Source organism: Pseudophryne corroboree, chromosome 5 (assembly GCF_028390025.1).
Source record: "Pseudophryne corroboree isolate aPseCor3 chromosome 5, aPseCor3.hap2, whole genome shotgun sequence".
Classification (NCBI taxonomy): domain Eukaryota; kingdom Metazoa; phylum Chordata; class Amphibia; order Anura; family Myobatrachidae; genus Pseudophryne; species Pseudophryne corroboree.
In genome coordinates, this window is record NC_086448.1 from 414,748,187 (window position 1) to 414,892,365 (window position 144,179).

A 144,179-nucleotide genomic window follows, 5' to 3' on the forward strand; every position below is an offset into this window, starting at 1 on the left:
CTTGAGCATTTTTTTGCTTTTGCGCATGTGAGGAAATCCATAAAAACTCCTATGGTGCATGTCTTACACATAGTGTATGCACAAAGGCACTGTCACAATTGAGATGCATGGTAATGTCTTCAAAAAATTGCTGAGTTCCTGGGTGGTGACTGGGAGGGTGGCTAAATAGATGCATGGAGATGGCCCTTCTTATGGGCATTTAATTGGAATGTCACTGTAGTGTTTGTGTAGACAGATGCTCATTGGTCCACTTTGGAGGCCATACAGACATAGGGCTTGTGTAATTTTTGATGATGTGACCAATGGTAGCATCTAAAGACACATCAGGTGGTAACTGCATTTACGGATTCTACAAGTATAAAACAGAGGTCCGCAGCATCAAAGGACAAGACTGCAGCATAGCCAACCAACTGGACTTACACTCGGGGATCCAGAATTACAAACCACTGATCGTGTGCGGAATCTTGGCGTTGTCCTGGATGGTGGCTTGACACTTAAACATCAGATATCAGCCACAATCAAATCCTCATTCTTCCACCTGAGGAAGATAGCCAGAATCAAGCACTTAATTCCCTCAGATGATCTTCCAAAAGTCATCCATGCATTTGTATCATCTCGATTAGACTACTGTAATGCTCTCTACCTTGGTCTCCCAGCAAAAGAATTGAACCGCTTACAGCTGCTGCAAAACCTAGCTGTCAGGCTGTTAACCGACCAGCCCCGTTCTAGCCACATAACACCCATACTCTACTTCCTTCACTGGCTGCCTGTAAGATGGCGAATCATCTTCAAGATTGGCTTACTGAGTTTCAAAGCACTACATGACCAGGGCCCAAGGTACCTGAAGCAGCTTATGACCCCATACTGCCCCTGGGGGTCGAGCTTTTAGTCATGCGGCTCCGACTCTATGGAACTCACTTCCCTGCACAGTGCGAGAGGCCCTAACTACAGAATTCTTCAAAAGTAGACTCAAGACTTTCCTGTTTACTCCATAATGTCCCTTTAGTTTCTACATGCTTCAGTATTTTATGAAAAGCTTTTCTGTACTTCATTATTTTCTGTACTATACTATGCTATGTATCTGTTAAGCGCCTTGAGTCCTATTTGTGAAAGAGCGCTATACAAATAAAATTATTATTATTATTATTATTATTATTATTATTATTAAGTAGGCGCTGCAGTCTTTGCACATATGTATGGATGTACACCACCAAATAACGACTTTATAGGGGCATTAGCATAAAATCGCAGATGGACAACTGCCAAGAGATGCAGCTATGGGTGCATCTCTGAATCAGGCCCACAATGTATGTGACTAAGAGAAATACCCCAGACAGACAATATAGCGAGGGTGGACTAATACACTTAAATAATTGATATTATACTCATTTTGTGGAGATCACAAATTAACAATAGTCGAAAAAGTTCAGTGCAGGACTACCTATTAGTTCCTTCCTTGTGCATTTCCCTCTGCGAGAGGGACTGATGTGGACAACAGATGGTTATTTGCCATCAAGTCAACACACTAGCTAACAGGACCAAATATACCTCTACAGTGCTTATGGATTATTAAAACCTCCAATACTGTATTTTGAACAACTAAAAGATGAAAATCCCAGGTAAGCATGCACATTTAACTTCGCAATAACCTACAGGCCAGGTTTTAAAAATCTTAAAATCAACACTCTTTCAAGATGTTTTCTGTAAAACAGTACCATCCAGAGTCAACATTCCCAACTCTGATTACTCCTCCTGCCAATAATTTTGAAGTTTTTACCCAGGATCTGGCCCAAAGTCATGCTCCTACTGAAAATACTTCTATTTTTATTTTTGTTCCCAAAAGGTCAAAAGGAGAAAAAAAAATGGTGTCACACTGGGTTAATATCTTATATAATTCTGTCTGTTGGCCTTCCCTCAGAAAAGACACTATGGATTTTGTGATTTGTACCATTTGCATATAGTAGTAGTAGTAATAATAATGATGATGATGATTATTATTATTATTATTATTATCTGTACTTTGCTTCTGCCTCTTGCTTTGTCTGAACTTGCCTTTCCTGCTGTCTCACCTAAGCTTGGATTGTTTACTGGACTCACTCTGTATCTACAGTATGTTGGCACTCATCCTACCTATCTGTATCTAGAACCAGAGCATCTCCATCATTGCTATCTATCTACTTCCAACTGTGTCCTGTCCAGTTTTTCAGGTTCTCAATTAGAATCCCTTGTCCTGCAGTATCAAATGCTGCAGAGAGATCCAGAAGGATTCAGTTTGAGCAGTCACATGTCTCTTGCCATCAGAAGATCATTAAGGACACACACCAGGGCTGTTTCAGTGATGTGTCTTCTCCTGAATCCTGACTGGAATGGATTATAATTATCAAGGGTTGACAGACAGGTTTCTAATTGAGTTGCAACCGGTTTCTCAATAACCTTTCCTAGAAAAGAAAGGTTTGATGCCGTTCTGTAGGAGGTCATGCAATCGGGATCTAAATTAGGTTTTTTACTGTAAGAAGTGGCCTAACAATTGCTTCCTTTAGTGGTTCTGGAAAAAGGCCTGTCTGCAAAGAACACTGAACTATTTTTCCAAATACAGGGCAAATTATGTCTGTATGCCTTATTAGAAGCTTTGTTGAAGCATGGTCCAGATTACATGTGTTGGGACACCTCATTCAAGTAATTTCATCAAAATCTTTTACATCCGTTGGGTCAAAGCTGGTCCATGAAGACAGTTGGTTTACAATGGCAAGCCTGGTAGTGTAGTTTTACACTCCGTTGATGGCACTGTAGGGATTCCAGCCCGGATGAAGGATCCTTTATCTGCAAAGAAGTTTGCAAATTCATTGCATTTTGACTGGGAGAGCGTTTCATCAGGCTACAGGCATACTGGTTGCAAAGCATCTCCACTGCTTGGAAAAGCTAGCTGGCCTGTTGTTTTTTGCCATGATCTCATTTGAGAAGAACTCTGATTTCTTATGGGTGACTGTGGATTGGTATTTGCTAATATGTTTGATTAGTTTTAACTTCCTCCATTGTCTTTCAAGTCTTTGACCCCTTTTTTTGAATTCACTAACACTGTTGTCAAACCAAAGGGGCTTGACAATGTGGTATGTGGGGTCGTATATGCACAGGGTCTATAATATCCATTGCAGCTGTCATATTCCTGTTATAGTAATGGACTAGGGAACAAGGATCTTCACAGGCACCCATTACTGCAGAGAGATCCAGGTTTGCTGCAAGATCCTGAGTTGTCATACACCTCCTTGGATAATACCTGGTCAACTCTATGGGCAAAGCTCTATTTCAAGGGGTTGTGACTGAAAACCAAATTCAGTTAGAGACTTTTTTTTTTTTTTTTTTTTTTTTTTTTGAAGCTTCATAATACAAACTGGAAGACAAGATCAAAAATGTGACCACTTTTATGTGTAGCAGAAACATTGACTTGTGTGATGCCCAGAGCATTCATTGTGCACAGGTGTGAAAGCTCATCATCGACCCATACATTGAAATCCCCAAGGATCAGCCATCATTGATGCTTCAGAAGTAGTTTAGCAATTTTTTGTAGAAATTTCTGATGGTCTGCAGCCTGTACAGGTTACATTTCTGATCTGCTGTTAGAAGTTGCTCTGGCTTCTGCTAATATAGAACTATGTGAAACTTCCTCCCTTCTGCGTCAAATTTTATCTAGCACCCACAACTAGAAATGGCATGAAGCAAATTCCCTTTGATTTTCCTCTGCTCTACCCAACCACGACATCCAGGAAACCATGGAAGAACTTACTGCATCTACTAAACCATCCACAGGAGAACACTCTGTGACTCTGTTTCTTCTTTGCCCATGCACCAACATGACCATGGAACTGGTCTAATCCTCCCAACTCTGGGCTTTCCTGATGCCTTAGTCATTCCCCACTATACAGTTAATCCAGGCCCCAAGCATCATCCTAATCCTAGAACCATCCAGGCCTGACCTATCCCAGCTATGCCTATTTACTCCTATCACCCCCCTTCCTCTGTTTTAAATGTCTACTATTTACCAAGCTCCAGAATACAAAGCTTTCTGGATTTTGACGACCGATGCTAACCCATAGTAGCCTTTGGATTACTCACAGAATTTTTTTTCCCCAGAGGATCCCTCTCCGTCTACCCTTAATGGATATTCCATATGCATGCACAGTATGCATACTGGACCTGAAACCGGAAGCAGAGTGATTGCATAAGCTGGAACAAGCTCTTATCTGAGCCTTTGTTCCAGCAACTGAAGATTCATAATTTTCACTTTGTGAATTTAATCAAAAATATCATACCACATCACATTAAGAACAAAGGATATGCTAAATAGGGCCCAGAGTTCTCAATCAGAAGTACATACAAATTGTGCTTCATGTCATCATTATCATCTCCTTACTGGAATCTAGCACTTAATTGGTGTAATGCAAAAGCATGTTCGCTAATGTAAGAAAATCTAACAAACATTTCTGTGTCTCTGAGAATGGTAAACTTAGTTATGGCAGCGTTGGGATTGTAATCTTATCTACCATGTTCACCCATACATGCGGATGTGATCACAGTCAGGAAATGGCGTGCAGCATGGGCTGCACATAATGCTCAGTCCCACTTTCCCTGATCATGTGCAGTTACATTTTACACCCTGCTTCATGCCAAAGACTGTTGGTGGTCATTTAGAAGCTGTATACAGCAGTGACGTGTGGTGTTACTGTATTATAGTAGGTTGTTAGTTAAGCTATATTTGCTCACATCAGAATGAGCCATACCTTTGTAGAGAAGCCACAATCATTTTGTACTGTGCAAGTTTGTACTAGGTATTGCTGTGAAGACTAGTCACTATTGCAGTGTATTCAGTGTCGGACTGGGGCATGTAGGGCCCATCAGGGAATGAAGTGGTAGGGGCCCATGTTTACGGGTGTGGTAAGTCTGTGGAGGGGGTGTGGCCTGCCACCTCATTGGTTTGACTAACCATTAGAGCAGAGGTTCTCAAACTTGGTCCTCGTGGGCCCACACAGTGCATGTTTTGCAGGTAACCCAGCAGGTGCACAGGTGTATTAATTACTCACTGACACATTTTAAAAGGTCCACAGGTGGAGCTAAGTATTTCACTTGTGATTCTGTGAGGAGACCTGCAAAACATGCACTGTGTGGGCCCAGGAGGACCAAGTTTGAGAACCTCTGCATTAGAGAGTGCAACGTCTGGGCCCCTTCATAAATATATACAGTAAATTCAGCTGCTGCATGCATGACAATGTACCAGATTAATAACAGCAATGCACTGTAGAAAATACACCATAGTCCAGTATAAGGTAACATATGTATGATGTATAATTCAAGTGCACAGTCTGGAACCTAATCCTCAGAGCAGGAGGTGGGCCCCCAGACAGTAGGGCCCACCGGTGGTTTCCCCTGTACCCCTGTGGCCAGTCCAAGCCTGAGTGTATTCCCTTAGCTTTTATGACCTCATGTAGTAATATATATCACGTCTACTCCTCCTTTGAGTGACATTACTAAAAATGCAGAAGAAATTATTTGTATCTGATAAATCACTACTAAATGTGATTTAAAATTGCTGTTTTCTCTGCGGCCAGGCAGGATAAATTCTGTATAGAAATATCAAGATGGGGGAGTGACTACTGGGAAGGGAACCTTACCCAAAGGAGCAATCAGGACCAGATTTTCTGAGCTTGTCAGCAGAAAACATATTCTGATCCTATCCACTGTTCGCATCTGCTCTTCTATATTTGATCCTTCTGTTTTGCTGGTCACAGAACAGAATATAATGACATTACCCCACACAAATCACCATTGACATATAGAAGTTTAACATGCATGTTTTTTCACAATTTCTTACTTTATTCCATGTATATATTTTTGTATTATTTTAATCACACCACTCACATAGCACTTCTGTGCTTCTTATTAACCCTATTAACTCTCACCTGTGTGCTGACCTGGGGTGGCCGACCTGTGCCGACATTATGGGGTCCTGCACCCCGGACCCATACCTAATATTAGGGACCCCCAGTGACGGAGAGGCCTTGTCGATCGGCCTGGGGGCTTAACCCTATATCTGCAGATATACGCAACCAAGATCTCCGTATTATCTGACTATTATGTAGGAATATTATTCACTCAGTGTGCATTAGGGAACCATTGTTTTTTCCTTCACAGAATTACCCCTCCCTTTTAGCACCTGAGTGACATCACTATCTGATTGAGCAGTTCACCATTTTTTTGCATTGTATTGAGAGGCATGAATGGGTCAGCATTAGGAGGGATTGCTGACTCTAGACTGCCATAGGGGGAAGTCAGGGGTATCCCCAGGTAAGCTGGCTCTCAGATGCTGTAGGAGCCATTACCATGTGGCCTTACACTGGGAATTCAACCCAGACATATTTGGATTATTTATGGGGTGGGTGTGGGGTGTGGTGGCCCCTGTGTCGGTATCGCTGGGCTGCTTCAGGTCGGCACACCCTAACACTTTATTAACACTTATGAGTTTCCCTATCACTTTGTATATATTTTTGTATTATTTTAATCACACCACTCACATAGCACTTCTGTGCTTCTTATTAACCCTATTAACTCTCACCTGTGTGCTGACCTGGGGTGGCCGACCTGTGCCGACATTATGGGGTCCTGCACCCCGGACCCATACCTAATATTAGGGACCCCCAGTGACGGAGAGGCCTTGTCGATCGGCCTGGGGGCTTAACCCTATATCTGCAGATATACGCAACCAAGATCTCCGTATTATCTGACTATTATGTAGGAATATTATTCACTCAGTGTGCATTAGGGAACCATTGTTTTTTCCTTCACAGAATTACCCCTCCCTTTTAGCACCTGAGTGACATCACTATCTGATTGAGCAGTTCACCATTTTTTTGCATTGTATTGAGAGGCATGAATGGGTCAGCATTAGGAGGGATTGCTGACTCTAGACTGCCATAGGGGGAAGTCAGGGGTATCCCCAGGTAAGCTGGCTCTCAGATGCTGTAGGAGCCATTACCATGTGGCCTTACACTGGGAATTCAACCCAGACATATTTGGATTATTTATGGGGTGGGTGTGGGGTGTGGTGGCCCCTGTGTCGGTATCGCTGGGCTGCTTCAGGTCGGCACACCCTAACACTTTATTAACACTTATGAGTTTCCCTATCACTTTGTATATATTTTTGTATTATTTTAATCACACCACTCACATAGCACTTCTGTGCTTCTTATTAACCCTATTAACTCTCACCTGTGTGCTGACCTGGGGTGGCCGACCTGTGCCGACATTATGGGGTCCTGCACCCCGGACCCATACCTAATATTAGGGACCCCCAGTGACGGAGAGGCCTTGTCGATCGGCCTGGGGGCTTAACCCTATATCTGCAGATATACGCAACCAAGATCTCCGTATTATCTGACTATTATGTAGGAATATTATTCACTCAGTGTGCATTAGGGAACCATTGTTTTTTCCTTCACAGAATTACCCCTCCCTTTTAGCACCTGAGTGACATCACTATCTGATTGAGCAGTTCACCATTTTTTTGCATTGTATTGAGAGGCATGAATGGGTCAGCATTAGGAGGGATTGCTGACTCTAGACTGCCATAGGGGGAAGTCAGGGGTATCCCCAGGTAAGCTGGCTCTCAGATGCTGTAGGAGCCATTACCATGTGGCCTTACACTGGGAATTCAACCCAGACATATTTGGATTATTTATGGGGTGGGTGTGGGGTGTGGTGGCCCCTGTGTCGGTATCGCTGGGCTGCTTCAGGTCGGCACACCCTAACACTTTATTAACACTTATGAGTTTCCCTATCACTTTGTATATATTTTTGTATTATTTTAATCACACCACTCACATAGCACTTCTGTGCTTCTTATTAACCCTATTAACTCTCACCTGTGTGCTGACCTGGGGTGGCCGACCTGTGCCGACATTATGGGGTCCTGCACCCCGGACCCATACCTAATATTAGGGACCCCCAGTGACGGAGAGGCCTTGTCGATCGGCCTGGGGGCTTAACCCTATATCTGCAGATATACGCAACCAAGATCTCCGTATTATCTGACTATTATGTAGGAATATTATTCACTCAGTGTGCATTAGGGAACCATTGTTTTTTCCTTCACAGAATTACCCCTCCCTTTTAGCACCTGAGTGACATCACTATCTGATTGAGCAGTTCACCATTTTTTTGCATTGTATTGAGAGGCATGAATGGGTCAGCATTAGGAGGGATTGCTGACTCTAGACTGCCATAGGGGGAAGTCAGGGGTATCCCCAGGTAAGCTGGCTCTCAGATGCTGTAGGAGCCATTACCATGTGGCCTTACACTGGGAATTCAACCCAGACATATTTGGATTATTTATGGGGTGGGTGTGGGGTGTGGTGGCCCCTGTGTCGGTATCGCTGGGCTGCTTCAGGTCGGCACACCCTAACACTTTATTAACACTTATGAGTTTCCCTATCACTTTGTATATATTTTTGTATTATTTTAATCACACCACTCACATAGCACTTCTGTGCTTCTTATTAACCCTATTAACTCTCACCTGTGTGCTGACCTGGGGTGGCCGACCTGTGCCGACATTATGGGGTCCTGCACCCCGGACCCATACCCAATATTAGGGACCCCCAGTGACGGAGAGGCCTTGTCGACCGGCCTGGGGGCTTAACCCTATATCTGCAGATATACGCAACCAAGATCTCCGTATTATCTGACTATTATGTAGGAATATTATTCACTCAGTGTGCATTAGGGAACCATTGTTTTTTCCTTCACAGAATTACCCCTCCCTTTTAGCACCTGAGTGACATCACTATCTGATTGAGCAGTTCACCATTTTTTTTGCATTTTATTCCATGTGCCTCAAATATATACTGCTGGGGTTCAGTATGAATTACCGGCTGCCGGCCGTCAGTATACCGACAGTGGCATCCCGGTCACCAGTATTCCGGCAGCGGGGCGATGGCTAGAAAGCCCCTTATGGGCTCACTGCGCTTGCTACACAGCAGGCACGGTGGCTTGCTGCGTTCGCCACAGGTTAGATTCTCCCTCTATGGGTGTCGTAGACACCTACAGAGGGAGAATAGACTGTGGCGCTGGTATTCCAGTGGCGGGATTTCACCCCTACTTGGGATTCCAGCATTGTGACCGCTGCAATCCCAACCAGCGGTATTTTAACAAGTTCCCTTCTGGACAGGTTCTGGACTTTCATGTTTTGTTTTTACTGTATGTATCCTGGTACTAACCTACTTTATTCATTATAAAGGGACTGAGATTGTCACATTTGCATTTATTTATGCAATCTGCTGCATGGTTTTTTTCAATCTTTCTTTTCAATCTTGTTGCATTTGCCCTTTCTATATGTTATGACTAAAGCACTTATGAATCACTACTGGAAATCAACGGATTAGCAGATACCCACTCAGACATCCGCCATCCACCACACAGCAGCACTTATTACTGAGAAGGCACATTACATTTATTACAAAGGTGCTGATTCAGATGTGGACTCCTTTCTGATTTTTACACAGATGGGTGATGTTTTGAGGACTGTGCATGCATCAGAGACGCAGTGTGTATATGCCTCTATACAACTGTGATGTTGGTTGCAGTGCACAGTAAGCCACAGCATGATTGAGTTGTTGCTGCTGTTTGGGAGTGGATAAGGGGAGCATTGCATAAAGTGGAGGCATGTCACCTCCATTTTGTGTGAGTGCCAAAGCCAGACCATGCATCTTTCCGATGCAGATTCACTGGCATCGGCTACCTAGATGCAGTGGATATTCTGAGTAACATTACGGTTACTAGGCTGTCCGATGCTGTAACTGATGGTCGCGATGTTGATCTGATGCCTCGTCTTCAGATGCAGTGAGCCGATCAGAGAAGTTGGCAGTGGGTGTCTTTTTATACAAGACATCTCCTGTGGCATTTGAATATTTTCACACAGCCACTGCATACAAAGATGGCGCTATTTGCGTCCACCTCTGAATCAAGCCCTGAGAGAACAAACTACTGTAACTACCAACTTTAAGAGTTTAGTACAGATATACTTGTATTCCTGTTAGTACAATATTCATACATGAATGATTAAGTAGACAGTCTATATTTGAAGTGTCTAAATATATCTAATATGCTTAGCAATTGCTACGGTGTTTGGAAAAACAAAGTAGCTGTGTGATTATTGAAAACATCCAAAGTGAAATCTTTTTTTCCAGTCACCTTTTCTACAGTATTCCTATGAGTCAGAGGTAGCGTGGGAGAGTGCCATGCGGATTTTCCTGAGATTGTAAATATATGATGAGTTTGGCAACAGGTTAGCTTAATGGATAGTATTTCCAAGTATATGAGGAAGCAGATGTTGGATGACAGACAACCCCTTGATTCTGTTGTCATGTTACAAATCTAATATTGAAAGCACAATTCAAGTGCTGACCATTTCTAAAACTACAGTAGTTCTGTATCATTATATAATATTGTTGATGCAAAACCATGTTCTTTTTATCTCCCATAGATTGTTACAGATCTTGTCAGCCAACCGATGTGGTGTTTGTCATTGACAGTTCTGAAAGTGTTGGCAAAATGAATTTCAGTCTTGCAAAAAATTTTGTAATCAATATTGCCAATAGGATTGGGAAGATGGGCAAAAATGCATCTGATCTCACAGGTAAACTATGATCTTTTCTTTCCTTAACAATTGACTTTGGTTATGTATTGGTGATGGTGATTTATATAGAGGTAGATTGTCACAATTTTGTATTTTTATTTCTCTATTACATTTTTTAGTAAATCACTTCCATTATAAACTGTCTGTGAATATGCAGAGCTGAAAGATCCTAATAAAAGTGATTGCTAAACTGGGTTGGACTGGCCCACAGGGGAAACTCCCTGTGGCCCCCACTGCTGGGGGCACACCTCCTCCTCTAGTGATCATGTTCTGGATTTGCACTTGAGTTATACATTATGCACCTGTTGCCTTATACTGCACAGGACTACAGTATGGTGTATTTTATACAGTGTATTGTTGTTATTAATCTGGGACATTATCATGCATGCACTTGCACAATTTACTAGATATATATTAATCAAGTTGCCCAGACCATGCACTCACTAATGGTTAGCCAAGCCTCTAAGCATGGGCCCCAACCACTGCATTCTCCTGCTGGGTCCTTCATGTCCCAGTCCAACACTGTTGTTTTAAGCATGGCACACAATTACACCAGACTAAGGCTCTATGGGCACTTAAAAAAGCAGGCTCCACTTTTCACACATATTCTGTTTTTCTATCATATCCTGCAAATAAATATTATAAATTTGCATTTGTACAGAAAGTCATGCAGGTTTTTAGAGCCTACTCCTTCCATGTGAAATACCTAGGACCACCCATCAAACAAAAAAGTAAAAATCAAAAACACCCACGCTGACACTTTATTCTATCATGCCCTGACAATTTCATGTATCGGTCCTTAAAAAGATTATTCTCCATAATTAACCGTGTAATATCACATCGGATAAAGAAATTGCACTTGTGCTGCACTTTCACCTTGGGAAGGGGGACCCCTTTCTTTTTTGCTTTGGGTTTCTCTACTTCCCTAGGAATTCTAGCCCTGGTGCGGTTTATTGGAAAATATGGTAAACCCCATGTCCCCCCCCCCCCCCCCCCCCCTTCCAGTTTTTGGGTGATTTATTTTCTGCTAGTGGCTGAATCTAACTTACCTGAGACAGTGCGAACTATGGCCCTCATTCCGAGTTGTTCGCTCGGTAAATTTCATCGCAGCGATTTTCCGCTTAGTGCGCATGCGCAATGTCCGCACTGCGACTGCGCCAAGTAAATTTGCTATGAAGTTAGGATTTTTACTCACGGCTTTTTCTTCGCTCAGGCGATCTTAGTGTGATTGACAGGAAATGGGTGTTTCTGGGCGGAACAGGCCGTTTTATGGGCGTGTGGGAAAAAACGCTACCGTTTCCGGAAAAAACGCAGGAGTGGCTGGAGAAACGGGGGAGTGTCTGGGCGAACGCTGGGTGTGTTTGTGACGTCAAACCAGGAACGACAAGCACTGAACTGATCGCAGATGCCGAGTAAGTCTGAAGCTACTCTGAAACTGCTAAGAAGTTTGTAATCGCAAAATTGCGAATACGTCGTTCGCAATTTTAGGATGCTAAGATTCACTCCCAGTAGGCGGCGGCTTAGCGTGAGCAACTCTGCTAAAATCGCCTTGCGAGCGAACAACTCGGAATGACCTCCTATACTTCTTTTATAGAAGGTCAAAAACTCACAAACCCTACCTATGAGCAACTTGAAGGGAAGAGGGACTAAATACATCATGATACATCTACAGTAGAGATGAGCGGGTTCGGTTCCTCGGAATCCGAACCCGCCCGAACTTCATGTTTTTTTTACACGGGTCCGAGCGACTCGGATCTTCCCGCCTTGCTCGGTTAACCCGAGCGCGCCCGAACGTCATCATCACGCTGTCGGATTCTCGCGAGACTCGGATTCTATATAAGGAGCCGCGCGTCGCCGCCATTTTTCACACGTGCATTGAGATTCATAGGGAGAGGACGTGTCTGGCGGCCTCTCCGTTTATAGAGATTCGAGAAGAGAGTGAGACAGAGAGAGACACAGTAGTAATTTGGGGAGCATTAGGAGGAGTACTACTACTACTAGTACTTGCTGAAGTGATAGAAAGAGATAGTGTGACTGTATTATCTGACTTGTGGGGGAGACACTGACAGTGGGGAGCAGTTAGAGTCTGAGAGCAGGACTCAGGACTCAGGAGTACATATAACGTACAGTGCACACTTTTGCTGCCAGAGTGCCAGCCACACTGCCATTGTTTGTGACCACACTGACCACCAGTATAATATATATTGTGATTGTCTGCTTAGGACTCAGGAGTACTACTTGCAAGTTGCTGATAGTGTGACCAGTGACCTGACCACCAGTTTAATAAATCACCACCAGTTTATGAGTTTAATATATATTATATATATATATATATATATATATATATATATATAATTGTATATAATATATATATAATATTGTATACCACCTAGCACCTACCCGTGTTTTTTTTTTCTTTCTTCTTTATACATACTACTATAGTAGCTTACTGTAGCAGTCTGCGGTGCTGCTGAGCTGTCAGTGTCCAGCAGGTCCGTCATCAGTCATTACATAATAAATATATAATATATACCTGTCCGGCTGCAGTACTAGTGATATTATATATACATATATATTGATTTCATCTCATTATCATCCAGTCTATATTAGCAGCAGACACAGTACGTTAGTCCACGGCTGTAGCTACCTCTGTGTCGGCACTCGGCAGTCCATCCATAATTGTATACCACCTACCCGTGGTTGTTGTTTTTTTCTTTCTTCTTTATACATACTACTATAGTAGCTTACTGTAGCAGTCTGCGGTGCTGCTGAGCTGACAGTGTCCAGCAGGTCCGTCATCAGTCATTACATAATAAATATATAATATATACCTGTCCGGCTGCAGTACTAGTGATATTATATATACATATATATTGATTTCATCTCATTATCATCCAGTCTATATTATCAGCAGACACAGTACGTTAGTCCACGGCTGTAGCTACCTCTGTGTCGGCACTCGGCAGTCCATCCATAATTGTATACCACCTACCCGTGGTTGTTGTTTTTTTCTTTCTTCTTTATACATACTACTATAGTAGCTTACTGTAGCAGTCTGCGGTGCTGCTGAGCTGACAGTGTCCAGCAGGTCCGTCACCAGTCATTACATAATAAATATATAATATATACCTGTCCGGCTGCAGTACTAGTGATATTATATATACATATATATTGATTTCATCTCATTATCATCCAGTCTATATTAGCAGCAGACACAGTACGTTAGTCCACGGCTGTAGCTACCTCTGTCGGCACTCCATCCATAATTGTATACCACCTACCCGTGGTTGTTGTTTTTTTCTTTCTTCTTTATACATACTACTATAGTAGCTTACTGTAGCAGTCTGCGGTGCTGCTGAGCTGACAGTGTCCAGCAGGTCCGTCATCAGTCATTACATAATAAATATATAATATATACCTGTCCGGCTGCAGTACTAGTGATATTATATATACATATATATATTGATTTCATCTCATTATCATCCAGTCTATATTAGCAGCAGACACAGTACGGTAGTCCACGGCTGTAGCTACCTCTGTGTCGGCACTCGATCCATAAGTATACTAGTATCCATCCATCTCCATTGTTTACCTGAGGTGCCTTTTAGTTGTCCCTATTAAAATATGGAGAACAAAAATATTGAGGTTCCAAAATTAGGGAAAGATCAAGATCCACTTCCACCTCGTGCTGAAGCTGCTGCCACTAGTCATGGCCGAGACGATGAAATGCCAGCAACGTCGTCTGCCAAGGCCGATGCCCAATGTCATAGTACAGAGCATGTAAAATCCAAAACACCAAATATCAGTAAAAAAAGGACTCCAAAACCTAAAATAAAATTGTCGGAGGAGAAGCGTAAACTTGCCAATATGCCATTTACCACACGGAGTGGCAAGGAACGGCTGAGGCCCTGGCCTATGTTCATGGCTAGTGGTTCAGCTTCACATGAGGATGGAAGCACTCAGCCTCTCGCTAGAAAAATGAAAAGACTCAAGCTGGCAAAAGCACCGCAAAGAACTGTGCGTTCTTCGAAATCCCAAATCCACAAGGAGAGTCCAATTGTGTCGGTTGCGATGCCTGACCTTCCCAACACTGGACGTGAAGAGCATGCGCCTTCCACCATTTGCACGCCCCCTGCAAGTGCTGGAAGGAGCACCCGCAGTCCAGTTCCTGATAGTCAGATTGAAGATGTCAGTGTTGAAGTACACCAGGATGAGGAGGATATGGGTGTTGCTGGCGCTGGGGAGGAAATTGACCAGGAGGATTCTGATGGTGAGGTGGTTTGTTTAAGTCAGGCACCCGGGGAAACACCTGTTGTCCGTGGGAGGAATATGGCCATTGACATGCCTGGTGAAAATACCAAAAAAATCAGCTCTTCGGTGTGGAAGTATTTCAACAGAAATGCGGACAACAGGTGTCAAGCCGTGTGTTGCCTTTGTCAAGCTGTAATAAGTAGGGGTAAGGACGTTAACCACCTCGGAACATCCTCCCTTATACGTCACCTGCAGCGCATTCATAATAAGTCAGTGACAAGTTCAAAAACTTTGGGTGACAGCGGAAGCAGTCCACTGACCAGTAAATCCCTTCCTCTTGTAACCAAGCTCACGCAAACCACCCCACCAACTCCCTCAGTGTCAATTTCCTCCTTACCCAGGAATGCCAATAGTCCTGCAGGCCATGTCACTGGCAATTCTGACGAGTCCTCTCCTGCCTGGGATTCCTCCGATGCATCCTTGAGTGTAATGCCTACTGCTGCTGGCGCTGCTGTTGTTGCTGCTGGCAGTCGATCGTCATCCCAGAGGGGAAGTCGGAAGACCACTTGTACTACTTCCAGTAAGCAATTGACTGTCCAACAGTCCTTTGCGAGGAAGATGAAATATCACAGCAGTCATCCTGCTGCAAAGCGGATAACTGAGGCCTTGACAACTATGTTGGTGTTAGACGTGCGTCCGGTATCCGCCGTTAGTTCACAGGGAACTAGACAATTTATTGAGGCAGTGTGCCCCCGTTACCAAATACCATCTAGGTTCCACTTCTCTAGGCAGGCGATACCGAGAATGTACACGGACGTCAGAAAAAGACTCACCAGTGTCCTAAAAAATGCAGTTGTACCCAATGTCCACTTAACCACGGACATGTGGACAAGTGGAGCAGGGCAGGGTCAGGACTATATGACTGTGACAGCCCACTGGGTAGATGTATGGACTCCCGCCGCAAGAACAGCAGCGGCGGCACCAGTAGCAGCATCTCGCAAACGCCAACTCTTTCCTAGGCAGGCTACGCTTTGTATCACCGCTTTCCAGAATACGCACACAGCTGAAAACCTCTTACGGCAACTGAGGAAGATCATCGCGGAATGGCTTACCCCAATTGGACTCTCCTGTGGATTTGTGGCATCGGACAACGCCAGCAATATTGTGTGTGCATTAAATATGGGCAAATTCCAGCACGTCCCATGTTTTGCACATACCTTGAATTTGGTGGTGCAGAATTTTTTAAAAAACGACAGGGGTGTGCAAGAGATGCTGTCGGTGGCCAGAAGACTTGCGGGACACTTTCGGCGTACAGGCACCACGTACAGAAGACTGGAGCACAACCAAAAACAACTGAACCTGCCCTGCCATCATCTGAAGCAAGAAGTGGTAACGAGGTGTATTTCAACCCTCTATATGCTTCAGAGGTTGGTGGAGCAGCAAAAGGCCATTCAAGCCTATACAATTCAGCACGATATAGGAGGTGGAATGCACCTGTCTCAAGCGCAGTGGAGAATGATTTCAACATTGTGCAAGGTTCTGATGCCCTTTGAACTTGCCACACGTGAAGTCAGTTCAGACACTGCCAGCCTGAGTCAGGTCATTCCCCTCATCAGGCTTTTGCAGTAGAAGCTGGAGACATTGAAGGAGGAGCTAACACAGAGCGATTACGCTAGGCATGTGGGACTTGTGGATGGAGCCCTTAATTCGCTTAACAAGGATTCACGGGTGGTCAATCTGTTGAAATCAGAGCACTACATTTTGGCCACCATGCTCGATCCTAGATTTAAAGCCTACCTTGGATCTCTCTTTCCGGCAGACACAAGTCTGCTGGGGTTCAAAGACCTGCTGGTGAGGAAATTGTCAAGTCAAGCGGAACGCGACCTGTCAACATCTCCTCCTTCACATTCTCCCGCAACTGGGGGTGCGAGGAAAAGGCTCAGAATTCCGAGCCCACCCGCTGGCGGTGATGCAGGGCAGTCTGGAGCGACTGCTGATGCTGACATCTGGTCCGGACTGAAGGACCTGACAACGATTACGGACATGTCGTCTACTGTCACTGCATATGATTCTCTCACCATTGAAAGAATGGTGGAGGATTATATGAGTGACCGCATCCAAGTAGGCACGTCACACAGTCCGTACTTATACTGGCAGGAAAAAGAGGCAATTTGGAGGCCCTTGCACAAACTGGCTTTATTCTACCTAAGTTGCCCTCCCACGAGTGTGTACTCCGAATGAGTGTTTAGTGCCGCCGCTCACCTTGTCAGCAATCGGCGTACGAGGTTACTTCCAGAAAATGTGGAGAAGATGATGTTCATTAAAATGAATTATAATCAATTCCTCCGTGGAGACATTGACCAGCAGCAATTGCCTCCACAAAGTACACAGGGAGCTGAGATGGTGGATTCCAGTGGGGACGAATTGATAATCTGTGAGGAGGGGGATGTACACGGTGATATATCGGAGGATGATGATGAGGTGGACATCTTGCCTCTGTAGAGCCAGTTTGTGCAAGGAGAGATTAATTGCTTCTTTTTAGGTGGGGGTCCAAACCAACCCGTCATTTCAGTCACAGTCGTGTGGCAGACCCTGTCACTGAAATGATGGGTTGGTTAAAGTGTGCATGTCCTGTTTATACAACATAAGGGTGGGTGGGAGGGCCCAAGGACAATTCCATCTTGCACCTCTTTTTTCTTTCATTTTTATTTGCGTCATGTGCTGTTTGGGGAGTGTTTTTTGGAAGGGCCATCCTGCGTGACACTGCAGTGACACTCCTAGATGGGCCAGGTGTTTGTGTCGGCCACTAGGGTCGCTTAGCTTAGTCATCCAGCGACCTCGGTGCAAATTTTAGGACTAAAAATAATATTGTGAGGTGTGAGGTATTCAGAATAGACTGAAAATGAGTGGAAATTATGGTTTTTGAGGTTAATAATACTTTGGGATCAAAATGACCCCCAAATTCTATGATTTAAGCTGTTTTTTAGCGTTTTTTGAAAAAAACACCCGAATCCAAAACACACCCGAATCCGACAAAAAAAATTCGGTGAGGTTTTGCCAAAACGCGGTCGAACCCAAAACACGGCCGCGGAACCGAACCCAAAACCAAAACACAAAACCCGAAAAATTTCAAGTGCACATCTCTAATCTACAGTAGCTGTTTATATATTTTTAGGTATGACAGTACTTTTCAAACCAATATATTTATTGTGTTAATCATAGCTGCAGGGTTTTCTTATAGGGGAATTAGCTTCTTAATACATTGGCACATGTGAGACGGGGACTGATGTCAATGTGGGTATCCAGTTACCTGCGATGAAACATCGGAAGTGAAAAAATAAGATTTTACTCACCGGTAAATCTATTTCTCGTAGTCCGTAGTGGATGCTGGGAACTCCGTAAGGACCATGGGGAATAGCGGCTCCGCAGGAGACTGGGCACAACTAAAGAAAGCTTTAGGACTACCTGGTGTGCACTGGCTCCTCCCTCTATGACCCTCCTCCAGACCTCAGTTAGGATACTGTGCCCGGAAGAGCTGACACAATAAGGAAAGGATTTGGAATCCCGGGTAAGACTCATACCAGCTACACCAATCACACCGTATAACTCGTGATAGTATACCCAGTTAACAGTATGAAATATAACTGAGCCTCTCAACAGATGGCTCAACAATAACCCTTTAGTTAAGCAATAACTATATACAAGTATTGCAGACAATCCGCACTTGGGACGGGCGCCCAGCATCCACTACGGACTACGAGAAATAGATTTACCGGTGAGTAAAATCTTGTTTTCTCTAACGTCCTAAGTGGATGCTGGGAACTCCGTAAGGACCATGGGGATTATACCAAAGCTCCCAAACGGGCGGGAGAGTGCGGATGACTCTGCAGCACCGAATGAGCGAACTCTAGGTCCTCCTCAGCCAGGGTATCAAACTTGTAGACTTTTAGCAAATGTGTTTGACCCCGACCAAGTAGCTGCTCGGCAAAGTTGTAAAGCCGAGACCCCTCGGGCAGCCGCCCAAGAAGAGCCCACCTTCCTCGTGGAATGGGCTTTTACAGATTTAGGATGCGGCAGTCCAGCCGCAGAATGTGCAAGTTGAATCGTGCTACAGATCCAGCGAGCAATAGTCTGCTTTGAAGCAGGCGCACCCAACTTGTTGGGTGCATGCAGGATAAGTAGCGAGTCAGTCTTTCTGACTCCAGCTGTCCTGGAAACACAGATTTTTAGGGCTCGGACTACGTCCAGCAACTTGGAATCCTCCAAGTCACGAGTAGCCGCAGGCACCACAATAGGCTGGTTCAAATGAAAAGCTGAAACCACCTTTGGGAGAAATTGGGAACGAGTCCTCAATTCCACCCTATCCTTATGAAAAATCAGATAAGGGCATTTGCATGACAAAGCCGCCAATTCTGATACACGCCTGGCCGACGCCAAGGCCAACAGCATGACCACTGTCCACGTGAGGTATTTTAGCTCCACGGATTTAAGTGGTTCAAACCAATGCGACTTCAGGAAATCCAACACCACGTTGAGATCCCATGGTGCCACTGGAGGCACAATGGGGGCTGAATATGCAGCCCTCCCTTAACAAAAGTCTGAACTTCAGGCAATGAAGCCAGTTCTTTTTGGAAGAAAATGGACAGAGCCGAAAACTGGACCTTACTGGAACCCATTTGAGGCCCATAGTCACTCCTGACTGTAGGAAGTGCACAAATCGACCCAGTTGAAATTCCTCCGTTGGGGCCTTCCTGGCCTCACACTAAGCAACATATTTTCGCCATATGCGGTGATAATATTTTGCGGTCACATCTTTCCTAGCCTTAATCAGCGTAGGAATGACTTTATCCGGAATGCCCTTTTCCTTTAGGATCCGGTGTTCAACCGCCATGCCATCAAACCAGCGGCGGTAAGTCTTGGAAGAGACAGGGCCCCTGCTGCAGCAGGTCCTGTCTGAGCGGCAGAGGCCATGGGTCCTCTGAGATCATTTCTTGAAGTTCTGGGTACCAAGATCTTCTTGGCCAATCCGGAACCACGAGTATAGTTCTTACTCCTCTCCTTCTTATTATTCTCAGTACCTTGGGTATGAGAGGCAGAGGAAGGAACACATACACCGACTGGTACACCCACGGTGTTACCAGAGCGTCCACAGCTATCGCCTGAGGGTCCCTTGACCTGGCGCAATAACATTTTAGCTTTTTGTTGAGGCGGGACACCACCATGTGTACAATCATTTGGAAGACTTCTGGATGAAGTCCCCACTCTCCCGGGTGGAGGTCGTGTCTGCTGAGAAAGTCTGCTTCCCAGTTGTCCACTCCGGGAATGAACACTGCTGACAGTGCTAACACATGATTTTCCGCCCATCGGAGAATCCTTGTGCCATTGCCATCCTGCTTCTTGTGCCGCCTTGTCGGTTTACATGGGCGACCGCCGTGATGTTGTCTGACTAGATCAGCACCGGCTGGTTTTGAAGCAGGGGTCTTGCCTGACTTAGGGCATTGCAAATGGCCCTTAGTTCCAGAATATTTATGTGTAGGGAAGTCTCCTGACTTGACCATTGTCCTTGGAAGTTTCTTCCCTGTGTGACTGCCCCCCAACCTCGAAGGCTGGCATCCGTGGTTACCAGGACCCAGTCCTGTATGCCGAATCTAAGGCCCTCTGGAAGATGAGCACTCTGCAGCCATCACAACAGCGACACCCTGGCCCTTGGAGACAGGGTTATCAGCCGATGCATCTGAAGATGCGATCCGGACCACCTGTCCAACAGATCCCACTGAAAGATCCTTGCATGGAACCCTCCGAATGGAATTGCTTCGTAAGAAGCCACCATCTTTCCCAGGACTCGCGTGCAATGGTGCACCGACACCTGTTTTGGTTTTAGGAGGTCTCTGACTAGAGATGACAACTCCTTGGCCTTCTCCTCCGGGAGAAACACTTTTTTCTGTTCTGTGTCGAGAACCATCCCCAGGAACAGTAGACGCGTTGTAGGAACCAGCTGCGACTTCGGAATGTTCAGGATCCAGCCATGCTGTTGTAGCACTGCCCCAGCTAGTGCTACTCCTATCAACAACTGTTCCCTGGACCTCGCCTTTATAAGGAGATCGTCCAAGTACGGGATAATTATAACTCCCTTCCTTCGGAGTATCATCATCTCTGCCATTACCTTGGTAAATACCCTCGGTGCCGTGGACAGACCAAACGGCAACGTCTGGAATTGGTAATGACAGTCCTGTACCACAAATCTGAGGTACTCATGGTGAGGGGGGTAAATGGGGACATGCAGGTAAGCATCCTTGATGTCCAGTGATACCATGTAATCCCCTTCGTCCAGGCTTGCAATAACCGCCCTGAGCGATTCCATTTTGAACTTGAACCTTCGTATATAAGTGTTCAAGGATTTCAATTTTAAAATAGGTCTCACCGAACCGTCCGGTTTCGGTACCACAAACATTGTGGAATAGTAACCCCGTCCCTGTTGAAGAAGGGGTACCTTGACTATCACCTGCTGCGAATACAGCTTGTGAATTGCCTCCAGCACTGCTTCCCTGTCTGAGGGAGCTGTCGGCAAGGCAGATTTGAGGAAACGGCGAGGGGGAGACGTCTCGAATTCCAGCTTGTACCCCTGAGATACTACCTGTAGAATCCAGGGATCCACCCGTGAGCGAGCCCAATGGTCGCTGAAATTCTTGAGACGGGCCCCCACCGTACCTGGCTCCGCCTGTGGAGCCCCAGCGTCATGCGGTGGACTTAGAGGAAGCGGGGGAGGACTTTTGTTCCTGGGAACTGGCTGTATGCTGCAGCTTTTTCCCTCTACCTCTGCCCCTGGGCAGAAAGGACGCGCCTTTAACCCGCTTGCCTTTCTGGGGCCGAAAGGACTGTACCTGATAATACGGTGCTTTCTTTGGCTGTGAGGGAACATGGGGCAAAATGTTGATTTCCCAGCTGTAGCTGTGGAAACTAGGTCTGAGAGACCATCCCCAAACAACTCCTCACCCTTGTAAGGCAAAACTTCCATGTGCCTTTTAGAATCAGCATCACCTGTCCACTGCCGAGTTCCTGGCAGAAATGGACATTGCGTTTATTTTAGATGCCAGTCGGCAATTATCCCTTTGTGCATCTCTCATGTATAAGACTGCGTCTTTAATATGCTCTATGGTTAGCAATATAGTGTCCCTGTCTAAGGTACAGAGAATCTGACCACGCAGCTGCAGCACTGCACATTCATGCTGAAGCAATAGCTGGTCTCAGTGTAATGCCTGAGTGTGTATATACAGACTTCAGGATAGCCTCCTGCATTCTATCTGCAGGCTCCTTTAGGGCGGCCGTGTCCTGAGACGGTAGTGCCACCTTCTTTGACAGACGTGTGAGCGCTTTATCCACCCTAGGGGATGTCTCCCAACGTGACCTATCCTCTGGCGGGAAAGGGTACGCCATTTGTAACCTTTTAGAAATTACCAGTTTCTTATCGGGGGAAACTCACGCTTCTTCACACATTTAGTTCATCAGATGGGGGAAAAACCACTGTAAGCTTTTTTCTCCCCAAACATAATACCCTTCTTTTTGGTACCTGGGGTAATATCAGAAATGTGCAACACATTTTTAATTGCCGTAATCATGTAACGAGTGGCTCTATTGGAATGTACAGTAGTCTCATCGTCGTCGACACTGGAGTCAGTATCCGTGTCGACATCTGTGTGTGCCATCTGAGGTAGTGGCTGTTTTAGGGCCCCTGATGGCTTTTGAGACGCCTGGGCAGGCACGGGCTGAGAAGCCGGCTGTCCCACATCTGCTATGTCGTCAAACCTTTTATGTAAGGAGTTGACACTGTCACGTAATTCCTTCCACATGTCCATCCACTCAGGTGTCGACCCCGCAGGGGGTGACATCACATTTATCGGCATCTGCTCCGTCTCCACATAAGCCTCCTCATCAAACATGTCGACACAGCTGTACCGACACACCGCACACACACAGGGAATGCTCTGACTGAGGACAGGACCCCACAAAGTCCTTTGGGGAGACAGAGAGAGAGTATGCCAGCACACACCAGAGCGCTATATAATGCAGGGATTCACACTACCCACAGTGATTTTTCCCTTATAGCTGCTATAATACACAGATTTGCGCCTAAATTTAGTGCCCCCCCCTCTCTTTTTAACCCTTTGAGCCTGAAAACTACAGGGGAGAGCCTGGGGAGCTGTCTTCCAGCTGCACTGTGAAGAGAAAATGGCGCCAGTGTGCTGAGGGAGATAGCCCCGCCCCTTTTTCGTCTGACTTCTCCCGCTCTTATAATCATAATGTGACAGGGGTATTTTACACATATATAGCTTATTAGGCTATATTATGTGTGATTTGCCACTCTTAAGGTACTCTAATTGCTGCCCAGGGCGCCCCCCCCCCCCCCCCAGCGCCCTGCACCCATCAGTGACCGGAGTATGTGGTGTGCACAGGGAGCAATGGCGCACAGCTGCAGTGCTGTGCGCTACCTTAATGAAGACCGGAGTCTTCTGCCGCCGATTTCCTGGACGTTCTTCTTGCTTCTGGCTCTGCAAGGGGGACGGCGGCGCGGCTCCGGGACCGGACGACCGAGGCTGGGTCTGTGTTCGATCCCTCTGGAGATAATGGTGTCCAGTAGCCTAAGAAGCCCAAGCTAGCTGCAAGCAGGTAGGTCCGCTTCTTTCCCCTAAGTCCCTCATAGCAGTGAGTCTGTTGCCAGCAGATCTCACTGAAAATAAAAAACCTAAAATATACTTTCTTTTCTAGGAGCTCAGGAGAGCCCCTAGTGTGCATCCAGCTCGGCCGGGCACAAAATTCTAACTGAGGTCTGGAGGAGGGTCATAGAGGGAGGAGCCAGTGCACACCAGGTAGTCCTAAAGCTTTCTTTAGTTGTGCCCAGTCTCCTGCGGAGCCGCTATTCCCCATGGTCCTTACGGAGTTCCCAGCATCCACTTAGGACGTTAGAGAAACAGGTGTTTTTTACGATTTTTCCTGATGTTTCACCATTACTTTTTCACGGGGTATCAAATTAGACCTCCCATATTTTTTCAGTCGACAACACTCAGTGAAACACCTAATATACGGCGGGTAACTGTATATCCCACTTTGAGTGTACATCACTGTGAAATTGATGGCAGTATGAAAGTAAAGGATATTACTAATAACAGTAGCTTTGTTGTTAGGGATCACGATGAACCTAGTAGATTATATCAATGTTTTTATCCAATGGTAGCAATCCTGTGCTTTTATACAATGAAAATGGTGGCAGCCCGATGCCTGAATCATTTTGTTAAATATGTCAGTGATCAGGCAAGATTTAAATGCAGTAGAATTTTTTTTCTAATTCAGCTAGTAACATATCTTAAGATTTATATTGAGTCTTCTGTGTACAGCATAATGGAAATAGACCACTCACTAAAAACAAGGGCTGGTTTAAGCCTGTTTAAAAAACTGCGATGAAATATCGGAAGTGAAAAACAGGTGTTTTTCCCGATTTTTCTCAATGTTTCACCATTATTTTTTCACAGGGTATCAAATTAGATCTCCTGTGAAAAAATATTATTTTTGGTCAACAACACTCAGTGACACCTGTGTGTTTTCGCCGCCGCAGGCCATAAAAGCCAACATTTAATGTACCGCGGGTAACTGTATATCTCCCTTTTAGGCTATAGTATGTAATTTAGTAGATATGGATAGTTAAAATTCATTGATATATCTCATTCTACTAATTTGCATCTGGATGTTATAAGAGGCTTAGAACTGGGGGCTGTCCCTTCATTCAGTAAGCAATACAGTAATCAACACAGCGTTGTCCATTGGAAAGCATTTATCATCCCTGGTTGCCATTTGGATATACAGGTTGAGTATCCCTTATCCAAAATGCTTGGGACCAGAGGTATTTTGGATAATCGGATTTTTCCGTAGTTTGGAATAATTGCATACCATAATGAGATATCATGGTGATGGGACCTAAATCTAAGCACAGAATGCATTTATGTTACATATACATCTTATACACACAGCCTGATGGTAATTTTAGCCAATATTTTTTATAACTTTGTGCATTAAACAAAGTGTGTGTACATTCACACAATTCATTTATGTTTCATATACACCTTATACACACAGCCTGAAGGTCATTTAATACAATATTTTTAATAACTTTGTGTATTAAACAAAGTTTGTGTACATTGAGCCATCAAAAAAACAAACGTTTCACTATCACTCTCACTCAAAAAAGTCCGTATTTCGGAATATTTGGATATGGGATACTCAACCTGTATTACCTATAACTTTCTTAGGTCACTGAACAGGTAAAGCTAAAGTAATGAAACTACAATACTAGTCTATACTGAAAATAGGATCACTACTATTGTGTCATGCCAACTTACATAAATCAGTGTGGTTTAAATCAAGAGTGGCAGCTTACATCAACCATAGGTCTCTGCTGACTACATATCTGTTATATAATAAAGTGCTAAAATACTCAGGATTAGTAGCACACTTAAAATTTCATTAGAACACACAGCAATCCAATACCCAGATTATCTCAGTATGTGCTGCAAGCTTCATGTTCCATACAATTTGCATAAAAGAGCAGGAACATACTAATTGAAATAAACAGAAAGTTCATAGCCCCCAGCTTACTTGTCAAACTTACGATATTCCACAGCTGAAAATCATTGTATTTAAAACTGTATCATCCTCTATTTTTGTAGTCAATAATAAAATGTAAGGCATAAAGGAATATCAAATAATAACAAACTGCAGCTCGTCAGCTGTTGATTAAAACCACTTAACTGATGGTTTTTCCCTTCAAAAGTGTTAACAACATTGTTTTTTAAAATGTATTTTATTTAATAAAGTTGAAAAAGTATTTTTTGAAATTTTTAAACATTATATTATGCACATCTGCAGAACGGATCTCCTCGTCAAAAACGGTGAGACAGGGTGGGAGGCCCAGTATAGGGTCCCTATACCAAAATGCAGCATTGTGTCAGTGTGGCACTGTTATAGATCTGCGTATCATGCAATAAAGGATGAGATGCCTGATTGCTGAGAAAATGTTTCTTTACTCTGGGCCGGCAACAAGGACAAACAATGGGGGTAATTCAGATGTGGTTGGAGTTGCTTATTCCGTCTCAAAGTACCGACTATTCCATCTCAAGTACCGACTTTGTACATGTGCAGGACCCTTTCTGCATAGATGCAAAACAGGTCATGCGACATCGGATGCAGGGCGGCATCAGACTGTCTGTAATTGACAGATGTCATTTGGGGGCAGGAGGGGGCGGGGGCAACATCCTCTATTTGCTCAAACAGAAGTGTGTTGTCGATGTTGCAGGGGAAGGAAGGGGCCAGGATCTCTGTCAGAGGATGATTTCCTGGCCTCTAGGTAGCAACTGTGCCATCTTGTGTAACCCCAGGGATCACGCAGCCAGTCGGTGTCTGAGATGATCCGATACTGTGTCCTTGGACACAGAATCAGATCAGTAATGCAGCAGGAGGCATGACACCTCTTGTTGCATTACCATATTAGAACCACACAGTAGCTGCTGCTTCCATGTGAGCAGCAGCGATAGCTACTCCATCCACAGCTGAATCAAGGCCAATGTGCAATAATGCATCTGTGGATGGTTATTGTGATCAAGTCTTGAAACTTAGAGCTGGGTTTGGAAACTTAACCTGACCTGGTTACAATGGAAGAGCTAGGCATGATCGAGGCCTCATTATCCTAGCATAGATTCGGTAGGGTAATGGACATCAGACAGTCAAAAACCCACTCAAGATGATTTCCGTTTGAAATGCTGAGTGAGCTTGGATAAACCGGAGATGATGTGATTGTGAAATCTGGGGACTCAGGGGCACCCAACAGGTGACACAAATAAATGGTACCATTATCTGCAACTACGTAACTATTGGACCTATTGATGAGGTCTTCAGCTGTACCTAACTTGCCAAACCCACAAGGGGTTTGAATGCAAACTGCTTGGCCTGGCTCATACAGTGTGTGGATATGTCATAATCTGCAACTTGGATCTGGTAAGTGCACCCTGTATGTCACTCATGACTTTTGGTTGTAGTTGGGGCTTGATTACAGGGATGATGGTGCAGGTGCACCTTGATAGTAAATGTTGTGCAAGTCAAGGCAATCTCTTGGACTGTTTCTTAAACTAAGTGTGGCCATGAATACATCTGAACCATCCCAAAATCACTTCTCCAATACGTGCTTTGCAGAGCAACCAGCTTTTGCTGCTAATCTGTTTATGTTGCAATTTGCATAGGCTGCTGGGAATGTGTCTGATGTTCCATTGCTTTTGTGTATTTTTGAAATTCATTGCTAATGAATTGCAGTGTTATCAGAAGTTATTTTTGCTGTATGCCATGTACACAGACATGTATTTTCAACTTTGTAATGACTATGTATCTTGTGAGACAAGTTAGATAGTTCATATATTGAACCTTTCAGAATAATAATCAACTACTACAAAATGTTCTTTCCCCTACAATTAAAGATGTCAGTAGCAGGTATAAACATATATATTGGTAGATTCTCAATTAGCTTAGTGATATCATTCAGGTGCTCGAAAGGGAGGGGTATTTCTAAGCAAGAAAAACAGGCATTTGTTTCCCCCAGCACCCTGAATGATAACCGTAACCAGATATAAATTCCACATAATAATAGAATTCAGAGATCTTCGTTACACATATTTGCGCAAATGTGTGAATAAGCCCCAAAGCCGCATCAAGGCATCTCTGTATATTTGGGGTCCCTAGCGCTATATCTAGGTGCAGGGAGTGGCACCCCAAAACACCAGCATAAGCCAGAAAGCCCAGCGTAGCATACCAGTGAAAAAACTATAGTGTTAATAAATTAGTATTTAGGAAGCCGAAGCTATAGAGAAAGTGATACAAAAATAAAATGCAATTAAAATAGAGAAATAGTGTTTAAAAAATGTATAAGTGAAAAGTGTTAATAGAATGTAAAGGTATGCCACACTAAGGCCATCCGGCTCAGCCAGTCCAGAGGCACCACACCTCACACCTCCATTACCCCAATCTGGGTCTAAGATTAACCAGCAAGGAGCCACATGATAATGGCTCCTTACTACAATATGTCTAAGCTAAGAGCTACCTACCTTGAAGCAACCCCATAATGCTCCATGTGGCATGTCAGGGCCTGCATCTCCTCCTAATGCAGGAACCTCTCTGCCTCTCACAACAAACATATATATTGGTAGATGCTCAATTAGCTTAGTGATATCATTCAGGTGCTCGAAAGGGAGGGGTATTTCTAAGCAAGAAAAAAAGGCATTTGTTACCCCCAGCACCCTGAATGATAACCGTAACCAGATATAAATTCCACATAATAATAGAATTCAGAGATCTTCGTTACACATATTTGCGCAAATGTGTGAATAAGCTCCAAAGCCGCATCAAGGCGTCTCTGTATATTTGGGGTCCCTAGCGCTATATCTAGGTGCAGGGAGTGGCACCCCAAAACACCAGCATAAGCCAGAAAGCCCAGCGTAGCATACCAGTGAAAAAACTATAGTGTTAATAAATTAGTATTTAAAAAAGCCGTCTCTATAGCGAAAGTGATACAAAAATGAAATGCAATTAAAATAGAGAAATAGTGTTAAAAAATGTATAAGTGAAAAGTGTTAATAGAATGTAAAGGTATGCCACACTAAGGCCATCCAGCTCAGCCAGTCCAGAGGCACCACACCTCACACCTCCATTACCCCAATCTGGGTCTAAGATTAACCAGCAAGGAGCCACATGATAATGGCTCCTTACTACAATATGTCTAAGCTAAGAGCTACCTACCTTGGAGCAACCCCATATTGCTCCATGTGGCATGTCAGGGCCTGCACCTCCTCCTAATGCAGGTATAAACAACAGGAAGTCAGGAATGTCATAGAGAATCAAAGGCTATTTAGTATTGTGCACTCTAATGCTGGCCATACATCAGGTCAATATTGTGTACGAATACACGATACTGATGCATCAATTGACGCATTGTGTGCACATCGTGCATGGTTTATGCACAATTACGATACGATTCGCACCCCCATGGGTCGCGCGTTGCATGAAATGATCATACATGCAGCCCATATTATCTGTTGTAATCATATGAACATTGTAACATGTTTGATGTACATACGATGCATCGTACAATTTTGAGTGTCATTTCACAGCATCGATTGTTTAACAACCCATCGTGTGTCCAGAGCCCCAAGTCGTGTGTCCAGAGCTGCCAGGGGAATCAGATCGGATGCTATTCGTCCTGGTGTATGGCCAGCATCAGAGAATTACAGGAAGCACAAGCGGCAAATCAGAATCAGAATCAGCTTTATTGGCCAGGTGTACTCACGTACACTTGGAATTCTTTGTGGTACAATGCATCGCCAAGCAGCAACATGAAGGGGGAAAACATAGCATAAGAAGGGGGAAAAACGTAGCATACATTACAAACATTACACATATGAGTTCATATACTGCACATATGCAACTGTACAGTAGACATATTATACATGTAAGACTAAAAACAAAGGCTGCTTGGCAGAGCAGCACCGAGGCAGCCATCTGCGGCGCCAACTAGAACTCAAACAATGCACACAATACAGAAGATTTAAGTATTACATCAAAAGATAAACCACACAGACAATAAAGACAGAAAGAATAATGCATGATTGGTGTAGGCATTTGGGGTAATAACCTCCAGGGGTTGTGTATTCCACCCTCACAAGGTACCAGGTGCGGCAGCCATATTATGCGCACTGCGTAGGATTACCCAGGGTGGAATAGTCCACCCCTAGAAGAGAACACAAAACGGGGAGATTGCAGAGTCCTTAAGTTCAGAGTAGGGTTACACTAAAACCATCAGGTCCATGTATTTTTCATCCCATCCACAAGCGCACCAGATAAGGCAGCCATGTTGGGCGCACTATGAAGGTTACACAGTGGGAGATGAGCCATACAAGGGCCAAATGCATGTATGGGAAAACTGACACGTGTGTAGGAGTATGCTATGCCCTGCATGGAAAGATCCAAATGAAGCACACCCTGCCCACGGAGGAACCATCCGAGGCAGCCATGTGGGACGCACTGCGTAGGTTACTGCTGGCAGGGTGTGCAACCAATGGAGGTACACATTACAGGAACAACACACAGTGGGGTGGAAGTACCCTGTAAGAAGAGAGAGACGAGAAAAAAAACACATTTGCAGGAAAACTGTAGTAACATTATTTTGTGAAAATTATAAATGTCCTGGTCTCACGAGAGCAGTGCGGGTGGGTGTGAGAATGTGGGGAGCACACTAATGTCCAATAGAACTGACCCAACAAAGTCTGGTCCTGGTGCGCACATCCCTCAGTTCCCTGCTCAGCTTGAGGGGTAGTCCCGGGGGCAGTCACGATGTTCTTGGACAGAGGAGTAGTAGGCATTGGTCCTGGTGTTCTCATGGCAGAGGTGAGGAGAGACCACATGATGGTCCTGAGTTGCAGTGTTTGGGAAACTAGTTTAATTAGAGATTTTAGGGTAGTCCAAATCCAGTTCAAATTCCGGTTCTAACTCCATTCTTAAAACACATACAGTTTACACTAGACATGGAGGGCTAGATCAAAGTATCTTTTGCCCATTACTTGCTGACCAAGGGGGGTAATTCCGAGTTGATTGCAGCAGGAACGTTGTTTGCAGTTGGGCAAAACCATGTGCACTGCAGGGAAGGCAGATATAACATGTGCAGAGAGAGTTGGATTTGGGTGTGGTGTGTTCAATCTGCAATCTAAATTGTAGTGTAAAAATAAAGCAGCCAGTATTTACCCTGCACAGAAACAAAATAACCCACCCAAATCTAATTCTCTCTGCACATGTTATATCTGACCCCCCTGCACTGCACATGGTTTTGCCCAACTGCTAAAAAATTTCCTGCTGCGATCAACTTGGAATTACCCCCAAGATGCGCCTGTAAAAATAGTGAAGAGTATGTAGCACAGGCCTGGCCAACCTGTGGCTCTCCAGCTGTTGTAAAACTACAATTCCCAGCATGCTTTGCCACAGTTTTGCTATTAGGGAATGCTAAAACTGTGGTAGAGCAAGCTGGGATGTGTAGTTTCACAACAGCTGGAGAGCCACAGGTTGGCCAGGCCTGATGTAGCATGATGAACCACATAGAATGATACCATTCAAAAGTATGATCTCATCACATAGGGCAAAGAAAGAACAGAGGCCCCATTAGAGATCTCTGGAAGATACAGGCCAACCATATAATGCCACCTGTGAAAGACCTTGATAGAGGTTGTCCTTGAATGTCTCCTCCAGAAGTTTCCACATCCTCCTGTATGACAAGACATTGGTCTCAACACATTTATAGTCATCATTACAATACAAAGTGTTTCTGTTATAGCCAGCAGATTCAGGCTGTTAGAGATGAAGAGGTCATGGATGGATATTAATTTGTTACAAACAGAGCTTGCACATTTTAGTAATTTGGAGGTAATGCAAGACATGCGTTTATGAAGTTAGCTGGATTTATATATTTTTGCAAGTCAGCTGAATGTGAATGGGCATGTATTGGTGATATGTTACCAGCTAACAAAAGCAGTAGAGATATATATAGTTGTAGGAAGTTTGTGAATGTTATTTTATGCTGATAGGTTGTGGATGTGACAGTATAAAAGTAAGTAGAAAGCTCATGAGTGTTAATAAGAGGGGCATGGATAATAGAGGCAGCAATATGCAAAGAGTGGTGAGTTGCAGGGAAAGTGAAGGATGTGATAGTCTTGCTGAAAATAACATGGAGTGATAAGAAGAAAACAATTTGTGGTACATGGGCCCTCATTCCGAGTTGATCGCTCGCAAGGCGATTTTAGCAGAGTTGCTCACGCTAAGCCGCCGCCTACTGGGAGTGAATCTTAGCATCTTAAAATTGCGACCGAAGTAATCGCAATATTGCGATTACACACCTCGTAGCAGTTTCTGAGTAGCTCCAGACTTACTCGGCATCTGCGATCAGTTCAGTGCTTGTCGTTCCTGGTTTGACGTCACAAACACACCCAGCGTTCGCCCAGACACTCCTCCGTTTCTCCGGACACTCCTGCGTTTTTTCCGGAAACGGTAGCGTTTTTTCCCACACGCCCATAAAACGGCCTGTTTCCGCCCAGTAACACCCATTTCCTGTCAATCACATTACGATCGCCAGAACGATGAAAAAGCCGTGAGTAAAATTCCTAACTGCATAGCAAATTTACTTGGCGCAGTCGCAGTGCGAACATTGCGCATGCGCACTAAGCGGAAAATCGCTGCGATGCGATGAAATTTACCGAGCGAACAACTCGGAATGAGGGCCATGGTGTGAATTAAATCTAAAGTTATTTTGGGTTTGTGCAAATGAAGTTATAGCTGTTAAAGTTTCAAAATCCTTTTTGTTGATGTTCAATGTTTGTTCAACTGGGTTTTTTTTTAATTATTACTTAGAGCTATGAACACTGAATATTTGAATGCATAGTTGACCAGCACAGCTGTTCCTAGACTACATCTAAAAATGTACTATGGCAAATTTGCACAGGCTACAGTTGAGGCAAATTTTTCACTAATTCAAGGTGTTAAATTGCAATGTGTTTGACTATGCAAACACTTGTATAGGATGCATGCATTAACTATGCAACACTGACCAAAATTTCAAACACAAATAGTTACAATTGCAAGCAAATCATATACTCCCTTTGACGGCACCTAACCCCGGGTTTTCTATACCTGACCTATTTTGTCCTGTACTGTAAGTGCGGTTTTCTTGTTTGCTCATTTTATTATGTACTGTGTAATGGGCGCTGCGGATCCCTTATGGTGCCATATAAATAAAGGAGAATAATAATAATAATAATATTACAAATGTTTCTAAATACAAATTGGTTGCATAGTGTTCACAGACAGAGTGAATATATATAAACATACGTTTAGCAAAGAGATTGTTTGTAGGACTTCAGATTGCAGTAGGCAGATTTATAGGGTGAAATATAGAAAGAGCACTATGTGCCAGACATGTTTTTTAAGTGGGTGTAGGATTTACCAAATTCCTGAATGCAAAGCATTCCCAGAGATTGGCCCAAATAGAATAACGCTATTTCCAGGTGGTTATGGGCTACTAATTTAACTTAGCCTCTAGTTACTTTTCCATTACCCCCTGGTTAGTGTTCACTCTAGGGGACGGGCAGGGCGCGGGTCCGTGGGGGCGTGGGTATGCAAATAGGGGGTGTGGCCACTTGCACGTAATGCAAGTGGGTGGTTCAGTCCACAGACGGGGGCGTGGGCGGCCGGCGCCGTCACTGTTGGGGGCATGCCCAGCACCTACGGAGGTGCTGGGCTTCCCCCAAGCTCTCTGACAGCGTGAATGGATGTCGCGCGCATGCGCGCAGCATCTTTACACGCTGAGAGGGGCAGAAAGCGGGTGGCTGTTTTAGCAGGGTGCCGCAGAAAGGGCAGGGTGGGTTTTGCCCTTAAAAAAATCGGGCAGGGTGCGGCGCCCTGCTAAAACAGCCTAGAGTGAACACTACCTGGTGATGCATGTTTCCACCACATGTAGCCACTTGTGCAAGTGGCAAAAACTTTAAATACGGAGTCAGTGGTAGTGATAGGGAGACAAACTGTAAATGAATGAGTCAGTATGTAGGAGAGAATGTAAATTACAGCTAGTAGCATGCTAATGACAGCAATAACAAGTACAAATTAACTGTTCTCCTGACTAAGAACTACTTCTTCCTAACATGACCCAAAGTTTTCTGCAACAATATTTTTACAGAAAGCTGGGGCATAGACGTGGACACGGTGTGTGCATGGTGTATGCTTGCACACCCCTTAGGTAGGTCCACGCTGAATCTCCACTGGCTGAGCGGGGATCAGCAGACACTGTTCGCAGCCATGTTTATGGGAGCAGGGCAGTACAAGCATTGATGTTGCAGGTACTCCAAACCAGCGATGTCATGTCATCATCTGGTCCTTAGGAGGTGCTGAGCATACTGTGCTGGAAGGTGTGGCATCAAGAAGACACTGTGCTTGCCTATGAGCTGACCCCTGTCACCATATAAACATGAGCTATAAACATGAGCTTCTATCAGGATAATTGTAGGAACTGTAAACACTGTAATACCCAAAGTGTTACTGTCATCACTATGTCATGGACAAACATTGTAGAACTTACATGTTTAGAATACAGGAAGAAGTTAGTATTTTAAAAGTAATTCCCTTGTTTTTTTATAAAAACATGCAGCATGAAACTGCTGTCATAGCTTTCCTACTAAGTACACCCCTGATAATCACATCAGGAAGACTGAAATGTTACTGAATTTGGGCCCTGTTACAGACATACAGTATTTATTCAACAACAAATAGCGGAATGTTATGGCGTCCGAGTTTGCCAGAGGCGCAGTTTGCCAGCTGCACTCATTTATAAGGCATGGCTTTGCCTTGTAAATTACTGCGAGTTTGGCCGGCATCCAGCACCTCCAGCAAACTCAGACGCCATTACATACTGCCAAAAATGTCTCCATCTACTGAAAATATACATTTCAAAATATAATTTTACACATCTTCAAGTGAACACTGTTACTAACCAGTTATAGCATTTATTGTACATTGATTAGAGTATTCTGAATGATACAGAGTTGAAGTAAATATTTTGAGCTAATATTCAGATATGGTGGGGCCAATGCAGAGTGGAACGCATGTCTACCATAATTACACCCGCACTGCAAGTACAGAACTTCATGGCAGATTTATCAAAGCTTGGAGAGAGATAAAGCACCAATCAGCTCCTAACTGCCATGTTACAGGCTATGTTTGGAAAATGACAAGTTAGCAGCTGAGTGATTGGTACTTTATCTCTCTCCACTTTATCTCTCTCCAAGCTTTGATAAATCTGTCCTAAAATGTGCATATTCACCTGTGTGCTAAACTGTACACTGCCTTATGGCCAGATCAACCCTGTTTCATAGCCGTCATAGTTGTTTCATAGCCATCATAGTTATCAGTGCAGACTTGTACCAACCCTCTCTTTAGTGCAGGAGAACTGTCTGAAAACAGGTGTAAAGTATTTAGGCATATGCACAACCCTGCATATCCTGCAATTCCATAAAAACACCAATGACACATCTTCAATGCCCTTTTAGTTGCTAGTGGAGTAGTGTAGGATTTAGAATCACCCGTACTCAAGTACCCTTGACTCCGCTCGGCTCCAGAGCATGTGCAATGCAAAAACATGCAAAATCCATCTGCAAAACTGACTTGTGTCAATGCTGCATCAACTCTTCTATGTCTAATAACCATATAAATAATTATCTTTTTTGTGTGCAGGTTCTCGCTTTGGCGTGGTGCAATACAGTCATCAAGGGGCAGTCCAAGCCATCAGAATGGATGATCACAATATAGTCTCAAAAGCTACTTTTATTTCTAAGGTGAAATCAATGGAGTGGCTGGCCGGTGGAACCTGGACCCCCTCAGCCCTGAAGTACACCTATGACAAGTTGATACGTCCAAATGGAAGGGCTGTAAGCAAAGTGGTTGCAATTGTAATCACAGATGGACGTTATGACCCTAAAGACATAGACAAGCTGGAGTCACTGTGTACTGGAGTGGAAGTATATGCCATTGGTATAGGGGATATATTTAACAACAGCGCAGAAAGAAGGACATTAGAAAAGATAGCCTGCAATGTTAATCACAGGGTAAAGAATCTGAGTTTTTATGCTGAGCTAGCAGCTGAGGAATTCCTGGACAACATGGAGGCCGTGATCTGCCCAGGTATGTCAGCACTACTTTGCCCTCCTTTTATATAGCACAGTATTTTCTTTTACGATTAGCCAAATGGAAACAATGTAGAGTATGTGCCAAAAAATAAATGTAATTGAATATGTTTTGGCAGAACCTGAGATCACCTGTCCAGATCAGATTTGCAAGCAAGGTACAGTAAGACATGTTTTATGGCTGTGACATTATTCAGTTTGTTCTAAGAAATACATACAGCACTTCCTGCTGGATTGTATCTGTGCAATCACAATTAAAAGAAAGTTTATTTTTACCTAAAATCTGAATTTAGAATACAGGTAATAGTTAGTATGACACCTCTGCATGCTAAATTATGCTTTAGGTTATCTCTTTACCAACCAAGTCAGTGTTTTTAAAGTTTTTTTGTGATTCTGCCATTTTTGGGAACACATCGGGCAGTATTCAATTAGCTGCAATAGTGCCGCGGCCACAAAAAACAAGTATTTTTTGCTTTTTTTTCACCCCTATCCTATTACCTTGTGTGGAAAACATTCATTTTTCATGCAAAAATACATAGGTCCCACAAAAAGCCGTGGACCTATGTATTTTCACAGCACTTTGCGTAAAAAATGGTCCCTTAACAGGGATTTGGCGTCACCTGCCTGGATGTCTTCTAGCCATTCCCTTGTAAGTCACTTTAAATTTGTTCGCAGCTGGAGACGCCCCGGCCTCTTAGGAGAGCCACTCTGGGATAGCATAGAGTTGCTTAGAGGTCCGATGGCCAAGTGATCTGCAACTGATGTTCCCGATGTTTCTGCCTATGTATGAGTGTGCAGGATGTGAGACGCTGCAGTAAGTGTCTCTGTGCACAAGAGAGCAGCTGAGTCCTTAGCATATGTTTGCAAACTAAATCGCAACTGCATGCTCCACTGAATTAAGCTCTATATTCCAAATTGTGACTCTGCTAGATCCTGATAAAAATAGTATGACGGTGCAGAGGATTGTATATTTGCAATGACTAATTCTGTTTTCTTAGTTCCATGGTTACATAATTATACTTTCAAAGTTTGTTGTCAATAATACATCACAATTTCCATAAGAAAGCCATGTGAGTTTAATATGAACATGGTGTCTGATAACAGAAAACAGATTTTGTATTATTTTCTAAATCATCCCAATGAATTTGCCAACATAAAAGAAATAGAAAGATCATCACTGACACCTATTGGTGTGAGTGACAAGTTATAGCTGACAAACATACAAAGCAATAGAGTTTGTCCTGCCATATAACCAGCATCTGCATCATCATTGTTGTTAATTGTTGAGAAAGGAGGCGAGACACATATGAGAAATAAAACAAATAAATATGTGAGATTGTGATGGAAATAATGAAAGGTTTATGTTTAGAGCATAAGCAGTCTCAAAGAGGAAGATCCCCCAATATCTTTTGCTATTTACATATCTTTGTAAACATATTCCACATGCTAAAAAGGCAATTGCTAATAATATATTCTGATTATGCAATCAGAGGAAACATAATTGGGCAGTTCACCACAGCTTTATAGCTACCTCCCAGACGTTTGCTCCGTCACTGTACTCAGGTGATACGGTCATTAGGTCGACACCACTTAAGTCCACTATTAGTCAACATGCATTAGGTCGACAGGGTAATTAGGTCGACATGCACTAGGTTGATAGTTCAAAATGTCGACATGACTTTTTCACATTTTTGGACTTTTTCATACTTTACGATCCACATGGACTACAATTGGGAATGGTAACCTTGCCCGAAGCATGGCGAGCCATGCGAGGGGACATGGTGCACTAATTGGGGGTTTCCCCGTCACTTTATGAAGAAAATAACACCAAAAAAAGTTTAAAAAACTCATGTCGACCTTTTGACCTGTCGACCTAATAACCATGTCGACCAATAGTGGTTGACCCATTACGACCCATACACATACTCAGTAAGTGCAGGGCCGGTTCTAGATCTTGGGTACCCCCCCCAACCCCCCCCCCCCCCCCCCGACGGTGAAACAGGGTTAGGTACGCGTGAAAAAAATGGGAGCGTGGCTTCATAGGAAAGGGACGTGTTCAGTTTTGCCCCCTGTAGAGTTGTGCACCACGTAGAGCTGTGCCCACAGTAGCTGTTGTGCCCCCTGCAGCTGTGATGCCCCTGCAGCTGTGATGCCCCCAGTAGTTGTGCCCCCTGCAGCTGTGCCCCCGGTAGCTGTTATGCCCCCTGCAGCTGTGCCGCCAGTAGTTGTGCCCCCTGCAGCTGTGCCCCCAGTAGTTGTGCCCCCTGCAGCTGTGCCCCCATTAGTTGTGGCCCCAGTAGTTGTGGCCCCAGTAGTTGTGCCCCCTGCAGCTGTGCCCACTAGTTGCTGTGCACCTAGTAAAAAAATATATATACTTACCAGCCCCGTTCCTGCTTTCCGACCACTGTACTCCGTCTCCGCCGCCAGCGCCGCTCCCGCTGCAAAGAAAGGTCCTCTCCGCGAAGGGAATCTAGACGCTACTGCTTCTAGATTCCCTTCACGGAGAGGACCTTTTCATAACCGCTGCCACCATCCTAGTTAGTAGCGGCTCTTGCCACGGCGGCCGTGGCGCCCCCGGGACAGCGGCGTCCCGAGCAAAAGTACTGCTTGCTGTGACAAGAGCCGCTACTAAGTGGGTGGTTGGTGGTCAGCATGCCCGGAGAACTTGCTCACTGTTCCAAGCACCCGGGAGCCTTTTGACCATTCCTTGAGAGTAGGTACACGTCCCTTTCCTATGAAGCCACGCTCCCATTTTTTTCACGCGTGCCTACGGCGCGCACTAACCCTGTTTCACCGTCGGGAGGGGGGGGGGGGAGCTTACTCCCGGCTTGGACTCTCAGCTCCCAGCGGCCCCGGTGTCTCAGGCAGCTCCCAGCGGCCCCGGAATCTCAGGCTGAGATGTTACAGTCTACAGGATCAACGTAGTTTGCAGCACAACATCCCAGGCACTGTGAGCAGTTCAGTGGGGTGTTTGTTAGACAGTTTGGGGAATGTGTGAGGCACCTGTAGTTTACAGTAAGAACGTGCCTGGTGCTGTACCATAGAGTGCAGGGCTTACAGGGCGGGTGTGACTACACTTCCTTACTATCCCCCTTCTGTCTGTTATTCTTGCATTTTCTTTTACTGTGAAAAGTGCTGACATGGCAGGTAAAGGGTCAAAAGCAGCACAGAAAGTTTTCACATGTAAAAACGTGCTGCAAAGTTCACACAGGGACAGTCAGAAAATTCCCTGTTATGTGAGGATTGTGGGTCTGAGCCATCTGCTCAACCCTCACAGCAGCTGCAGGAAGTTCCTGTTTGGACTACTCAGCTTACGGATGTAATGTCTCTGTTAACCAAGGAACTGGAGGCTTCTCGTCAAGATAGAGAAGCTTCCAGGTCCCAACACCTTGTCCAAATCCCTGAGCTTGAACTAGCATGAACTCGGTCCCTGGGAAGATCAGTCGAGGGCCTCCCTAAGGCAATAATCCCTTTCCAAACCCGTCCTTAATTTCACCTTCGCAGGTTTCAAAATATACGTTATGGTAAGAACTTACCGTTGATAACGTGATTTCTCTTATGTCCACAGGTATCCACAGGATAACATTGGGATATTGTCGAGCGACAGCGAAAATGGCACCAACACGGTCACGAGCTTTCTGGCCTCCCAGGATGCATTGGGGCCTCCACTATATAGTCCCGCCCACTGACTCAGTCAAATCAGTTCTTTCCACAGCGATTTTAGGCAGGAACATTAGGTAGAGACCTGTACAGGCGGTAAGAACACACATGCACACCCTTCCATTCAAGAAGGAAGAGGTTTTAGTGATTGTCTAGATCCTCAAATCAGATGCGTCAGGGTGGGATGCCTGTGGATACCTGTGGACATAAGAGAAATCACGTTATCAACGGTAAGTTCTTACCATAACGTATATTTCTCTGGCTGGGTCCACAGGATTATCCACAGGATAACATTGGGATTCCCAAAGCCATTTTAGTGGTGGGGACGCTCCTGATTGCACAGGAGGACCTTTCGCCCGAAGTCTGCGTCATGAGAGGCAAAAGTATCCAAGGCATAATGTCTGATGAATGTGTTTATGGAAGACCATGTGGCTGCCCTACATATCTGTTCTGCTGAAGCACCCTGCTGCGCTGCCCAAGAAGGACCTACCTTACGTGTAGAGTGTGCAGAGACATTAGCCGGAATAGGGAGATCTGCATGAGAATAAGCTTCTGATATTACCATTCGGAGCCATCTCGCCAGCGTCTGTTTTCTAGCAGGCCAACCTCTCCTATGGAATCCGTAGAGGATGAAGAGAGAATCTGTTTTCCTGATGGCACTAGTACGATCTATGTAGATTCTTAAAGCCCGGACCACGTCCAGCAACGCTTCTCCCGCAGATAGTCCCGATACCTGAAAAGCTGGGACTACAATTTCTTCATTCAGGTGAAACTTTGATACCACCTTTGGAAGATAGCTAGATCTCGTTCTGAGAACCACTCTGTCTGGAAAAATACTTAGGATAGGAGACTTACACGATAATGCTCCTAAATCTGACACTCTTCTGGCTGACGCCATTGTCAGTAAAAAAAGAACTTTAACCGTTAACCACTTAAGATCTGCTCTCTCAAGTGGTTCAAACAGAGGACCCCGGAGAAATTTAAGAACTAAATTCAAATCCCAGGGAGCTGCAGGAGGAACAAATGGAGGTTGAATATGTACTACTCCTTGGAAAAATGTACGTACATCCTGTAGGTCAGCAATCTTCTGCTGAAACCATACAGTCAACGCTGAGACTTGCATCCTCAAGGAGGCAGCTTTCAACCCTTTATCCAATCCTGCCTGAAGGAAATCCAAAATCCTAGCTACTTTAAAAGATCTTGGATTGTAATTTTTTCCAGTACACCAGTGAATATAGGCTTGCCATATTCTATGATACACACGAGCCGAAGAAGGCTTTCTTGCTCTAAGAATGGTTTGGATTACTTGTTTCGAAAATCCTTTAGCCTCTAAGATAGAGGTTTCAACAGCCACGCCGTCAAAGATAGGCGATCCAGATGAGTGTGATAACAAGGACCCTGCATTAACAGATCTGGACGTTGAGGGAGCAGTATCGGTGCTTCCATGGACATTCTCAACAGATCTGTGTACCAATGCCTTCTTAGCCAAGCTGGAGCTATTAGAATGATTGCTCCTTTTGCCTGCTTTATCTTTCTCACTACTCTGGGTAACAGAGATATTGGAGGGAACAGATATGCCAGCTGAAACCTCCATTCTACTGACAGTGCATCTACCAGGACCGCTCCTGGGTCCCTTGTTCTTGATCTGTACCTCGGAATTTTGTTGTTTAGACGAGACGCCATAAGGTCTATCTCCGGTAGACCCCATCTGTTCACCAGTGTCTGAAACACTTCTTGGTGTAGTGCCCATTCGGTTTCCTGAATGGTGTGCCGACTGAGAAAATCCGCTCCCCAATTTAGTACACCCGGGACAAATACTGCTGACAATGCCGGGAGATGGAGTTCTGCCCATTTTAGAATGGGAGTTACTTCCCCCATCAGACTCTTGCTGTGAGTTCCTCCTTGATGATTGATGTATGCTACTGCCGTCGCATTGTCTGAGCGGATCTGGACTGGTCTTCCTTGTAGATTGTCCTTTGCCTGAACTAGAGCCAAGTAACCGGCCCTTATCTCCAACAGATTTATCGGCAGGCGACTTTCCCTTGCGGTCCATTTTCCCTGGAACCATAGGCTTCCGAGTACCGCCCCCCAGCCTTGCAGTCTGGCGTCTGTTGTCAGGACTTGCCACTTTTTTATCCAAAAGGGTCTCCCCTTGTTTAAATGGTCTGTCTGTAGCCACCACGCTAGAGACCTTTTTACATTTACTGGAATCTTTATCATCTGTTTCTTTATCGTTTGATGATTTCCGTTCCATTTGGACAAAATTAGATGCTGCAACGGTCTGGAGTGGAATTGCGCATGTTCCACCATGTCGAAGGTTGATACCATCAGACCCAACAGTCGCATTGCTGCATGGACTGACATTGTCTGGGCTTGCAACGCTTCCTGAGCCATGACCTGCACCTTGACTATCTTTTTCTCTGGTAAGAGAACTTTCTGTAGGTCTGAATCCAATATGGCCCCCAAATGAACCATCCGCTGTGACGGATTCAGGGACGACTTCTCCCAATTTATGAGCCACCCGTGTCTCTGTAAACAAACTATCGTCTGTTGGAGATGGCTCAACAGTAAATCTTGCGACTGTGCTAAGATTAACAGGTCGTCGAGGTATGGGAATATTCTTATCCCTTGTTTGTGCAGACAAGCTGCCATCACCACCATGATCTTGGTAAATACCCTGGGTGCTGTAGCTAGCCCGAAGGGCAGAGCTTGGAACTGGAAATGTTCCTGGAGGATGGCAAACCTTAGGTAACACTGATGTGATAGCGCTATAGGTACATGTAGGTAAGCATCCCGTACATCCAGAGATACCATGTAATCTCCCGGTTCCATAGCCAACATTATGGAGCGTAACGTCTCCATGTGGAACTTCGGGATCCATATGTATCTGTTCAACATCTTCAGATTTAGAATTAGTCGATATGACCCATTTGGTTTCTGGATTAGAAATAGATTGGAGTAAAACCCCTGTCCCTTTTGTGATGGAGGTACTGGGACAATCACACCTGACTGCAGTAATTTTTGGACTGCTTCTTGCAGGGCATTGGCCTTCGACTCTATACGAGACAGGCTGGTGCAAAAAAATCTTTGAGGAGGCTGCCTCCTGATTGGGAACCCATACCCCTGAGATACTACCTTCTGCACCCAGGCATCTGCTGTTGACTGTTGCCATATGTGTGCAAATTGCAGGAGTCGGCCCCCAACCCTGGAATCCTCCAGGCGGAGGCCCGTCTCTTCAGGCTGAGGGTTTCTGTTCAGGTTTGGAAGCTGGCTTTTTGCTAGCCCACTGCTTCCTACCCCTGGATTTAAACTGGGGTTGTTTAGGCTCCTCTTTAGCTTTTGCTTTGCTTTGCCAGCGAAATGAGCGAAATTTTAAACCCTTGGACTTCGGGTTATAGGTAGCCGGAAATCTGACCTTTTTCGATTCAGCCTCTGATTCTAGGATATCCGATAAAGGTTTTCCAAATAATATATTACCCACAAAAGGCAATGCTTCCAATTCTTTCTTGGATTCTGCATCTGCCTTCCAGGTACGTAGCCAAATTGCTCTGCGAGCGACTACTGTCAAGGCTGAAGCTTTAGAAGCAACTGTACCTACATTAATTGCTGCTTCTTCCAAATACTGGGCAGATTGTCTTAAACGGCAAAAACGATCCTCTTGCTCCCCAGTAGGAGAAGGGATGCTGTTCTCTAGTTCCTCTATCCATTCGCCCATAGCCTTTGCTACCCAGGCCGAAGCCATAGCAGGTCTTACCACTGCTCCTACTAGAGAAAAAATATTTTTCAAAAGGCTCTCTACCCTTCTGTCTGTGAAAGAGGTAGATGACAGTGGTAAAGCAGATTTATGCACGAGTCGCAGAACATGTGCATCTACTTTTGGAGGAACTTCTCTCTTCGAACAATCTCCAGCAGGAAATGGATAATAAGAATCCCATCTCTTAGGAATCTTGTGCTTTTTACTGGGCGCTGCCCAAGACTCATCCATCATTTCAGTCAACTCATCTGACGCTAGAAATTCAGCTTTCACTGATTTTGTTCGTTTAAATACAGGTGCTTTTGCTTTTAACTCTGTCTTGGCTGGCTCTTCCAAAGAAAGCACAGCCTTTACGGCATTAATAAGTTCAGCTACATCTTATGAACTAAAGCTCTGCGACTGATCATCATACGGAGTTGAATCTACCGTTTCCTCATCATCATCCGATGTATCATCTTGTGTAGTCTGCCACACAGACGTATCTGTCTTAGTCTTACCTGCCCCTTGGTTGCTTGTAGAGGCTACTGGAACCAAACCATAGGAAGGGAGCTGCATGTATGGGTTCATAGTGTAACCTAACCCTTGAAGTGGTGCTACCGGAGCTAACCTGTCCGCTATTGAAGACAGAGTCTTTGCGAACATTTTCCATGGTGGCTCTGTTGGTGGTTGAACTACCTCCTGTTTTTTACTTCGCTGAAAAGCGAAACAGTTCGCACACAAACCCTCATAAGTGACCAATTGATTCATATCAATTACCCCTGACTTACAAGATAAGCATGTTAGGGCTATAGGAGTGCTTGATAAATTCTCCTCATCACTTTTGCCGCTCACAGACATGGTATTAACCTGTTACCGACTACACAATTTGTGACTGAAGAACACCCTATATGTCAGTATATAGAGGTGAGATCAATCTGACCACAGTGCACCTGATTTGAGGGTCAGAACAGGACTGACATTACACAGAAAAGTCAGCACACATACTAGCAGTCAGTCACATGTTAAAGCATTAGACATTGTCATATGAGAATACAACCTCCATAACAACCTATACATAAGTAGGAAACTTGTACTTCTGATTTAACTGGCTCTTTTTTCAACATAACATGCCGAAAACACAGTAATACACAGGTCTCATATGCAATAGGTACTAAAAATTACCAATGCATACTAACAAGTAGAAGGAATTTTTAGTACTGTATACCCTGCCTCCAGAGAGCGGGATACAGGGAGACTCACCACACTTCCATATCCAAGCAAATACGCTCGTAAGATGCCGAGTGGATTCAGACGCTACTGGTGTACACTGCCGCTCTTGATAACTGATAACGGACACGGACGCTCACCAACGGACACGGACGCTGAGCGACTTCCACGTGTATGCAGACGCTAAGGCCTGCGACTCGGTCTGGGCGGGTTATATCCAGTGTACACAACCGCAGCATCTAAGCTGCGACCGAGTACCCTCATGGTAGCGTCTGAGCCGGAAGTGAGGTCATTCAGTTCATGAAACGAGAGACACGCGGGAACTGGCCATGAACTCGGAGGAGGGACGGCCAGGAGAGCGTCTGAAACCCCCTGTTGACTTAAACTCCCAGGATCGCGGCCTCTACCTAGTCCTGGCGCCTATGATCCCCGGAGCGTAGCGCTGTCACACTCGAGATGTTCGGTGCATCAACATACTGTTTGTAGTCTCCACCAAATCAGTGTAGCTGTGTCCTGACCCCTCTAGTAAGAGGAAGTCCATAAACTCACCAACATGCTCCGGCCACAGCCTGGTTACGTCTACTGGACCTGCTAGAACATCCGACACAGCCGCCCGTCGAGACAGCCCTGATACCCGAAGGTAAGCGTTGTTGCGACCCAGTGGGGACTTGTTGGAGCGACTTTCTAATATGCGTTTAAGACGCTGTTAAGAGAAGTCGCTCTAAAAAACATTATAGTAAGTCTATAAAAATAAAGTAATGAAAACTTGAGGCTGCTCTCACAGCAGCCCTGTGACCATGCGGCTTCCTGCCGCACCAAGCAAAAAACGGATTTGACTGAGTCAGTGGGCGGGACTATATAGTGGAGGCCCCAATACATCCTGGGAGGCCAGAAAGCTTGTGACCGTGTTGGTGCCATTTTCGCTGTCGCTCGAGAATATCCCAATGTTATCCTGTGGATAATCCTGTGGACCCAGCCAGAGAAAAAGAAGTTGCTATCCTCAGTGTTACACGACTCTGACAATGATATGCCTCTCTTGGAGGAGGCGGAAGATATACAGGATTCAGATGTCGAACAGGTTTATGAGGAATCTGAACCAGTGCCTCAGGGTATCGAAGGTGCTTATTACAGCCATTCGTTTGGTGTTAAAGGTGGAAGAGCCGGAACAGGGCACTTCACGTTCTTTGAGGTTCAGCACCAACCAAAAACTGACAGCGACCTTTCCAGTTTCGAATGAACTGGATGCGCTCCTGACGGCAGCCTGGAAACACCCGGATGAAAATTCAGGTATAGAATTTTTTTTTGTCTTCCTTTCCTTTTCCCGCAGATAGCAGAAAACGATATGAGACCCCTCCAATTGTAGACCCCTCGGTATCTCGTCTGTCCAAAAAGACAGTTCTGCCAGTTCCAGGAGCAAACTCGCTGAAGGAACCGTTAGATAGAAAGTTGGAGACTACCTTGAACATGATTTACTCGGCGGTGGGGGTTTTGCATCGCCCGGCGCAGGTAGGTTGTCGGGTCAACAAGGCTATGGAAGCCTGGGCGGAGCAATTGTACTCAGGTTTGCATGACGATTTGCCTCCTGATCAGCTGATACCTTTGGCAGAACATATTCGCGAATCAGCTTTATATTTTTGTGACGCCTCCAAGGATGTCTGTATCCTCGGAGCCAGAATTTCTGCTTTGGCTATCTCAGCCTGCAGAGCTCTCTGGCTGCGGCAGTGGCAGGTGGATACTGACTCCAAGAGGGCAGCAGAGGCGTTGCATTTTACAGGAGAGGTCCTGTTCGGTAAGGATCTTTATACCTGGATTTCTCAAGTCATTGGAGGTAAGTCGACTTATCTTCCTACAGCTGCTCCAGCTCCTCGACGGAACTATACAGGACCTTCCTTTCGATCCTTTCGTGCCCCTTCCAGGTTTGGAAGCCATGCCAGGGGAGGAGCTTTAGTCACCCGTGACTCTCGAGGCAGAGGTTCAAGGGCCTCAACCCAGCCAGATGGTAAGTCTTCAACCACACCCACTGCATGACGGGTTTCCCTCTCACCTGGGGGACCCCAGAGTGGGAGCTCATCTGTGGGATTTGAAGGAGGTCTGGGTACAGTCCTGTCCAGATGCTTGGGTCAGGGATCTTATTAGTTACGTTTACAAACTCGATTTTCAAATACAACCGCCTCAATGTTTCTTCACCACAGGTTTGCCAGCTTCCGACGACAGGAGGGTCATCTTGCAAGCGGCGGTCCAAAAACTTCTGTCTGCAAGAGTGTTGGTACCTGTTCCCTCACATCAACGGAGACAGGGCTATTACTCAAACCTGTATCTCATACTGAAGCCGGACAGCTCGGCCAGGCCAGTTCTGAACTTAAAGGATCTCAATATTTTTTTGAGTATGTACAGCTTCAAAATGGAGTCCCTTCAGTCTGTTATAGCCGGTTTGGAACAGAACGAGTTCATGGCGTCCTTGGACTTTAAAGATGCCTACTTATATGTTCCCATTTGGCCTCCACATCAGGCTTTTCTCCGGTTGGCTATACAGGATGCTCATTTCCAGTTCCAGACCCTTCCGTTTCGGTCTCTCTTCAACCCCTAGTGTGTTCACAAAGATCATGGCAGTCATGATGGCCCTACTTAGAGTGCAGGGAGTGACGATTGTCCCCTATCTGGACGATCTGCTGCTGATGGCCCACTCTGCAGACCAGTTGCTTCAAAATATCCGGATAACCTAAGACCTTCTGTTTCAGAATGGGTGGACCTGAACTTCCTGAAGTCTCATTTATGCCCCTCGCAACGGTTACTGTTCTTGGGGATGATCCTCGACACGGTCTGTCAGAAGGTTTTTCTTCCTCAGGACAAGATCCTCTCTCTTCAGACATTAGTGAGGTTGATCCTTCAACACCGTCGGGTATTGGTGTATCTGTGTACCCGCCTCCTGGGGAAGATGATGGTAACATTCGAGGCCCTTCCATACAGACGGTTCCACTCAAGGCCCGTCCAGCTGTGTCACCTACTTCAGTGGTCCGGGGCTCATCTATTTCTTCATCAGTGGGTGACGCTGTCTGCAAAGGCATGGTGGCTAAATTTGACTCATCTGTTGGAAGGAAAACTGTTTGTTGTTTGGTATTGGACTCTACTCACCACAGACGCGACGCAAGCCTGTGAGGGTGGGGGGCAGTGACCCTGGAACACCGGTTTCAGGGGTGCTAGTCATCCCACAAATCCGCTCTCCTGATAAACATACTCGAATTGCGGGCAGTGTGCAACGCCCTACTTCAGGCAGATCACCTGCTTCGTGGTCGGGCACTCAGAGTTCAGTCCGACAATGCTACGACTGTGGCATACATCAACCGTCAGGGCAGCACTCGCGGCGATGAGAGAGGTCACCAACCACCTCCTCTGGGCAGAGGCAATGCTCTGGCCTTGTCGACAATCTTCATTCCGGGGGTAGAAAATTGGGAGGCCGATTATCTCAGCCGCCAGGACATGCACCCAGGAGAGTGGACACTCAATCCTCAGGTGTTTCGTCAGCTGGTCCGCAGGTGGGGAAGACCACAGATCGACCTCATGGCGTCACACATGAACCATTAACTGCCTCTTTACTACTCTCAGATGAGAGACCCGGTGGCAGAAGCCGTGGATGCCATCACGGCTCCTTGGAACTTCCAGTTTATCTCTTTCCTCCTTTCCCATTACTAACTCGGGTTCTGCAACGCATAAAGAGAGAAAATGCGCTGGTCCTCTGGATTGGCCACACGAGTTGGTACTCGGCCCTACACCTGTTGTCTGTAGCAAAGCCTTGGCCCCTACCACTACGGATGATCTACTACAACAGAGTCCTTTTCTTTATCCAGACTTACGCAGGCTAAGTTTGATGGCGTGGCTGTTGAGAAGGCCATCTTGAGGAGAAAGGGGATTCCTCATACGGTTATACCTACTATGCTCCGAGCTCAGAAGTCAGTCACATCGTCTCACTATTACCGCATTTGGAAAGCTTATGTGGCCTGGTGTGAGTTTTCCCCTTCGGTTTTTCACTTAGCCCGCCTTCTTCATTTTCTGCAGGTTGGTTTCTCGGCAGGGCTGAGACTGGGTTCGCTAAAGGTTCAGGTCTCTGCTCTCTCTATTTTCTTCCAGAGGAAATTAGCCTTGCTGCTGGAAGTTCAGACCTTCTTTCAAGGGGTTTTCTGAATACAACTTCCCTTTCGCCCTCCGCCGGCTCCATGGGACCTCAACCTGGTCTTTTCTACAGTCTCCGTTATTTGAGCCTCTGGAGTCAGTGGAGATGAAATATCTCACCTGGAATGTGGTCCTTCTCCTGGCTTTGGCCAGATGGGTGTTGGAACTTGAGGCTCTCTCTTGCCGACCTCCTTACCTGGTGTTCTATGAGGATAGAGCTGAGCTTCGTACTCACGTGTCGTTTCTCCCAAAGGTGGTGTTCGATTTTCACATCAATCAGCAGTTTGTGGTTCCGGCCCTCTAGGCAGATTCACCGGATTCCAAGTCTTTGGATGTTGTCAAAGCACTCAGGATCTATGTAGATAGGACTTCTGCTATTCGAAAGTCTGATTCCTTATTTGTTCTGTATGATGCTGCCCGTCCTGGATGGCTGGCTTCCAAGCAGACGTTAGCACGTTGGATTCATCTGACCATCAGACAAGCTCATTTGGCGGTTTCTTGAGAGCCTCCATCTTCCTTTTTGGAGCACTCTACGGGCCCTGTGGGACCCTCGTTGGCGGCCGCACGCGTGGTTTCCATGACCACTTTATGTCGCGCTGCCACTTGGTCGGGCTGAGATACATTTATCAGGTTTTACAGGTTTGATACTTTTACGGCCTCTGCATCGCAGTTTTGCAGGACTCTCTGTGCTCTCCCACCCATCATGGGAGCTCTGGGATGTCCCTACTGTAACTGCTTTCCAGTGTTCCCTAGTGGATGAAGGAGAAATCAGGATTTTGGTACTTACTGATAAATCCCTTTCTCCGATTCCACAGGGGACACTGGACATACACCCAGCACTGTTTTCCTGCCTCCTTCACTTCTCTGTTTGCTTGTCACTGAGTGACTGCTAGTTTTGTTCATATTCACCTTCCTTGGTGTTATCTTGTTTTAGGTGACTTAATTAACCTCCTCTGCTTTAACGTTGGTTTCTTCCAGCTCTCCTCAGGCACAGTTTTAGTAGACTGGCTTGGAGAAGGGACATAGTAGGGGAGGAGCTAGTCACATTGATAAAATTTAAAGTACCAGTTCCCAGTTTCTGCCTACTATATCCCCACTTTAACTGCTCTCCAGTGTCCCCTGTGGAATAGGAGAAAGGGATTTATTGGTAAGTAACAAAATCCTGATTTTTGGCATGGCCATTCCCCAAGAGAAATCTTGAGCCCTGGTACAACAACTTCCCGGGGGCCTCCCTGGAGGGGGTTGGGCTGCACCTCTTTGGGGGCGTGTCTGTCTGTACAGTATGTATGTTTAGGAAGGAACCAACCAACAGTAAACTGTTGGCTAATAATGACTAATATATTATTTGTTTTATACAGTATATCTATATGTACAGTGACATTGTGTCTCCTCAAGAGCTTCCTGCAGCTCTCAGGTCTCGTCTGAGAGTTTTCCAGCACTGTACAATCTGACCTGATCTGTACGATCTGATCTATACACAACAAATCAGCAATGAAGGAAGTTACACAGATTTGTGACCCCATTATAAAAATGGAAACCTAGAGATAACATACCTATTTTAAAAACAGAAACAAAACACGAATATAATTTATAGGCTGTCACTGTTTGAATGAGTCCCTACTGATGCCATAACCACAGCATAGAGGCCCTTATTACCTCCCATTCTGTCAGATGATTATTAAACATTTGCCCTAAGATAGAGTCCTGTCTCTTCCTCCAGTGATCATTGTCCGTACATTCACTTTCAAAACCCCTCAGCTGCTTCAAAACACCCTGACAATAAATCTATAACCTCCCCCTTAGAGATGCGCAGTTGTATACAGATTTTATCACTGTCCAAAGTGCAAAACTCCAGTCCCAACATCTAAACTTCTGAAAGCGGGACACCGAGCGCCCCAAAAAAGGGTTCATGATCTTGTGGGGAGTGGGCATGACCTCACTCTGGGGTCATGTCCAGCACTTGGTGAGCCCTGCCCCCGACTCTCTGACTGACTGACCCACAGCAAAGATAGAGCTTCAAAGTTCAGGATCCTGGAGGCGAAAGACTTGCGAGATGATAATGTCATCATATCGAGAGAGACCAGTAGCTCCACAGCGGATGTGGTGACAAGTGAAAGCACATTTATGGAAGGAACATACACTTTGATCGCTACCCCACACCACAACTGATCAGACACCCCACACACACATATAAACATGCGTTTGTGCCTGACTGCAGCGTTTTAATGAAAAGATTTTCATTAAAAACTTTTTAGGAAAGTTTAAAAAAGAAAAGCAAGCAGTGTAAACTTGTATGCCCCGGGTTCCCTAGCATGACTAGGCCTGGGTATTTAGAATCTGACTCCCGCTCTCGGGAGATCTGATTGTTGGGTATCCCCAGAATATATGCAGGGGGACACTCTTGCTTTCAGTAACAAAAGTAACCCTCATAGGCAGAGGCGTAGCTTGAGACATGACACCCGGAGCAGGGTCATGTCACGGCGCCCCCACCCACCACCACACACACACACACACACACACGTACGTACGTACGTACGTACGTACGTACGTACGTACGTACATAGATTCACACACATTTAGGCACAGACATACATAAACACACAAATACAGTATACACAGATATATACACACACACATATACACCCAGACTTACATAAACACACACATACTGTATACAAAGATATATATATATATATATATATATATATATATATGTGGACAGGGGATGAGGTAGTGGAGAGCGACCAATGGTGCCAATAGATTGCTAAAAGCAGTATATATATAAAAAAATATAGATTTATTGTAGTGGAACGCACTATACAAAATACTGGTTATAAAGACATGATTATAAAAACATATAAGTTCATAAAAAGAGTATATATATGACCCATACGAAAAATCAGTGAGATAAAAGAAAATTAAAAAATGGTATTTAAAAATTTTTTGGGGAATAAAAGGAAAAAAGCATGGTAACATAAAACCCTATGTGTTATTTAAAAACCTAAAAGTATCACTCCAGTATAGAAGGTACAAGATACTAAACAGGTTAAAAAGGCACACGGGAATATAGGCTTTCAAAAACTTTTTTAAAAAATAGAGGAATCAGAAAAATAGCTTAGCTTTGTGGTGAGGTTAGATCAAGGAATAGCACCCAACGCGTTTCGTCCTATCTGGACTTCATCAAGGGGTGATTTGAGACTAGAGACAGACCTTACTTATATACCAGAAATGACAGGAAGTGATGTAAACCTCATTTCCTGTAATCAATTAACATGACTTATTTAAATGCTATAAAAACTGTGTAATATCATGCTGTGTTAAATACAGTTATTTGATTTAAGCTATGGAGAGGAGAAACGAGTGAAAAATATTGTCAGAAATAGCTGAAATACATTAAAGACGCTCAGAGCCGCAGACTTCCGGTCCGGGCTCTGCGTAACGTCATATCCGCCCCTCTTCCGGTGTCCGGCGCTTCGTACTGCGCCTGCGTAGGTTCTGTGCGGCGGAAGTTCACTGTGTTGTTTATACTCTCCGGGGCGGTTGCCTGGATACCCGGCGGACGTGTTGAATGGCAACGTTAGAATCTCGCGCCCGCCATGTTACTGTAGTCTGAATACATAGTGGACCAATGTTTGTGGCGGACATGTTTTAAGAGTCTATATCCATAGAATGTTGTCTGTTTTTCAAGTTGGATCCAAACTTTGGTCAGCTCCGGATTATATAGAAAACAGAGGAAGGATCGATTCAGTATAACCGGGCAATAATTATAAATGTAGAAGACAAGGTTGCTGGATTAAAATTGTATAAAAATTGGGGATTTACGATAAATATGATAACCCATTATAAACATGAGACATTAATAGGAAGGAGGAAAAAATATATATATTCTTATATACATATATACTAAGGGAATATAATCTGCTGCTGGGGATAAAACCTTTAGTGATGCACTGGAGTAAATAAAATATACATAAAAAAATATATATTTATGAAAAAATATATATATAAAAAAATATGAAAAAAATAATACATATATACACATTAGTAGGTCATTCATAAGTTGTTCCATCATGTATTTACAACACCCGGTCTTCCAAGTAGGTCTCCCATCCTTGTACTAGCCGAGCCCAGCCTTGCTTAGCTTCCAAGATCGGACGGTATTGGGCGTCTCCAGGCTGGTATGATTGTAATAGTAATGTGGAAATATAGGGATAGACCTTAAGTGTAAATAACAGACTGATGACGAGAGTTATTTAATACTTTTATAGTATAGTTTTATTGTAATGGGGATACCTAACCTAAAAATAATGTGGTAAGAGAGACAACATGTATCAAGAATAAGGATAGGGATAGGAATATTTCTGGGTTTTGGGGATTCCTTGTGCAATCTTTTCTTACAGCACCTGGTCTCCCCTGGCGGTCACCCATCCAGGTACTGGTCAGGCCCAACACTGCTTTGCTTCCAAGATCGGCCGGAATTGGGCATGTCCAGTGTGGTATGGCTGTAACGAGGAAGCAGAGTTTTTCTTGCAAACCCAGGACGAGAAGGGAGAAATAGGGGAGAAGTTGGGATTGAGATAGTACGAAGAATAGGTAGCTTACGTTACAAGAAGGGTGCTATTTCGTATCCTTCGTTGAAGCCATCTGGATGGAGAGTGTTCAATTCGTAAATCCAGAACATTTCTCTCCTGGAAAGGAGGTTGGAAAGGTCACCCCCTCTTTCTCCCAACGATACCAATTCGATGCCTTTAAAGGTTAGTGTCTCTGGATCCGAGTTGTGGCATTGATGGAAATGTCTCGATACTGCGTGTGTGAGGACTTTGTTCTTTATATTCCTAATGTGTTCTTGGATGCGAAGTTTCAGGATTCTTTTGGTTTTGCCAATATACTTCAGACCACAGGGACACTCCAGAAGATATATTACAGATGATGTGTTACAGTTGATGAACTGTTTGATTCGGTATTCCTTCTTGGTGTTAGTGTTATTGAAGGTTTTCCTGTTATGGTGAAGATATTTGCAAATGTTGCACTTTCCACACTTAAAACTGCCCACACATTTCGGCATCGGATTCCTAATTTCAGGGTTTCTTAGCATGCTGGGTGCCACCAAGTCTTTCAAGCTTTGTGATTTTCGGAATACTAATTTGGGTTCTTTGGTAAGGTATTCCTTTAGAATGGGGTCCATGAGTAAGATGTGCCAGTGTTTTTTGAGTGTTTGTTTGATGAGTTTCTCATGTCTGCTGTATGTCGTAATGAACTTGACATTGTCTTCCCTATTTTCCTTAGCTTTATATTGCAGAAGTTCACCCCTTTCCAATTCTTTTGTTCTAGCCATAGCTCCTTCCAGGAGTTGTGCAGGGTAACCCTTTTCCTTGAATCTCTCCTTGTAGATTTCCAGTTGTTGATCTCTTTCTTCCTTTTTCTTGCAGTTGCGTGCTATTCTATTGAACTGCGAGAATGGGATATTGTCTTTCCAATGTTGTCGGTGATTGCTCTTGTAGTGCACGTAGCTATTCATATCCACCTTCTTAATAAAATTGCTCGTGATAATATCACAACCTGAGTGCGTCAGGACCAGGTCTAGAAATTCAATCCTTTCAGTGTCCTCCATTGCTGTGAAACTGAGATTCATATCATTTGTCGAGATGTGTGTTAAAAACTCTTTAAAGATCTGTTGCTCCCCTTCCCATACGATCAAAATGTCATCAATATATCGTTTATAAAAGATAATGTTATGTTGGTACGGATTGTTTGTAAAAATATGTTTGTTCTCCCACTGTCCCATAAAAAGATTCGCGAAGCTGGGTGCAAAGATAGTCCCCATGGCTGTTCCACAGACCTGGAGATAAAATCCATCTAAAAATTTAAAATAGTTGTGTTTTAAAATGAAAAGCATAATCTCGCACAGGAAAAGTCTGTGATCCTCTGTGATTAGATGGTCTTTGCTGAGGAATTCGTTGCATGCTTCAATCCCTTTATCATGCTCTATGCAAGTGTATAGAGATTGCACATCTATTGTAACCCATCTATATGTATCTTTCCACTGGAAGTTCTCCATCATGTTTAGAACCGTTGTAGTGTCTTTCAGATAAGCCGGTAGTTCTATGACGTATTTTCTTAAAAAGAGGTCCACATATTCCGAAAGGTGTGAAGTCAGGGAATCGATACCTGCCACTATGGGTCTTCCCGGGGGATTTTCCAAAGACTTATGTATTTTCGGGAGGAAGTAAAAAATGGGGGTGGTGGGGTTGGAGTTTAAAAGATACTGGAATTCCTCTTTGGTGATGATTTCACGTCTAAAACCTTTTAAAAGCATCGTCCTCAATTCTTCCACAAAGGTTTCTTTTGGGTCGTATTGTAATGGAATATATGAGGCTCTATCACCCAGTAGTCTGTTAGCTTCTGCGGTATAGGCCTCTCTATCCATAATGACCAACCCCCCCCCCTTTGTCAGCCGCTTTTACAACAATGTTTTTATTTTCCTGAAGTCTTTTTATTGCTTCTGTCTCTTTATTAGTGAGATTTCTTTCCTTGATTGGTGTGGTGGTAGTATCACAGAGGTCCTTTTTTACTAGGTCATAGAACAAGCCCACATAATGTCCCTTAGATTCAAGGGGGTAAAATTTAGAAGTGGGCTTCAAGCCAGATTTTGATTGTTCATAGTTTTGTATGATTGCATCCTCTTTTTTAAGGAAATGGCGTTTAAGGGTAATTTTCCGTATGAATTTGTTTAAATCAATGAAGACATCAAATTTGTTCATTCCTTTGGTGGGTGCAAACGAAAGGCCTTTATTTACAAGGTAGTTTCGTGTTCCGTCAATACGTGGCTGGAGAGGTTATATATACCTTTAGGGGCAGCTGGTTCTATTCGAGATTTCGTCTTTTGAACAGGTTCTTTCCTCCTTCCCCCACGGCATCCTCTTCTTCTTCGAACCTTCTTTTCCGTGGGGATATGTTGGTGGTTTTCCATTTTTCTGTGGTCCTTGTCGTGCCTCTGGGATGGTGAGAAGTGCCTGGAGATAAAAAAGGTTCCTCTGTGTTGGAATCCAGTCTCTTTAATGTCGAGAATCGATTTGTGGTTCTGATAGGGTTCAAGGGCTTGCCCCTTGTGGTGGTCTGCGGATATCTCTGTTTCTTGGGGATGGATTGTCAGTAGTCCCTTGTTCCTTTTGGCTCCTGTCGTTCTCCTCTATTAAACCTGCTCCAGTTTTTCACCATATTGTTCTCATAGTCCTGTCTGTCTCTAGTAAACTTTTTTTCTTTGTTCTTGATCACTTCTTCCTCTATGCGTTCTAGTTTCTTATTTAGAACTTTTTCGTTGATTCTGAAATCCTCTTTATCCTTATGTATTTCCATTTTGTTCTCAGCCTCCTTTATCTCTAAATCCAGGTCTGAGATAATGCGTTTCTTTTCTGCTATAAGTAGTTTCATAAGGTTAATGGAACAATTATGTAATGTGTTGTCCCACTCCTTCATAAAATCCTGATTGTCCATACCGAAGGTAGGTTGTTTAGATAGCCTGAGCCCTCTGGGGATCCTGTTTACACTGACATAGTGTTCCAGGCCCCTGATGTCCCACCATGCTTTGACTTCCTTTGTCAGTAGTCTTTCTATGCTCCAAAACATATCGTCGAGATGGTTAGTGTTCTGTTCAATCTCTGGTATGACAGTTTCATTGAAAATTTTTTGGCATAAGTTACTCCTTTTGTTGGTGCGTTCCTTTGTTCCAAACATTCTGTGTGTGATGCTGGTCAAATCCAGGCGGCTGAAAGCAATAATACCAAGAAAGAAATTGTGTACTGGAGAGATATCAGCGCCACGGATGCAGTATCTTATGTGTGACAACTAGAATGGGAACACTACAAGTAGTGTACAAAAAACCGCTTATTGCATTTGCACTCCCTATTTATATATCAGGGTGTCAGCTCATTTACCTCAAATGAATATAGGTATTGGTACTGTTACCTATAGAAAATGGTTATGTGGACAGGGGATGAGGTAGTGGAGAGCGACCAATGGTGCCAATAGATTGCTAAAAGCAGTATATATATAAAAAAATATAGATTTATTGTAGTGGAACGCACTATACAAAATACTGGTTATAAAGACATGATTATAAAAACATATAAGTTCATAAAAAGAGTATATATATGACCCATACGAAAAATCAGTGAGATAAAAGAAAATTAAAAAATGGTATTTAAAATTTTTTTGGGGAATAAAAGGAAAAAAGCATGGTAACATAAAACCCTATGTGTTATTTAAAAACCTAAAAGTATCACTCCAGTATAGAAGGTACAAGATACTAAACAGGTTAAAAAGGCACACGGGAATATAGGCTTTCAAAAACTTTTTAAAAAAATAGAGGAATCAGAAAAATAGCTTAGCTTTGTGGTGAGGTTAGATCAAGGAATAGCACCCAACGCGTTTCGTCCTATCTGGACTTCATCAAGGGGTGATTTGAGACTAGAGACAGACCTTACTTATATACCAGAAATGACAGGAAGTGATGTAAACCTCATTTCCTGTAATCAATTAACATGACTTATTTAAATGCTATAAAAACTGTGTAATATCATGCTGTGTTAAATACAGTTATTTGATTTAAGCTATGGAGAGGAGAAACGAGTGAAAAATATTGTCAGAAATAGCTGAAATACATTAAAGACGCTCAGAGCCGCAGACTTCCGGTCCGGGCTCTGCGTAACGTCATATCCGCCCCTCTTCCGGTGTCCGGCGCTTCGTACTGCGCCTGCGTAGGTTCTGTGCGGCGGAAGTTCACTGTGTTGTTTATACTCTCCAGGGCGGTTGCCTGGATACCCGGCGGATGTGTTGAATGGCAACGTTAGAATCTCGCGCCCGCCATGTTACTGTAGTCTGAATACATAGTGGACCAATGTTTGTGGCGGACATGTTTTAAGAGTCTATATCCATAGAATGTTGTCTGTTTTTCAAGTTGGATCCAAACTTTGGTCAGCTCCGGATTATATAGAAAACAGAGGAAGGATCGATTCAGTATAACCGGGCAATAATTATAAATGTAGAAGACAAGGTTGCTGGATTAAAATTGTATAAAAATTGGGGATTTACGATAAATATGATAACCCATTATAAACATGAGACATTAATAGGAAGGAGGAAAAAATATATATATTCTTATATACATATACACTAAGGGAATATAATCTGCTGCTGGGGATAAAACCTTTAGTGATGCACTGGAGTAAATAAAATATACATAAAAAATATATATTTATGAAAAAATATATATATAAAAAAATATGAAAAAAATAATACATATATACACATTAGTAGGTCATTCATAAGTTGTTCCATCATGTATTTACAAACAAACATATTTTTACAAACAATCCGTACCAGCATAACATTATCTTTTATAAACGATATATTGATGACATTTTGATCGTATGGGAAGGGGAGCAACAGATCTTTAAAGAGTTTTTAACACACATCTCGACAAATGATATGAATCTCAGTTTCACAGCAATGGAGGACACTGAAAGGATTGAATTTCTAGACCTGGTCCTGACGCACTCAGGTAGTGATATTATCACGAGCAATTTTATTAAGAAGGTGGATATGAATAGCTACGTGCACTACAAGAGCAATCACCGACAACATTGGAAAGACAATATCCCATTCTCGCAGTTCAATAGAATAGCACGCAACTGCAAGAAAAAGGAAGAAAGAGATCAACAACTGGAAATCTACAAGGAGAGATTCAAGGAAAAGGGTTACCCTGCACAACTCCTGGAAGGAGCTATGGCTAGAACAAAAGAATTGGAAAGGGGCGAACTTCTGCAATATAAAGCTAAGGAAAATAGGGAAGACAATGTCAAGTTCATTACGACATACAGCAGACATGAGAAACTCATCAAACAAACACTCAAAAAACACTGGCACATCTTACTCATGGACCCCATTCTAAAGGAATACCTTACCAAAGAACCCAAATTAGTATTCCGAAAATCACAAAGCTTGAAAGACTTGGTGGCACCCAGCATGCTAAGAAACCCTGAAATTAGGAATCCGATGCCGAAATGTGTGGGCAGTTTTAAGTGTGGAAAGTGCAACATTTGCAAATATCTTCACCATAACAGGAAAACCTTCAATAACACTAACACCAAGAAGGAATACCGAATCAAACAGTTCATCAACTGTAACACATCATCTGTAATATATCTTCTGGAGTGTCCCTGTGGTCTGAAGTATATTGGCAAAACCAAAAGAATCCTGAAACTTCGCATCCAAGAACACATTAGGAATATAAAGAACAAAGTCCTCACACACGCAGTATCGAGACATTTCCATCAATGCCACAACTCGGATCCAGAGACACTAACCTTTAAAGGCATCGAATTGGTATCGTTGGGAGAAAGAGGGGGTGACCTTTCCAACCTCCTTTCCAGGAGAGAAATGTTCTGGATTTACGAATTGAACACTCTCCATCCAGATGGCTTCAACGAAGGATACGAAATAGCACCCTTCTTGTAACGTAAGCTACCTATTCTTCGTACTATCTCAATCCCAACTTCTCCCCTATTTCTCCCTTCTCGTCCTGGGTTTGCAAGAAAAACTCTGCTTCCTCGTTACAGCCATACCACACTGGACATGCCCAATTCCGGCCGATCTTGGAAGCAAAGCAGTGTTGGGCCTGACCAGTACCTGGATGGGTGACCGCCAGGGGAGACCAGGTGCTGTAAGAAAAGATTGCACAAGGAATCCCCAAAACCCAGAAATATTCCTATCCCTATCCTTATTCTTGATACATGTTGTCTCTCTTACCACATTATTTTTAGGTTAGGTATCCCCATTACAATAAAACTATACTATAAAAGTATTAAATAACTCTCGTCATCAGTCTGTTATTTACACTTAAGGTCTATCCCTATATTTCCACATTACTATTACAATCATACCAGCCTGGAGACGCCCAATACCGTCCGATCTTGGAAGCTAAGCAAGGCTGGGCTCGGCTAGTACAAGGATGGGAGACCTACTTGGAAGACCGGGTGTTGTAAATACATGATGGAACAACTTATGAATGACCTACTAATGTGTATATATGTATTATTTTTTTCATATTTTTATATATATATATTTTTTCATAAATATATATTTTTTTATGTATATTTTATTTACTCCAGTGCATCACTAAAGGTTTTATCCCCAGCAGCAGATTATATTCCCTTAGTGTATATGTATATAAGAATATATATATTTTTTCCTCCTTCCTATTAATGTCTCATGTTTATAATGGGTTATCATATTTATCGTAAATCCCCAATTTTTATACAATTTTAATCCAGCAACCTTGTCTTCTACATTTATAATTATTGCCCGGTTATACTGAATCGATCCTTCCTCTGTTTTCTATATAATCCGGAGCTGACCAAAGTTTGGATCCAACTTGAAAAACAGACAACATTCTATGGATATAGACTCTTAAAACATGTCCGCCACAAACATTGGTCCACTATGTATTCAGACTACAGTAACATGGCGGGCGCGAGATTCTAACGTTGCCATTCAACACGTCCGCCGGGTATCCAGGCAACCGCCCCGGAGAGTATAAACAACACAGTGAACTTCCGCCGCACAGAACCTACGCAGGCGCAGTACGAAGCGCCGGACACCGGAAGAGGGGCGGATATGACGTTACGCAGAGCCCGGACCGGAAGTCTGCGGCTCTGAGCGTCTTTAATGTATTTCAGCTATTTCTGACAATATTTTTCACTCGTTTCTCCTCTCCATAGCTTAAATCAAATAACTGTATTTAACACAGCATGATATTACACAGTTTTTATAGCATTTAAATAAGTCATGTTAATTGATTACAGGAAATGAGGTTTACATCACTTCCTGTCATTTCTGGTATATAAGTAAGGTCTGTCTCTAGTCTCAAATCACCCCTTGATGAAGTCCAGATAGGACGAAACGCGTTGGGTGCTATTCCTTGATCTAACCTCACCACAAAGCTAAGCTATTTTTCTGATTCCTCTATTTTTTAAAAAAGTTTATGAAAGCCTATATTCCCGTGTGCCTTTTTAACCTGTTTAGTATCTTGTACCTTCTATACTGGAGTGATACTTTTAGGTTTTTAAATAACACATAGGGTTTTATGTTACCATGCTTTTTTCCTTTTATTCCCCAAAAAATTTTTAAATACCATTTTTTAATTTTCTTTTATCTCACTGATTTTTCGTATGAGTCATATATATACTCTTTTTATGAACTTATATGTTTTTATAATCATGTCTTTATAACCAGTATTTTGTATAGTGCGTTCCACTACAATAAATCTATATTTTTTTATATATATACTGCTTTTAGCAATCTATTGGCACCATTGGTCGCTCTCCACTACCTCATCCCCTGTCCACATAACCATTTTCTATAGGTAACAGTACCAATACCTATATTCATTTGAGGTAAATGAGCTGACACCCTGATATATAAATAGGGAGTGCAAATGCAATAAGCGGTTTTTTGTACACTACTTGTAGTGTTCCCATTCTAGTTGTCACACATAAGATACTGCATCCGTGGCGCTGATATCTCTCCAGTACACAATATATATATATATATATATATATATATATATATCTTTGTATACAGTATGTGTGTGCACTCGGCAGTCCATCCATAATTGTATACCACCTACCCGTGTTTTTTTTTTCTTTCTTCTTTGTACATACTACTATAGTATAGTAGCTTACTGTAGCAGTCTGCGGTGCTGCTGAGCTGACAGTGTCCAGCAGGTCCGTCATCAGTCATCATTACCTAATAAATATATTATCTACCTGTCCGGCTGCAGTACTAGTGATATTATATATACATACATATATATATTGATTTCATCTCATTATCAATCATCCAGTCTATATTAGCAGCAGACACAGTACATTAGTCCACGGCTGTAGCTACCTCTGTGTCGGCACTCGGCAGTCCATCCATAATTGTATACCACCTACCCGTGGTTTTTTTTTTTTCTTTCTTCTTTGTACATACTACTATAGAGTATAGTAGCTTACTGTAGCAGTCTGCGGTGCTGCTGAGCTGACAGTGTCCAGCAGGTCCGTCATCAGTCATCATTACCTAATAAATATATTATCTACCTGTCCGGCTGCAGTACTAGTGATATTATATATACATACATATATATATTGATTTCATCTCATTATCAATCATCCAGTCTATATTAGCAGCAGACACAGTACGTTAGTCCACGGCTGTAGCTACCTCTGTGTCGGCACTCGGCAGTCCATCCATAATTGTATACCACCTACCCGTGTTTTTTTTTTTTTCTTTCTTCTTTGTACATACTACTATAGTATAGTAGCTTACTGTAGCAGTCTGCGGTGCTGCTGAGCTGACAGTGTCCAGCAGGTCCGTCATCAGTCATCATTACCTAATAAATATATTATCTACCTGTCCGGCTGCAGTACTAGTGATATTATATATACATACATATATATATTGATTTCATCTCATTATCAATCATCCAGTCTATATTAGCAGCAGACACAGTACGTTAGTCCACGGCTGTAGCTACTTCTGTGTCGGCACTCGGCAGTCCATCCATAATTGTATACCACCTACCCGTGGTTTTTTTTTTTTCTTTCTTCTTTGTACATACTACTATAGAGTATAGTAGCTTACTGTAGCAGTCTGCGGTGCTGCTGAGCTGACAGTGTCCAGCAGGTCCGTCATCAGTCATCATTACCTAATAAATATATTATCTACCTGTCCGGCTGCAGTACTAGTGATATTATATATACATACATATATATATTGATTTCATCTCATTATCAATCATCCAGTCTATATTAGCAGCAGACACAGTACGGTAGTCCACGGCTGTAGCTACCTCTGTGTCGGCACTCGGCAGTCCATCCATAAGTATACTAGTATCCATCCATCTCCATTGTTTACCTGAGGTGCCTTTTAGTTGTGCCTATTAAAATATGGAGAACAAAAATGTTGAGGTTCCAAAATTAGGGAAAGATCAAGATCCACTTCCACCTCGTGCTGAAGCTGCTGCCACTAGTCATGGCCGAGACGATGAAATGCCAGCAACGTCGTCTGCCAAGGCCGATGCCCAATGTCATAGTACAGAGCATGTCAAATCCAAAACACCAAATATCAGTAAAAAAAGGACTCCAAAACCTAAAATAGAATTGTCGGAGGAGAAGCGTAAACTTGCCAATATGCCATTTACCACACGGAGTGGCAAGGAACGGCTGAGGCCCTGGCCTATGTTCATGGCTAGTGGTTCAGCTTCACATGAGGATGGAAGCACTCAGCCTCTCGCTAGAAAACTGAAAAGACTCAAGCTGGCAAAAGCACCGCAAAGAACTGTGCGTTCTTCGAAATCCCAAATCCACAAGGAGAGTCCAATTGTGTCGGTTGCGATGCCTGACCTTCCCAACACTGGACATGAAGAGCATGCGCCTTCCACCATTTGCACGCCCCCTGCAAGTGCTGGAAGGAGCACCCACAGTCCAGTTCCTGATAGTCAGATTGAAGATGTCAGTGTTGAAGTACACCAGGATGAGGAGGATATGGGTGTTGCTGGCGCTGGGGAGGAAATTGACCAGGAGGATTCTGATGGTGAGGTGGTTTGTTTAAGTCAGGCACCCGGGGAGACACCTGTTGTCCGTGGGAGGAATATGGCCGTTGACATGCCTGGTGAAAATACCAAAAAAAATCAGCTCTTCAGTGTGGAGGTATTTCAACAGAAAAGCGGACAACAGGTGTCAATCCGTGTGTTGCCTTTGTCAAGCTGTAATAAGTAGGGGTAAGGACGTTAACCACCTCGGAACATCCTCCCTTATACGTCACCTGCAGCGCATTCATAATAAGTCAGTGACAAGTTCAAAAACTTTGGGAGACAGCGGAAGCAGTCCACTGACCAGTAAATCCCTTCCTCTTGTAACCAAGCTCACGCAAACCACCCCACCAACTCCCTCAGTGTCAATTTCCTCCTTCCCCAGGAATGCCAATAGTCCTGCAGGCCATGTCACTGGCAATTCTGACGATTCCTCTCCTGCCTGGGATTCCTCCGATGCATCCTTGCGTGTAACGCCTACTGCTGCTGGCGCTGCTGTTGTTGCTGCTGGGAGTCGATGGTCATCCCAGAGGGGAAGTCGGAAGACCACTTTTACTACTTCCAGTAAGCAATTGACTGTCCAACAGTCCTTTGCGAGGAAGATGAAATATCACAGCAGTCATCCTGCTGCAAAGCGGATAACTGAGGCCTTGACAACTATGTTGGTGTTAGACGTGCGTCCGGTATCCGCCGTTAGTTCACAGGGAACTACACAATTTCTTGAGGTAGTGTGCCCCCGTTACCAAATACCATCTAGGTTCCACTTCTCTAGGCAGGCGATACCGAAAATGTACACAGACCTCAGAAAAAGACTCACCAGTGTCCTAAAAAATGCAGCTGTACCCAATGTCCACTTAACCACGGACATGTGGACAAGTGGAGCAGGGCAGGATCAGGACTATATGACTGTGACAGCCCACTGGGTAGATGTATGGACTCCCGCCGCAAGAACAGCAGCGGCGGCACCAGTAGCAGCATCTCGCAAACGCCAACTCTTTCCTAGGCAGGCTACGCTTTGTATCACCGCTTTCCAGAATACGCACACAGCTGAAAACCTCTTACGGCAACTGAGGAAGATCATCGCGGAATGGCTTACCCCAATTGGACTCTCCTGTGGATTTGTGGCATCGGACAACGCCAGCAATATTGTGTGTGCATTAAATATGGGCAAATTCCAGCACGTCCCATGTTTTGCACATACCTTGAATTTGGTGGTGCAGAATTTTTTAAAAAACGACAGGGGCGTGCAAGAGATGCTGTCGGTGGCCAGAAGAATTGCGGGACACTTTCGGCGTACAGGCACCACGTACAGAAGACTGGAGCACCACCAAAAACTACTGAACCTGCCCTGCCATCATCTGAAGCAAGAAGTGGTAACGAGGTGGAATTCAACCCTCTATATGCTTCAGAGGTTGGAGGAGCAGCAAAAGGCCATTCAAGCCTATACAATTGAGCACGATATAGGAGGTGGAATGCACCTGTCTCAAGCGCAGTGGAGAATGATTTCAACGTTGTGCAAGGTTCTGATGCCCTTTGAACTTGCCACACGTGAAGTCAGTTCAGACACTGCCAGCCTGAGTCAGGTCATTCCCCTCATCAGGCTTTTGCAGAAGAAGCTGGAGACATTGAAGGAGGAGCTAACACGGAGCGATTCCGCTAGGCATGTGGGACTTGTGGATGGAGCCCTTAATTCGCTTAACAAGGATTCACTGTGGTCAATCTGTTGAAATCAGAGCACTACATTTTGGCCACCGTGCTCGATCCTAGATTTAAAGCCTACCTTGGATCTCTCTTTCCGGCAGACACAAGTCTGCTGGGGTTGAAAGACCTGCTGGTGAGAAAATTGTCAAGTCAAGCGGAACGCGACCTGTCAACATCTCCTCCTTCACATTCTCCCGCAACTGGGGGTGCGAGGAAAAGGCTCAGAATTCCGAGCCCACCCGCTGGCGGTGATGCAGGGCAGTCTGGAGCGACTGCTGATGCTGACATCTGGTCCGGACTGAAGGACCCGACAACGATTACGGACATGTCGTCTACTGTCACTGCATATGATTCTCTCACCATTGAAAGAATGGTGGAAGATTATATGAGTGACCGCATCCAAGTAGGCACGTCACACAGTCCGTACTTATACTGGCAGGAAAAAGAGGCAATTTGGAGGCCCTTGCACAAACTGGCTTTATTCTACCTAAGTTGCCCTCCCACAAGTGTGTACTCCGAAAGAGTGTTTAGTGCCGCCGCTCACCTTGTCAGCAATCGGCGTACGAGGTTACATCCAGAAAATGTGGAGAAGATGATGTTCATTAAAATGAATTATAATCAATTCCTCCGTGGAGACATTGACCAGCAGCAATTGCCTCCACAAAGTACACAGGGAGCTGAGATGGTGGATTCCAGTGGGGACGAATTGATAATCTGTGAGGAGGGGGATGTACACGGTGATATATCGGAGGATGATGATGAGGTGGACATCTTGCCTCTGTAGAGCCAGTTTGTGCAAGGAGAGATTAATTGCTTCTTTTTTGGTGGGGGTCCAAACCAACCCGTCATTTCAGTCACAGTCGTGTGGCAGACCCTGTCACTGAAATGATGGGTTGGTTAAAGTGTGCATGTCCTGTTTATACAACATAAGGGTGGGTGGGAGGGTTTTTTGGAAGGGCCATCCTGCGTGACACTGCAGTGCCACTCCTAGATGGGCCCGGTGTTTGTGTCGGCCACTAGGGTCGCTTATCTTACTCACACAGCTACCTCATTGCGCCTCTTTTTTTCTTTGCGTCATGTGCTGTTTGGGGAGGGTTTTTTGGAAGGGCCATCCTGCGTGACACTGCAGTGCCACTCCTAGATGGGCCCGGTGTTTGTGTCGGCCACTAGGGTCGCTTATCTTACTCACACAGCTACCTCATTGCGCCTCTTTTTTTCTTTGCGTCATGTGCTGTTTGGGGAGGGTTTTTTGGAAGGGCCATCCTGCGTGACACTGCAGTGCCACTCCTAGATGGGCCCGGTGTTTGTGTCGGCCACTAGGGTCGCTTATCTTACTCACACAGCTACCTCATTGCGCCTCTTTTTTTCTTTGCGTCATGTGCTGTTTGGGGAGGGTTTTTTGGAAGGGCCATCCTGCGTGACACTGCAGTGCCACTCCTAGATGGGCCCGGTGTTTGTGTCGGCCACTAGGGTCGCTTATCTTACTCACACAGCTACCTCATTGCGCCTCTTTTTTTCTTTGCGTCATGTGCTGTTTGGGGAGTGTTTTTTGGAAGGGCCATCCTGCGTGACACTGCAGTGCCACTCCTAGATGGGCCCGGTGTTTGTGTCGGCCACTAGGGTCGCTTATCTTACTCACACAGCTACCTCATTGCGCCTCTTTTTTTCTTTGCGTCATGTGCTGTTTGGGGAGGGTTTTTTGGAAGGGCCATCCTGCGTGACACTGCAGTGCCACTCCTAGATGGGCACGGTGTTTGTGTCGGCCACTAGGGTCGCTTAGCTTAGTCATCCAGCGACCTAGGTGCAAATTTTAGGACTAAAAATAATATTGTGAGGTGTGAGGTATTCAGAATAGACTGAAAATGAGTGGAAATTATGGTTTTTGAGGTTAATAATACTTTGGGATCAAAATGACCCCCAAATTCTATGATTTAAGCTGTTTTTTAGTGTTTTTAAAAAAAAACACCCGAATCCAAAACACACCCGAATCCGACAAAAAAAATTCGGTGAGGTTTTGCCAAAACGCGGTCGAACCCAAAACACGGCCGCGGAACCAAACCCAAAACCAAAACACAAAACCCGAAAAATTTCAAGTGCACATCTCTAGTATACACAGACATAAACACACAGTGGGGGTAATTCTGAGTTGATCGCAGCAGGAACTTTGTTAGCAGTTGGGCTAAACCATGTGCACTGCAGGTTTGGACAGATATAACATGTGCAGAGAGAGATAGATTTGGGTGTGGTGAGTTCAATCTGCAATCTAAATTGCAATGTAAAAATAAAGCAGCCAGTATTTACCCTGCACAGAAACAAAATAACCCACCCAAATCTAACTCTCTCTGCAAATGTTATATCGCCCGCCCCCCCCCCCCCCCTGCAGTGCACATGGTTTTGCCCAACTGCTAAAAAATTTCCTGCTGCGATCAACTTGGAATTACCCCCAGTATACACAGTTATTCTCACCAAAAGGGCAGCAGCAGAGCAGCTCCTCGTTCCAGCCTGGAGGGGCGGAGCTTCTATGTGATTGCCAGACTGGACCTCCGTGGGTAGAAGGAAAGGGCTGAAGAAAGGGAAGGGGTGGCCACCACACTGCCTGCATGTTCCAGATCACTAAATGCAGATCCCTGACAGCCAGGAAAGTTCTTCTCACAAGCCTTCAAACCTCCCCTTTTCCCAAACAACACACCGCACTGCATTGGACTCTCTGCACTGTGCAATCAGTGATATGCAATATGCAGGCAGTGTGGTGGCCACCCCTTCCCTCTCTTCTAGTCATCCTTCTACCCTTGCCCGAGATCCCGGCTCTCAGCTGTGCAGTGAGCTGGCGCCTTCTGTCCCCACCGATGGCTGGAGCTCGAGCTCCACTTGTTCCACCCTCTCTACGTCCCTGCTCATAGGTTTCCATGGGGGCCTGCTAAATTTACCATAATCTAGAATGCAAAGCATTTGTTTCTTTTCAGAGAAGGATCCTTTGGGACCCTCCCTTTCAACCCATACTCGTGCATGCACAGGCAATGGCTGTGCGTGTGCATTAGACTTGCCATGTACATACTGTTAAGTAAAGTGATATTGTAAGATATCATGTTACTTCTCTTTGCCGGAACACTCTTATTAGAGCCTGAGGTCCGGGAAGAGACATTTGGTACATTCCTTATTATCCAAATGTGCGGCAATAAGAAATTATATTTAACAGGACAAAATTCTGAATTTTAGTAAATATGCCCCAAAGTGAGCACCTCATTTTAAGAGGCACCATCATAGATATGACGACTCCCACCTCGCCCCAACTTCTGTCAGCCACAGAAAGTAATGAATGATAAAAGAGAACAGTATGAACAGAAGAGTGATGTCAGTTGTTGTGCTCATTGTGCACTTGGGAGATGAATGAGGGGAAACCTTGTATGCTAGGTTGAGTTTTTGGAAAATATATTTGTTTATTTATTTATTCATGTATGAATGCAATGTATTTATTTGGACATTTAATTGTGCAACAAAAAAAACTGCAGAGACTAATTAAAAGTATCCATATTTGGGTTTTGGTCCTATAATATACTTACAACCAACGTATCGACATTCAATAATTTTGACATGGTTAAAATGCTGACAATTAACACGTTGCACCAGAATTATTATTACTTTAAGATGTTGAAATTCTGGTATTGACGTGTTAAATGTCGACATTATGGATGTCAACATTATAACCATGTCAACATTACACATTATAACCATGTCAACATTATTGAATGTAGACATATAGGGTGTCAGCGTAAAGTGCATGTTGACATTCTGGTGTTCATATTCTGAATCACTTGTGAAGAAAAAAAGAAAAAGAATTTTGCACCCAATTTCAATAACTACCAGCAGGAAAAAAAATCCATAAAACAAAACCGTTTAACTTAGTTTCTGTATATTTATGAAACAAAATGTGTGGATAACTGGTATTATCGTGCTGTACTTGCCACTATTTTCTCCATGGTTTACTTTGGAAGGACCCCAGTGAATATCTCCGATATCTGCAGTGGTCTCTCGTTTCTGATCACAAAGCAGCCCCCACGTTTTCTATGGGGGCTGCTATGCAGTCAGACTTACCAAGCTCTTGAATGCAAATAATTGCAGTGCTGGGCCCTGGTAGCTAATGCCATCTCAAGATGGTCTTAGCTTATAGTGGACTATGGACTATTGCATCAGAGCTCCTCCAGAGCAGTCTCCATCTCCCTCAACCGATGCATTCGCCACACAACTAGCCACGCAATTGCTGCACGCACGCAGGTTTGATGGGTGTTATAGGAAATTCCGCAGTTGGGATGCTGGCGGTCATATGACTGACCGCGGCATCCTGACTTTTAGAATGCCGACAGGGTAATTAATTTACCTCTCCCCTCCCCCCTACCCTTAGCCCTAGCCACCACCCCAGGCAGGTTAAGATAGTGGGGGTGATGGCTACGGCTAATCTCAGGGGGACGGCTAGGGCTAAGACTCCGGGGGATGGTGGTTAAAGGCCCTAGCCCTAACCCCCCCCCCCCTGATTACATACCTTTGGGATGCCGGAGGTCGGGGTTCTGATGCCTGGATTACCGAGAGGTGTCGGTCACCTGTCTGCCAGCATGAAAACAGCTGGGATGAGGACCCTGGAGTGATAACTCTGCTTCCAGCTCAATGCCAGGATGGGCTCTTATCAGCAAGAGTTCTTCTTTAGTATAAAAATATATTTTTTCATACAGTAGGTTGTCTTCTTTCCTCATATAATAAAAAATAAAACCAAATCTGTCCATAAGAATAATTAAATTCACATGGGAAAACCAATCAGATGTTTATTATAATTTAGGTGTTTTACATTGCATATAGCTATTAAATCTACTGTATGTATTTAAACTGCAATCCCAAAATGAATGATGGATTTATACAGTTCATATAAGGTCATTCTGAGGACTGTTATTTACTTACTACCATAATTGATTTTGGCGTGAACACTGGCTGAATGCATTTTTTTGTTGTGGTGTGTGGGGGACACCTGAGCATTTGGTATCAGAGGACACATATTTTCAGTGGAATGACAAGTGAAGTGTATGTACCAGATTATGTCATCTCTGCTCCTGCCATTCCCATAGCAGAGGGTTAAACTGTAGGTCAGTATGCACATGCTTACAAGCATAAGCTACAGTATCATTTTAAATGTGTGAATACTGTTGCATATTTCCCAACAAATGAGGTTTCAAATTAGGCGCTCCCGAGGCTCTACCCCACTCTGTACATACCATGCCCAACTATAGCTCGCAGGTGGGACTGTAGGACAGTCCCCAAAAAGAGGGACTGTCCTGTCCAAAGCATAACAGTTGCCAAGCATGACAGTTGGGAGGTACAGTATGTATTGACAGTTGGGAGGTTTGCTATGTATGAGGCTTATGTAACAACCATATTTTTAAAGCAGTGATTGCTCAAAAGGCAAAACTATCTGGTTTTGCGTAGTAAATTATTGCATTTAAAAATCAGAGGAGACTCGCTGGAATCTCAGAGATTTTCACAGGCTATTACTGGGTGTCCACAACACCCATGGAGGGGGAATAGAACCTGTGTCAAGCGCAGCAACCCCGCAAGGGTCTTCGTTTTGCTCACCTTTCTGTCGGCATTCTGGCAGTCGGGATTCCAGCGATGGGATTTTGACAACCGGGATCCCGTACCCAACCGTTATGGTCAATATGACTAAAACTGTTGTAGTAATCTAGATAAAGGCACAGCATTACATGCACACACCATATAGTGAGGTTCCACCTCATTGAGCAATGAATCAGGTACTTCACAGAAGAAAATTAAGAATTTTGATTAGGTATCAATAATATTAACAAAAGTAGCTGGGTAACTAAATAGGAGACATTATTCTGTGTTTTGTGTATTTCAGCAGTGAGACTTGGAGCATTAATAGGTCGACCTGTGGACATTGTGTTCTTTGTGGATGGTTCAGAGAGAACGGGTAAGGAGAATTTTGTGCAGGTACTGAGATTTATAAAGCACATAGCAGAGGAACTGATGCTTGCAGCAAATGAAGAGGACTTAAGTGGGGCCAGAATTGCAGTAATCCAATACGGAGATGAAACTCAGCAAAATGTGCTTGTAGATTTCTCTTATAACCTAACTCATATTCAGACATTGCTTTCTAAAGCTGTATACTATGACTCATCATCCCATATTGGTACAGCTATTCTTTATGCCATGAAAAACATTGTGAAAAGTCAACCGGGTACACGTATGGGTGCAAGAAGCACTGCAGAAGTGTCTTTTGTCTTCGTAACTGATGGCATGAACAGCAACAAGAATTTTGCCCAGGCCCTGAGTTCACTTCGAGCTAATAGCATTGTAACAAGTGCAATTGCTGTTGGCTCTGCTATTAACCTGGAAAAACTTACTCAGTTGGCACTAAAAGATAATACATCATTGTTTAGGCTTACAACTTTTGACCAATTATTTGCCACACCGTTTCTCAGGAATATTGTGCAGTGGCTAGGATAACCAGTATATTACTTTTTGTATGGTGATTTTTGTTCTTTTTTTTTATGCATGAAGAGATGTAAACGTATTGCCATGTTAACACATATTCACTAAGTGTTTATTTGCTTTATCAAAATCAAAGAGGATACTTTTGTAGTATCCAATCTTCAGAGATATTTATGTTATATTGAAAACCATGTGTTGAATTACTAAAAATGTGTACTTCAATTGGCCTGCCGAAGAGGAAAGGAGGTTCTGGGTACTCAGAAATACCCTTTCATCCTGCATGCGCCATTGATATTACCTTTCTTCTATTAAAAAAATATATATATTGAGGATCAAGTGCAAGGCTCCATTACAGTACCTTGTTTTATAAGAATGTCAATTATAGCTAGTTGTGGGGTTACTGTGTGTGGCTTCTGTAAGGTCGAAGTATTGCCAGCATTTATGGATAAGTACCAGGGATGTGGAACAGTTGGAATGAGGAGAGACAGTGGTAGGCAGATGCAGAAATAAAGATTAACTAGTTATTGCAGAAAGCTTAAAATAGTCCATTGCTGTCAACAGTGACCGCCATTCCCCATTTACAGTGACAGCCATTCCACATTTACAGTGACCGTCATTCCCCTTTTACAGTGACAGCCATTCCAGCCATTCCCTATTTACAGTGACCGCCATTCCCCATTTACAGTGACAGCCATTCCCCATTTACAGTGACAGCCATTCCAGCCATTCCCCATTTACAGTGACCGCCATTCCCCATTTACAGTGACCGCCATTCCCCATTTACAGTGACCGCCATTCCCCATTTACAGTGACCGCATTCCCCATTTACAGTGACAGCCATTCCCCATTTACAGTGACAGCCATTCCCCATTTACAGTGACAGCCATTCCCCATTTACAGTGACAGCCATTCCAGCCATTCCCCATTTACAGTGACCGCCATTCCCCATTTACAGTGACAGCCATTCCACATTTACAGTGACCGTCATTCCCCTTTTACAGTGACAGCCATTCCAGCCATTCCCTATTTACAGTGACCGCCATTCCCCATTTACAATGACAGCCATTCCCCATTTACAGTGACAGCCATTCCAGCCATTCCCCATTTACAGTGACCGCCATTCCCCATTTACAGTGACCGCCATTCCCCATTTACAGTGACCGCATTCCCCATTTACAGTGACAGCCATTCCCCATTTACAGTGACAGCCATTCCCCATTTACAGTGACAGCCATTCCAGCCATTCCCCATTTACAGTGACAGCCATTCCAGCCATTCCCCATTTACAGTGACCGCCATTCCCCATTTACAGTGACAGCCATTCCAGCCATTCCCCATTTACAGTGACCGCCATTCCCCATTTACAGTGACAGCCATTCCAGCCATTCCCCATTTACAGTGACCGCCATTCCCCATTTACAGTGACAGCCATTCCACATTTACAGTGACAGCCATTCCAGCCATTCCCCATTTACAGTGAAACATCCTCTTCTTTCGGTTCTGGAGAATGTGCTAGAGATGGTCCCTTTTGCAGTTATATGCCAGCATAGGGAAACTGTGTGCATGGTACTTTTCTTTGGTATTATGGGCCTTATTCAGATTTCTTAGCAAACCAAAAAAGCACACTATGTTGCACTACAGATGGGGCAGGGAGATTTAGATTTGGATGAGTGGAGATTTAGATTTGGATGAGTAATATTGTTTATGTGCATATTAAATACTGTCTGCTTTATTTTTACAGTGCAATTAAGATTTCAGTTTGAGCACACCCCACTCACAACCAAATCTCTCTGCACATGTTACATCTGCCCCACCTGCAGTGCAACATGCTTTTGCCCATTAGTGTTCTTTTTTGGTTTGCTAACACACCTGAATAACCCCCTGTGCTCACTGGTGGAAACAGTACAGAACAGTTGTTCGCCATGTTTGTAGAAGTTGCGATGACAACTGCTTGCACAAATTAGCAAAGGTCACCCGTGGAAGAGCACAAGAATACAGAGCTGTTATGAGCTACAATGCTGGATTCGTTCCAGCACTATACCAAAAAATCCCACGGATGAAACAATGCACGCTTACAAACAAACACGTCAACTATTAGAAAACGATTTAGCAATGCAAGCAAGATGCTCTTTACAAAATACAAAAAATAAATTCTACCGGAGGAAATAAAGCAGGCAAGCCTTTAGCCTCATTATTTAAGCCACCTAGATCACGACACACAATTACTTCCTTAGAGCACACTTCCAATGGGACTATATTAACTAAATCAAGAGATATAGCGTCCCAATTTTAGGAACATTTTGAGGCCTTGTTTCGCTCCTCCACTATTGGTGCTTAAATCCAGAATACTTTCCTTAATGATATGACATTACCAAAACTGACCCCAGAACAAAAAGAAGCTCTGGAAGGTGGTATTACAATGTAGGAGAGTAAAGGCAGCATTTTTTTCAAAGTACCGGAGGAAAGGGCCTTCGATACAGGTTTTGTCAATGTAGTTCGCTATTTCTACCAAAGACCCCCTGCCTCTTTAACTAATCAATGGAATAGTGGGACCTCACTTTCATTTAGAATGGGGCACTCATCAAGGATCGCCCACAATCCCCATTACTATTTAACCTAGCACTAGACCCTTTGCAACAATTTTTCCAAAATGAACAGTCTTTCCAGGGTATTAGGATGAGTCAACAAGAAGTAAAAATCTAAGTATTTGCTGATGATATCCTCTCCAGTGGGCCAAACATTACATTCCCTATTTAGGGATCATCTTACCACATAACCTAAATAACCTATATAGGTTAACTATTAAAAAAGCAAATGCTGTGCTCACCGAGGATGTAAAAACATGGGAACATTTACAACTATCCTTTTTTAGGGAGAGCGAATCTGCTAAAAATGGCGCCACTCCCTCACTTTTGGTATCCTATACAATCACTGCCATTAAACATGACAAAGGCTGATACCCTTCAAATGAATACAATAATTTGAACATTTATAGAGTGGAGGTCGAGCTAGAATAGCTCTAAGAAAACCCCATCAACCAAAATTTAATGGGGGCATAAATCTCCCAGATGTCACAATTTACAATTATGCAGCTATCCTAAAACAGTTACGAAATTGGCTTCTCAAAACCTCTGTGTATGCTAATATATCCCTGGAACAAAGCTTTTTGAATGACTGTGACTTAATCTGTTATCTCCACTTACACGATCAGGAAATATTGGAGTCGCTAAAGTTGAACCTGCTGCTGTGGACAACTAGGAGACTGTGGCACAGATTGTGTCACAACGCATATTATTCTCTCCATCTTACCCTGATTCGGAACCCTAATTTCCTCAATGGCATAGCTGCCCACCCCTTCACGATGTGGCGGCTGGCAGGAATACACACCTTAAGTGATGATACATCACTATCCATTAGCATTCTTACAGATATGATTTTATGTGACCCATGTCTTATAGCATTTCTCAAAAAAAGATAGGTATAACTCACTGGATACCCTCCTGACATACTCCATACCCAAGCGCAAAGTGATACCGATTAATTATAACTTTCTAAGGAAGAGAACTCTGAAATCTCGGGTGGCATGTCCACGTGGCTAACCCACTTTCCAACCCGAACGATGCCGTTGTTAGAAAAAGCTTTGCCGTGTTCTCAGAAAACACTTCCAGCTAGTATGTATACAGAATTGTTTTTAAATACATATCATAACAGTTATTTATCCCCACTCAGACATTTTCATATTGGAACCTCTGACAGCCATTCTTGTTTAAGATGTCATGAAGAGGAGGCTGACACTTTCCATTGCTTATGGGCTTGTCCCATCATTCAATATTTTTAGCATTTCATTTGTAGACATGCGGAAGCCAAGCTCATTAATTATGTCCCATTTACCCCAGAATGGGCAATTCTGGGAATTTTTTATCCAAATCAAAGTATGATTTTGGAGAATAAACTGTTGTTAGCAATCAGTGTGGCAGGAAGAACAATAATATTACGAGGATGGTTAGATAGTACACCACCACATATACCCCTATTCATGCTAAACTCAACTTCATATTCAGGATGGACTGGATAGAAACACTTCTACAGAAAGAGAGTGTGGAACGCTTTTTTCTGATATGAGAACCTTACAGTGATTCTCTACCACTCTCCACTAGATAACAAATTCACCATAGTTTAAAAAAAATACTACATGGTATCTTACCAGAGTAGCTATAGATGACCCGCCAATTACCAAATTTTAAAACGAGGGTTGGTTTGTATCTGCCATGCTCCAGGAAAATGTTCTGTGGTATACTTTAATTTGACCACCTGCAGCAATCTAATTGTATTGCTTTCCTTAAAAATGAAAGTATAGCAAAATATGTGTAGACTTTTCATTTCTATTGTATTTGCCATCGATTGAGAAATGGTTATTGTCAAAGTCAGAAAAATGTCTCAATGCACGTTGCCATATTTGCACCGCACACTGGTCCGTACGCTGCGCGTGCGTACGCTCTCCCGTGGAAGCGCATACCCGCAATAGCGTGCACTCGCAGGCGCGGTATGCGCATTTATGGTAGAGTTTATGTAGTCGTAGCGTGCGACTCATTCGTTACATATTTTCACAATTAATGTAGTTTATAGATCATGGTCCCTTTGATAGATTCTGAAAGTTTGGTTAAAATACAATGTCCCAGAGCTGAGGAATCCCTCTTTATATCGTACGAAGGGTCTAACAGGAATCATACAGCAGTGTTTGGTACCCATCGGAGGAGTATTTAATTAGCAATATTCCGGTGTTGGTTTGGAGCGTATTAATCGCTCGTGCGAATAGTTATGGACATAAGAAGTTTATGTCCATTTCTATTATTTACCCATACTCAGGTATGCGGCGGGAAACCCAGTTTCCCACCCACCTGAGCTGTTGGAAATCGTCACAGCCCACCTGTATGAATCACCCTATGACCTTTTGTTATGATGCAGGGCCGAATTCCTTCGGCCAATGGACAATGGGATTGTAGGACCAGGAGATTGCATTGTGTGTGGGGCATAAATAGGCAGGCCGACCACATCCAGCTCTCACTCTCTCATCAACGGTTATCTGCTGATAGCCGGGAGCTGGATATCGAGGCGCAGGCGATCATACCCTTTGTGCGTAAGTTTCTCTCCGTAATCATTGTCTTTCTGTGAGCCAATTTCTCTCTCTCTCTCTATCTCTCTCTCTCCTCTTTTCCCTTATATCTCTCATAGTATTATAGTATTGTACTGTATTGCATTTAGGTCAGTGTAGTATTGTCTTTTTGTATTTATTGTTTAGTTCTGTGGTTAGGAAGTCTCTGTTATATTGTAGTGTATCATTTGTACTGTTATCCCCTTTTACAAGTATATTAGATATAATACAGTTAGTAGGCTTTGGAACCTAAACCAGTATCTGTGCATTTTCTATAGTGTTAAGTGTTCACTTGAGCGTCGGTGACGCTCAAGCAGCTTTGTAGTTAGTCAGGTTACACAAGGTTGCATTTACACCCTGTACTCACATTAAGGTATTCAGTGTATTTCATTGGTATAAGGTTTTAACATAAAGGTATAGCGTTGTGAGCGTCTGCGCCGCTGGTGACCTCCTCGTGGTCTCGAGCGTATGCTACGCCATAGCGATTCATTCCCCTAGACATAGCCAATAACGTGTCCTGTGATCACTGGGCCGTGAGCGAACGTGACGCTTGAGCGTCTCGCCTACGGCTGAGCGATCGCTACGCCAATAGCGTACCATTACGGTACTTCTTAAGCAAACAGCGTACAGTGTTCTTAGACTTCATAAAGGGTTGTTTATATTGACAACGGAATTTAGAATTGTCAATTGGGTACTCGTCCTATACTTCTCACATCTGCACTAGGTAGATCAGCAGACATTATCCCCCCAGCAAAGGGTGGGAGATTGTCTCATAGTGCTGGCGGGATAAGCGTCTGCTTCGCTTAGATAAAGAGTGCTGAAGGAACCCGGTAACCGGAAGTAAGAACAAAACGCTTGTGTCTTTTTTAAAACTGTTTATTTTTCTTTTGTCTTGCGTACGCACGCATATATCTGCATTTCTGTTTCATTTTCGTATATCACTATTCCTGTTTGCCAATTTTATAGTTGATAGAAAGTGCTAAAAAGAGATTTGCTGTTATTTCATAGTAAAGGTAATAGTTAAAGTATAGAACAACACACGATTTGTCTAGGAGACAAGGCAGTCAGTGTGGATTGCGGTAGATGATCAGGGATCATTTACATTGATAAAAGTATATATTGTGTTACGGTGGATCCTTTGCATTGCGTACACGTGTCGCTAACAAAGACTAGCGTACGCAATCCAAAAGGCAGACGCACGCAGCGTACATTACGCAACGTAGCGTCTGGTTACGCCCACGTAGCTCGTCACGAAAAGTTGAATTAGCGCAAAGCGATAATTAACGCAAAGGCGATAATTAACGCACAGCGGTAGATAACGCGACGCGGTAAATAACGCAAATCTATTTTTGGAAAAATCTGAAATTTAGTTTAACAGATCCTGCTCCTAATTGGTAACACTTTTGGCCTAAAGACAATTTCTGCGCAGAAATAGATATAGAAACGAAGTGTACATGTGTTGAGTGAGTGTGGTTTTGTATACAAAAGTTTATACAACTTTAAGGTGGAACCAAAAGGAAAGCCGGGTACTCGTCAAGGGACATACGTGTAAGTGACATATACGGTGGCTAGGGAGGCATCCCTGGTTAAATAATATTTGAGCATTAGAGTATAGCGGACCATAAGGTAACAAGACCAGGAGGTCATAAGGTAACAAGACCAGGAGGTCATAAGGTAACAGGTAAAATAGACAAAGAGGTCCGCTATAAAAGTCCAGTGGCACAACGCCTGGGGTGTTGGTGCAGAACCCATATAGGCCATAAGCTCTTGCTGAAGGAATCGCGGCCGGAAACATCGATTCCATTGATCTTTCAGTACATGACAAGTAGTGCTCGTGTACTGAACGATTGGACCGCACGTAATTGTGTGCAGTAGTTAGTAATCTGACCTAATACCATTAGAGTAAAGTGGTCACAAACGCTATTTGCACATTCTGACGTGATTTGTGTAATTTTTTATTTTTTGGAAGGGAAGTTCGCTGGTCACTCAGGAACTATCCAACAACCGATACTTGCTGGGGAACGCGCCCCAGTAAATAAAGGTTCACAGGGGCCCTGGGTTGGGTACCGCAGCTCTGGTTACAGTGATTGCAGTACTGGCCAACGTGGGCGAGAAGTAAGTGGGGTACTTGATAAACCACCACCGCCGGCCTGCCCAAGGACATCTTGGTTTGTTTGTAAGGGTTCGCTGAAAACCTTGAGATAAAGATCCAAGGAGGAATAAGCAACGCCTGCAGATTATGGGGGCCATTTGTTCCGGTAGGGGGCGATCAACCTCGGTTCGGGTTGATTCAGAGAACCGACCAGTTGGGTCGGCACGATATGTAATGTGTGAAAAATACGGTAGTCACACAGAGGTTTTATGTGATGAATGGGAGAGAATGACTGTACAAGACAGGGACAAATTCCCAAGAATAGGTAGCTTCAGTCCAGAAGTGTTACAAAATTTAAGGAGGAGGATATGTCTCGTAAAATCAACAAAGAGACGAATTCAGCATCATGATTGTTTACAGTTATGGCACCAGGAAGGTGAGATACAGAGAGGTTTGGCTCTGGCGGCAGGATCTGGGGCAGTCAGGAAGTTGATTGCCACAGCTCCTCCTCCACCATACATTGCAGGAGAGAAGTTGATTGCGGAGAGAAACGCACTGGGTTGTAAAACACAAACTCTTAGTAACACTGTAAATGTTAATGATGTTAACCAAATAACTCATGCAAGTATTAACCCGTGCAAGTTGTACCCTGTTGTGAACCTTCCTCAGGAGTGTGATCAAGAAGACGATTCAGCAACAATTTCAGCTCTCTCTCTTGCAGCCACCATAGCAGAGACCACAGTAGGCACAGCGACACCCACGAGATTAGTGAAAGCCCCTAGCGGAGGGATAGGTGAGGTCGTGTCAACGGGTAAGTACGGCACCATGCACTACACTGAAACAATTGTACCACAACAAGCAGTAGAATCTACACAGGAAGAGGCTGTTAGAATTGCTCCTGTAAGGGTAATAGCAGTTCCCAATGGAAAAACAGATGTGTCTGGAGCCACTCCCATAAGGAACATTGCCATGTACACTCCATTTTCCCGAATGGAATTAAGAACAATAGTGTCCGAATTTCCTGACCCCAGGAAGGATTTAGTTGCTAGCCAAAAATACATCAGGGATTTAGGTAACACTGTAGAACCCAACAAGGATTGGCAGATACTGCTAAGAGCTTGTTTACCTTCCAATGTTGATGCAACTCAGTTTTTAGCTGATTGTGCATTGGATAAAGATGTACCGCTTACAGACGTGTACAACAAGGATAATGTAAAAAGGATAAATTTACAGCTAAAAGAGTATTTCCCAGCCGTTGTTAAATGGAATAAAATATTTTCCATTAAGCAAAAGGAGTCCGAAACGGCAATAGAATATTTTCACCGGGCACTATTAGAAATGGCAAAGTACACTGGTATAGAAGACATTAAGACCAACCCAAACCATCGAGAAGTAGCAGTATCTGTACTGATGGATGGTTTAAAGGAAACATTAAAGACTAGGGTTCAGACCACGCAACCATGCTGGCGAGGTCTGTCAGTGTCCGGCTTGAGAGAGGCTGCTATTGATCACGACAGAAATATCACTAGGCACAGAGAGTCGCAAAGTGATAAGTTGATGTCCGTAAGTATACAGGCGCTGACCACAAGGCAGCCTGCGTATGTACCACCGAATCCTGTGGGTAAGGCAAGTGTAATAACATGTTTTTCTTGTAACAGACCGGGACACTATGCACGAGAATGTAGAACAAAGAATGTACAAAGATCTTTTCAACCCCCTAGACAACAACACAACACACGACATTGGGAGCAGGGTCCACAGAGGCGGAGTTTTGAGCCACATACAGGGGAAACAAAAAGATACCCCCCGAACAGAGATTGGCATGCCTCTGGTAGTTCCCAGCTAACTCCCCCACAAGTAGTTGCTGCCAATGGGATTCAGGGAGGTCAGCATACCCAATAGGGGTGTGGCCATACCTGTAATCTGCAGCCAGTTAAGTTGATTGCCAGTCTTGGAAGCGAACCAGAGATTGCAATCAATGTAGCTGGTAAAACTTTAAACTTTCTTGTAGACACAGGGGCGGCCAAGTCAGTGATAAATTCGACAGTGGGCATGAGAACCACTGGTAGGACAATTCCAGCCATGGGAGTAACAGGAGTAGTCCAGCACTACCCTGTTAGCAAACCAGCCGAGATTACAATAGGGCCTTTGCATACCAAGCATTCCTTTTTGCTGGCTGCATCGGCACCAACTAATCTCCTGGGAAGAGACTTACTATGTAAAATGGGTTGCGTCATTTATTGTACTCCTGAAGGTGTATTCTTGGACATCCCTGAGAATCACGCTCAGGAAGTACGAGACATGTTAGACTCCCCATCAAAATTAATGTCACATTCCATTATGACAAATAGGAACCCATCCCAAGTAGAAGAGATGACATCTCAGATACCAGAGTCACTTTGGACAAAAGATGGACAGGACACTGGATTAATGGCAAACGTAGCTCCAGTAGTTGTGCAAGTAAAAGATGGTAGGATAGCTCCAAAAATCCCACAGTATCCTCTGAAGCCAGAGGTGGAGTTAGGAGTTTTCCCAGTAATAGAGCGCTTGCTACAACAGGGCATTCTAGTAAGAACGTCCAGCACAGCAAATAGTCCCATCCTCCCTGTTAAAAAGAGTGGGGGGAGGGGTTACAGGCTAGTGCAGGATCTAAGGGGGATTAACAAAATAGTTGAGAGTCAGTTCCCCGTAGTGCCTAATCCAGCTGTCATCCTAATGCAAATTCCTCCCACTGCCAAATTTTTCACTGTTATTGACCTCTGCTCCGCTTTCTTTTCGGTACCTCTGCACCCTGACAGCCAATATTTGTTTGCATTCACATACAGGGGAGTCCAATACACGTGGACTCGGTTACCCCAAGGTTTCATAGACAGTCCAAGTATATTTTCTCAAGCTTTGCATGATTGTTTACAGTCTTTCCAACCGGAGAGTGGATCAGTGTTGATACAGTACGTGGATGATCTACTACTGTGTTCTGATTCATTGGAGGCATCCCTGAAGGATACGAAACAGCTCCTGTTTCATCTTTCAGACACAGGTCACAAGGTGTCCAAAGACAAGTTGCAATTATGCCAAGCTAAGGTAAAATATTTGGGACACTGTCTAACACAAGGACTGAGACACCTGACCGCTGATAGAATCCAAGCCATTAGAGACATGACACTGCCACAAACCCAGCAACAGATCAGGACGTTTCTAGGAATGTGTGGGTATTGCCGTAATTGGATCCCAGGGTTTTCCATATTGGCGCTACCTTTGCAGGAAATGGTCTCCTCAAACAAACCTGATCGGATTTCGCATACAGACGAATCCGAAACAGCATTTGAGAGACTCAAACAGTGTCTAACGCAGGCACCAGCACTAGGTATGCCAGACTATGGGAAACCCTTTGAACTATACGGAACAGAAAGTGCTGGGTGCGCAGCAGGTGTACTAACACAAAAACACGGTGATGCCAGCAGGCCAATTGCATACTACAGCGCTCAGCTAGACACGGTAGCGCGATCCCTCCCCACATGCTTGCGTAGCGTTGCGGCGATAGCATTGCTAGTGACGAAAAGCGAAGATGTCGTGCTAGGCCACAACCTCACAATCCATACACCGCATGCGGTATCTGCCTTATTGAATTCTGCCCAAACCAGACACGTCTCATCAGCAAGGTTTACAAGATGGGAATTGGCATTAATGGCCCCCGTAAACATCACCATAAGGAGATGCAGTGCATTAAACCCTGCAACATTTCTCCCAAGTGTGCCTGGTCAGGCACAAAGGGTGGGAGGTGAGAGTGATGGGGAAGGAGGATTTAATGCAAAGGAAGATGCACATGATTGTATGGAATATTTGACCCAAAATTTTACCGCAAGGCCTGACATCAGTGACAATCCACTGGAAGATGCAGAACTCACGTTCTACACGGACGGTAGTTGTCACAGACAGTCAGACTCGGGAGACTTGTGTACTGGATACGCAGTCGTAGATGACCAAGACACCATAGAAGCGGAACCGCTAGGCCCACCTCACTCAGCCCAGGTTGCTGAACTGGTCGCCCTAACCAGAGCATGTGAATTGGCTAAGGGTAAGTATGCCAATATCTACACCGATTCTAGATACGCCTTCGGGGTAGTCCATGATTTCGGAACGCTATGGCGGCTCAGAAATTTCATGACGGCGGCTGGCACACCGATAGCGCATGCAGCTCATATAAAAAGGCTTCTAACAGCGATACAGGAACCCGACAGAGTGGCTGTTATCAAATGTAAAGCACATACATATAGTCAAGACCCAGTATCCCTTGGTAACAGCCGAGCAGACGAAGCCGCAAAGCTTGCAGCTGCTACCCCCACACGGACAGACACCACACAGTTGATGGTATTTAATACCATCAACACACAGAAGTTGTGTGAGATGCAGAATTTGTGTTCCACACAGGAAAGAGCAGTCTGGAAGGCAAAGGGATATGGCCAGGAGTCCTCAGGGCTCTGGACGGATGGACATGGTAAACCAGTGGCCCCCAGGGCATACCTTCCATGTCTGGCTGAAGCAGCTCACGGGCTGACTCATCTAGGCAGGGAGGGGATGTGCAAATTGGTAAGAGCATACTGGTGCGCCCCAGGATTCTCCTCTCATGCGAGTAAGAGAGCAATGTCATGCCTTACCTGTCTGAGAAAGAATATTGGAAAGGCAATACCTACAGAACCATCCCATATCCCACCTGCCGGCGGCCCTTTTCAAGTAATACAAATTGACTTCATTCAATTACCCCCATGTCGAAATTTGAAATATGTACTTGTTTGTATAGATGTTTTCTCGAATTGGGTCGAAGCTTTCCCAGCAGCTACAAATACCGCTATGTTTACAGCTAAGAAAATTGTGCAGGAATTTGTATGTAGATATGGTATCCCTAGAATCATTGAAAGTGATAGGGGTACCCATTTTACAGGTGATGTCTTTCAAGGAATGTGTAAGTTGATGGGAATTGATAGCAAGCTGCACACTCCGTACCGTCCACAGGCGAGTGCGAAGGTCGAAAGAGTGAACAGCACTATTAAAAATAAATTGAGTAAAGTAATGGCAGAGACAGGATTGACGTGGCCAGAAGCTTTACCCATTGTTTTGTATAGCATCAGAACTACTCCCAGGTCCCCTCTTAATCTGTCTCCTTTTGAAATTCTGTTTGGTCGACAACCGCATGTCATGATTAACCCTCAGGATGATTTGAAATGTAACAATGAAGTAACTGTAAAATACTTGATTAACATGAGTAAGCAGTTGAGGAATCAAAATGATAATCTGAAGTTGGTGATTCCTGATTTACCAGATAGTAATTGTCATGACATTGAACCTGGGGATTATGTAATGATACTAAATTTTCTACGCTCAGGTTGTCTTATTGATAGATGGGAAGGACCATACCAGGTCTTATTGACTAGCACCACAGCATTGAAGGTTGCTGAGAGAGAGACTTGGGTCCATTCATCCCACTGCAAGAAGGTTGCTGATCCCGAGAAGTCCCGTGATAAGGAACAGACGGTAGAGGTTGTATCACTGGAGTGTCTGTTCCAGGAGGACTGAGGCGGCACCTGAGCCTTGAAGATCGAAAGCAGCTGTCGACTCCCCTCTCCCTTTTATTGTTTTTCCCCACTTCCCAGCCCCTCTCCCTTAAAATTTCTTTTTCCCCCTTCTCATTCTTCTCTATTTCCTCCTCAAAGATGGACTTGCCCCAAGAGACTGTGATCCGGATTTTGATGTTAACCATGATGTTGACCAGAGCAGTCTGTTCCGGCGAGAGTACCATAGAGGTCGAGAGAGGTTCTGGAATGGGTTCCGATTATGATGATGGAGGCGTAGTTTTCCAAGATCAACCAAACCAACAAGCAAAGGCGAGTATCAGAAAACGATCCGATAGAAGAAATTGTGATGGATTGTTAGCTGAAGAAAATTGTATCTGTAGGCTCTGTGATAATCTGGTTGAAGATGGATGCATAAAGAAATGCCAATCTAGTTTTAATATCCATATGGACCGGCATCCACTGAGTGACTATCACTCTCTAGTGGGTAATGTGTTAAACCAGACCGATTGTTGGGTATGCTCTCAAGTACCTCAGGGTCACAGTAAATCAGGGCTAGTACCATTTCCTTTAACGTTAGGGGAGGTACTTGAGCTAAGTGGTGGGAGACCGGTGGACCGGAGGTTTAACATCTCCAGCCCTCCTAGTTTGAAGCTCCACCAATACCATGTGGATAGGTCCCTCTTATGTTTTAACATCTCCAATCCCAGAAAACCGGGAAATTGGGAAGTGTCATGGAGCGACCTTACCATGACCTTTTCACACAGAGCAGATAGAATGCCTACAGATACAGAGCTCGTACGCCACATAGCCAGTAGAGGAAAATCTTTCCGGTATCGATATACCTTAGGAAATAGGATTACTAGAGTTGGAGAGGTATCACCAGGATACTGTGCACATATCGTACAAACCGATACGTGCATTAGGCAGATGGAAGAATTAGGGTCAGGAGATTTCACCTGGAAGGTTTGTAACATGGTCATGTCCTTCTCCGTCCCATATGTTCTCCCCGATGATGCATATTTCATATGCGGGAGAAAGGCGTACAAGTGGCTTGCCCCAAACTCTGAAGGATTGTGTTATATTGGAAAAGTATTGCCTGAAGTGATGACTGTTACACATGACAAAATGAAGGACATACACCGTGGTGCCCAAGCTCCTTATACTCACACTCATTACGAGCACCGAGTTAAAAGACAACTGTCAGAAAGGTTAGAGCATCCGGCCTCTGATCTTATCCATGAATCCACCGGGATTCAGGTTCTGGTAGCGTTAGATTTCACTCGTACCGCTCGGGGAGTGATGAATTATAAATACATTTCCGCACTCGCCAATCTGTTAGATAATATCACTGAAATGTATGATGACACGTTTAGATACACTGGAAGAGAACTTCAAGCTTATAAAACAGAACTAGTTCAGCATAGGATGGTTCTTAATTATCTTACAGCAGTAACAGGCGGATATTGTGTTACATTGGCAACACAGTACGGCGTAAAGTGTTGCACGTATATCACAAATAGCACCGAGGATCCGGTAGAGGTCATAGACCAAAAGATGGACGATATTCTGCAATTAAAGTAGGAATTTCGTCGAAAACACAATCTCACCCTTGCTGCTGTAGGTAATGAGCTGACTGGTTGGGTGTCATGGTTGAACCCGCGAAATTGGTTCTCCGGTTTAGGAGACTGGGCTCAAGGAGTCATAATGGATGTTGGAAAGTTTCTCCTATGTATCTTGGGTGTTGTTATATCGATTGGATTGATATTTAGATGCGGGCAGGCTTTAATGAGGTGCGAACAAAGTACAAAAGTGATGAGCTTGAGGAGTGAGGAAACCGTAATTAACCTGGATTTGATTTATGACCCAATGATAGAAACCAGAATGTGATGAAAATGCGATTATACGGTCCGTTTCTTTCACCTGTTTTTCTGCTTTTCTCCAAGATACAAAGACCCCCTTGGACGAGGAAGCTGACGAGACGAGATGTATACAGACAACGGATTGACCAAAGAAGAAGATTTGACAACTTTAAATATGGACACTTGATGAACTTTGCCATGGATCCCCAGTTTCCCTAGTATTTTTAAACTCACGCTAGCCCAACATTTTTTGTAAATCTGATGGCACTGACAAAGCTATTTGCTCATGCCCAAGGAGCAATACAGCGCAAAGAAGACGACTCTCAACAGATACCGAACACAACTTCAACAACAGATGTACATTTCCCTGACATAGAATATCATTGCATTTTTCGTAAGTGTTCTTTATCTTCATCTCTACAACCCTCAGGTAACGACACACATAGACGATAGGGAATACAGGCACAGATATCAGCAACCACATACCCCCCCATTCATGTATCATCAACTAAAATGTGCATCCCCATTTTGTTACAACCACAGCCGAAATGAGCTCGGTAGAGTTTGACAGCCCATCCACAGACCTGTACCACAGGATAAGAAGGAATTCAAATGTATACTTCGCAATACCTCGAAGCTTGATTTACCACACGTACGGCACGATGATACATGACCCTCCAAACATGGACTCATACACACATGCTTCTACTTTCTCACTAGGTCATACCCTTTTCACACCTACTCCACTCTTCTCCCCTACCCAACCATGGAAATCAATTAACCCCTGACTTACATTTTTCTCCTTAAATGTTTTGTGGCAGTTATTATTGACTGCCAAAGGGTGGACTGTCAAAGTCAGAAAAATGTCTCAATGCACGTTGCCATATTTGCACCGCACACTGGTCCGCGCTGCGCGTGCGTACGCTCTCCCGTGGAAGCGCATACCCGCAATAGCGTGCACTCGCAGTATGCGCATTTACGGTAGAGTTTATGTAGTCGTAGCGTGCGACTCATTCGTTACATATTTTCACAATTAATGTAGTTTATAGATCATGGTCCCTTTGATAGATTCTGAAAGTTTGGTTAAAATACAATGTCCCAGAGCTGAGGAATCCCTCTTTATATCGTACGAAGGGTCTAACAGGAATCATACAGCAGTGTTTGGTACCCATCGGAAGAGTATTTAATTAGCAATATTCCGGTGTTGGTTTGGAGCGTATTAATCGCTCGTGCGAATAGTTATGGACATAAGAAGTTTATGTCCATTTCTATTATTTACCCATACTCAGGTATGCGGCGGGAAACCCAGTTTCCCACCCACCTGAGCTGTTGGAAATCGTCACAGCCCACCTGTATGAATCACCCTATGACCTTTTGTTATGATGCAGGGCCGAATTCCTTCGGCCAATGGACAATGGGATTGTAGGACCAGGAGATTGCATTGTGTGTGGGGCATAAATAGGCAGGCCGACCACATCCAGCTCTCACTCTCTCATCAACGGTTATCTGCTGATAGCCGGGAGCTGGATATCGAGGCGCAGGCGATCATACCCTTTGTGCGTAAGTTTCTCTCCGTAATCATTGTCTTTCTGTGAGCCAATTTCTCTCTCTCTCTCTATCTCTCTCTCTCCTCTTTTCCCTTATATCTCTCATAGTATTATAGTATTGTACTGTATTGCATTTAGGTCAGTGTAGTATTGTCTTTTTGTATTTATTGTTTAGTTCTGTGGTTAGGAAGTCTCTGTTATATTGTAGTGTATCATTTGTACTGTTATCCCCTTTTACAAGTATATTAGATATAATACAGTTAGTAGGCTTTGGAACCTAAACCAGTATCTGTGCATTTTCTATAGTGTTAAGTGTTCACTTGAGCGTCGGTGACGCTCAAGCAGCTTTGTAGTTAGTCAGGTTACACAAGGTTGCATTTACACCCTGTACTCACATTAAGGTATTCAGTGTATTTCATTGGTATAAGGTTTTAACATAAAGGTATAGCGTTGTGAGCGTCTGCGCCGCTGGTGACCTCCTCGTGGTCTCGAGCGTATGCTACGCCATAGCGATTCATTCCCCTAGACATAGCCAATAACGTGTCCTGTGATCACTGGGCCGTGAGCGAACGTGACGCTTGAGCGTCTCGCCTACGGCTGAGCGATCGCTACGCCAATAGCGTACCATTACGGTACTTCTTAAGCAAACAGCGTACAGTGTTCTTAGCTTCATAAAGGGTTGTTTATACGACAAAGGAATTTAGCATTGTCAGTTATGATAACATTTCAATGTTTATATAGTATTTGTGCTTTGAATGTAATTTTGATGTATTGTTATTCTCTGATGCCTTAATAAAAAAATGTATATAAAATTTAAAAAAAAGATACAGAGCTGTATTAAGTGTTTTAGGTGCACAGGGCATTTAAAGCAAAAGGGTCCCTACTGTCTAAAATGAAAAGCATACAAGAAAGAGATAGCGAAAGTGAGTTTCTAGTAAGTGGTAAATATTAAAGAGCCCTTCAGACTAATTCGATCACAAAAATAAATATTTAACATATATACATGTACGGAGGTTCACATATGAAGAGCAGGGCCGTAAATAGAGCAGGGCCGTGTGGAGGGGGCACCGCACATAGCGCTGCAGGTTAGAGGGCGCTGTTAGCGATACTTGTCAAATATCTATTTTAACTGCTTTCACTTGCAGCTTCCCTCCTTTTTGAAGCCCAGCATCTCCTGACCTCCCGTCTCCTACCCTGACCCCTACTGTTGCTAATACCTATACAGCATTCATTTACTCAACTTGAGATTTCTTTGTTATTCAGTCACACTGTCCTTTATTACATTTCAAGATGCTGACATGCCCAGGATTCGAACCCATTGCCTGTGGCTTTGCAATCAGACAATCTATTCATTGAGCTATCTGCCCTTGCATAGAAAGGTAGCTAATTCTAAGCTGGATAATTCTAACTATTTGAAGTTTACCTTGTACTTTGTGAAAAAATAATCAGCATTGCGGCTGAGCAGATCTATGTAGTGTGTGGCTGCAAGAGATTGGATGTGTAGCTGCACACTACATAGATCTGCTCAATAGCAATGCTGATTATTTTTTACAAAGTACCAGTAGCTTTATACAGTGTTCATATTTTTTATGCAGGATCAGATAGCTCAATGAGTAGGGTGTTTGATTAGAATTCAACAGGTTATCGGTTTGGATCCTGGGTATAGCAGTATATTGAAATTTGTTGTTTAATAAAAGGTATTGTGACTGAATAACAGTGAGCTCTCAAGTTCAGTGCATGAATGTGGTATAAAGAGGATTGGTGTCCAAATCCGTTTTCTTGCAGTGGTCTATAAATGTGTAATGTGGGAAGTGGCATCATAGCAAGGGCTTTCTCTGGGATCAATCTTGTCATGCCCCTCCACGAGCCATGCACCTTATGTCCCGATTGGAAAAATGTCGGAGTGTGGCACTGTGCACCAAAAAGTCTACTTACGGCTCTGATGAAGAGGGTCGCTTATGTGACATGCATGTAGTTAACCTTCCAATGGGCCACAGATGAAGAGTCACACAGTCACACTTGCAGAGGATCATACATGCAGAGTTTGAGAGGCACACACAGGGTAGGACTGGGCCACAGGTGTACAGGGGAAATCCCAGTGGGCTACAACCCTTCATCTAGGGGTCAGTAACTTGGTGGAACATATTCATGGATGATGAATCAGCCCCTGTCATTTCTCAAACACAGCCTTTAACCTGGCAGCAAGGAACTGAAGGCTGGTTCTTTCTCTCCAAGGCTTAGTACATCTCCTACTTGGTTTGTTTCCATGGAAATCAGATTTTCATAGAAACAAACATCAGATTAGCCCTCCTGCCACTCTAAGTGCATGGTCCTATCATACCCAGGGGTGTAACTAGACCTTTGTGGGTCACGTAGCAAAGTTTTCAAAGTGCTCCCCAGTGCTCTACCAGAGTGACAGGGGGAGAATGGGATGGGGCAGGGGAGCTAGGGTGTGGTCAGAAAAAATAAGATTTTACTCACCGGTAAATCTATTTCTCGTAGTCCGTAGTGGATGCATGGTAAGGACCATGGGGAATAGCGGCTCCGCAGGAGACTGGGCACAACTAAAGAATGCTTTAGGACTACCTGGTGTGCACTGGCTCCTCCCTCTATGACCCTCCTCCAGACCTCAGTTAGGATATTGTGCCCGGAAGAGCCGACACAATAAGGAAAGGATTTGGAATCCCGGGTAAGACTCATACCAGCCACACCAATCACACCGTATAACTCGTGATAGTATACCCAGTTAACAGTATGAAATATAACTGAGCCTCTCAACAGATGGCTCAACAATAACCCTTTAGTTAAACACTAACTATATACAAGTATTGCAGACAATCCGCACTTGGGACGGGCGCCCAGCATCCACTACGGACTACGAGAAATAGATTTACCGGTGAGTAAAATATTATTTTCTCTAACGTCCTAAGTGGATGCTGGGAACTCCGTAAGGACCATGGGAGGGAGAGTGCGGATGACTCTGCAGCACCGAATGAGTGAACTCTAGGTCCTCCTCAGCCAGGGTATCAAACTTGTAGACTTTAGCAAATGTGTTTGACCCCGACCAAGTAGCTGCTCGGCAAAGTTGTAAAGCAGAGACCCCTCGGGCAGCCGCCCAAGAAGAGCCCACCTTCCTCGTGGAATGGGCTTTTACAGATTTAGGATGCGGCAGTCCAGCCGCAGAATGTGCAAGTTGAATCGTGCTACAGATCCAGCGAGCAATAGTCTGCTTTGAAGCAGGCGCACCCAACTTGTTGGGTGCATGCAGGATAAATAGCGAGTCAGTCTTTCTGACTCCAGCTGTCCTGGAAACATAGATTTTTAGGGCCCGGACTACGTCCAGCAACTTGGAATCCTCCAAGTCACGAGTAGCCGCAGGCACCACAATAGGCTGGTTCAAATGAAAAGCTGAAACCACCTTTGGGAGAAATTGGGAACGAGTCCTCAATTCCGCCCTATCCTTATGAAAAATCAGATAAGGGCATTTGCATGACAAAGCCGCCAATTCTGATACAGGCCTGACCGACGCCAAGGCCAACAGCATGACCACTGTCCACGTGAGGTATTTTAGCTCCACGGATTTAAGTAGTTCAAACCAATGCGACTTCAGGAAATCCAACACCACGTTGAGATCCCACGGTGCCACTGGAGGCACAAACGGGGGCTGAATATGCAGCCCTCCCTTAACAAAAGTCTGAACTTCAGGCAATGAAGCCAGTTCTTTTTGGAAGAAAATGGACAGAGCCGAAAACTGGACCTTACTGGAACCCATTTGAGGCCCATAGTCACTCCTGACTGTAGGAAGTGCAGAAATCGACCCAGTTGAAATTCCTCCGTTGGGGCCTTCCTGGCCTCACACTAAGCAACATATTTTCGCCATATGCGGTGATAATATTTTGCGGTCACATCTTTCCTAGCCTTAATCAGCGTAGGAATGACTTTATCCGGAATGCCCTTTTCCTTTAGGATCCGGTGTTCAACCGCCATGCCGTCAAACCAGCGGCGGTAAGTCTTGGAACAGACAGGGCCCCTGCTGCAGCAGGTCCTGTCTGAGCGGCAGAGGCCATGGGTCCTCTGAGATCATTTCTTGAAGTTCTGGGTACCAAGATCTTCTTGGCCAATCCGGAACCACGAGTATAGTTCTTACTCCTCTCCTTCTTATTATTCTCAGTACCTTGGGTATGAGAGGCAAAGGAAGGAACACATACACCGACTGGTACACCCACGGTGTTACCAGAGCGTCCACAGCTATCGCCTGAGGGTCCCTTGACCTGGCGCAATAACATTTTAGCTTTTTGTTGAGGCGGGACGCCATCATGTCCACCTGTGGCCCTTCCCAATGGTGTACAATCATTTGGAAGACTTCTGGATGAAGTCCCCACTCTCCCGGGTGGAGGTCGTGTCTGCTGAGAAAGTCTGCTTCCCAGTTGTCCACTCCGGGAATGAACACTGCTGACAGTGCTAACACATGATTCTCCGCCCATCGGAGAATCCTTGTGCCATTGCCATCCTGCTTCTTGTGCCGCCCTGTCGGTTTACATGGGCGACCGCCGTGATGTTGTCTGACTAGATCAGCACCGGCTGGTTTTGAAGCAGGGGTCTTGCCTGACTTAGGGCATTGCAAATGGCCCTTAGTTCCAGAATATTTATTTGTAGGGAAGTCTCCTGACTTGACCATTGTCCTTGGAAGTTTTTTCCCTGTGTGACTGCCCCCCAACCTCGAAGGCTGGCATCCGTGGTCACCAGGACCCACTCCTGTATGCCGAATCTGCGGCCCTCTGGAAGATGAGCACTCTGCAGCCATCACAACAGCGACACCCTGGCCCTTGGAGACAGGGTTATCAGCCGATGCATCTGAAGATGCGATCCAGACCACCTGTCCAACAGATCCCACTGAAAGATCCTTGCATGGAAACCTCCGAATGGAATTGCTTCGTAAGAAGCCACCATCTTTCCCAGGACTCGCGTGCAATGGTGCACCGACACCTGTTTTGGTTTTAGGAAGTCTCGGACTAGAGATGACAACTCCTTGGCCTTCTCCTCCGGGAGAAACACTTTTTTCTGTTCTGTGTCGAGAACCATCCCCAGGAACAGTAGACGCGTTGTAGGAACCAGCTGCGACTTCGGAATGTTCAGGATCCAGCCGTGCTGTTGTAGCACTGCCCCAGCTAGTGCTACTCCGATCAACAACTGTTCCCTGGACCTCGCCTTTATAAGGAGATCGTCCAAGTACGGGATAATTATAACTCCCTTCCTTCGAAGGAGTATCATCATCTCTGCCATAACCTTGGTAAATACCCTCGGTGCCGTGGACAGACCAAACGTCAACGTCTGGAATTGGTAATGACAGTCCTGTACCACAAATCTGAGGTACTCCTGGTGAGGGGGGTAAATGGGGACATGCAGGTAAGCATCCTTGATGTTCAGTGATACCATGTAATCCCCTTCGTCCAGGCTTGCAATAACCGCCCTGAGCGATTCCATTTTGAACTTGAACCTTCGTATATAAGTGTTCAAGGATTTCAAATTTAAAATGGGTCTCACCGAACCGTCCGGTTTTGGTACCACAAACATTGTGGAATAGTAACCCCGTCCCTGTTGAAGAAGGGGTACCTTGACTATCACCTGCTGCGAATACAGCTTGTGAATTGCCTCCAGCACTGCCTCCCTGTCTGAGGGAGCTGTCGGCAAGGCAGATTTGAGGAAACAGCGAGGGGGAGACGTCTCGAATTCCAGCTTGTACCCCTGAGATACTACCTGTAGAATCCAGGGATCCACCCGTGAGCGAGCCCACTGGTCGCTGAAATTCTTGAGACGGGCCCCCACCGTACCTGGCTCCGCCTGTGGAGCCCCAGCGTCATGCGGTGGACTTAGAGGAAGCGGGGGAGGACTTTTGTTCCTGGGAACTGGCTGTATGCTGCAGCTTTTTCCCTCTACCTCTGCCTCTGGGCAGAAAGGACGCGCCTTTAACCCGCTTGCCTTTCTGGGGCCGAAAGGACTGTACCTGATAATACGGTGCTTTCTTTGGCTGTGAGGGAACATGGGGCAAAATGTTGATTTCCCAGCTGTAGCTGTGGAAACGAGGTCCAAGAGACCATCCCCAAACACTCCTCACCCTTGTAAGGCAAAACTTCCATGTGCCTTTTAGAATCAGCATCACCTGTCCACTGCCGAGTTCCTGGCAGAAATGGACATTGCGTTTATTTTAGATGCCAGTCGGCAATTATCCCTCTGTGCATCTCTCATGTATAAGACTGCGTCTTTAATAAGCTCTATGGTTAGCAATATAGTGTCCCTGTCTAAGGTACAGAGAATCTGACCACGCAGCTGCAGCACTGCACATTCATGCTGAAGCAATAGCTGGTCTCAGTATAATGCCTGAGTGTGTATATACAGACTTCAGGATAGCCTCCTGCATTCTATCTGCAGGCTCCTTTAGGGCGGCCGTGTCCTGAGACGGTAGTGCCACCTTCTTTGACAGACGTGTGAGCGCTTTATCCACCCTAGGGGATGTCTCCCAACGTGACCTATCCTCTGGCGGGAAAGGGTACGCCATTAGTAACCTTTTAGAAATTACCAGTTTCTTATCGGGGGAAACTCACGCTTCTTCACACATTTAGTTCATCAGATGGGGGAAAAACCACTGGAAGCTTTTTTCTCCCCAAACATAATACCCTTCTTTGTGGTACCTGGGGTAATATCAGAAATGTGCAACACATTTTTTATTGCCGTAATCATGTAACGGGTGGCTCTATTGGAATGTACAGTAGTCTCATCGTCGTCGACACTGGAGTCAGTATCCGTGTCGACATCTGTGTCTGCCATCTGAGGTAGTGGGCGTTTTAGGGCCCCTGATGGCTTTTGAGACGCCTGGGCAGGCACGGGCTGAGAAGCCGGCTGTCCCACATCTGCTATGTCGTCAAACCTTTTATGTAAGGAGTTGACACTGTCACGTAATTCCTTTCACATGTCCATCCACTCAGGTGTCGACCCCGCAGGGGGTGACTTCACATTTATCGGCATCTGCTCCGCCTCCACATAAGCCTCCTCATCAAACATGTCGACACAGCCGTACCGACACACCGCACACACACAGGGAATGCTCTGACTGAGGACAGGACCCCACAAAGTCCTTTGGGGAGACAGAGAGAGAGTATGCCAGCACACACCAGAGCGCTATATAATGCAGGGATTCACACTACCCACAGTGATTTTTCCCTTATAGCTGCTATAATACACAGTTCGCGCCTAAATTTAGTGCCCCCCCTCTCTTTTTAACCCTTTGAGCCTGAAAACTACAGGGGAGAGCCTGGGGAGCTGTCTTCCAGCTGCACTGTGAAGAGAAAATGGCGCCAGTGTGCTGAGGGAGATAGCCCCGCCCCTTTTTCGGCGGACTTCTCCCGCTCTTATAATCATAATGTGGCAGGGGTATTTTACACATATATAGCTTATTAGGCTATATTATGTGTGATTTGCCACTCTTAAGGTACTCTAATTGCTGCCCAGGGCGCCCCCCCCCCAGCGCCCTGCACCCATCAGTGACCAGAGTATGTGGTGTGCACAGGGAGTAATGGCGCACAGCTGCAGTGCTGTGCGCTACCTTAATGAAGACCGGAGTCTTCTGCCGCCGATTTCCTGGACGTTCTTCTTGCTTCTGGCTCTGCAAGGGGGACGGCGGCGCGGCTCCGGGACCGGACGACCGAGGCTGGGCCTGTGTTCGATCCCTCTGGAGCTAATGGTGTCCAGTAGCCTAAGAAGCCCAAGCTAGCTGCAAGCAGGTAGGTCCGCTTCTCTCCCCTAAGTCCCTCGTAGCAGTGAGTCTGTTGCCAGCAGATCTCACTGAAAATAAAAAACCTAAAATATACTTTATTTTCTAGGAGCTCAGGAGAGCCCCTAGTGTGCATCCAGCTCGGCCGGGCACAAAATTCTAACTGAGGTCTGGAGGAGGGTCATAGAGGGAGGAGCCAGTGCACACCAGGTAGTCCTAAAGCTTTCTTTAGTTGTGCCCAGTCTCCTGCGGAGCCGCTATTCCCCATGGTCCTTACGGAGTTCCCAGCATCCACTTAGGACGTTAGAGAAATAAAGAGCAGGCAGGGCCTGACAGAGTGGAGGAAGGGATGGGGCAGGATGGAGAGTGAAGTGTCATTTATAGTGCATACAGTGGGGGGTCATTCCGAGTTGTTCGCTCGGTATTTTTCTTCGCATCGCAGCGATTTTCCGCTAACTGCGCATGCGCAATGTTCGCACTGCGACTGCGCCAAGTAAATTTGCTATGCAGTTAGGTATTTTACTCACGGCATTACGAGGTTTTTTCTTCGTTCTGGTGATCGTAATGTGATTGACAGGAAGTGGGTGTTTCTGGGCGGAAACAGGCCGTTTTATGGGAGTGTGTGAAAAAACGCTACCGTTTCTGGGAAAAACGCGGGAGTGGCTGGAGAAACGGAGGAGTGTCTGGGCGAACGCTGGGTGTGTTTATGACGTCAAACCAGGAACGACAAGCACTGAACTGATCGCAGATGCCGAGTAAGTTTGAAGCTACTCAGAAACTGCTAAGAAGTGTCTAATCGCAATTCTGCTAATATTTCGTTCGCAATTTTGATAAGCTAAGATTCACTCTCAGTAGGCGGCGGCTTAGCGTGTGCAAAGCTGCTAAAAGCAGCTTGCGAGCGAACAACTCGGAATGACCACCAGTGTTGGCTGCACAGGTTCTTGCGCTGTTAGTTGATCCAATTTCTTATTGCTCTGCTGAACTTAGTCTGCAGGTCTGCTCCTGCCGTACTCTCTACTTGCACATTGGAACGCCAGTGACTGCATGCTTCTCCATCCAGGACTCTCGGGTATATATACTAAAGTGTGGGTTTATAGAGGTGGAGATGTAGCCCATAGCAACCAATCAGATTCTAGCTATTATCTTGTAGAAGGTGCAAGAATCTGATTGGTTGCTATGGACAACATCTTCACTTCTCTAAACCCACTCTTTGGTAAATATACATCTAGGTCTTTCTCCCACCAACCAAACCCCATTATTCCCATCAGCTCTCCTTTGTCCCAAGTGATCTCTCCTCCATCCTTTACTTCCTGTTCTTTCCCTACTTTATCTTTCTGTTTATTCTCAGCTCACCCTCTTTTTTTCCTGCAGCTTCCAACTTCTGTCCCCACTTTCACGGCCTGCCGCTCCCAGCTCCTATACTCACTTTCACATAACCACAGAAATCTAGAATACATACTAAATGTATAGGGAAAGCTACTTCAATTCTATACTGTATAAGAAAAGCCAGATCCACATAAAGTACAGTGAAAATGGCAGATACACATAAAAACGAGTTTTATGGTAAGAACTTACCTTTGTTAAAACTCTTTCTGCAAGGTACACTGGGCTCCACAAGGAAAGACATAGGGGTGTAGAGTAAGATCTTGATCCGAGGCACCAACAGGCTGAAAAGCTTTGACTGTTCCCAGAATGCATAGCGCCGCCTCCTCTATAACCCGGCCTCCCTGCACAGGAGCTCAGTTTCTAGTTAACCAGCCCAATGCAGTAGCAGGAAAAGAGACGACAACGGTTAGTAGCCAGATACACCACACTCTAACGACAGGAGAAGTGTCAGCGGCTAATGCCATACCAACCCAAAGAAGCTAAGTGCATCAGGGTGGGCGCTTTGTGGAGCCCAGTGTACCTCGCAGAAAGAGTTTTAACAAAGGTAAGTTCTTACCATAAAACTCATTTTCTGCTGCGGGGTACACTGGGCTCCACAAGGAAAGACATAGGGGATGTCCTAAAGCAGTTCCTTATGGGAGTGGATGCACTGTAGCGGGCACAAGAACCCGGCGTCCAAAGGAAGCATCCTGGGTATCGAAGACATAGAACCTTATGAACGTGTTCACGGAGGACCACGTAGCCGCCTTGCACAATTGTTCAAGGGTCGCACCACGGGGGTCATTCCGAGTTGTTCGCTCGCAAGCTGCTTTTAGCAGCATTGCACACGCTAAGCCGCCGCCTACTGGGAGTGAATCTTAGCTTCTTAAAATTGCGAACGAAAGATTCGCATTATTGCGAAAATACATCTCTGTGCAGTTTCTGAGTAGCTCGAGACTTACTCGGCATCTGCGATCAGTTCAGTGCTTGTCGTTCCTGGTTTGACGTCACAAACACACCCAGCGTTCGCCCAGACACTCCTCCGTTTCTCCAGCCACTCCCGCGTTTTTCCCAGAAACGGTAGCGTTTTTTCCCACACACCCATAAAACGGCCTGTTTCCGCCCAGAAACACCCACTTCCTGTCAATCACATTACGATCACCAGAACGAAGAAAAAACGGTGAGTAAAATTCCTAACTGCATAGCAAATTTACTTGGCGCAGTCGCAGTGCGGACATTGCACATGCGCACTAAGCGGAAAATCGCTGCAATGCAAAAAAATTTACCGAGCGAACAACTCGGAATGACCTCCCATGGCGGGCCGCCCAAGAAGGTCCAACAGACCGAGTAGAATGGGCCGTAATGTGAGCAGGAGATGAAAGACCAGCCCTCACATAAGCATGTGCAATCACCATTCTAATCCATCTGGCCAAAGTTTGCTTGTGAGCAGGCCAGCCCCGTTTGTGAAATCCAAACAGCACAAAGAGAGAATCAGATTTCCTAATAGAAGCAGTTCTCTTCACATAGATACGGAGAGCCCGTAACACATCCAAAGACCACTCTTTGGGAGACAGATCAGGAGAAACAAGTGCCGTAACCACAATCTCCTGGTTAAGGTGGAACGAAGAAACCACCTTAGGTAAATATCCGGGACGAGTCCTAAGAACCGCCCGGTCACGGTGAAATATCAGATATGGGAAACTACAGGACAAGGCACCCAAATCCGACACTCTTCTAGCTGAAGCAATAGCCAGCAGAAACACCACCTTAAGGGAAAGCCACTTAAAATCAGCTGAACCAAGAGGTTCAAACGGAGACTCTTGTAGCGCCTCCAAAACCACGACAAGTCACAAGGAGCCACAGGCGGGACATAGGGAGGTTGGATACGCAACACACCCTGAGTAAAGATATGCACATCAGGGGGTAAATTTACCAAGATGGGAGTTCTATTTAAGATGTGATGTTGCCCATAGCAACCAATCAGATTCCAAGCATTATCTTCAAGAAGGTTCTAGATAAATGAGAAGTATAATCTGATTGGTTGCTATGGGCAACATCCCATCTTAAATAGAACTCCCATCTTAGTAAATTTACCCCCAGGTAAGGTCGCAATTTTTCTCTGAAACCACACCGACAAGGCAGATATTTGAACCTTGAGGGAGGCCAGACGCAGGCCTAAGTCCAGGCCCTGCTGAAGAAAGGCCAACAACTTGGCTATACTAAACCTGGAAGCGTCATAATCGTTAGATGTGCACCAAACAAAGTAAGAATGCCAGACCCTATAGTAAATCCGAGCCGAAGCCGGTTTCCGGGCCCGCAACATAGCTTGAATGACCGCCTCAGAAAACCCTTTAGCCCTTAAGACGGAAGCTTCAAGAGCCACGCCGTCAAGGACAGCTGGGCTAGGTCCTGGTAGACACAGGGGCCTTAAACAAGGAGGACTGGGCGTTGTGGAAGTAGAATTGGACGCTCTGACGATAGGCCTTGCAGGTCTGAGAACCAGTGCCGTCTGGGCCACGCTGGAGCTATGAGAAGCAGATTTCCTTTTTCTTGCTTGAACTTCCGAATTACCCTGGGCAGGAGTGACACAGGAGGGAACGCGTACGGCAGCCGAAACCTCCACGGCACTGCCAGCGCATCCACGAATGCTGCTTGAGGATCCCTTGTCCTTGCTCCGAAGACCGGAACCTTGTGATTGTGTCGAGACGCCATCAGATCTACATCTGGAAGGCCGCACTTTTCCACTAGGAGTTGAAACACTTCTGGATGGAGGCCCCACTCGCCGGCAAGTACGTCCTGACAACTGAGAAAGTCCGCTTCCCAATTCAAGACTCCTGGAATGAATATTGCCGATATGGCCGGTAGATGGCGTTCTGCCCATTGAAGAATCCGTGAGACTTCCTTCATTGCCAAGCGGCTTCGAGTACCGCCTTGATGATTTATGTAAGCCATTGTGGTGGCATTGTCCGACTGCACTTGAACAGGACAGTTCTGAATTAAATGCTGGGCCAGGTTCAACGCATTGAATACCGCCCGCAATTGCAGAATGTTGATCGAGAGGAGAGATTCCTCCTTGGTCCACCGACCCTGAAGGAAGTGTTGCTCTAGCACTGCGCCCCAACATCTTAGACTGGCATCTGTCATCAACAGGACACAGTTGGATATCCAGAATGGACGACCCCTGCACAATTGTCGGTCCTGGAGCCACCAGAGCAGCGACAGATGGACCTCCGAAGTCAATGAGATCATGTGAGACCTGATCCGGTGAGGCAGCCCGTCCCACTTGGCTAGAATCAGCTTCTGGAGGGGGCGAGAATGGAATTGAACATACTCCACCATGTCGAATGCGGATACCATGAGGCCCAGCACCTGCATCGCCGAATGCATCGACACTTGCGGACGAGAAAGGAAGCAACAAATCCTGTCCTGAAGCTTCAGGACTTTCTCCTGAGACAAGAACAACCTCTGGTTGTGAGTGTCCAATAGCGCTCCCAGGTGTACCATGGTCTGAGCAGGGACCAGGGAGGATTTCTTCCAGTTGATGAGCCACCCGTGGGCTTGTAGAAACTGGACAGTCATATCCAGATGACGTAGGAGAATTTCTGGGGAATTTGCCAGGATTAACAAGTCGTCCAGATATGGCAGTATCCTTACCCCTTGACGGCGGAGTACCACCGTCATAAGTTTGGTGAAGACTCGCAGAGCTGTAGTTAAACCAAAAGGTAACGCCCGAAACTGGTAATGGAGGTTGCCAATCGCAAACCTCAGGTATTGCGGATGTGACGCTGCTATAGGAATATGCAGGTAAGCATCCTGTATGTCCAAGGAGACCATGTAATCCCCAGGTTCCAAGGCCAGAACTATAGAGCGAAGGGTTTCCATACGGAACTTGGAAACCTTCACAAACCTGTACAATGCCTTTAGGTTGAGAATGGGCCGGGAGGACCCATTCGGTTTCGGGACTAGAAACAGCGGAGAATAGTACCCCCTGCCCCTCTGCGCAAGAGGCACCTGTACTACGACTCCTGTATCCAGGAGGGTCTGTACCACCGAATGTAGTGTGCTTGCTTTTGTCTGGTCCAAAGGGACGTCTGTCAGGCAAAATCGATGAGGGGGTCGGTTTTTGAAGGCTATGGCGTAACCTCGAGTGACGACTTCCCGTACCCAGGCATCTGAAGTGGTCTTCAACTATTCCTGGGTATACCCTAGAAGCCGGCCCCCCACCCTGGGATGCCCCAGTCATGCGGTAGGCTTATCAGTCTTGGAAGCTGGCTGACAGGCCGCCCAGGCTCTTTTGGGTTTTGGCTTACCAGGTTTGGAAGTGCGGGCCTACTTGTTGTACGTATACAGATGTGGATAAATCCACAGGGAACCAGCGCTCAAACCCTATTTGTAGTGGTGAATGATACGGTTATAAAGTGAAACTAAAATCAATAATGAAAAAGCAGGTAATTATACTTAGGGTTGTTTATTCTAAGATGCTGAGATACTTTCTTTCCCAACAGGTATAAATTCGGTTTAAAAGTCAATCAGGGCACGCTCCTGGTTTGAGCTTAAATTCTGAAGTGCAAGGTTCAATTGAAAGAACAAATGCTGTAATCTTTGTAAAGTCGAAAAAAAGAAAAAGAAAAATGCCAAAAAAAAATTATAATGATATGTACTAAAGTCCAAACGGTTTACAAGTCTATGCAGACTGCGGCGTCCCACTAATCTGTGCTCTGAAGTGAAGGATTCTCTTGTGAAGTGATGAACAGTTGACAGCGGTAGTGTATGCTTTGGTTAGAGTGGAGAATAAGGACCCTGGACTGGCGCTATTCCTCCTGCAGCACGTTCCACAGTAGAGCACCCGAATCAGGCCCGCTCTGTGGGGCCGCTGACCTGGGGTGTGCGCCTGTCACAGAGGCGAAGTGGACACGGCCGGAGCTCTCCGAGCGGCTGGCCGCGCCTCTCCTCCTCCTACAGGGACTTACCTTCTCCCTTCCCCTCCGCCTTCCACTCTCCGCTGTCTCGGGCTTCTTCCGTCGCCTGGCAACCGGTTGCTTCCGGAACTCCGGATCACGTGACCGGATGGTTTGCGGAAAGGATTAGCAGTACTGTCCTTCTTTGTAGTGAATATTCGTCCTCAGTCCAATGTAGTATAGATGGGTAGCTCCAACGCGTTTCGACCTGTCATTATTGATTTTAGTTTCACTTTATAACCGTATCATTCACCACTACAAATAGGGTTTGAGCGCTGGTTCCCTGTGGATTTATCCACATCTGTATACTTACCATTTAAGGGGGGGCGGGGCACCCCTCATTACCAGCAGCACACCCCGCCTCAGACTAACACCTCAGTGCGCAGAGAACCCATTTCCGTATATCTGCACTACTTGTTGTACGCCTGACCTTTTGCTTTACCTGAAGGACGAAAGGGGCGAAAAGAAGTACCTTTAGCCTTCGACACAGAAGGAGTGGTACTTGGCAGACAGGCAGTTTTGGCAGTAGCCAAGTCAGCCACAATCTTATTTAAGTCCTCCCCAAACAGAATATCTCCCTTGAAAGGGAGTACCTCCAGGATTTTTCTAGAGTCCAGATCCACAGACCAGGATCTCAGCCACAAAATCCGACAAGCCAGGACTGATGTAGTAGAGGCCTTGGCTGCTAGGATACCGGCATCAAAGCCGCCTCTTTAATATAGCGAGAAGCTGTGACAATATATGACAAGCATTGTCTAGCATGGTCAGAAGAGATTTCAGCTTCTAACTCCAAGGCCCATGATTCAATAGCCTCTGCAGCCCATGTTGCTGCAATAGTGGGCCTTTGTGCAGCACCCGTGAGAGTGTAAATCGCTTTCAGACAACCCTCCACACGTTTATCCGTAGGTTCTTTTAGAGACATGATGATAGTGACAGGTAGAGCTGAGGAAACCACCATCCTAGCCACATGTGAGTCTACTGGAGGAGGCGTTTCCCAATTTTTAGACAGCTCTGGCACGAGGGGATAGCGAGCCAGCATCTACTTTTGAGGCGCTAACTTCTTACCCGGGTTTCCCCAGGGTTCCTGACGTATATCCACTAGGTGGTCAGAGTGAGGCAAAACTTGTTTAACCACCTTCTGAAGCTTGAACCTATCTGGTTTCTTAGGAGGGACGGATGGCTCGGGATCATCCGTAATCTGTAAAATTAATTTAATAGCCTCCAAAAGATCAGGAACATCCACATGTGAACTACCCTCCCCCTCAGCAGTATCTGAGTCAGAATCTGTGGGGTCAGTGTAAGTGCCATCTTCATCAGATAAGGTGTCAGTGACAGCAGTGGATTGTGAGGAGATAAGAGCTCGCTTAGAGGACCCCTTGGACTTAGGCGAGCGAGGGTCAGACTTTTTAGCAGTCAGGGACTGGTTCAACTTCTTCAATTGAGCAGATAAATCGTCTGCCCACGGCGGATTAGCTGCAGGGACCACATGCGGTTGCACCGGCATAGGGGGTCCCATAGGGGGTGTTAGTTTATTAACTAGCGTATATAGAAGCGTGGAAAAAGCAGCCCACGGTGGGTCATTATGGACCTCCGTTGCTACAGTCCCACTGAGGGGCAAGGAGCCCCCAGAACCAGAGCCCACAGCTGCTATATTCTCCTCATATGGATCTGTGGCTTCAGCAACACCGGCAGTGTGTTCAGCCCCAGAACCGTTACCTTCAGAAGCAGACATGATATAACTGGCAGTATCAGGTAACAGTACAATTGGCAGCAGCACAATACCTCTTACCCAAACCCCTGCGCAGTAGTCAGCACAAGCAGAGATATAGGAGAGATATGGTGACTAAAATCACAGAGAAAAATACGTATCAGAGTATATCTTGTGAAAATCCTATATTATTATAAAACCTGACGCACCAAGCCCCCTCAGGTTATAGAATATAGGGATAGCAAGTTGAGTGAGAGACACGAATGGAAACTACTCAGCAAGCTAATGCACACACATATAGTCACAGTTGTACAATGCAGAGGTTATTACTAACAATAATACTGCACTGGACCAGCTTATATAGCTATGTAGTCAATAGATATAACACTGCACAGTAAGAACTGGATGTATATCACAGGGTAATTGTACTAGAAAACCCTGACTAAATGCACTCTCTTAACTAACACTGATTAATAGGCAGGTAGAATACTTAAGTGTCATGTAAAGTCACAGCGCTGACAACCAGGCGGCTTTACACAGGAGTATTTGCCCAAGCAGTCCCAGGAACAGTGTAGCTGAGAGAAATGGCGCCCAGACACTGACAGGGAGTGAGGAAGAGCCAGATATGCAGCTCCAGGGCAGGAACATTTGCTGGAAATGGCGCCCTGGGGCTGGGGCTCCAGGTCTAAGCCTTATCCCCCTGCTGGCAAAACCACCGCGTACTGTGGGCTACTATTAAAATGGTTTTAAGAGAAAACCTGACCTGCACCCATGCCCAGGTGATCTAGTGGGATCGCCTGTGCTGCCACAGTGTCCACCGCCAGTGCGCATGGCCCGCCTCCCACTGACCTCGCCGGATCGCGATAAAGTACGGGTCCCGCAAGCAGGACCCACTCACCACCTCCCAAAGCGCGGCCACGCGATCCCAGAGAGCCCCCGCCTGACCATGGAAGAAAATCGGAGCCTCCTGCTGTAGTTACCCGGCAACCAGGGCTCGAGAGTGTACAGCTCCGCTGGGGAGAGATGGCGCTGCAGCAGTGAATGTCAAAAGACATATACACACTGCTGCTGCCCTTGAAGTCTTCACTTTTCTTCTAAAAAGCTCTTCTCAGGGCTGCCCAGCGCAGCCCCTCTGTTATGTGCCTGCTATCTGCGGCACCAATTACAAAACTGAGCTCCTGTGCAGGGAGGCGGGGTTATAGAGGAGACGGCGCTATGCATTCTGGGAACAGTCAAAGCTTTTCAGCCTGTTGGTCCCTCGGATCAAGATCCTACTCTACACCCCTATGTCTTTCCTTGTGGAGCCCAGTGTACCCCGCAGCAGAAAATACATTATAAAAGCAAGAGCCACTTAAAATACATTACAGAAGGTTAGATGTACAGAATAATACACTGAAAAACATACCACCAAATCTACATAAAAATAAATAGAAAAAAGCCAGAAACACTAAAATACAATGAAAAAAAAACTGATCTACATACAGTAAAAATACATTTGAAAAGTCTGATCAACATAATTCAATGAAAAATCCAGATTCACATATGTGGGGTGACAAGCTGTGACCGGAGGACAGAGGTTGTGGAGAGACGACCTACTGGTACTGCTGGCGAGATGGTGTGGGGTGATGGGCTGTGGGGTGAGGGAATAGTGTGTGGTGATAAGCTGTGGTCGAGATACAGAGGTTGTGGTGTGAGTAGGAAACAGCTGAGGGGGAGGAGGCAGGGGTTTCTCACCAGCATCCGGTTCACACTGGTCCAGTGAAAGACACCATGATGGAGGTGCGGCGATGGGGCAGCATGGATGAGTTGAAAGGATTCAAGCTTGTACAATGGGGCTGCGGCAATTCGAAAATTGCTAATACATTACTAATTTGCACACATTTTTAAAACAGAAATAATTGATGTGCGTTTGTGCCGCTATTCTGATGCTTCATTTAGCCAGCTAGCCTTCGACTTACATTGATGAACAATATTGTGAGCTGTGAGGTGGTCAAAATTGACTGGAAATGACTGAACATGAATGTTATTGAGGTTAATAATACTGTACGAACAAAAACAGGCCCAAATTACATGAGTTTAGCTCTTTTTAGCATTTAAAAAAAAACCCACACAGATCCAAAAACAAAATACGTGAGTGTAGCTTTGCAAAATTAGAACAAAACCAAAACATGAATTTACTACAGATCCAGAACACGTTAGGTAGTGCACATCTCTAATTTTAACACAATTATTCATTGGGGTTTGTCAATACAGCAAGGATAAATGAAATGTTCTCTTACCTAAAAAAAAAAAAAAAAAAAAGACCAAATACTGTTCAGTAAACCAGTAAAACTGACCCTAACACATGCACAAGTAAATGAATGCAGCATTATGTGGATCTCTCACAGCATTTGCTGAGTGGGGTCATTGCCATCTTGCCCCAATGTTTTTGGACAGAAGTTTATGCTCTACAAATTCATATATGCCAACTTTTGGTTCCCTGACATCTGTACCCATGCTCGCTGGTCTTGGGTGGGAAGGGACATGGCCTCAGGTGGGAGGGCGTGGCCTAGCAGCAAAACCCTGTTTTTATCATTTTGGGTGGGAATGCCCAGACCTAGATGGTTGCAGAGCAGCAGGTGATCAAAGGCTACCCCAACCTGCCCCCCATCCGCGAGACGCTGTGGACCATGGGTAGGACAGCGGGACAGTCTCCGAATAGTGGAACAGTCCCACTGGAATCAGTACAGTTGGGAGGTATACAAATTTAGATGTTAAAACTATTGACTGTAATTAATCTAGGGTATCAATCCTCATACTTATCCCAGAAATATTGTCTCGCCCTGCAATGAGGTGTTACAATCATATTAATAATTTGTTTCCAAACATAGAGGCATGTGATGGAATTAGCAAAAACATGGACCCAATTTGAATAAACTGATTAAAACAACACATCTGTTCCCTAGGTACGTTACGCCATATCTGATGGGACTGCCCCTGTCTATCAAACTTTTGGTCTGACCTCATCACTATTTCTCAGCAAATTTTAAACTTGACAATACCCACAGGTCCTGCCTTCTGGTTGCTTTCCCACTCCTCGATACCGGTGGATAAGCACACAAAAAAATCGCTACTCCGTCACCTTCACAATGCTGCACACTCAGTAATTCCTATACTTTGGAATTCCTCAACATCCTCCACAAACAAAGACTGATAAAAAAACAATTATTTTATGTCTATGGAAGACTTTTTTATCCTCAGCAGGAAACAAACAGGGATTTTTTTCCCAGCACACCACTGTGTATAAGTAACAAAACTTGAACTCTATGGGGGGTATCCAATTAGCTGAAAACAAAAATCGGAAGTAAAAAAATAAGATTTTACTTACCGGTAAATCTATTTCTCGTAGTCCGTAGTGGATGCTGGGGACTCCATAAGGACCATGGGGAATAGACGGGCTCCGCAGGAGACAGGGCACTTTAAGAAAGAATTAGGAATACTGGTGTGCACTGGCTCCTCCCTCTATGTCCCTCCTCCAGACCTCAGTTAAGGAAACTGTGCCCGGAAGAGCGGACAGTACAAGGAAAGGATTTTGGAATCCAGGGTAAGACTCATACCAGCCACACCAATCACACCGTATAACTCGTGATAACCTTACCCAGTTAACAGTATGAACAACAACAGAGCATCAGATAAACCTGATGCAACCATAAAATAACCCTTATTTAAGTAATAACTATATACAAGTATTGCAGAAGAAGTCCACACTTGGGACGGGCGCCCAGCATCCACTACGGACTACGAGAAATAGATTAACCGGTAAGTAAAATTTTATTTTCTCTAACGTCCTAGTGGATGCTGGGGACTCCGTAAGGACCATGGGGATTATACCAAAGCACCCAAACGGGCGGGAGAGTGTGGATGACTCTGCAGCACCGAATGAGCAAACTCGAGGTCCTCCTCAGCCAGGGTATCAAACTTGTAGAACCTTGCAAAGGTGTTTGAACCCGACCAAGTAGCTGCTCGGCAAAGCTGTAATGCCGAGACCCCTCGAGCAGCCGCCCAAGAAGAGCCCACCTTCCTTGTGGAATGGGCTTTTACTGATTTTGGAGGCGGCAATCCAGCCGCAGAATGAGCCTGCTGAATCGTGTTACAGATCCAGCGCGCAATAGTTTGCTTTGAAGCAGGAGCACCCAGCTTGTTGGATGCATACAGGATAAACAGCAACTTAGTTTTCCTGACTCTAGCCGTTCTGGCTACATAAACCTTCAAAGCCCTGACTACATCCAGTAACTCGGAATCCTCCAAGTCACGAGTAGCCACAGGCACCACAATAGGTTGGTTCATATGGAAAGTTGACACTACTTTTGGCAGAAATTGCGGACGAGTCCGCAATTCTGCCCTGTCCATATGGAAAACCAGATAGGGGCTTTTATGTGACAAAGCCGCCAATTCTGACACACAAGAAAAACAAATCTGGGACTGCGCAATTCACTCTGATATGGATATTTATTATCACATAAAATTAATCTCTAAAAATGTTTAAATACATACAAACACATACAATGCTATATGCCGGCCAGCATCACATAAAAATTATATTATGAAACCAATCAATATATTACTCCTGGGTCTATTAATAGAGGATATATTAATCAATTCCAATATATATCTAATACACTTTATATCCTCAATTTATACGCTAAAAGATGATGAACCATTAATAACTTTCTCTTGGAATATTAGTTATATCACCTCCAATGGATTTAAACCAAAATAGATTGTCCAGCGCTTTTTTATGGTTTGTGACATGCAACCATGCCAAGTATCTTTCCTTTCAGATAGTGATATTTTGTCCCAGCATAAATTCAATTAATAGCTCGGTCCGAATCAGAAAGTCTCTCTCCTCAATTAAAAGACATCCACCTTCAATTATGCTCTTAGAACCGCATTATCCACATATCGGGCTTCTGCCGTTTAGCTAGGCAGATCATACATGATTAAAGCCTCTTATACAGCAATTATAGCATTCCACTTTTTCAGGGTATGATACTATGCCTGTGTAATGTTCTTGGATAAACCCCTCCCGGCTGGTAATAGCCTTATCTGGAGCCTCCGGGTTCTTACTGCGGCGTGTTTCTCTTCCCAACCTCAGTGGGGTTTCTTATGCCTGCGGCATGCTATAATTGCTGTATAAGAGGCTTTAATCATGTATGATCTGCCTAGCTAAACGGCAGAAGCCCGATATGTGGATAATGCGGTTCTAAGAGCATAATTGAAGGTGGATGTCTTTTAATTGAGGAGAGAGACTTTCTGATTCGGACCGAGCTATTAATTGAATTTATGCTGGGACAAAATATCACTATCTGAAAGGAAAGATACTTGGCATGGTTGCATGTCACAAACCATAAAAAAGCGCTGGACAATCTATTTTGGTTTAAATCCATTGGAGGTGATATAACTAATATTCCAAGAGAAAGTTATTAATGGTTCATCATCTTTTAGCGTATAAATTGAGGATATAAAGTGTATTAGATATATATTGGAATCGATTAATATATCCTCTATTAATAGACCCAGGAGTAATATATTGATTGGTTTCATAATATAATTTTTATGTGATGCTGGCCGGCATATAGCATTGTATGTGTTTGTATGTATTTAAACATTTTTAGAGATTAATTTTATGTGATAATAAATATCCATATCAGAGTGAATTGCGCAGTCCCAGATTTGTTTTTCTTGTAGTTCTATAATAAGGGTTAAAACCAAAGACCCTTTCGGGATTGCTGCATTCGTCTGTAGACAATCACAGCGCCAGGTGTTTTTGGCTTTTTATTAATTCTGACACACGCCTAGCTGAAGCCAAAGCTAACAGCATGACCACCTTCCACGTGAGATATTTTAACTCCACGGTTTTAAGTGGCTCAAACCAGTGTGATTTCAGGAAACTCAACACCACGTTAAGATCCCAAGGTGCCACTGGAGGCACAAACGGGGGCTGAATATGCAGCACTCCCTTTACAAAAGTCTGAACTTCAGGAAGAGAAGCCAGTTCTTTTTGAAAGAAAATGGATAAGGCCGAAATCTGGACCTTAATGGACCCCAATTTTAGGCCCAAAGTCACTCCCGACTGTAGGAAGTGAAGGAAACGGCCCAGCTGGAATTCCTCTGTAGGAGCCTTCCTGGCCTCACACCAAGCAACATATTTTCGCCATATACGGTGATAATGTTTAGCCGTCACGTCCTTCCTAGCCTTTATTAGCGTAGGAATAACCTCATCCGGAATCCCCTTTTCTGCTAGGATCCGGCGTTCAACCGCCATGCCGTCAAACGCAGCCGCGGTAAGTCTTGGAACAGACAGGGCCCCTGTTGTAACAGATCCTGTCTGAGAGGCAGAGGCCATGGGTCCTCTGTGAGCATTTCTTGCAGTTCCGGATACCAAGTCCTTTTTGGCCAATCCGGAACAATGAGTATTGTTCTCACTCCTCTTTTTCTTACGATTCTCAGCACCTTGGGTATGAGAGGAAGAGGAGGAAACACAAACCGACTGGAACACCCACGGTGTCACTAGTGCGTCCACAGCTATCGCCTGAGGGTCTCTTGACCTGGCGCAATACCTTTGTAGCTTTTTGTTGAGGCGGGATGCCATCATGTCCACCTGTGGCAGTTCCCAACGACTTGTAATCTGTGTGAAGACTTCTTGATGAAGTCCCCACTCTCCCGGGTGGAGGTCGTGCCTGCTGAGGAAGTCTGCTTCCCAGTTGTCCACTCCCGGAATGAACACTGCTGACAGTGCTTTTACGTGATTCTCCACCCAGCGGTTTACATGAGCCACTGCGGTGATGTTGTCTGACTGAATCAGCACCGGTTGGTTGCGAAGCAGAGGCTCCGCTTGACTTAGGGCGTTGTATATGGCCCTTAGTTCCAGGATATTGATGTGCAGACAAGTCTCCTGACTTGACCACAGACCCTGGAAATTTCTTCCCTGTGTGACTGCCCCCCACCCTCGGAGGCTTGCATCCGTGGTCACCAGGACCCAGTCCTGAATGCCGAACCTGCGACCCTCGAGAAGGTGAGCACTCTGCAGCCACCACAGAAGAGACACCCTGGCCCTGGGGGATAGGGTGATCAGCCGATGCATCTGTAGATGTGATCCGGACCACTTGTCCAACAGATCCCATTGAAAGGTCCTCGCATGGAACCTGCCGAAGGGAATGGCCTCGTATGATGCCACCATCTTTCCCAGGACTCGCGTGCAGTGATGCACCGACACCTGTTTTGGTTTTAAGAGGTCTCTGACCAGTGTCATGAGTTCCTGAGCCTTCTCCATCGGGAGAAAAACCTTCTTCTGGTCTGTGTCCAGAATCATGCCCAGGAAGGGCAGATGCGTCGTAGGAATCAGCTGCGACTTTGGAATATTCAGAATCCAGCTGTGCTGTTGTAACACTTCCCGAGAGCGTGCTACGCTGATCAGCAACTGCTCTCTGGACCTCGCCTTTATGAGGAGATCGTCCAAGTATGGGATAATTGTGACTCCCTGCTTTCGCAGGAGCACCATCATTTCCGCCATTACCTTGGTAAATATTCTCGGTGCCGTGGAGAGACCAAACGGCAACATCTGGAATTGGTAATGACAATCCTGTACCACAAATCTGAGGTACTCCTGATGAGGTGGATAAATGGGGACATGAAGGTAAGCATCCTTTATGTCCAGAGACACCATAAAATCCCCCTCTTCCAGGCCTGCGATGACCGCTCTGAGCGGTTCCATCTTGAACTTGAACTTTTTCAGGTAAATGTTCAGGGATTTTAAATTCAAAATGGGTCTGACCGAACCGTCCGGTTTCGGTACCACAAACATTGTGGAATAGTAACCCCTTCCCTGTTGAAGGAGGGGAACCTTTACCACAACCTGCTGGAGATATAATTTGTGAATTGCCGCTAACACTATTTCACTCTCTAAGGGGGAAGCTGGCAGGGCCGATTTGAGGTAACGGTGAGGGGGCATCACTTCGAATTCCAGCTTGTATCCCTGAGACACAATCTGTATAGCCCAGGGATCCACCCGTGAACGAACCCACTGGTGGCTGAAATGTCAGAGACGCGCCCCCACCGATCCTGGCTCCACCTGTGGAGCCCCAGCGTCATGCGGTGGATTTAGTGGAAGCCGGGGAGGACTTCTGTTCCTGGGAACTAGCTGTATTGTGCAGCTTCTTTCCTCTACCCCTGCCTCTGGCAAGAAAGGACGCACCTCGGACTTTCTTGCCTCTTTGTGATCGAAAGGACTGCATTTGGTAATACGGTGCTTTCTTAGGTTGTGAGGGAATATATGGCAAAAAGTTTGACTTCCCAGCCGTAGCTGTGGAAACTAGGTCCGAGAGACCGTCCCCAAACAATTCCTCACCCTTATAAGGTAAAACCTCCATGTGCCTTTTTGAGTCGGCATCACCTGTCCATTGCCGAGTCCACAGGACCCTTCTGGCAGAAATCGACATTGCATTTATTCTAGAGCCCAGTAGGGTAATGTCTCTCTGGGCATCTCTCATATACAGGACAGCGTCTTTTATATGCCCCAGGGTCAGTAATATAGTATCCTTGTCCAAGGTATCAAGTTCCTCAGATTAAGTATCTGTCCAAGCTGCGACAGCACTACACATCCAGGCCGACGCAATTGCCGGCCTTAGCAGGGTACCTGAATGTGTATAAATGGACTTCAGGATACCTTCCTGCTTTCTATCCGCAGGATCTTTTAGGGTGGCCGTATCCTGTGACGGCAGGGCTACCTTCTTAGATAAGTGCGTCAAAGCTTTGTCTACCCTAGGGGAGGATTCCCGGCGTAACCTGTCCATTGGCGGGAAAGGATACGCCATAAGCAACCGTTTGGAAATCTGCACTTTCCTATCTGGAGATTCCCAAGCTTTTTCACATAACTCATTTAACTCATGTGAAGGGGGAAAGGTCACCTCATGCCTTTTTTCCCCAAAAATATAAACCCTCTTGTCAGGGACTGGGTTTTCCTCTGAGATGTGTAATACATCCTTCATTGCTATATTAGGCTGCAACTTTGCATCATCGCCATCGACACTGGAGTCAGAATCCGTGTCGACATCTGTGTCAACAATTTGGGATAGTGGGCGCTTCTGAGACCCTGCCGGCCTCTGCGCTGTAGGGTCAGGCATGGGTTGAGACCCTGACTGTCCCAAGGCTTCAGCTTTATCCAACCTTTTATGCAAGGAATTAACATTATCATTTAAAACCTTCCACATATCCATCCAGTCGGGTGTCGGCCGCGATACCACATTCATCTGTACCTGCTCTGCTTCCACATAGCCTTCCTCGTCAAACATGCCGACACAAACGTACCGACACACCACACACACAGGGGATTGCTCTATTTGAGGACAGAACCCCCACAAGGCCCTTTGGAGAAACAGAGAGAGAGAGTATGCCAGCACACACCCCAGCGCTATATGACCCAGGAATTACACAGTAACTTAGTGTTTACCCAGTAGCTGCTGTATACACTGATTTTGCGCTAAATTTATGTGCCCCCCCCCCCCTCTCTTTTTACCCTCTTTCTACCGTGAATCTGCAGGGGAGAGCCTGGGGAGCTTCCTCTCAGCGGAGCTGTGGAGAGAAAATGGCGCTGGTGAGTGCTGAGGAAGAAGCCCCGCCCCCTCAGCGGCGGGCTTCTGTCCCGCGATTTTGTGTAAAATAATGGCGGGGGCTCATGCATATATACAGTGCCCAACTGTATATATGCTCTTATGCCAAGAGGTACTTAATTATTGCCCAGGGAGCCCCCCCCTGCGCCCTGCACCCTACAGTGACCGGAGTGTGTGGGTTAGTGTGGGAGCAATGGCGCACAGCTGCAGTGCTGTGCGCTACCTCATATGAAGACTGGAGTCTTCTGCCGCCGCTTTTGAAGTCTTCTAGCTTCTCACGCCGGCTTCTGGCTCTGCGAGGAGGACGGCGGTGCGGCTCTGGGATCGGACGACCAAGGGTGCGTTCCTGTGTTTGATCCCTCTGGAGCTAATGGTGTCCAGTAGCCTAAGAAGCATGACCTATCCACAGTGAGTAGGGCTGCTTCTCTCCCCTCAGTCCCACATAGCAGAGAGTCTGTTGCCAGCAGATCTCTGAAAATAAAAAATCCTAACAAAATACTTTCTATTTAGCAAGCTCAGGAGAGCTTACTAAGGTGCACCCAGCTCGTCCGGGCACAGATTCAAACTGAGGTCTGGAGGAGGGACATAGAGGGAGGAGCCAGTGCACACCAGTATTCCTAATTCTTTCTTAAAGTGCCGTCTCCTGTGGAGCCCGTCTATTCCCCCATGGTCCTTACGGAGTCCCCAGCATCCACTAGGACGTTAGAGAAATGGATGTTTTTGCAATTTTTCCTTATGTTTCTCCGATACAGGGGTGCCGCGAGTAGGGTTATGGATGCGTTGCGGGTGGGGAAGGGGCGGGTGCGGGGGTGCTGCGAGTGGGGTAGGGGGTTGGGAGGTGCCGCGGGTGAGCGTGGAGCAGGGTTCAAGCGGGTGGGGGAGTGGCAGGTGCAGAAGTGCCATGGATGGGGTCAATAGGCGCTGCGGGTGGTGGAGTGGCAGGTGCAGGGGTGCCGTGGTTTGGGTAGGGGTATGAAGGTGCCACAGGTGGGGGAGGGGCGGGTGCAGGGCTACAGCGGGTGGGGGTGCGGTGGCGCTAGGGCCGGGGGAGGGGCAGGTGGAGCTCTATTGATGTGTAATTAGTACTCTGTGGGCCCCATAACAAAATCCTGAAAAGGACCCTCCCATTGGCACTGAGAGTTAAAAAAAATTCCCAAAACACATTTGCCCAAACATGAAATGTTCTCATGGTTTTGGAGCTGAAGTTTATGAAGGGATTAAATGTGCCACTAATGGGGGGGGGGGGACCAGTAAATCTAACCCCCTTCCCCGACCCTAAACCTAAGATTGTGGGTATACTTACGGTCAGGATGCTGGCTGTTGGGATCTTGACCCATCCGGGATTCTGAATGGTGTCGGGATCCAGGCATCGGCACAACAGCCGTCATCTTGTCCGCATCCCATATGTGTGTGTCAGACTATGGGGCAGCATGTGTGTGAGCGCCTATGGGGCAGCGTGTGCGTGTGTGTGTGAGTGTGGCTATGGGGCAGAACGTGGGTGAGCTCCTATGGGGCAGTGTGTGTGTGTGTAAGGCTATGGGGTAGTATGTGTGTGCAAGGCTATGGGCAGCATGTGTGTGTGGCTATGGGGCCGCGTGTATGTGAGCAGCTATGGGGTAGCGTGTGTGTGTGTATGCGGCTATGGGGCAGCGTGTGTGTGCGTAAGGCTATGGGGCAGCGTGTGTGTGCGTAAGGCTATGGGGCAGCGTGTGTGTGCGCAAGGCTATGGGGCAGCGTGTGTGCGCGCGTGTGTAAGGCTATGGGGCAGTGTGTGTGTGTGTGTGTAAGGCTATGGGGCAGCATGTGTGTGTGTGTGTAAGGCTATGGGGCAGCATGTGTGTGTGTGTGTAAGGCTATCGGGCAGCATGTGTGTGTGTGTGTAAGGCTATGGGGCAGCATGTGTATGTAAGGCTATGGGGCAGTGTGTGTGTGTGTGTGTGTGTGTGTGTAAGGCTATGGGGCAGCGCGTGTGTGTGTGTGTGTGTAAGGCCATACTTGCCTACCTGACCCTGTCCATGAGGGAGAAAATGCTCTGTTCCTGGACTTTCCTGGTAAAGTATGATTGCCATCACCTGTGGTGAAACACCTTTCCTATCAATTAACTAGCTCACCACAGGTGATGGCAATCATACATTACCAGGAAGGTCCAGGTACAGAGCATTTTCTCCCTCATGGAGAGGGTCAGGTAGGCAAGTATGGGTAAGGCTATGGGCATACCTCCCAACATGACCCTCTCCAGGAGGGACACAATGCTCTGCTTCTGGACTTTTTTCTTAATTTATGATGCTGGCACCTGTGTTGAACAGGTTCATGGATAAGAAAGGTGTTACAGCACACGTGATGGCAATCATACATTAAGAAGGAAGTGCAGGAGCAGATCATTCTGTCCCTCCTGGAGAGGTCATGTTGGGAGGTATGCTATGGGGAAGTGTGTGTGTGTGTGTGTGGCTATGGGGCAGGGTGCGTGTGTGAGCGGCTATGGGACAGCATGTGTGTGAGCGGCTATGGGGCAGCGTGTGTGTGGCTATGGGACAGCGCGTGTGTGTGTGAGGCTATGGGGCAGCGTGTGTGTGTAAGGCTATGGGGCGTGTGTATGTGGGGCAATGTGTATGTGGGGCAATGGGGCAGCGTGTATGTGGGGCAATGGGGCTGCGTGTGCAAGGCTATGGGGCAGCGTGTGTATGTGGCATTGTGTGTGTGTGCGGTAATGGGGCAGTGTGTATGTGTATGTGCAGCAATGGGGCAGCGTGTGTGTAAATTGGAACCAGCCAAAGCAGCAGAGATGGGGGCAGAACAGAACATACAGAGCACCAGGGTAAGATAGTAACACAGGTAGAGCAGCCCCAGATGTTACATCGACATGTAGCATTCTTCAGCCTCTCCAGCTCCCCTTTTCTCAGGGCCAGCTCGTAACTCTGAGTTACTGGGGGTAAATGGGTGGCCGTCAGCCAAAGTGAGGGTGGGGCTTAAGTCGTCACATATGGGTGGGGCTTCAGCAGCAACAGGCAAATCGGAGGAACTTTACATGTGGCTGGCCCTCCCCTTCTCCAGTACACTACAGCTGTGACCAGTGTAGAGAAAGACACTAACTGATACGTTCATCACTTCAGTGAGTCTTATCCCCGGCCGCGGCGTGCACCTGTCACCCTGCTCTCCACTGGGCTCTTCTAGTCTCTCCCACTCCGTGCTGATCAGTCACGTGTGCCACTATGGAGAAGGAGGGCTACACTGTGACTGACAGCGGAGACAGACTGTGTGGGTGTAAGCTGGTGCTGGTCCCAGCGGCAGCTGTCCAATCAGTGTGAGCTGACATCCTCCTGGGCCGTCTCAACCTCACATGTACTTTGCAGCACTGCTCCAGCTCCCCATCCTTGGCCGCACCATGCTGGTGTGCCGCGGGTGGGGGAGGGGCGTGTGTATCAACTACTCACCAGACAGTAAAAGGATCATGTCCTGCATCCAGCCACCTCTCCTATATATTTTGTCTGATCTGTGACTCTGACTCCGCCCAGCGTTATACCCAGTCACTTTGGGCGAATATATAGGACAGGGCTGGCCAAACCAGTCCTCGAGATCTACCAACAGTTCACATTTTCCAGACCACCTAGCTGGTAAACAGGTGTAGTCATTACTAATTAAGATGTGCTGCATTCATTCCTAACTGACAATTCTACAGATCTCCAGGAGGCCTGGAAAACATGAACTGTTGGTAGATCTCGAGGACCGGTTTGGCCAGCCCTGATATAGGAGATATATATATATATATGTGTGTGTATATATATATATATATATGTGTGTGTATATATATATATATATATACACATACATTACATATACACACACACACACACACACACACACACACACACACACACACACACACACACCTCAAAAAAATAAAGGGAACTCTAAAATAACACATCCTAGATCTGAATGAATGAAATATTCTTATTAAATACTTTGTTCTTTACATAGTTGAATGTGCTGACAACAAAATCACACAAAAATTATCAATGGAAATCAAATTTATTAACCCTTGGAGGTCTGGATTTGGAGTCACACTCAAAATTAAAGTGGAAAAACACACTACAGGCTGATCCAACTTTGATGTAATGTCCTTAAAACAAGTCAAAATGAGGCTCAGTAGTGTGTGTGGCCTCCACGTGCCTGTATGACCTCCCTACAACGTCTGGGCATGCTCCTGATGAGGTGGCAGATGGTCTCCTGAGGTATCTCCTCCCAGACCTGGACTAAAGCATCCACTAACTCCTGGACAGTCTGTGGTGCAACGTGGTGTTGGTGGATGGAGCGAGACATGATGTCCCAGATGTGGTCAATTGGATTCAGGTCTGGGGAACGGGCGGGCCAGTCCATAGCATCAATGCCTACGTCTTGCAGGAACTGCTGACACACTCCAGCCACATGAGGTCTAGCATTGTCTTGCATTAGGAGGAACCCAGGGCCAACCGCACCAGCATAGGGTCTGAGGATCTCATCTCGGTACCTAATGGCAGCCAGGCTACCTCTGGCGAGCACATGGAGGGCTGTGCGGCCCCCCAAAGTAATGCCACCCCACACCATTACTGATCCACTGCCAAACCGGTCATGCTGGAGGATGTTGCAGGCAGCAGAACGTTCTCCTTGGCGTCTCCAGACTCTGTCACATATGCTCAGTGAGAACCTGCTTTCATCTGTGAAGAGCATAGGGCGCCAGTAGTGAATTTGCTAATCTTGGTGTTCTCTGGCAAATGCCAAACGTCCTGCACGGTGTTGAGCTGTAAGCACAACCCCCACCTGTGGACGTCGGGCCCTCATACCACCCTCATGGAGTCTGTTTCTGATCGTTTGAGTAGACACATGCACATTTGTGGCTTGCTGGAGGTCATTTTGCAGGGCTCTGGCAGTGCTCCTCCTGTTCCTCCTTGCACAAAGGCGGAGGTAGCGGTCCTGCTGCTGGGTTGTTGCCCTCCTCCACGTCTCCTACTGGCCTGTCTCCTGGTAGTGCCTCCATGCTCTAAACACTACGCTGACAGACACAGCAAACCTTCATGCCACAGCTCGCATTGATGTGCCATCCTGGATGTGCTGCACTACCTGAGCCACTTGTGTGGGTTGTAGACTCCGTCTCATGCTACCACTAGAGTGAAAGCACCGCCAGCTTTCAAAAGTGACCAAAACATCAGCCAGAAAGCATAGGAGCTAAGAAGTGGTCTGTGGTCACCACCTGCAGAACAACTCCTTTATTGGGGGTGTCTTGCTAATTGCCTATAATTTCCACCTGTTGTCTATTCCATTTGCACAACAGCATGTGAAATTGATTGTCAATCAGTGTTGCTTCCTAAGTGGACAGTTTGAATTCACAGAAGTGTGCTTGACTTGGAGTTACATTGTGTTGTTTAAGTGTTCACTTTATTTTTTTGAGCAGTGTGTGTGAACACGCTGCTAGTATAAACATGCTGAAAGCAGTTTGTGGATTAGGATAATATTCTCACTAGGCACTCAAGTCATAACATTGTAATGAACATTTAATAGGCTGTAACACACAGTACTGACAGCGTGCTAGTGAGAAGATTGTAACATTGGAATAACACATTATTATCCTAATTCACAAACTGCTTGTTATACTAGCAGCGTGTTCAAACCGCACATCGCAAAAAATTGTCTCACTGCAAAGGAAGTGCGGGCAACACTCACGCCACACAGTCACTGTGTGTGAGAGATTCCGGTCACTCTGAGGCTACGCCCACACTGCCCTATTTGGACAAGATGGCTCACATACCTGCAGGGCACTAAGTGTCATATCCTTGGGCCCAGTACAGGTGTTCCTTTTGATCCCACCCTGTCACCAGCCCTGGTTCCTGGGACCCCATAAAGCTATTTTTTGAGCATATACTGTGGGTCCTGAAAAAACAAATCGGCACTGCACGCTGTACAGACCCTTCAGGGAGTATTTTTGGCACCCATCCCGACATCCCTGCTACTTTTCCACAGAGTCTGGTTCATGTTGCTGGGCACTCTACTCATCCGCCATATTGGCCTGGTGGCGTTCTACCATCGCGGGTACCCTATTTGCCTACACTTTGGCTTCGGCTGTGGAGCAATGTTCTGCATCCGGAGGGGTACGGTCTGGACAGAAGATTGGTTTGTCTCCATGGTCACAAGAAAGCTGTGCCCAGGGTGTGCAATGCGCCCATGATCTCTGCTGTGGCTTTTTCCGTGAGACTGGCCAATCTTCTCCTGGTGCCCGCCCTGTGACCTGCCTTACCTGCTGGGAAGACGGGGGATCGTATCCTTCCATCCTGGTGCAGCTGTTCCTGAAATGCTCTGAAGCTGCCAGGACCCCCGTGATAGTCTCCTGCGCTCTCCACCTGGTTCTCCCTGACTGACTGTACCGAGCCTCTGCTGACAGGACCCATGTGGTACTGTAACCACCAGCATACATGAACGGAGCACCATCTGGCTGGAGAAGCACCTGGACCGTCTGTGTTCTCTCCCCATACTACCTGCCTACACCTGCCTGTAGACTTGGACTGCCAGGGGCTGCTGAAACCACTGCTCCGTGGAGGGTTCTTGACGAATGCTGGCTTCTCTCGGAGGTGAAGCCCTTCTCCTGGGCACAACAGCTGTTATCTCCCCTGAGACTCTGGGGCGCTATGTGGGACCTCTGCTGGCAGAGAGGTGCCTGGAGCCTTACGAAGCAACACAAGGGCTTCTGCCCAACATTCTGCTACCCAGTAATAACATTGTTTGTCTTGCTCTTTTCCTAATGATTCCCCACATTTCCTCTACAATTTACCATTCTTGATTACCTCCCCACCTTGTTCTGTCCTACCCTTATTACCTACAGCAAATTCCCTATCCTCTTGCGTCCCCTCTTCTTTTGTCTCCCACCCCTATACTGGACTCTGAATGTGACCCTGAAGGTTGTTTTTTTTACTGCTGGATGTTTCAATAAGAGGTGAGTCATGTACCCTTCTTAATCTATATGCCCCCAATTCACAGAATATGGCGTTTTTTCGTGCTACTTCTAACTTACTCCTTAGTTGACCCACTCTGAACCCGCCAGTGTGGAGGATCTAAATAGTGTAGCAGACAAGGCAATGGACTGTAGTGGACCACCTTCTCCCGCATCCCCTGTGAAAAAGAAAGGGAAGTGGGGGGCGGGGATGGGACTATGTCTACTGACTTTGTTCCATGGTTTGTGTGATGTTTGGAGGCTATTTAATCCGGTTGACTGGACACATTCTTACAACTCTCGAGTTCATAACTCCTTCTAAAGGATTGATTATATTCTGACTGCGGATTGTCTGGTGCCCTTGGTGGTAGCTTCTGAAATATACTGCATAATCATCTCCGATCATGCCCTTATTTCCATAGATATTCAAACATGCTCCCCTAGGTTGTCCCGTAAAGTCTGGAGACTCCCTTATTTTCTTGGTCAATAGGACCATTTCAAACAATTCCTCTTTTGGGAAATTTCCAAGGCTGCAATGAGAGACCATATTATCACCTATTTGGCTAGGAAGAGACGGGAATATCGTAGCAAATATCATATCTTATACAGGACTATGGGCACGGCTTATGAATTTTATGACACACCCATTCTTTTGTGAAAAAATGCTTCAATAATAACAGAGAAAAAATGGCAGCCATGAATGTGCTGATCATTGTCAATACTTACAACATAGTTTGAGCCCAAATTCACAATGGTAAAACCACAACAGAACCAGAAAAGTTATATTTAACCTTCCCAGATTACAAATTATACAGACCCTGAGTTTATTCTGCCTCATGCAATTAGTGAACGATCTCAAAGATTTCACTTTCAACTTGTGAACCAGAACCTGATGTTTCATCAACTAAAGTTTAAAAAACAAGATTTTACTCACAGGTAAATATATTTCTCGTAGTCCGTACTGGATGCTGGGAACTCCGTAAGGACCATGGGGAATAGCGGCTCCGCAGGAGACTGGGCACAACTAAGAAAGATTTAGGACTACCTGGTGTGCACTGGCTCCTCCCTCTATGCCCCTCCTCCAGACCTCAGTTAGGAAACTGTGCCCGGAAGAGCTGACACAATAAGGAAAGGATTTGAAATCCCGGGTAAGACTCATACCAGCCACACCAATCACACCGTACAACTCGTGATACTATACCCAGTTAACAGTATGAAAAACAACCGAGCCTCACGAACAGAAGGCTCCTAACAATAACCCTTTAGTTAGGCAATAACTATATACAAGTATTGCAGACAATCCACACTTGGGATGGGCGCCAGCATCCACTACGGACTACGAGAAATAGATTTACCGGTGAGTAAAATCTTATTTTCTCTGACGTCCTAGTGGATGCTGGGAACTCCGTAAGGACCATGGGGATTATACCAAAGCTCCCAAACGGGCGGGAGAGTGCGGATGACTCTGCAGCACCGAATGAGCAAACACAAGGTCCTCCTCAGCCAGGGTATCAAACTTGTAGAATCTTGCAAAAGTGTTTGAACCCGACCAAGTAGCCGCTCGGCAAAGTTGTAAAGCCGAGACCCCTCGGGCAGCCGCCCAAGAAGAGCCCACTTTCCTCGTGGAATGGGCCTTTACCGATTTAGGATGCGGCAGTCCAGCCGCAGAATGTGCAAGTTGAATCGTGCTACAGATCCAGCGAGCAATAGTCTGCTTAGAAGCAGGAGCACCCAGCTTGTTGGGTGCATATAGGATAAACAGCGAGTCAGTTTTCCTGACTCCAGCCGTCCTGGAAACATATTTTCAGGGCCCTGACTAAGTCCAGCAATTTGGAGTCCTCCAAGTCCCGAGTAGCCGCAGGCACCAAAATAGGTTGGTTCACATGAAACGCTGATACCACTTTAGGAAGGAATTGGGAACGAGTCCTCAATTCCGCCCTATTCGTATGAAAAATCAGATAAGGGCTTTTACATGACAAAGCCGCCAATTCTGATACACGCCTGGCCGACGCCAGGGCCAACAGCATGACCACTTTCCACGTAAGGTATTTTAGCTCCACGGTCTTAAGTGGCTCAAACCAATGCGACTTTAGGAAATCCAACACACCACGTTGAGATCCCACGGTGCCACTGGAGGCACAAACGGGGGCTGAATATGCAGCACTCCTTTAACAAAAGTCTGAACTTCAGGCAGTGAAGCCAGTTCTTTTTGGAAGAAAATGGACAGAGCCGAAATCTGGACCTTAATGGAGCCCAATTTTAGGCCCATAGTCACTCCTGACTGCAGGAAGTGCAGAAAACGACCCAGTTAAAATTCCTCCGTTGGGGCCTTCCTGGCCTCACACCACGCAACATATTTCCGCCATATGCGGTGATAATGGTTTGCGGTCACCTCTTTCCTAGCTTTAATCAGTGTAGGAATAACTTCCTCCGGAATGCCTTTTTCTTTTAGGATCCGGTGTTCAACCGCCATGCCGTCAAACGCAGTTGCGGTAAGTATTGGAACAGACAGGGCCCCTGCAGCAGCAGGTCCTGTCTGAGCGGCAGAGGTCAAGGGTCCTCTGATAACATCTCTTGAAGTTCCGGGTACCAGGCTCTTCTTGGCCAATCCGGAACCACTAGTATAGTTCGCACTCCTCTTATTATTATTCTCAGCACCTTGGGTATGAGAGGTAGAGGAGGGAACACATAAACCGACTGGTACACCCACGGTGTCACTAGAGCGTCCACAGCTATCGCCTGAGGGTCCCTTGACCTGGCGCAATTATCTTTTCAACTTTTTGTTGAGGAGGGACGCCATCATGTCCACCTGTGGTCTTTCCCAACGGTTTAAACAGCATTTTGAAGACTTCTGGATGAAGTCCCCACTCTCCCGGGTGTCGGTCGTGTCTGCTGAGGAAGTCTGCTTCCCAGTTGTCCACTCCCGGAATGAACACTGCTAACACGTGATTCTCTGCCCATCGGAGAATCCTTGTGGCTTCTGCCATCGCCATCCTGCTTCTTGTGCCGCCCTGTCGGTTTACATGGGCGACCGCCGTGATGTTGTCTGACTGGATCAGCACCGGCTGGTGTTGAAGCAGGGGTCTTGCCTGACTTAGGGCATTGTAAATGGCCCTTAGTTCCAGAATATTTATGTGCAGGGAAGTCTCCTGACTTGACCATTGTCCTTGAAAGTTTCTTCCCTGTGTGACTGCCCCCCAACCTCGAAGGCTGGCATCCGTGGTCACCAGGACCCAGTCCTGTATGCCGAATCTGCGACCCTCTAGAAGATGAGCACTCTGCAGCCACCACAGCAGCGACACCCTGGCCCTTGAAGACAGGGTTATCAGCCGATGCATCTGAAGATGCGATCCGGACCACTTGTCCAACAGATCCCACTGAAAGATCCTTGCATGGAACCTTCCGAATGGAATTGCTTCGTAAGAAGCCACCATTTTTCCCAGGACTCGCGTGCAGTGGTGCACCGACACCTGTTTTGGTTTTAGGAGGTCTCTGACTAGAGATGACAACTCCTTGGCCTTCTCCTCCGGGAGAAACACTTTTTTCTGTTCTGTGTCGAGAACCATCCCCAGGAACAGTAGACGCGTTGTAGGAACCAGCTGCGACTTCGGAATGTTCAGGATCCAGCCGTGCTGTTGCAGCACTGCCCGAGCCAGTGCTACTCCGATCAACAACTGTTCCCTGGACCTCGCCTTTATAAGGAGATCGTCCAAGTACGGGATAATTATAACTCCCTTTTTTCGAAGGAGTATCATCATCTCTGCCATTACCTTGGTAAATACCCTCGGTGCCGTGGACAGACCAAACGGCAACGTCTGGAATTGGTAATGACAGTCCTGTACCACAAATCTGAGGTACTCCTGGTGAGGGGGGTAAATGGGGACATGCAGGTAAGCATCCTTGATGTCCAGTGATACCATGTAATCCCTTTCGTCCAGGCTTGCAATAACCGCCCTGAGCGATTCCATTTTGAACTTGAACCTTCGTATATAAGTGTTCAAGGATTTCAAATTTAGGATGGGTCTCACCGAACCGTCCGGTTTCGGTACCACAAACATTGTGGAATAGTAACCCCGTCCTTGTTGAAGGAGGGGTACCTTGACTATCACCTGCTGCGAATACAGCTTGTGAATTGCCTCCAGCACTGCCTCCCTGTCTGAAGGAGCTGTCGGCAAGGCAGATTTGAGGAAACGGCGAGGGGGAGACGTCTCGAACTCCAGCTTGTACCCCTGAGATACTACCTGTAGAATCCAGGGATCCACCCGTGAGCGAGCCCACTGGTCGCTGAAGTACTTGAGACGGGCCCCCACCGTACCTGGCTCCGCCTGTGGAGCCCCAGCGTCATGCGGTGGACTTAGAGGAAGCGGGAGAGGACTTTTGTTCCTGGGAACTGGCTGTATGCTGCAGCTTTTTCCCTCTACCTCTGCCTCTGGGCAGAAAGGACGCGCCTCTAACCCGCTTGCCTTTCTGGGGCCGAAAGGACTGTACCTGATAATACGGTGCTTTCTTCGGCTGTGAGGGAACATGGGGTAAAAATGTCGATTTCCCAGCTGTAGCTGTGGAAACGAGGTCCGAGAGACCATCCCCAAACAACTCCTCACCCTTGTAAGGCAAAACTTCCATGTGCCTTTTAGAATCAGCATCACCTGTCCACTGCCGAGTCCACAATCCTCTCCTGGCAGAAATGGACATTGCGTTTATTTTAGATGCCAGCCGGCAAATATCCCTCTGTGCATAAGGTATCAATGTTATCTGACAGGGAATCTGACCACGCAGCTGCAGCACTGCACATCCATGCTGAAGCAATAGCTGGTCTCAGTATAATGCCTGAGTGTGTATATACAGACTTCAGGATAGCCTCCTGCTTTCTATCTGCAGGCTCCTTTAGAGCGCCCGTGTCCGGAGACGGTAGTGCCACCTTTTTTGACAGACGTGTGAGCGCTTTATCCACCCTAGGGGATGTCTCCCAACGTGACCTATCCTCTGGCGGGAAAGGGTACGCCATTAGTAACCTTTTAGAAATTACCAGTTTCTTATCGGGAGAAATCCACGCTTCTTCACACACTTCATTTAATTCATCAGATGGGGGAAAAAGCACTGGAAGCTTTTTCTCCCCAAACATAATACCCTTTTTTGTGGTACCTGGGGTAATATCTGAAATGTGCAACACATTTTTCATTGCCGTAATCATGTAACGGGTGGCTCTATTGGAATGTACACTAGTCTCATCGTCGTCGACACTGGAGTCAGTATCCGTGTCGACATCTGTGTCTGCCATCTGAGGTAGTGGGCGTTTTAGGGCCCCTGATGGCTTTTGAGACGCCTGGGCAGGCACGGGCTGAGAAGGCGGCTGTCCCACATCTGCTATGTCGTCAAACCTTTTATGTAAGGAGCTGACACTGTCGCGTAATTCCTTCCACATGTCCATCCACTCAGGTGTCGACCCCGCAGGGGGTGACATCACATTTACCGGCATCTGCTCCGCCTCCACATAAGCCTCCTCATCAAACATGTCGACACAGCCGTACCGACACACCGCACACACACACACAGGGAATGCTCTGACTGAGGACAGGACCCCACAAAGTCCTTTGGGGAGACAGAGAGAGAGTATGCCAGCACACACCAGAGCGCTATATATAAAGGGATTCACACTACCCACAGTGATTTTTCCCCTATAGCTGCTATTACACAGATTGCGCCTAAATTTAGTGCCCGCCCTCTCTTTTTTACCCTATGTAGTCTGGAAACTGCAGGGGAGAGCCTGGGGAGCGTCCTTCCAGCGGAGCTGTGAGGGAAAATGGCGCCAGTGTGCTGAGGGAGATAGCCCCGCCCCTTTTCCGGCTGACTTCTCCCGCTTTTTTATATGTATATCTGGCAGGGGATTTTACACATATATAGTCTTAATGACTATATTATGTGTTTATTTTGCCAGCAAGGTACTATTATTGCAGCCCAGGGCGCCCCCCCCCCCCAGCGCCCTGCACCCATCAGTGACCGGAGTGTGTGGTGTGCATGGGGAGCAATGGCGCACAGCTGCAGTGCTGTGCGCTACCTTGATGAAGATCGAAGTCTTCTGCCGCCGATTTCCAGGAACGTCTTCTTGCTTCTGGCTCTGCAAGGGGGACGGCGGCGCGGCTCCGGGACAGGACGACCGAGGCTGGGCCTGTGTTCGATCCCTCTGGAGCTAATGGTGTCCAGTAGCCTAGAAGCCCAAGCTAGCTGCAAGCAGGTAGGTTCGCTTCTCTCCCCTTAGTCCCTCGTAGCAGTGAGTCTGTTGCCAGCAGAACTCACTGAAAATAAAAAACCTAAATTATACTTTCTTTTCTAGGAGCTCAGGAGAGCCCCTAGTGTGCATCCAGCTCGGCCGGGCACAAAATTCTAACTGAGGTCTGGAGGAGGGGCATAGAGGGAGGAGCCAGTGCACACCAGGTAGTCCTAAATCTTTCTTAGTTGTGCCCAGTCTCCTGCAGAGCCGCTATTCCCCATGGTCCTTACGGAGTTCCCAGCATCCACTAGGACGTCATAGAAATGGGCCATGAAAAGATCCCACTGGCTAATGGACCAGGTAGATATTGGGAGTAAAACCCTATTCTTCATTGTCTTTTTCTGAAGGACAGATTGACTTGCCTCAGTGTCTGTTGGGTTTGGCTGGTGGCATTCCTAACTTCACTATTGAACGAGTGCACAGACTTGGCTATCCTAGAGACTCTGCACGTCCACAGACTGTTATATCTCGTTGCCTGAACTCCGCACACAAAATGGTTCCATGGACTGCAGCTCGTAAGGCTGATCACATTGACTGGAATAATCACCGTTTACTACTGTTTAAGGCCTATTCTGCAGAAGTGACCTGGGCTTGACCCCAATCTGGGCTAAACTAGTCTGCCCTCTTAATTCCTGCCCACTTAAAATATTCCAAAGCAAGGACTTTAAGGATTTTAACACTGCTCAAGATGCATTAGCATCGCTATGAGGAAGCCTCAGCTTTTGCAGATACCAGATTGTGCTCTTCACCTAGATACTATGCTGAATAAATTTTGTTCTATGGATTGCTTTCTGTACGTTTTCTATTTAGAGTAATATGTATGCTTTTGTTTCCCATTTATGGGATATCAGTTTCACATTTTATAATTTGGTACTGCCTTAATTATGTTATTTCTTAGAAAATTAGGATTTTAATTACCTATCGGTAAATCCTTTTCTCGTAGTCCGTAGGGGATACTGGGAATCCATTTAGTACCATGGGGTATAGACAGGTCCACTAGGAGCCTTGGGCACTTTAAGAATTTGATAGTGTGCGCTGGCTCCTCCCTCTATCCCCCCCTACCCGACTCTGTCTAGGAAACTGTGCCCGAGGAGACGAACATACTTTGAGAGAAGTATAGATAAGGAAAGTGGTGAGATTACGAACCAGCACACACACCAAACAAGATGATAGCCATGCTTACCAAACTTGAAACCAGGAACAGCAACAGCTGAACCAAACATTACTGAACCAAGCAGTGCAGGAAGAACGAAGCACCGGGCAGGTTCCCAGTATCCCCTACGGACTATAAGAAAAGGATTTACCGATATGTAATTAAAATCCTTTTTTCTTTTACGTCCTAGGGGATATTGGGAATCCATTTAGTACCATGGGGAAGTACCAAAGCTCCCAAACCGAATGGGAGAGTGCTGAGGTTCCTGCAGAACCGATTGACCAAACTTAAGGCCCTCAGAGGCCAAAGTATCAAACTTGTAAAACGTTGCAAACGTGTTCGAACCTGACCAAGTAGCTGCTCGGCAGAGCTGTAAAGCCGAAATACCACAGGCAGCCGCCCAAGAAGAACCCGCCGACCTAGTAGAGTGGGCCTGTACAGATTTTGGAACCGGCAAGCCTGCCGTGGAATAAGCAAGCTAGATAGTGAGCCTGATCCAGCGTGCAATTGACTGCTTTGAAGCAGGACAGCCAATTTTATTGGGATCATAAAGAACGAACAGCGCGTCCAATTTGCTGTGACATACACCTTCAGAGCCCTCACAACAGCCAAAGATTTTGAAGTAGCAGAGATGTCCTTAACAACCAGAACCACAATAGGTTGGTTGATGTGAAATGCGGACACCACCTTAGGAAGAAATTGCAGACGAGTCCTGAGTTCAGCTCTGTCCTCATGGAAAATTAAGTAGGGGCTCTTGTAAGACAATGCCCCCGGCTCCGACACAAGTCTTGCTGAAGCCAAGGCCAGCAGTGTGACGGTCTTCCACGTAAGATTCTTTACGTCCAACTCCTGTAACGGTTCAAACCAGTCCGATTGGAGGAGCGGCAGCACCAAATTGAGATCCCAAGGTGCCGTGGGAGGCACAAAGGGAGCCTGGATGTGCAAAACACCCTTCAAGAACGTCTGGACCTCATGGAGAGAAGCCAATTGTTTCTGAAGACAAGGCCGAAATCTGGACTTTTATGGAGCCTAGACATATACAGTGGTAATATTTAGAAGTTACCCCAGAGGTTCCCAAACTGTGTGCCGTGGCTCCCTGGGGTGCCTCGGGACACTTGCAGGTGTGCCCCGGGTTGGTGGTCCAGGACCAATTCAAATTATTCATGGTCAATATAATAGGCAAAACCAGTGCTGGTGGCTGCCAGTCATAAAATATGTGGCCAAACAGAAGCAAATCTTGTCCCTCACCACAAAACTGACCCTAATGATGACATATAAACACAATCTACTTAATGTAATATTTCTTTATAAATTTCTCAATAAGAAATTTTTGGCCTAGGGGTGCCGTGAAAAAAATTCTGATATTCTAGGGTGCCGTGATTCAAAAAAAGTTTGGAAACCACTGAGTTACCCCCTTCCTGGCTTGGATCACCTTGTCAGGAATCCCTCTCCTGGCTAGAATCAGCCGTTCAACTTCCATGCCATTAAACGTAGCCGCAGTAAGTCTTGATAGACGAATGGGCACTGTAGCAGAAGATCCTCGCGAAGAGGTAGAGGCGACGGATTGTCGATCAGCATCTCGAGAAGATCCGCATAACAGGCCCTTCGTGGCCAGTCCGTAGCAATGAGTATTGTTTGAACCTTTTTCCTTTTTATCCTCTTTAGAATTATTGGGATCAGAGGAAGTGGAGGAAACACGTACAGCAGCTGGTAGACCCATGGAGTTGTCAGAGCGTCTACCGCCACTGCTTGTGGGTCCCTCAACCTGGAACACACCGCTTGAGCTTCTTGTTGAGTCGAGAGGCCATCATGTCGATCTGTGGATATCCCCACTGACGTGTCAACCACTGGAACACCTCCAGGTGAAGGCCCCACTCCCCCGGGTGCAGGTCGTGTCTGCTGAGGAAGTCTGCTCTCCAGTTGTCTACTCTTGGAATGAAGACCGCCGACAACTCCACATCTCATTTTTCCACCCAGAGGAGAATTCGTGACACCTCTGACATTGCTGCTCTGCTTTTCGTTCTGCCCGGTCGGTTTACGTACGTCACCGCCGTCACATTGTCCGACTGGGCTTGAATGGCCTGATTCCGAAGTAGAGATGAGGCCTGCAGAAGGGCGTTGTAGATAGCCCTGAGTTCCAGGATTTTTATTGGAAGGACGACTTCCTGACTTAACCATCTTCCTTGAAACTGCACCCCCTGGGTGACTTCTCCCCAACCTCTGAGGCTTGCATCTGTGGTTAGCAGAATCCAATTCTGAATCCCAAAACCTCGATGAGGTGAGAAGTCTGTAGCCACCACAGAAGGGAGATCCTGGCTCTTGGCAACAGACGGATCCTCTGGTGCATGTGAAGATGCGATCCGGACCATTTGTCCAATAGATCTGTCTGGAAGGGCCTCACATGAAACCTTTCCATACTGAAGCGCCTCGTAAGAGGCCACCATTTCCCCCAGAAAGCTAATGCACCGATTCACTGAGATCCGGGTTGGCTTCAGGACAGCCCGAACCATCAACTGATTACCATAGTCTTCTCCAAAGGAAGGAACACTCTCTGAGACTCTGTATCCAGTATCATTCCCAGGAAAGGAAGCCTCTGTCGGTTCCAGGTGAGATTTTGGCAAGTTCAGAATCCACCCGTGATCCAGGAGTAATCTGGTAGAGAAGCCAATGCTGTCCAACAACCGAACCCTGGACGGTGCCTTTATCAGAAGATCGTTCAGGTACGGAACTATCTTCATTCCTAGTTTGCAGAGTAGAAACATCATCTCTGCCATCACTTTGGTGAACACTCTCGGTGCAGTGGATAGACCAAATGGCAGGGCCTGGAACTGGTAGTGACAGTCCTGCAGTGCAAACCGTAGATAAGACTAATGAGATGGCCAGATCGGAATGTGAAGGTACGCATCCTTGATATCCAGAGACACTAGGAATTCCCCCTCCTCCAGACCTGAGATCACCGCTCTCAGAGACTCCATCTTGAATTTGAACACTCGTAAGTACGGGTTCAACGACTTGAGGATCAGACTCGGTCTTACTGAACTGTTCGGTTTGGGTACTACAAACATGTTGAAATAATACCCCTTGTTTTGCAGATGAGGTGGAACTGGAACAATGACCTGAGTCTGCAGCAGTTTTTGAATGGCGTCCTGTAAAGTTATACTTGCCTCTTGTGAAACTGGTAAGCCTGATTTGAAGAATCTGGAGGTGGGAGCTCCTGGAACTCCAGTCAGTAGCCTTGGGAAATAAGATTTATAACCCAGGGATCCTGGCACGAACTTGTCCATATGTGAAGAATTTTAGTCGGGCTCCCACCTGCCAGTCCTCCAGGCATCACGGTCCACCGCCATGCTGAAGGTTTTGAGGAAGCAGAACATGATCCCTGTCCTGTGAACCGGCAGTTGCTGGTTTGCGTGGTTTACCTCTAGCGCCTCTGGTGGCTGTAGAACCACCTCTGGGTTTGCCCCTAAACTTGGCTATCCAAAAGGACTGTAAATTGGGACCTGAGTAAACTTTCCTAGCTGGGGAAGCTGCAGAAGGAAGATATGTGGACTTACCCGCAGTAGCTTTGGAGATCCATTTGTCTAGTTCATCTCCAAATAAGGCCTCTCCTGTAAAGGGTAGGCCTTCCACGCTTTTCCTGGAGTCCGCGTCAGCAGTCCACTGGCGTAACCATAAGCCCTGCGTGTTGACACTGCCATAGCATTGGTGCGTGCATTAAGCAAGCCTATTTCTTTTATGGCTTCCACCATAAAATTTGCAGAGTCCTGTATATGTTGCAGGAGTAAAATAATCTCCACTTGAGGCAAGGTTTCTAACCCCTCAAATAGATGACACAACCATTTGGCAATGGCTCTTGTAATCCACCCACATGCTTTAGTGCGTCTCTGGGCCAACCCAGCAGCTGTATACAAGGATTTGAGGTGTGGTCTCAGTTTTATGATCAGCCGTGTCTTTCAGGGAGGCAGCACCTGGGACAGGCAATACAATTTTTCGTGACAGCCTGGATACTGATGCATCCACTATTGGTGGATTTTCCTATTTTTTCCTATCCTCGGGAGGAAAAGGAAAAGATCATAAGGAAATTTCAAATCCCTAAAAGGTTGCTATCAGGATTAACCCACGGTTCTTCAAACAGGGTATTTAGTTCCTTTGACACAGGAAAAGTGGCTAAGGATTTCTTTTTTTATATTAAAATAAGATTCCTCACTCTCCTCTGTCACTTTATCAGGGATTATACAGAATTTATCCGATAGCCTCCATGAAAGCCTCTATTCCCTGTGACAGAATACCCTCCTCCACCTCTGAGTCCACCTCCCCCCTCCTCCATGTCTGACCCCTCATCCTCAGAGTCAGACTGCAGGATATGGGCCAAAGTACATTTTTGCAGACAAATGGCAGGGGACTGAGATTCTGGTTTGGGTACTGAGTCTCTTTTCATAAACTCAGTCATAGATTGTCTTAAGTATTGCGTCACTTTCTCATTGCAGGATAATTTAGTAGAAATGTTGGAAATCATTCCCCTAATGGAGTCCAGCCATGCTGGTTTTACCCCGCTAGCCTGGAAGGGACACTACACTGAGTACACACTAGTGAACCCCCTGGAGAAGAGGAATATTGTGCCTTACATGAAACACATTCTTTGCCGACATACTGTAACAGTGACAGCACACACACAGGAAAAGGTTAAATGCACAATTAACCCTCAAAGAACCCTTCCAGGTAGACACAGAGAGAGTATGAAGCCAGCACACGGCGCCCTTACCGCTATTGCCAAGCTTAGCCGGGTCGTAGACCAAGTACCTAGATTAGGGACTTAGTACACTAATAACCGCTACCCCCTGCTATGACCCCCTGGTACCGCTGAGGTAATCTGTAGTATCTCCGGAGGAGCTGCGCGTCCCTGTCAGTCAGTGTCTGTGTCAGCTGCAAAGGGAAAATGGTGCTGGTGAGCTGCTGGATCTGTTCATAGTGAAGCCCCGCCCCTCCAACGGAGCGTGGTCTTCCCGATCTTTTTCATACTGCCCGTTTGTGTCTGTGTGCATAAAATGGAGACAGACTCCTTTTATGGCTTTGTTGCCAGTCTGGGTACGGTGTCCGCTGTTCAGCGTCTGTGTCCTTACACAGCGGGAGACGCAGTCCACTCCGTCCAGAAGCTGTGCGTCTCCGTACCCTCATGCCGCCATAATGGCCGGCGACCCACTAACTAAGACGCTGGCTTAGTACTCACCACTCTTCTTTCTTCTGGCTCTGTTAGGGGTGGCGGCGTGCTGCGGGAATGTACGCTCGCCGTGGTGGGGCTTGCAAATTGTTCCCTCAGGAGCTAGTGTCCTGTCAGCTGGGAACGGGACCATTAACCCTTCAAGGAGTTGGGACGTTCCCCCCCCCCCCCCCCCCAAGTGGCACAAAGCAGGCTGGCTGGTGCCATCCAGTCCTGCCTGAAAATAACAAACATATAAATTAAATGCAGAAAACTCTTCAGGAGCTTCCAGCGACATAACCAGCTCCTCCAGGCACATTTTCTAAACCGAGTCTGGTAGGAGGGGCATAGAGGGAGGAACCAGCACACACTATCAATTCTTAAAGTGCTCAAGGCTTATAGTGGACCCGTCTATACCCCATGGTACTAAATGTATCCCCAGTATCCTCTAGGACGTAAGAAAATATATAACTGTTACGCCTTTTAGGCTTACCTATTCTACATATTGGATATGAGAGAATCCTGAGGGATTTATGTCCTTGTTAACTACAGCTGCCTAGCAGCTTCATTGTTCCTTTTGTTTGTTGATTTGACAATTTCCTGGTTTATCCAAACTATAGGATTAATACGGATTGTTTCAGCTCCTTATAACCACTATCACTGCCCATTTTGTAGGCACTCTTTTCTTATCTATACTCTCCCTCCACCACCTACTCTTCCGTGGTCTACATATTCCTATATTAGTGAATGCCAGTCACCTGGCAAATTTACCACTCTTGTCTGGCATTATAGTCTGCTATTGGAATATCCGTGGCATCAACTCCCCTGTTTAGACTCCTTACATATCTCAATTTACAGAAATTAAACTTTTGCAAGATACACACCTCACTGCAGTTGAACATCGGAGATAGTCTATACTTCAACAAAAAATAATAGCTTTTTCCTTTTACACCTCTAAATACCAGGGTGTAGCAGTATGAAGCTTAGAAAAAATTGCCTATAAATATTGTACGCCAGGTGACTGATCCAGAGGGTCAATAGGTATTACTTGTGATTGAACTCGATGATTTACAATATAAACTTTGCAACATCTATGCTGCTACATCCTATGAGAAAGCATTTTTCCTCACTATTATTAATCTGTTGTACCCTTAACAAAATACTTCTTTTTGGCCACGATTTTAATATAATTCTCGCTTTATGGATCGTCAATTCCAATCCTCTGAAAATAGGTATTCAGTACATCTCTACCTGTTTACATATTACAGTATTGATGTGTGGCGGCTACACAACCCCACTGATAAAGAATTTACTTTTTATTCATTGCCCCACAAGTCATTCTCTTACATAGATTATCTCCTGTTATCTGGTTGATGTATTTGCAAAGCAATGTCTTCTGCTCGAGGCTCTAAGCCTCAGTGACAATTCTTTGATTTGGTTTAACCTTTCGTTCCTCAATCTCTACTGGTAATTATCGTTCCTGTCGGTTCCCTGGATATTTAGCCTCTTCCGACAAATTTAGACACATTACAGACTTCATGGAATAACTATGCTTTTGCCAATGAGGCACATACTACTGATCCCTATTTATATTGGCAGATGACCAAAGCAGTCCTCAGGGGAAATATACTTTCCTATACCGCTCACCATAACAAACACCAGTCAGAAACTACTTGTAAGGCTCAGCTGGACTTGACAGAGGCATATCCAAATCTGCACCCTTTTCTTAAAAAAAAACAACCTTTGAGGAATGAACCTTTGAGGATTCACTATGACGCATTAATCCAACAGGCTGGAGACAGCAAGATACATAATAGCAAATGGATTTTTCATATTCATGGGTGATAACAATGGCAAGCTTCTCTCTAATTTACTTAGGGGTGACAGGACCCATTTTGCTATTCTTGCCTTCCGAGACAAGGAGTGAAATTTAGTGCACAGTGGCCCTGCGATACTAGATGTTTTATATTAATTTTATTCTGCATTGTACACTCAAGACTCTATTCATGTTGATAATAAAACTGCCTACTAGTGTCACATCTTCCTACCTCAATTATCTGATGCTCAGCGTAAATCACTTATTTCATCTATCACAGAACAAGTACTGATACTGTTAAAGGACTCAAATCTGGCAAATCTCCAGGACCGGATGATCTCTCAGCAGAATTTTACAAACTTCTGCAATCCTCTCTTATTGCTCCCTTTACTGTTTTTTTTCAATTGCATTTTAGAAGGCAAGGCACCTCCCCCATATTTTAATGATGCTATTATAAAAGTTCTCCCCAAACCAGGTAGGGATCCCACACTGCCAGGTAATGTAAAGCTGTATCAGCCACTTTGCACATAACGTTTGGTATTGTACCAAAATTCAATGTTTTTGGAATAAGATACACTCATTTACCGTTCAAATAAAAGGCATGTCTGTACCCTTTTCTTGGGAATCCTTGTTCGCGGATATTCTGCATGGTCTTTCCCTCCTGATACCCATTCCCCGCTCCAAATTTTTACTATCTTGGTCACTATTGCCATAAAGGCTGTGTTACAGAAATAGATATCCAAACAGACTCCTATGGTGTGTATGGTTGCACAAGAACTGCTTTCTATTCCGTATTTTGATAGATGCATAGCATTAGCTGATATTTAAAGGAGGTGTTAATAACTTACGCCCGATGAGGCATTTATCTTGATTATTTACCAGTTTCTCAATCTGTCCTTATTATGAAAGTTTTTGAAAACACGACCTGGTCATTGCAGCATACGTTAGAGATGAGCGGATTCGGTTTTACTCGGTTTTACTCGGTTCTCAAAACCGAATCTTATTGGCTCACGGATGTCACGTGTTTTGGATAGCCAATAAGATTCGGTTTTGAGAACCGAGTAAAACCGAGTAAAACCGAATCCGCTCATCTCTAACGTTAACTTGATCATCTTTCTAATTTACTAGCTTATATGCTTTTGGTAAACGTTTACTAAAGACGTATGTTTTTATTTCATTGCTCACGGATAGGCGGTGGATCTCTCTCTCTCTCTTTCCTTTCTTTCATACTATTTTGGTCCACTGTTGTCTGGACCCTTCTTACTGTTTGTATTCTTAGTTAATATTGTTAAGGAGAAAACACAAAACAGAAGATTGAAGTTTGGTAAACCCTCTCCCTTTTTTTCCCTTCAATTTTGTATTGCATACTTGTGATAATGTGCACTATATTTTTTTTTAAATTGGTCCCAATTCGATTACTTTGTACAATAGTTGTATGTTACAGATGTAACGTTCGTTTTATTTGATTTACCCTCTTTTCAATTCATCATCATCATAATGTATACAACAGTGTTTGTTCTATACTTATCTTCTTAATAAAATTGTGTTTTGAAGATGGAAAAAAAATTGGAGGAAAACACATTTCCTTTAAAACTGAAACCTGAATGTGGTATTTAAAAAAACAATGGCAGCCTGAGAAGATACTACAATTATGCACATTTTTCAAGTCTAAAAAAAACATTTAGTTCCACGATATATATTTAAAAACAAAACACACCAAAAACCCCAAAACACCTCTTTTGCATTTTCAGTGTTAAGTGTTTTAAATCAACTTTTTAACATTGGACAACATAAAAATTGTTTTCTGCAATTATCTGTATAGACCAATGCATAAGACAGCTACTTAGATGATCTCTGATAACACCTTTCACTTTCAAGACTCCGCCAATGCTGCTCCCCATTTATGGAACTCCGTATCTCATCTGACCAGTCTCTTCCCTAACCATCAACTTGTCAAAACATCTCAAAACCCTTATCTTCACTTTATGCTATACAAAGCCCACTTAATATTGCTACTAAGTTTTGTAATGCCTTACAAATGATAGCAGTGATAATGACTTCTGAAGTTAAAGGAATTTTAATTGTAAGGGACAGTTTACATTGTATTGTTGGGGATGGAAACGCAGGTTGCCAAGCAGCAGAATAATGTGCAAATGTACCACCAGGAAACACTACTATTACGCAGGTCTGAGTTCATTCATGGTGAGCAATTAAGTAACCCTTAATAAGAACGGATAGCAGGAGGGACTGTTACACAGTCTTCTTCATCCAAAGTTGTATCAATGACAGGTCTGTATTCCAAAGTAACCTAAAACAAGAATACATAACAGTTGACAATATTAAACTTTTAAATTTGACTTTCTTTTTTAAACTCTATGTTACATGGAAGTTTCTAGAATCATACTGTACATGTTTAAAATTAGAATAAGCAATTTAGCACAGTTATGGCCAGGTTCAATCAGCAGCGGTACTTTACCACGTAGGGGAAAATAAGATTTTACTCACCGGTAAATCTATTTCTCGTAGTCCGTAGTGGATGCTGGGGACTCTGTAAGGACCATGGGAATAGACGGGCTCCGCAGGAGACTGGGCACTCTAAAGAAATATTTAGTACTACCTGGTGTGCACTGGCTCCTCCCTCTATGCCCCTCCTCCAGACCTCAGTTAAGGAAACTGTGCCCGGAAGAGCTGACATTACAAGGAAAGGATTTTGGAATCCAGGGTAAGACTTATACCGGCCACACCAATCACACCGTATAACTCGTGATAAACTTACCCAGTTAACAGTATGAACAACAACAGAGCATCAAACAACAGATGCCAACATAACATAACCCTTTTATTAAGCAATAACTATATACACGTATTGCAGAAAGTCCGCACTTGGGACGGGCGCCCAGCATCCACTACGGACTACGAGAAATAGATTTACCGGTGAGTAAAATCTTATTTTCTCTAACGTCCTAGTGGATGCTGGGGACTCCGTAAGGACCATGGGGATTATACCAAAGCTCCCAAACGGGCGGGAGTGCGCAGATGACTCTGCAGCACCAAATGGGCAAACACAAGGTCCTCCTCAGCCAGGGTATCAAACTTATAGAACTTTGCAAAGGTGTTTGAACCCGACCAAGTAGCTGCTCGGCAAAGTTGTAATGCCGAGACCCCTCGGGCAGCCGCCCAAGAAGAGCCCACTTTCCTTGTGGAATGGGCTTTCACTGATTTTGGATGCGGCAAACCAGCCGCAGAATGAGCCTGCTGAATCGTGTTACAGATCCAGCGAGCAATAGTCTGCTTTGAAGCTGGAGCACCCAGCTTGTTGGATGCATACAGGATAAACAGCGAGTCAGTTTTCCTGACTCCAGCCATTCTGGCTACATAAACCTTCAAAGCCCTGACTACATCAAGCAACTTGGAGTCCTCCAAGTCACGAGTAGCCACAGGCACCACAATAGGTTGGTTCAAATGAAAAGATGACACCACCTTCGGCAGAAATTGCGGACGAGTCCGTAATTCTGCCCTGTCCATATGGAAAACCAGATAGGGGCTTTTACATGACAAAGCCGCCAATTCTGACACACGCCTAGCCGAAGCTAAGGCCAATAGCATGACCACTTTCCACGTGAGATACTTTAGCTCCACGGTCTTAAGTGGCTCAAACCAGTGAGATTTCAGGAAACTCAACACCACCTTAAGATCCCAAGGTGCCACTGGTGGCACAAAAGGGCGCTGAATATGCAGCACTCCCTTTACAAACGTCTGTACTTCAGGAAGCGAAGCCAGTTCCTTTTGAAAGAAAATGGATAGGGCCGAAATCTGGACCTTTATGGATCCTAATTTTAAGCCCATAGTCACTCCTGACTGTAGGAAGTGCAGGAACCGGCCCAGCTGGAATTCCTCTGTAGGAGCCTTCCTGGCCTCACACCAAGCAACATATTTTCGCCATACACGGTGATAATGCTTTGCTGTCACGTCCTTCCTAGCCTTTATCAGCGTAGGAATAACTTCATCCGGAATGCCTTTTTCCACTAGGATCCGGCGTTCAACCGTCATGCCGTCAAACGCAGCCGCGGTAAGTCTTGGAACAGACAGGGCCCTTGTTGCAACAGGTCCTGTCTGAGAGGCAGAGGCCATGGGTCCTCTGTGAGCATTTCTTGCAATTCCGGGTACCAAGTCCTTCTTGGCCAATCCGGAACAATGAGTATTGTTCGCACTCCTCTTTTTCTCACAATTCTCAGCACCTTGGGTATGAGAGGAAGAGGAGGAAACACATAGACCGACTGGAACACCCACGGTGTTACAAGTGCGTCCAAAGCTATCGCCTGAGGGTCTCTTGACCTGGCGCAATACCTTTTTAGCTTTTTGTTGAGACGGGACGCCATCATGTCCACCTGTGGCAGTTCCCATCGATTTGCAGTCTGCGTGAAGACTTCTTGATGAAGTCCCCACTCTCCCGGGTGGAGGTCGTGCCTGCTGAGGAAGTCTGCTTTCCAGTTGTCCACTCCCGGAATGAACACTGCTGACAGTGCTAGTACGTGATTCTCCGCCCAACGAAGAATCCTGGTGGCCTCTGCCATTGCCACCCTGCTTCTTGTGCCGCCCTGGCGGTTTACATGGGCCACTGCAGTGATGTTGTCTGACTGAATCAGCACTGGTTGGTTCGAAGCAGAGGCTCCGCTTGACTCAGGGCGTTGTATACGGCCCTAAGTTCCAGGATATTGATGTGCAGACAAGTCTCCTGACTTGACCACAGCCCCTGGAAGTTTCTTCCCTGCGTGACTGCCCCCCATCCTCGGAGGCTTGCATCCGTGGTCACCAGGACCCAGTCCTGTATGCCGAACCTGCGGCCCTCGAGGAGGTGAGCACTTTGTAGCCACCACAGAAGAGACACCCTGGCCCAGGGAGACAGGGTGATCAGCCGATGCATCTGAAGATGCGATCCGGACCACTTGTCCAACAGATCCCACTGAAAGATCCTCGCATGGAACCTGCCGAAGGGAATGGCTTCGTATAATGCCACCATCTTTCCCAGGACTCGCGTGCAGTGATGCACCGATACCTGTTTTGGTTTTAGGAGGTCTCTGACCAGAGTCACGAGCTCCTGAGCCTTTTCCTCCGGGAGAAACACCTTTTTCTGGCTTGTGTCCAGAATCATGCCCAGGAAGGGCAGACGCGTCGTAGGAATCAGCTGTGACTTTGGAATATTCAGAATCCAGCCGTGCTGTCGTAACACTTCCTGAGAGTGTGCTACGCTGATCAGCAAGCACTCCCTGGACCTCGCCTTTATGAGGAGATCGTCCAAGTATGGGATAATTGTAACCCCTTCCTTCCGAAGGAGCACCATCATTTCCGCCATCACCTTGGTAAATATTCTCGGTGCCGTGGACAGGCCAAACGGCAACGTCTGGAATTGGTAATGACAGTCCTGTACCACAAACCTGAGGTACTCCTGATGAGGTGGATAAATGGGGACATGCAAGTACGCATCCTTGATGTCCACCTCCAGGCTTGCAATGACCGCTCTGAGCGATTCCATCTTGAACTTGAATTTCTTCAGATAAATGTTCAGGGATTTTAAATTCAAAATGGGTCTGACCGAACCGTCCGGTTTCGGTACCACAAACATAGTGAATAGTAACCCCTTCCCTGTTGAAGGAGGGGAACCTTCACTACCACCTGCTGGAGATATAGCTTGGGAATTGCTGCCAACACTACCTCCCTTTCCATGGGGGAAGCTGGCAAGGCCGATTTTAGGTAACGGTGAGGGGGCGTCACCTCGAATTCCAGCTTGTATCCCTGAGACACAATTTGTATAGCCCAAGGATCCACCCGTGAGCGAACCCACTGGTGGCTGAAATTTTGGAGACGCGCCCCCACCGCTCCTGGTTTCGGCTGTGGAGCCCCAGCGTCATGCGGTGGATTTAGTGGAAGCCGGGGAGGACTTTTGTTCCTGGGAACTAGCTGCATGGTGCAGCTTTTTTCCTCTACCCCTGCCTCTGGCAAGAAAGGATGCACCTCTGACTTTCTTGCTTTTTTGTGAACGAAAGGACTGCATTTGGTAATACGGTGCTTTCTTTGGCTGTGAGGGAATATACAGGTTGAGTCTCCCTTATCCAAAATGCTTGGGACCAGAGGTATTTTGGATATGGGATTTTTCCGTATTTTGGAATAACTGCATACCATAATCAGATATCATGGTGATGGGACCTAAATCTAAGCACAGAATGCATTTATGTTACATATACACCTTATACACACAGCCTGAAGGTCATTTCAACCAATATTTTTTTATAACTTTGTGCATTAAACAAAGTGTGTCTACATTCACACAATTCATTTATGTTTCATATACACCTTATACACACAGCCTGAAGGTCATTTAATACAATATTTTTAATAATTCTGTGTATTAAACAAAGTTTGTGTACATTGAGCCATCAAAAAACAAAGGTTTCACTATCTCACTCTCACTCAAAAAAGTCCGTATTTCGTAATATTCCGTATTTCGGAATATTTGGATATGGGATACTCAACCTGTATGGCAAGAAATTTGACTTCCCAGCCGTAGCTGTGGAAACTAGGTCCGAGAGACCGTCCCCAAACAATTCCTCACCCTTATAAGGTAACACCTCCATGTGTTTTTTTAGAGTCGGCATCACCTGTCCATTGCAGAGTCCATAGGACCCTTCTGGCAGAAATCGACATTGCGTTTATTCTAGAGCCCAGCAGGCAAATGTCCCTCTGGGCATCCCTCATATATAGGACAGCGTCTTTGATATGCCCTAGGGTCAGTAAAATAGTCTCCCTGTCCAGGGTATCTAACTCCTCAGACAGAGTATCTGTCCATGCTGCTACAGCACTACACATCCAGGCCGAAGCAATTGCTGGCCTCAGAAGAGTACCAGAATGTGTATAAACAGACTTCAGGATACCTTCCTGCTTCCTATCCGCAGGATCCTTTAGGGCGGCCGTATCCTGTGACGGCAGGGCCACCTTCTTAGATAAGTGTGTCAACGCTTTGTCTACCCTAGGGGAGGATTCCCAGTGTAACCTATCCGTTGGCGGGAAAGGATACGCCATAAGTAATCTTTTGGAAACCAGTACTTTCCTATCAGGGGAATCCCACGCTTTTTCACATAACTCATTTAATTCATGTGAAGCGGGAAAAGTCACTTCTTGCTTTTTCTCCCCAAACATATAAACCCTCTTGTCAGGGACAGGGTTTTCCTCCGATATGTGCAATACATCCTTCATTGCTATAATCATGTATCGGATGGCTTTAGTCATTTTAGGCTGCAACTTTGCATCATCGTCATCGACACTGGAGTCAGAATCCGTGTCGACATCTGTGTCAACCAACTGGGATAGTGGGCGCTTTTGAGACCCTGACGACCCCTGAGCTGTAGAATCAGACATGGGTTGAGACCCTGACTGATTATCCAACCTTTTATGCAAGGAGCTTACGTTATCATTTAACACCTTCCACATATCCATCCAATCAGGTGTCGGCGCCGTCGGTGGCGACACCAAATTCACTTGCACTTGTTCTGCCTCCACGTAACCGTCCTCATCAAACATGTCGACACAAACGTACCGACACACCGCACACACACAGGGAATGCTCTAATTGAGGACAGGACCCCACAAGGCCTTTTGGGGAGACAGAGAGAGAGAGAGTATGCCAGCACACACCCCAGCGCCATATAACCCAGGGATTACACAGTAACTTAGTGTTTACCCAGTAGCTGCTGTTTTTGATAATTTGCGCCTAAATTTATGTGCCCCCCCTCTCTTTTTACCCTTTTTCTACCTTCATACTGCAGGGGAGAGCCTGGGGAGCTTCCTCTCAGCGGAGCTGTGGAGAGAAAATGGCGCCGGTTAGTGCTGAGGAAGAAGGCCCCGCCCCCTCAGCGGCGGGTTTCTGTCCCGGGTCTGTGTAAATAAAATGGCGGGGGCTCGTACATATATACAGTGCCCAGCTGTATATATGTGTCTTTTTGCCAAGAGGTATCCTAATTGCTGCCCAGGGCGCCCGCACAGTGCTGTGCGCTACCTCATGTGAAGACAGGAGTCTTCTGCCGCCGATTTTGATGTCTTCTTGCTTCCGCCGGCTTCTGTCTTCTGGCTCTGCGAGGGGGACGGCGGCGCGGCTCCGGGAACGGACGACCAAGGTTAAGATCCTGTGTTCGAACCCTCTGGAGCTAATGGTGTCCAGTAGCCTAAGAAGCGCAACCTAGCCGCAGTTAGTAGGTTTGCTTCTCTCCCCTCAGTCCCTCGTAGCAGAGAGTCTGTTGCCAGCAGAAGCTCTCTGAAAATAAAAAACCTAAATAAAATACTTTCTTATTAGCAAGCTCAGGAGAGCTCACTAAAAGCACCCAGCTCTGGCCGGGCACAGATTCTAACTGAGGTCTGGAGGAGGGGCATAGAGGGAGGAGCCAGTGCACACCAGGTAGTACTAAATCTTTCTTTAGAGTGCCCAGTCTCCTGCGGAGCCCGTCTATTCCCATGGTCCTTACGGAGTCCCCAGGATCCACTAGGACGTTAGAGAAAAAGGGTGGTAGCAACAGCAGAAGGAAAGTATGGCAGTTACCCCTGAATGGTAAAATAGGATTTTAATTACCTACCGGTAAATCCTTTTCTCGTAGTCCGTAGAGGATACTGGGGATCCATTTAGTACCATGGGGTATAGGGTATAGATGGGTCCACCAGGAGCCATGGGCACTTTAAGAATCTGATAGTGTGGGCTGGCTCCTCCCTCTACGCCCCTACCAGACTCAGTCTAGGAAACTGTGCCAGAGGAGATAGACATACTTTGAGAGAAGGATACAAAGGGATAGTGGTGAGATTCCGAACCAGCACACACAAACAAGAGGAAAGTCATGCTAACCAAACTTGGAACAGGAACATCAACAGCTCAACCAAACAACAATACTTAACCAAGTAACCGTGCAGGACGAACAAAGCACTGGGCGAGCGCCGAGTATCCTCTACGGACTACGAGAAAAGGAATTACCGGTAGGTAATTAAAATTCTATTTTTCTTACATCTTAGAGGATACTTGGGATTCATTTAGTACCATGGGGAAGTACCAAAGCTCCCAAACTGGGTGGGAGAGTGCTGAGGTTCCTGCAGAACTTATTGCAAAATTCTGCAAGTTCAATACTTTGGCCTCTGTGGACCTTCGGTTTGGTCAAACGTGTTCGAACCTGACCAAGTAGCTGCTCGGCAGAGCTATAAGGCTGAGACACCTCGGGCAGCCGCCCAAGAAAAACCCACCGACCTAGTCGAATGGGCATGTACAGATTTAGGAACCGGCAATCCTGCCGTGGAATATGCATGCTGGATAGTGAGCCTTATCCAGCGCGCAATTGACTGCTTTGAAGCAGGACACCCAATCTTATTGGGATCGTCAGAATCAGCTTAATTGGCCAGGTGTACTCACGTGCACTAGGAATTTTTTGTGGTACAATGCATTGCCAAGCAGCAACATGAAGGGGGAATACATAGCATAAGAAGGGGGAAAAACGTAGCATACATTACACGTATGAGTTCATACTGCACATTGCAACTGTACTATAGACTCGACATATTATACATGTAAGACTAAAAATGAAGGCTGCTTGGCAGAGCAGCACCGAGGTAGCCATCCAAGACACCAACTTGAACTCAAACAATGCACATAATACTTAAATCTTCTGTAATAAATACATCAAAAGATAAACCACACAGACAAAAAACAAACAAAACATTGAGCACACAGAAAGCATAATGCATGATTGGTGTAG

The 144,179-nt window shown here is 45.5% G+C and overlaps 2 protein-coding genes and 4 pseudogenes across 2 annotated transcripts in view; 3 read left to right on the forward strand and 3 right to left on the reverse strand.

The window, feature by feature from the left end:
• The first annotated feature begins 1,606 nt into the window (after positions 1-1,606).
• LOC134929608 (collagen alpha-2(VI) chain-like) lies at positions 1,607-71,502 on the forward strand. Its single transcript, XM_063925195.1, has 5 exons — positions 1,607-1,619; positions 10,529-10,681; positions 35,282-35,728; positions 35,850-35,888; positions 70,750-71,502. Exons 1-5 carry the CDS (start codon positions 1,607-1,609, stop codon positions 71,355-71,357), a joined length of 1,260 nt encoding a protein of 419 aa, XP_063781265.1. The 3' UTR covers positions 71,358-71,502.
• LOC134930132 (5S ribosomal RNA) lies at positions 52,591-52,709 on the reverse strand (annotated as a pseudogene).
• Positions 52,909-53,027, reverse strand: LOC134931505 (5S ribosomal RNA; annotated as a pseudogene).
• Positions 59,126-59,244, forward strand: LOC134931506 (5S ribosomal RNA; annotated as a pseudogene).
• On the forward strand, positions 59,444-59,562 carry LOC134930133 (5S ribosomal RNA; annotated as a pseudogene).
• A 64,953-nt stretch (positions 71,503-136,455) lies between the features above and the next one.
• Positions 136,456-144,179, reverse strand: part of SDHA (succinate dehydrogenase complex flavoprotein subunit A) — a 294,640-nt gene continuing 286,916 nt past the window's right edge. The window contains exon 15 of the mRNA XM_063922780.1: positions 136,456-136,705. Coding sequence (XP_063778850.1) covers positions 136,619-136,705 — 87 coding nt within the window. The 3' untranslated portion in view covers positions 136,456-136,618. The remainder of the gene's footprint in view (positions 136,706-144,179) is intronic.

What these genes read in the sequence shown, in the direction of transcription:
- LOC134929608 (XM_063925195.1), top strand. An exon ending in AAATGCATCTGATCTCACAG is followed by an intron (nt 10,682 to 35,281) that starts GTAAACTATGAT and finishes TTTTGTGTGCAG; the next exon opens with GTTCTCGCTTTGGCGTGGTG. An exon ending in AGATCAGATTTGCAAGCAAG is followed by an intron (nt 35,889 to 70,749) that starts GTACAGTAAGAC and finishes TGTGTATTTCAG; the next exon opens with CAGTGAGACTTGGAGCATTA.